The sequence below is a fragment of the Ranitomeya imitator genome, chromosome 10 (genome assembly GCF_032444005.1).
Source record: "Ranitomeya imitator isolate aRanImi1 chromosome 10, aRanImi1.pri, whole genome shotgun sequence".
Classification (NCBI taxonomy): Eukaryota; Metazoa; Chordata; class Amphibia; order Anura; family Dendrobatidae; genus Ranitomeya; species Ranitomeya imitator.
Window position 1 is genome coordinate 54,776,351 of NC_091291.1, and position 144,179 is coordinate 54,920,529.

Sequence of the window (144,179 nt, forward strand, 5' to 3'; positions counted from 1 at the left end):
TTTGAGAAGGACCTGTATAATGCACCCCCATTAGGCAGTCTGTATAGTATAATGCACCGCCATTAGACAGCCTGTATAGTATAATGCACCCCCATTAGGCAGCCTGTATAGTATAATGCACCCCCATTAGGCAGCCTGTATAGTATAATGCACCCCCATTAGGCAGCCTGTATAGTATAATGTACTCCCCATTAGGCAGCCTGTATAGTATAATGCACCCCCATTAGGCAGTCTGTATAGTATAATGCACCCCCATTAGGCAGCCTGTATAGTATAATGCACCCCCATTAGGCAGCCTGTATAGTATAATGCACCCCCATTAGGCAGCCTGTATAGTATGTATAATGCACCCCCATTAGGCAGCCTGTATAGTATAATGCACCCCCATTAGGCAGTCTGTATAGTATAATGCACCCCCATTAGGCAGCCTGTATAGTATAATGCACCCCTATTAGGCAGCCTGTATAGTATAATGCACCCCCATTAGGCAGCCTGTATAGTATAATGAACCCCCATTAGGCAGTCTGTATAGTATAATGCACCCCCATTAGGCAGCCTGTATAGTATAATGCACCCCCATTAGGCAGCCTGTATAGTATAATGCACCCCCATTAGGCAGTCTGTATAGTATAATGCACCCCCATTAGGCAGTCTGTATAGTATAATGCACCCCCATTAGGCAGCCTGTATAGTATAATGCACCCCCATTAGGCAGCCTGTATAGTATAATGCACCCCCATTAGGCAGTCTGTATAGTATAATGCACCCCCATTAGGCAGCCTGTATAGTATAATGCACCCCCATTAGGCAGCCTGTATAGTATAATGCACCCCCATTAGGCAGTCTGTATAGTATAATGCACCCCCATTAGGCAGCCTGTATAGTATAATGCACCCCCATTAGGCAGCCTGTATAGTATAATGCACCCCCATTAGGCAGCCTGTATAGTATAATGCACCCTCATTAGGCAGTCTGTATAATATAATGCACCCCCATTAGGCAGCCTGTATAAGATATTGCGCCCCATAAGCAGCCTGTATAGTATATTGCATCCAATATGCAGCCTGTATAGTATAATGCACCCCCATTAGGCAGCCAGTACAATATATTGCACCCCCATCAGGCAGCCTGTATAGTATAATGCACCCCCATTAGGCAGCCTGTATAGTATAATGCACCCCCATTAGGCAGCCTGTATAGTATAATGCACCCCCATTAGGCAGCCTGTATAGTATAATGCACCCCCATTAGGCAGCCTGTATAGTATAATGCACCCCCATTAGGCAACCTGTATAGTATAATGCACCCCCATTAGGCAGCCTGTATAGTATAATGCACCCCCATTAGGCAGCCTGTATAGTATAATGCACCCCCATTAGGCAGTCTGTATAGTATAATGCACCCCCATTAGGCAGTCTGTATAGTATAATGCACCCCCATTAGGCAGCCTGTATAAGATATTGCGCCCCATAAGCAGCCTGTATAGTATATTGCATCCAATATGCAGCCTGTATAGTATAATGCACCCCCATTAGGTAGCCAGTACAATATATTGCACCCCCATCAGGCAGCCTGTATAGTATAATGCACCCCCATTAGGCAGCCTGTATAGTATAATGCACCCCCATTAGGCAGCCTGTATAGTATAATGCACCCCCATTAGGCAGTCTGTATAGTATAATGCACCCCCATTAGGCAGCCTGTATAAGATATTGCGCCCCATAAGCAGCCTGTATAGTATATTGCATCCAATATGCAGCCTGTATAGTATAATGCACCCCCATTAGGCAGCCTGTATAGTATAATCCACCCCCATTAGGCAGCCAGTACAATATATTGCACCCCCATCAGGCAGCCTGTATAGTATAATGCACCCCCATTAGGCAGCCTGTATAGTATAATGCACCCCCATTAGGCAGCCTGTATAGTATAATGCACCCTCATTAGGCAGCCTGTATAGTATAATGCACCCCCATTAGGCAGCCTGTATAGTATAATGCACCCCCATTAGGCAGCCTGTATAGTATAATGCACCCCCATTAGGCAGCCTGTATAGTATAATGCACCCCCATTAGGCAGCCTGTATAGTATAATGCACCCTCATTAGGCAGCCTGTATAGTATAATGCACCCCCATTAGGCAGTCTGTATAGTATAATGCACCCCCATTAGGCAGCCTGTATAGTATAATGCACCCCCATTAGGCAGCCTGTATAGTATAATGCACCCTCATTAGGCAGCCTGTGTAGTATAATGCACCCTCATTAGGCAGTCTGTATAGTATAATGCACCCCCATTAGGCAGCCTGTATAGTATAATGCACCCCCATTAGGCAGTCTGTATAGTATAATGCACCACCATTAGGCAGCCTGTATAGTATAATGCACCCCCATTAGGCAGCCTGTATAGTATAATGCACCCCCATTAGGCAGTCTGTATAGTATAATGCACCCCCATTAGGCAGTCTGTATAGTATAATGCACCCCCATTAGGCAGCCTGTATAAGATATTGCACCCCATAAGCAGCCTGTATAGTATAATGCACCCTCATTAGGCAGCCAGTACAATATATTGCACCCCCATCAGGCAGCCTGTATAGTATAATGCACCCCCATTAGGCAGCCTGTATAGTATAATGCACCCCCATTAGGCAGCCTGTATAGTATAATGCACCCTCATTAGGCAGCCTGTGTAGTATAATGCACCCTCATTAGGCAACCAGTACTGTATAATGCACCCCCATTAGGCAGCCTGTATAGTATAATGCACCCTCATTAGGCAGCCTGTATAGTATAATGCACCCTCATTAGGCAGCCTGTATAGTATAATGCACCCCCATTATGCAGCCTGTATAGTATAATGCACCCCCATTAGGCAGTCTGTATAGTATAATGCACCACCATTAGGCAGCCTGTATAGTATAATGCACCCCCATTAGGCAGCCTGTATAGTATAATGCACCCTCATTAGGCAGCCTGTATAGTATAATGCACCCCCATTAGGCAGCCTGTATAGTATAATGCACCCCCATTAGGCAGCCTGTATAGTATAATGCACCCCCATTAGGCAGCCTGTATAGTATAATGCACCCCCATTAGGCAGCCTGTATAGTATAATGCACCCTCATTAGGCAGCCTGTATAGTATAATGCACCCCCATTAGGCAGCCTGTATAGTATAATGCACCCTCATTAGGCAGCCTGTGTAGTATGATGCACCCTCATTAGGCAGTCTGTATAGTATAATGAACCCCCATTAGGCAGTCTGTATAGTATAATGCACCCCCATTAGGCAGCCTGTATAGTATAATGCACCCTCATTAGGCAGCCTGTATAGTATAATGCACCCTCATTAGGCAGCCTGTGTAGTATGATGCACCCTCATTAGGCAGTCTGTATAGTATAATGCACCCCCATTAGGCAGTCTGTATAGTATAATGCACCACCATTAGGCAGCCTGTATAGTATGATGCACCCCCATCAGGCAGCCTGTATAGTATAATGCACCCCCATTAGGCAGCCTGTATAGTATAATGCACCCTCATTAGGCAGCCTGTGTAGTATAATGCACCCTCATTAGGCAGTCTGTATAGTATAATGCACCCCCATTAGGCAGCCTGTATAGTATAATGCACCCCCATTAGGCAGTCTGTATAGTATAATGCACCACCATTAGGCAGCCTGTATAGTATAATGCACCCCCATTAGGCAGCCTGTATAGTATAATGCACCCTCATTAGGCAGCCTTTATAGTATAATGCACCCTCATTAGGCAGCCGTATAGTATAATGCACCCCCATTAGGCAGCCTGTATAGTATAATGCACCCTCATTAGGCAGTCTGTATAGTATAATGCACCCTCATTAGGCAGTCTGTATAGTATAATGCACCCTCATTAGGCAGCCTGTATAGTATAATGCACTCTAATTAGGCAGTCTGTATAGTATAATGCACCCTCATTAGGCAGCCTGTATAGTATAATGCACTCTAATTAGGCAGCCGTATAGTATAATGCACCCCCATTAGGCAGCCTGTATAGTATAATGCACCCCCATTAGGCAGTCTGTATAGTATAATGCACCCCCATTAGGCAGCCTGTATAGTATAATGCACCCCCATTAGGCAGCCTGTATAGTATAATGCACCCTCATTAGGCAGCCGTATAGTATAATGCACCCCCATTAGGCAGCCTGTATAGTATAATGCACCCCCATTAGGCAGTCTGTATAGTATAATGCACCCCCATTAGGCAGCCTGTATAGTATAATGCACCCCCATTAGGCAGCCTGTATAGTATAATGCACCCTCATTAGGCAGCCTGTATAGTATAATGCACCCTCATTAGGCAGCCTGTATAGTATAATGCACCCTCATTAGGCAGCCGTATAGTATAATGCACCCCCATTAGGCAGCCTGTATAGTATAATGCACCCTCATTAGGCAGTCTGTATAGTATAATGCACCCCCATTAGGCAGCCTGTATAGTATAATGCACCCTCATTAGGCAGCCTGTATAGTATAATGCACCCTCATTAGGCAGCCTGTATAGTATAATGCACCCTCATTAGGCAGCCGTATAGTATAATGCACCCCCATTAGGCAGCCTGTATAGTATAATGCACCCTCATTAGGCAGCCTGTATAGTATAATGCACCCCCATTAGGCAGCCTGTATAGTATAATGCACCCTCATTAGGCAGTCTGTATAGTATAATGCACCCTCATTAGGCAGCCTGTATAGTATAATGCACCCCCATTAGGCAGCCTGTATAGTATAATGCACCCCCATTAGGCAGCCTGTATAGTATAATGCACCCTCATTAGGCAGTCTGTATAGTATAATGCACCCTCATTAGGCAGCCTGTATAGTATAATGCACCCTCATTAGGCAGTCTGTATAGTATAATGCACCCTCATTAGGCAGCCTGTATAGTATAATGCACTCTAATTAGGCAGCCGTATAGTATAATGCACCCCCATTAGGCAGTCTGTATAGTATAATGCACCCTCATTAGGCAGTCTGTATAGTATAATGCACCCCCATTTGGCAGCCAGTACAATATAATGCACCCCTATTAAGCAGCCTGTATAGTATAATGCCCCCAATAAAAAAAACCCGAAAAAACAATACTCACCTTTCTTCCCGTGGTGCTTTGAGCGCCCACTCGTCTACAGACAGCGGGCGCTGGGTACTGACGTCATAGCTACCCCGTCAGTGTCGGCATTGGTGACGTCAGATGCTGACAGGGGGATGATGGGAGGAGCGTAATGCTCCCTCTCTCGTCAAGCTGACCCTGTGATGACGGGTAGGGTGCCCACTGCCGGCATCGGGGCCCCCACGCCTCCTCAGGGGCCGCACAGCGGCTGGCGGAAGAGCAGGGAGATCGTGTCTCCTTGCTCTGCCACAGAATGTAACTGCATCGGCGCGCTGTGCACCACGCTGATAGTTACAGTAGTGTAGCTCTGGGTGGGCCCCCTCAGAATGTGGGGCCCTGGGCCACCGCCTTCACTGCCCACCCCCGGTAGCTACGCTATTGCTTACAAGGTGTCTTTAGATCTAACTTTGTGGAGATGCTTTGTCCTCTCTACAATGACAACTGATTTTTTCTACAAAGAAAACTGAACGGTCTGATTACACTTTATATGCAGCAGGTTTAATTATTAGCAGAGGAGAAATTCTTGATTGTTGAATTAACTCATTATCTGCATTGTTTTATTTTACATGTACTAACAAAGTATTTAAAATTGACTTAAATTATTGAGTCATAGCTTGGGTTTCCTTGGCCAGGGGGAAACATTTGGTTCCCTGCCCAGAGTGGCTTGTCTGCACTTCCCCAGAAAACAGGGGATGAAGCGTTTCTCCTGTGTGGAGTGACATAAGCCATCCCAGAGTCCTCCATTTGGGCCGTATCATTAAGAGTCATGCGTTGTACTAGATCCTGAGCTGCGGACATGTCTATTCCACGTAGGGAAGGAAGCAGCACAAGACATTAAACATTGGTCCTAATAATCATAATGGAAGGCACGGGGTCTTCCGCAGACATCTACCTGTTGTGGCACCCCACGATCACATCAGGAAGCTGGAGCAGGGGTAAATGCCACTCTCAAGAGAATGACACCAGCATGTAAGGAGTTAACAGCAGTGGACGGAGCCCAGCTCCACTGGCTGCTTTACAGGCAGATGATGGCTGAATAACACAGTCAGCATCTGCAGGAAAGAAGGCAGGAACCCGTATATTATATGTTGGAAAAGGGTTAACTTTATTATTATTAGCAATTAGTTTCCATCATTTTAGAATTTTTCATTTATTATTTTCTGTCTTGTTATAATCAACCACTTTAAACTTTTCTTCCAGCCACATATAAACCTTAGAAAGTAATGAAGGCTTGTAGAGCATCCGGAATAGACAAGTAACTTGCTTTTCACGTGCAATTTCTTATTCTTGTATCAAGGATGTAGTGGTTGGTAAGGAGCTAATAAAGTAACAGAAGGGAGAGCATTGTATGCCTGGTATCCTGGAACATCTAACATCAATCATATGTTACTTATCTCCAAATATGTCAAATGCTTATTACATTATGCGATTAAGGGCATAGAAAAGTATAGAAAATGCAACTCTACTTATCTAATTGGGTCTACAATTCTTTACATGGCTCTCATTATTAAGGGCCATGTGTTTGCCTGAAGCGGCCACTAGGGGCAGTACTTGCATATGAATTTATACAGTTCCCATTGAACCCTACAATAGATCCATATGTAGTGAGCTCCTCATACTGGCAGGAGGTTGTTTTATCAAGCAGCCAAGCTTCTCAAAAGGAGTTGTCTGGCTTTGGGCTACAAATCTGCAGTCACTCTATATTTCTGCAGACTTGTGAATCGTCATATTGCACTCACTGCACGCTGTGCGGATTCTCTGGTGTCGATCATGTGACCGCAGATAAGCAATTTGCTTACTTGCAGCCACATTAAGACTAGATGTGTCCTTCACGTTTAGTAGGCATGTATGCAAATTGCATACTTGTGGTCACGTAATGGTAGCTGTGTCGGAAAATCTTCACAGTACACGATGTAAGGATTAACAAGGCTGCAGACATATACAATGACTGCAGACCAACGTCGGACAAGCACTTTAAGAAAAGCTTAGGTTTCCTGCCACTAAAAATCTGCCAGAGTTGCATTGCCACCTGGGAGACACACCAAACATGTGGAAGAAGATGCTTTGGTCAGATGAAACCAAAATTGAACGTTTTGGCAACAATGAGAAACGATATGTTTGGCGTAAAGGCAACACAGCCCATCACCCTGAACACACCATCCCCACTGTCAAACATGGTGGTGGCAGCATCATGGTTTGGGCCTGCTTTTCTTCAGCAGGAACGGGAAAGATGGTTAAAATTGATGGGAAGATGGATGGAGCCAAATACAGGACCATTCTTGAAGGAGAATCTGTGGAAAGAGCTGAAAACTGCTGTTCACAAACGATCTCCATCAAATCTCACTGAGCTCGAGCTGAAGAATGGGCAAGAATTTCAGTCTTTCGATGTACAAAACTGATAGAGACATACCCCAAGCGACTTGCAGCTGTAATCACAGCAAAAGGTGGCGCAACAAAGTATTAAGTTAAAGGGACCGATTAATATTGCACGCCCAACTTTTCCGTTTTTGAATTTCCACAAAAATTTCAAATAACCAATACATTTTGTTCAACTTCACAATTGTGTTCCACTTGTTGATTCTTCACCAAAAATTTACATTTGGTATCTTTATGTTTGATGCATGATATGTGGGAAAAGGTTGAAAAGTTCAAGGGGGACGAATACTTTCGCAGGGCACTGTACAATGTGAATGATGTAAAGACCTACAATATATGAGTAGTGTATATGGACATCAAACCAAGCAAATATCATTTTATAAAAAATAAAAAGGCAAAACTCGGGGAAACACAAAACACATAAGCTTTACTATGTATTACAAGGTTGCAATAACTGGTACAAAATGCTCCATCCACAATATTCTTCAGCAATAACAATAGCAAAAGGAAAAAAAACACAAGACACGAGCACCAAACCATACGTCTTTATCTCAAAAGAAAAACATGACCCACATATCTGTAACCTTTATTGCTTACAAATATAATTCTTGGATGATAAAATAAATATATCTATACATCTATATTATATATCTCTATATATATTGTTCTTTTTCTCTGAATATATTATCTTGTGCTAAATATAACCGTCATTTGGCAGCTTAGTAAAAGAAGAAAATTAAAGTGATCCAGGTAACTCTTTACACATAAAATATAGAACTCAGTGGTGCGTGATAGTGCGATAAAGAGGGTCACATACAATATCTGGTGCGTCCTCTTAGGAGAGGAAGAATCAGAAAAGATCAAAGAAATGAAAACCGTTTTTACAGGCCTAAAATCCGAATCCGGTTCTCATGACGACTTGTGCTCTTCTGAATTCGGTCAGGTGTGTTGTTGTCAGACACCGTGCACCTCCTTTGTACATGTGCGGACGTAGAAGGGAACCACACCACTTTACCAAGTAGTCTCAAAAACCAGACTCAGTCTTCAGGCCTGTAACTTATCATACCTCGGTACAAAAGATATTAAAGAAGACCCATCATCAGCTCAAAAGTGATCAGTTTTTTGCTCTTTTATTCCCATGGCTCCTTTGAGTATTCCATTTTTTTTTATCAATCCACCCTACAGTGCTAAAGATATGGAGCTTTTTAATTACAAGGGGGCGTGTCTCGCAGGATCCTCAGGGGCATGTCTATGCTGCTCTGCATAATTACTCTGTAAGCACCGCCCCCCTGGAACTACCATAAAATCATCATCTCTGAAAGCTTATGGCAGATTAAAAAACAAAAAACAGAAGACTAAGGGGCACTGTGGGAATAAAATCAGAGCAAAGACTGGACACTTGACAGATCCTCTTTAGTGGTGGTTTTCACTATCGTAGCTTAAAGGACTTTATTTCAATTTTTTGTTCTTGTAAGTCTCCTTTATACCATCTCAATGCTAATTAATATTTCATCCTCTTTATGAACATCTAGATATAGGTTGACAATAAAGGGTTTAGTTGAATTTACGATCCCTGGTGCCTTGTGTAGAGTGTAACGTCTGCTCAGTTTTAATGACTATGAATACCAGAAAGTATTGATAGAGTATAACGAGGGAGAACTATGCCACCTATGAACTAAGAGTTATGACTTCAAGTACATCAATAGGCAGATTATTCTTGAAAATTTCAAAGATAAAATTCAAGGCTTATATTCTGTGGCCCTCAGATTCCCTGAGAACATTTACCCTACTGTCCACACTTTTGCAATAGGACGTAGCAATTAAAGATTGGAAAATGTAGGCGTCCTACAGGACAGAAACCATGGTGGCCATTGCCGTTACTATGATTCTGACTTTTGGACTTGAATCAGAAATTAAAATGGGAACTGATCTTCTTTAAAAACACTGAAATGATAGATTAGTAGAACTCCGCACCTCTGCATTCCAGTTTGGTTCAAGCATTCAGCATAATAATAGCTTTACAAACGTAATAGACACATTGGGCTTCATCTATGAACCCGTTCAGCCTACAACAGGAGCCGATCACATTACGACTCATTTCTCAGGTTGTTTTAACTCATTTCTTCACTTTGATAGTTTTTATAAATAAGGGTCAAAGTTTATAAACTGCATCCAACAATTCAAAGAATTAAAAGGAACCTGTAAACTGGTTTTTGCAGCCTAATTTGAGACTCAGCAATTTGTCACTTGCTAGGCTACTTGGTTTAGTTTTGATAAAATCAGTGTTTTATCAGCAGGAGTTTATCACTAGAGGACTAGTAAACCTGCTGTCAGGTAGCCAAGTATATTTAGGAGTTCTGTATAACCCCGCCCACACCACTGATTGGTTTCTTTCTGCGTGCATAGGCAGAAAGCTGACAATCAGCAGTGTGGGTGGGGATATACAGTACTCTGCATTCAGAGAACCGCTAGATCTGCAGCAGGTAAAACAAGGATTATTATTAAAACTACAGCAAGCAGCTCAGTAAGTGATACATCACTGGAATCAGCATCTCTGCCCTTATATCATGCTGCTGTCAGATGAGGTAGCAAAAACCTAGTGATAAGAGTCCCTTTAAATTGTACTGAATTTTAAGTATATATGTCATATAACAACATTGTAGAAAACTTCTCATGTTGCTACCTGGCATCTATTAAAACGTATGACTTCGTTCTTGCACTGGTTACATAGTAATGAAACAGTCAGACCCATATTCCATACGGAGCAGATTACATTTTTTAGCCAGCAGGACAAGATCATTTTTTTACATGGTGCGGAATAAAACAAATGTTGAAATTAAACAAGAAAACTTTTTTTTTTTTTTTACATCACAGGGATTATTTTTCATTTCTTGATTATAACGCCAATGTGAATGAACTGGTTAGCAGAGGATAGTGAGACTAATGATAAGGCATTCCGTCTCCCTCACGTTATACCTTCCCCAAATTTATTTTCATTATCAGAAAATACTATGTATCTTTTATATTAAGTGCCATCTATATTAAAAAGGGTTTCCCAAAGAAACACAAGGATCACGTTGGTGGACGTCCATCGATGCAGAAACGGAAGAGGTCCTGGCTCCGATTTGTAGGTAGGGTTACTGAGTGCCCCTCATACTAATCAGGCATTTCAATGATAATAAAGTTAGAGTCGTCATCTGTATAAAGAGATTGAAAATATACATGCCCCACCAACAGTGGTTTATCTCTGTATTGGAAAAAATAGATTTTACTTAGCACATTGTATGGAAGCAGTTACCTAAGACGAGTGCCAGCAGTAACACTGCACCAGTTACCATGAGGGTGCGCAAATCTGTATATTGGTCCCCTCGTTTGTCTTCCTACAACTTGTTTTGTTTTTTACTGCATTTCTATAGTATACATATACACATAAACACATACGTATATGTGCAATCCAAAAGTGTTGGCACCCTTGAAATTGTTCCCCCCCAAAAATCTTCATTTTTATATACATGCTTATTTTTTATATTGTTCAACAGTTTTGGTTCTCAAGTCCTCAGACAGTTCTCTTCTCTTGCTGTTCTCCATTCTTAGGGTATGTGTCCACGTTCAGGATTGCATCAGGATTTGGTCAGGATTTTTCATCAGTATTTGTAAGCCAAAACCAGGAGTGGAACAATTAGAGGAAAAGTATAATATAAACATATGCTCCACTTTTGCATTTATCACCCACTCCTGGTTTTGACTTACAAATACTGATGAAAAATCCTGACCAAATCCTGATGCAATCCTGAACGTGGACACATACCCTTAGTGTGGCACACACAGACACACAATGCAAAGATCGAGTCAACTTCTCCCCTTTTAAACTGGTTTCAGGTGTGATTTTCATATTGCCCACACCTGTTACTTGCCCCAGGTGAGTTTGAACGAGCATCACCTGCTTGAAACAAAGTTGTTTGCCCACAATTTCGGAAAGGGGACAACAATTTTGTCTGGCTAATTTTTGGGTGTTTTGTGTGAAATTATGTCCAATTTTTTTTGTGTTGCTCCAATACACACAAAGGAAATAAACATGTGTATAACAAAACGTGCAATTGCAATAGTTTTCTGGGATAAATTATTCATGTTCTGGGACAATTTCAAGGGTGCCACCACTTTCAGCCATGATTGTATGTATGTGTGTGTATGTTTTTTCCTGTAAAATGCAGTTTCTAAGTAGAGAGACTATATAAAGGTTACTGAAGACTGTCATACAATCTGTACCATACAATAAGGCACCCAGGGTTGTGGATTGTTTGGTAATTATAAAGTAGAAAAAGTAGAGCCTACAGTAAATGTGCAATAAATGTATCCTTTGTTATTGCAGTAATTCCAGTTATCACAAGGGGTAGTCCGCTATAAATGGCAATTAACATACAACGTCTTATTGTATAGTACTAATTCATTGCGATATTCTCCTGTCACCGAGTGATTCTCTAGGACAACTCTTAATAGTGCATAAGGTGCATCCAATTTACCACGTACAATATTTCTCAAAAGTGCCTCTTGCAAGAAAATAAAATCGAGTCAAACATATTTTTGGCTTGCCATTTAAAAGACAAGTACATCTGAGACCTCTGTAAATATAGAAAGTATCTAGAAAATACAAACATTATCGTAGAAAACAAGAAAAATCATGCTCTATTTATATCGGAAAAGTGGGAACACCTAGAAGTAGAATGGTTATTCTGTATCCATTATAAACTAGTGCAAATCACAGATACGAGCACACACTGTCTGCAGACGCACCGCAGGCTCTCATACAAAGGGATTCTTCACCTGGCAAATTTGGCCAAGAAGGACAAGACCCGGGCCAGACTCGGACAGACAGAAAAGTTCATCAATCCACTTTTTGAGTGCAAGGGACAGAGCACAAGATTACTAGAAATGAGGCCCAAAACGATCCCCATGTGTCAGGGCAAAAAAACCTTCCTACCAACAACAAACACTTTAGATGAAAAATTGCATGACCAATTTGCTGGTGTGGGACTGGGCACAACATAAGTACAGACGCCGCCCTCAGCCATCACTCTTCATGGATGCCCAATTGTGCAATGGTCTGATCGTTGGTAGCTAACACAGGGAGGAACCCATTAGACACAATCTTGTGATCGAGGTGATCAGGATCACACAATGCTGCCCCTTTTCATCCAACATTAGCAAACTGTCCAAGCCCTAAATGGTGGCTTGTGGTGTTCACGTCGCAGGACTACCAAGAGATGGCTATTGTGGAGAACCGCAATGTGTCCATCAGAGTTTGGTAGGGAAGACAGGAAAACCCAACATGAAACTTTTGCCTTGGGTAGTTTCTTAGATTTGTCACATTGTATTTTACAGTGTGTTGTAGTCTGTTGCTAAGCAGTATGTAGTCTGTTGCTAAGGAGAAACTGGACCTATTAATAAGATATCACAGGACAAAGCTCAGAAAAAGCCAACTTTTAGGAATTTCTCATTGTTGCGGTTCATACCTTGTTTGATAGCTATAACTATGGCTGCAGTGACATTATGTGTCTTTTAAAGTGCAAGAGATGGAAAATGTTTAAGGCAGTATATGTCTAAGAGATGACAGGACGCCATACCCAGGGCCCGGTCAGGCAGGAGGATGGCGGGGCGCATAACTGCATACAAACGCACATACTGCTCCTTGTGTAAAAAGAATAAATAACCAAAAATTTATATTTTTTTCACTTTTAGGAAAAAACATCCTGTGGCTACCCTTTTTAGCTAATTGTGCTGTGCCTACGGAGAGAAGGTGCTGTCTTACTGTGCAAATAGATAGGGTCATGCAGGCGGAGCCCTATAAAAAAGTAATCTATGGGATTACTGCCCTTGGTAACGTGAGGCATCTGTTATTAAAACACATTAATATATCTTTTCATATCTAAAAAACTCCAAAATGAGAAACCCCATTACACGATATGCCCAGTGCACACACTCTCCCGGCACACCTCGCATGTAGTATCAGCCTTTTATGCCGATCCAAGCTTATTTATAGTCCATTATTTAGGACTGGATAAACCTTTCTATGAACCTTACACCAGATTTTTTACATTTTTTTCTTTAAATAATAACAGCAAAAGTCAAAGCAAAATCTGTGACAAAAATAAAAATTGAATAAAGCCAATATGTGATGTGAAGTGCGATGACTTGGACTCACTTACTAATCCTTTGTAAGGCGACAAAGAAAGGCTTTCCCACAGACTGATTGTCTAACTTTTCAGAGATTGTTGCATGGGCTACATTTTTTAATTCTTGAAAGGCAATGTCTGGAGTTAGATTTAGAGTATGTTCCCACAGTCAACCTCAATCAAAATGTTCTTGGAAAAATGAGTATAAGCTTTCAAGGAACACATGAATAAGGGTCGGCCCTACTCATGAGGGAAGACACTCATAAGGGTCAGCCCCAATCATGAGGGAACACGCCCATAAGGGTCAGCCCCAATCATGAGGGAACACGCCCATAAGGGTCAGCCCTACTCATGAGGGAACACGCCCATAAGGGTCAGCCCTACTCATGAGGGAACACACCCAAAAGGGTCGGCCCTACTCATGAGGGAACACACCCATAAGGGTCAGCCCTACTCATGAGGGAACACACCCATAATAGTTGCCTCTACTCATGAGGGAACACACCCATAATAGTTGCCTCTACTTATGAGGGAACACACCCATAATAGTTGCCTCTACTCATGAGGGAACACGCCCATAAGGGTCAGCCCTACTCATGAGGGAACACACCCAAAAGGGTAAGCCCTACTCATGAGGGAACACACCCAAAAGGGTCGGCCCTACTCATGAGGGAACACACCCATAATAGTTGCCTCTACTTATGAGGGAACACACCCATAATAGTTGCCTCTACTCATGAGGGAACACACACATAATAGTTGCCTCTACTCATGAGGGAACACACACATAATGGTTGACCCTACTCATGAGGGAACACACCCTTAAGGGTCGGCCCTACTCATGAGGGAACACACCCATAAGGGTCGGCCCTACTCATGACGGAAGACACCCTTAAGGGTCGACCCTACTCATGAGCCGTTTTGGTGCTTAGCCCCATTCTTGTGAATACTCTTGGCTCTAGAAGATAACCAGGTAAAAGCTGTTTTATAACTGGTAAGAAATTACTGATTTCATTATAACATATGGCTCTAGTAAGGCTGGAAAATCATTTAGTGGCTTCTCACTAACACTTCTTCCCAGGATTTTGATGACTACTGTAAGAAGAAAGCAGACAAGGAATGTAATTCTAAAAGAGAATGTGCCAGTCTTGTGTAAGGAGGTAAAATACTTTTGCAATTGGTCCTAGCAAAAAAGGCTAAGCATGAGAGGTCTCCCCACCACTATGGCTATCATTTCATGCACACAATTTAGTTCTCATTTTCGGCCTAGAAATTACTAACAATGAAGTAATGAATAGTGCTCAGTTGTCATGTGTCACAGTAGTGGTCAGTGTCTGGCTTTTAGAGGTGGAACATCCTTGATTTAGTAAGATACTAGAATATGAAATCCCTGCAGACCTAACTCAATATTTTTTTTATATATTCACCCTTTTCCTGCTTGTTTAATTGTAATACCATTTCATTTAGAATATTCATTTCACATATTTACATCTTTGTACATATATTTATCATCCATGCTGTATCCAACAAGCTTTCGACAGAACAATTATATAAAAAAATGCAATGCTACTGGACAGTGGCGTGAAAGGATTGTCAGATACGGGGACATTGGCCATTTACGTGGTGGCTGGTGTATTGGATGGTGCCAGTGTTCAGAATCAGTTTTGGCTTCCTTTTCCTCACCTCTGTTTGCCTAATCGCTGGTGATCCCCCATAGTGTCCGGTAGTCACTATAGCACCTTTGTCCTGCAGAAAAGGAGGTCAAGATGGACCGCTGATAAATGGAGGAAGAAAGCAAGGCCATAAAAGAACTGTACATCGGCCTGCTTCCTGTGTGTCCCTCATGCCCTCTACATCTTGTGAGAGTTCTTCGTGAATAAGGGCCATTCGTCAGGAAAGAAAAAAGGACTGGTGGGGACAATTCTTGTGAGGTTGTGTTAGTTCGTGCAACCAGGTGGGACAGCTATACATTTTCTCAGTTTTTTACAAGGCTCCATGCTGAGACTCATATTTTGACAGAATGTTTCGGTAGCGAGAAAGTTCTTGGCGAATTTTGGCTACCTCTTGGCGCAGAACTGAATTTTCTTTCTCCAAAAAGGCAGCCCGAACTGTGATCTGGTTTTCCTTTAGCCGCCGTGCATCTCGAGAACGTTTGGCAGCTTCGTTGTTTTTGTACCGCCGGTTCCAATATTTTTCATCCTGAATGTGAAACAAAAAAGTAGCATGAGTTGTTAACAATTACAAACCGGACGTCTGAACTTGGCCTTACAGCTGGCAAAGGAAAGGGACCTCTAAAAATCATCTCTGAAACCATAAGGTTTGGCTGACAGGAAAGGTCCAGATAGGAGCTGGAAAACTAAAGCTTAAGTTGGCAACGCTGAATACTCCATTAGTTAGTTTGGCAGCTACCACTGGATCATAGAAAGTTAAAAAAAAGTGAAAATACTACATTTCACAACCTGAAAATCAGTATATTCTATAAAGATACAGTATGCTTATGAGACATAACACTATAAATATAAAATTAGCGTGTGGTAGGCGCTGGTCTGCTGGGGCCTCAGGACTTGGACTTCCACTGACCTGCAGGTAGATTTAGTACCTACCAAAAGCATGTTAAAGTGCAGGGAAACCTTGAAACTTAGATCATGAAGATGATATTTTATAAGTCACAAGCTGCTTTATGCTCCCGTCACATTGGCAACCGAGATTCCAAGATGTGCTGAGCTTTTTATTTCATAAAATGCCTGACACCATGAATAGTCAAGTGTATTGCGGTCTCTGGGGAGCGCAGAGGAAGCAGGTAGGTCAGATGGAATGAAAGGTCCACCGCAGCTCCAGCCGTGTGCCTCTGATGGAGGATGGGTGAGTAGAATGAAAAAAAGGTCAGAGGAGCGCTAGAAATTCAAGGACACAGGAGTATTAGATGCTTCCACAACGTATTTGGATGGCGACCCCTTCTTTATCTGGTGGAGATCTACCTGATGAAGACGGGGTCACCATCGAAACGCGTTTTGTGGAATCATCTAATACACCTGTGTCCTTGAGTTCCTCTGACCGTTTATTCATTCTACTACTGACACCATGACTAAGCCCAGAAGGACCTCATTATGGTCAATGTGGTACGTCTAGTACCGCTGGTGTCTGTCATGTAACATTTCTGGCACCTCCATGAACAGAAAAGCGGACCCAAGAGTGCACATGTGAACAGCGCCTATAGAGGATATTATTTATTTCAATTGTAAACAGCGGAAAACAATAAGAAATGCAAAATATCCAACGCTGGTTAACGAATTACAAGATTTGATAAAGGATTCAATGGTCTTACACCTCATTTATGAAATGACATCGGGTATTGCTTTGGTTTAGAGACCAGAAACGTAAAGGGTAAGAAAAACGGATTCACAAGTCGCCCATACACAATAGGAACTGTCCGACAGTCTAATGGGGTCCTCCCAACTTTCCTTTGACAGATGATGTTGGGGCACATAATGATCGGACATGTCGGATTTAGGAGTCCTGATCCTTTTGTCTCTGGAGAGATGAGGCCCCAATGAGGTTTGGCAGCGGCTCTCTCGTAGAGAACACAAGTGCGATCGGCTGAGTATTGGGGAGTCGGGAGAGACAGCTGCTGGCCGCACCATCATCAGATCGACCTTTCAGCTGACCGCTATCTAAAGTGGATGGGACCCCTTAGTGAAAGAAGCTATATGGTCCTTAAAGGCATCATATCAGTCATTAGATTAGTAACCAACTGCAGATTATTATGGCGTCTGTGAAAATGTAGACTTGTAGGAGACTCACTGGTTTGTTTTATGATCTCATTCTTTTTACACTGTAGGTTTAGCTGTCAGTGCGCCTTTGCCTCCCAAACTGAAAAATTTAGAAGCAAAATTAATTTTTTACTATCTAAATAAATATATAATTACTGTTGTAATAAAAAAAAAGATGGACTGTGTACAGTGACAGTGCCCCCTAACTCCTTAGGATTTCTTCGTCTCAGCTGAGTCAACCTTGAACTTGAAAATTTTGCTGCTTATCATTCTGGCAATGGATTCTGTACCATTACTTTCCGCTTCCGAGATATTTGTAAAAAGTAGGCTATTTTCAATTGTTCAAAATTTGCTCATGGTAGATTGGATGGGACATTTTTTTTTTTAAATTGTGGCAAAAATTGGAGGCAATCCAGGATCCTGGAAGGGGTTGTCTCCGGTTTGATCTTCAGGAGCGCACTGCTCTCCAGTCTCCTGGGGGACAGTGCACTCCTGAAGATTCATAGTTCGGGCTGGTACCATGTCTCTCTAATACTGCTAGCAAAAGAAGTATCGGAGAAGCATCAGGGGATTTTGAATCTGGCCAGATTGAAGGATCCGAGATTAGCGCTTACAAGCTGTATAGCAAAGAGCCTGAAAGCTAGGTGAGCTACCTCAGCAGACGTAAAACGAAAAATCACTTCTTTCAGGGTTACTGCAGGTTATTTCTTGCAGGTTATTCCTGGCACAATCGTGCAGCTGGTACAGCGGCATCCATCATAGTATTATATTTAGGAAACATTTTGCAGGATTTTGACTCTATGGTATTTTATTTTCTTAAAGTTATGGAAAAGTGTTGTTTTGGCCAGTCACAGACCCGCAGGCCTGACTAATTACTATGTGTGTTCCCCATGAAATAACCATTTTGATGCATCTTCCTAAAGCTTTGTGTGTTGTGCTGCTTCCAAGTTATATCTCCTGGAAATGTATGAATAAATTGACAACTGGGCATTACTTTTAGTCCTGCCAATAGGGTGTGTCCTATCTAATCTGATAGGGGGGAATGGTAACACCCAGTTGTCAATGTAAGCTTTAGAGCTGAAGCTGGCCGCATCGATGGATCGACTTGGTAGGATTCGGCATGGCCATGCCGCTGGTCCGAACTGTCAATCCTAAGGAGCGCACCACCACTGGCAAGCGAGGTGTGAATACTCCTTTAATGGGCCCTCTGAAATTGACTTCTAGAAAACACAAAAGTTGTGTGGTTTATTTTTACCTTCTGTTCATCTGGCACCTGGATTTTTCTTGCTTTTTTCATAATCGGCTGAGGTTTCAGTTCTTCTTCAGAAAATCTATGCTTCCTAGGGTCAAACGTTTCATGTCCAGGCACACTGGACAATGCAAGGTCAGCGGGATCAGGGTCAAAGTTCATCATTACTTCCACTGACTCTGGGTCAACAGGACTTGGGCTTTCTCTGGATGAAGGAGTAATCTGACCTATAGAGCAAAGCATTTCATGTTAGAAGACCTTCCTAATCATTGAAGGAATACATACAACAGATCATGTCAACCACTCAGACCACCAGATATGCATCATTACCCAAACCCCAGAACCCCCCAGGACTAGTGCCCGGTCAGTTCATCTAGGCATGTGATCTCCGGTCAGGGACTAGTGTCCGGTCAGTTCATCTAGGCTTGTGATCTCCGGTCAGAGACTAATACCCGACCAGTTCATATAGGCATGTGATCTCCGGTCAGGGACTAGTGCCCGGCCAGTTCATCTAGGCATGTGATCTCCAGTCAGGGACTAGTGCCCGGCCACTTCATCTAGGCTTGTGATCTCCGGTCAGAGACTAATACCCGACCAGTTCATATAGGCATGTGATCTCCGGTCAGGGACTAGTGCTCGGCCACTTCATCTAGGCTTGTGATCTCCGGTCAGAGACTAATACCCGACCAGTTCATATAGGCATGTGATCTCCGGTCAGGGACTAGTGCTCGGCCACTTCATCTAGGCTTGTGATCTCCGGTCAGAGACTAATACCCGACCAGTTCATCTAGGCTTGTGATCTCCGGTCAGGGACTTGTGCTCGGCCACTTCATCAAGGCTTGTGATCTCCGGTCAGGGACTAGTGCTCGGCCACTTCATCTAGGCTTGTGATCTCCGGTCAGAGACTAATACCCGACCAGTTCATATAGGCATGTGATCTCCGGTCAGGGACTAGTGCTCGGCCACTTCATCTAGGCTTGTGATCTCCGGTCAGAGACTAATACCCGACCAGTTCATATAGGCATGTGATCTCCGGTCAGGGACTAGTGCTCGGCCACTTCATCTAGGCTTGTGATCTCCGGTCAGAGACTAATACCCGACCAGTTCATATAGGCATGTGATCTCCGGTCAGGGACTAGTGCTCAGCCACTTCATCTAGGCTTGTGATCTCCGGTCAGAGACTAATACCCGACCAGTTCATATAGGCATGTGATCTCCGGTCAGGGACTAGTGTCCGGTCAGTTCATATAGGCTTGTGATCTCCGGTCAGAGACTAATACCCGACCAGTTCATATAGGCATGTGATCTCCGGTCAGGGACTAGTGCTCGGCCACTTCATCTAGGCTTGTGATCTCCGGTCAGAGACTAATACCCGACCAGTTCATCTAGGCTTGTGATCTCTGGTCAGGGACTAGTGCTCGGCCACTTCATCAAGGCTTGTGATCTCCGGTCAGGGACTAGTGCTCGGCCACTTCATCTAGGCTTGTGATCTCCGGTCAGAGACTAATACCCGACCAGTTCATCAAGGCTTGTGATCTCTGGTCAGGGACTAGTGCTCGGCCACTTCATCAAGGCTTGTGATCTCCGGTCAGGGACTAGTGCTCGGCCACTTCATCTAGGCTTGTGATCTCCGGTCAGAGACTAATACCCGACCAGTTCATCAAGGCTTGTGATCTCTGGTCAGGGACTAGTGCTCGGCCACTTCATCAAGGCTTGTGATCTCCGGTCAGGGACTAGTGCCCAGCCACTTCATCTAGGCATGTGATCTCTGGTAAGGGACTAGTGTCCGACCAGTTCATCTAGGCATGTGATCTCTATGCCACAGTGTTCCAGAGTAAAACATTGATGGCTGCAATGACAGCCAAACTCTGATTTATGGTAGTTCTGATTTCTTGCTAGTTCGGGTAGCAGGAATCAGGTTTACTTTAAAGCAACAAAGTAGAGGAAAAAAAATCAGCTCACCGTGTCTTTTACCTTGACCTCCTTTGTGATCACCAAACACCTTGCACTGACCAGGGTGAAGTAACCACAATGAATCCAACATAAAAGCAGGTGTGTCCAGCGAGCAGTGAAGGTAAAAAAATAACTTTTAATGAAAATTAAAAATACATCCATATACATCTACCATGTCGAAACGCGTAGATAGTCATTAGGTTCTATAGCCAGTGTGTACTGAGTGAGAGGATACCATATATATGGATGTATTTTTAATATATTTTCATTAAAAGTTATTTTTTACCTTCACCACTCGCTGGACACACCTGCTTTACTTTAAAGCAAGTCCTAAATCTGATTTGGATGTGGACAGATATTACTGTGACTTTATGGAGCAAGGCAATATGGTATCCAAAGCGGAAAGCTCAATATTATTGAACTGATAGTGGGTGCCTCTAACCAAACATACGCCTGATAAGCATAAAGCCAGCCACAGACTTGAGATATCCTTTGACTAAATGCACATCGTACACCTATTTCTTCAGACTTCACCATAAACATGCATGCACCGTGTTGATTTTGCACTTGCATCATGTAAATGGCCAGTTTAGGCTGGTTTCACATTTGCGGATGGAGGTGCGGTGGAGGGCTGCGTACGTCATCCGTGAAGCTCCGCTGACCGCCGCGCCTCCTCCGGTCAGCTCCGCCTACATCAGCATGCGGCGTGCGTACCCATCTTTACCATGGCGATGTATGCAGATGCCTCCACATGCGTCATTTTGACGGTGCGGCAACCGCACCAAAATGCAACTCGTTGCGTTCGGCGCAGGCCGCTGCACCATCAAAACGACGCATGCGGAGGCATCCGAATACATCGGTATGGTAAAGATAGGTACGCACGCCGCATGCTGATGTAGGCGAAGCTGACCGGAGGAGGTGCGGCGGTGGGTGGAGCTTCATAGATGATATACGCAGCCCTCCGCCGCACCTCCATCCGCAAATGTGAAACCAGCCTTAGTTCTCCTAAATGTCTGCCTGGGTGTGCCACAAATGTTAGCAGCATTCAGCAGCTCTCACTTCCACATAGTAGGGCGATGGGCACTGCTGACGTGCTGTCCATTAGCCACCTGTCTAATATTGTGCAAAGGATAGGTGCTCAGTATCTGCCGGCCAAGATCTCCAGCAAGCGGCCAACACGGGCCATGTCACCAGCACTTCTCACCGCCGACAATGGATGGAAACTAGTAGAAAAATGCTACAACCCCATGGAGAAACTGGACTTTCATAGATAGTTACTCTTTGTTTCATCACTGTATAAGAACCATGCCGTAAAGACGACTGCACACATGGTTAATACATGGAAGCCGTGGCTTGTGTATATCAGCAGGAACACTGCAAGTGAACTGTAAAAGGGAGCATTTGTTAAGGTGGAACAAATCCCTTGGATGGCAGGCACACATCTGTGCCATGCAGGCGGACTATGCTGCAAACGCTCCACGCTCAGCTCTACTGCAGCTCTGCGACTAACTCAAGTGTGCATAATTCAGATAAAGCCCGGAAAATGGAAGACATGTCTATTTTTATTCCCATCGTCTTCTGCTTGAAGCAGTAACTCCCACGCCAACAATACGAAGGAGCTGATGAGCCGGAGCATTACATCTGAGGGTACAATCACAGAGCTTAGCGCAATGGCTGACAGGGTCCCTCTACCCAATTCCCACCACCGCCACACAGGCTGCATTTCTGCACCATTCCTAGTCACCTTAACACAGTTCACATTTTCTTCCATTTTTATTTCCCATAAAAAACAAAAAAAATCACTCCAAATCCTACGTTTCCTAGATCTAAATTTTAGTTTAAACTGAACATGGAACCAAGCTTAACCCTTGCTTTACATTTTCAAGGTGCAGCTGTACTAAATGCACTCTGTATTTGATCCCTTGCTGATTTTGTACCTTTGCCCACCTTTTCTGGCACATGTCAGCAGTTTTGAACAGCTGACATGTGCTGTCAACAGCACGGGAGGAATCGCAATCCTCTCGCGACTGTTAGCCGCTGACAGCAGCACTTAACATGCATTTCCGGCAATCGTGCTGGAAATCTGCCCATCTGTGACCCCCGTCATGTGATTGCAGGTCACCGATGGGTTGGCATGACAACCAGAGGTCTCCTTGAGACCTCTATAGTTGTCACTGCTGGATTGCTATGAGCGCCACCCGGTGGTCGGCGCTCATAGCAAGTCAGGTATTCTGCCACATTCAGGTGATCTGATCATCGCCTGTATGTAGCAGAGCCGAACGGGTTGTGGCAGTTTCTAGTCTTCCATGGACACTATTGAAGCATGCCAAAAGTAAAAAAAAAATGTTTTTAAAAATATAAAAAAAAATATAAAAGTTCAAATCACCCCCCCCCCTTTCGCCCCTTTCAAAATAAAACAATAAAAAAATCAAACAAACATATTTGGTATCGCCGCATTCAGAATCACCTGACCTATCAATAAAAAATAAAAAAAGATTATCCTTTTTGATAAATGGCGTAGTGAGAAAAAAAAAGTCAAAACGCCAAAATTACGTTTTTTTGTCACCATGACATTGCATTAAAATGCAATAACGGGAGATCACAAAAAATGGAGACACTATGGGTAATTGAAAATGGAATTTTTTTTAGTAAAGTTTGGAATTTTTTCTCACCAATTCGATAACAAAGAACCTAGATATGTGTGGTGTCTATGAACTCGTAATGACCTGGAGAATCATAAGGGAAGGTTAGTTTTAGCATTTAGTGAACATAGTAAAAAACAAAACAAAAAAAACAAAAAACAAGTGTGGGATTGCACGCTTCTTGCTATTTCACCGCACAATTTTTTCCCCATTTTCCAGGACACGATATGTTAAAACCAATGGTGTCTTTCAAAAGAGAAACTTGTCACACAAAAAAAACAAGCCCTCACATGGCCATACTGACAAAAAAATTAAAAAAAGTTATAGCTCTGGAAAGAAGGGGAGCGAAAAACGAAAATGCAAAACCAAAAATACCTCAGGTCTTGAAGGGGTTAAGGGTAGGTTAATTTTAACACTGAGAGACAGAATATCAAATACAAAATCCAGGAAATCACATTGTTTAAATTATATAAATTTATCTGCATTTTGCAGTGAGAAATAAGTATTTGATCCCCTATCAACCATGAAGAGTTCTGGCTCCTACAGACCAGTTAGGCGCTCCTAATCAACTTGTTACCTGCATTATGGACAACTGTCTTACATAGTCACCTTTATTAAAGACTCCTGTCCACAGACTCAATTAATCAGACTCTAACCTCTACAACATGGGCAAGACCAAAGAGCTTTATAAGGATGTCAGGGCCAAGATCATAGACCTGCACAAAGATGGAATGGGCTACAAAATCATACGTAAGACACTGGGTGAGGAGACACTGTTGGTGCAATAGTAAGAAAATGGAAGAAATACAAAATGACTGTCAATCAACATCAATGTGCGGCGCCATGCAAAATCTCTCCTCATGGGGTATCATTGACCATCAGGAAGGCGAGAGATCAGTCTAAAACTACATGGGGGGAACTTGTTAATGATCTCAAGGCAGCTGGGATCACAGTCACCAAAAAAAACATGGGTAATACATTATACCGTAAAGGCTTAAAATCCTGCAGTGCCCGCAAGGTCCTCCTGCTCAGGAAGGCACATGTGCTCGCCCATCTGAAGTTTGCCAATGTACACCTGAATGATCCTGTGAGTGAGTGGGAGAAGGTGCTGTGGTCAGATGAGAGAAAAATTGAGGTCTTTGGCATTAACTCAACTCGCCGTGTTTGCAGGTAGGGAAATGCTGCCTAGGACCCAAAGAACACCATCCCCACTGTCAAGCATGGAGGTGCAAACATATTTTGGGGTGTTTCTCAGCTAAGGGCACAGGACTACTTTACCGCATCAATGGGAGAATGGATGGAGCCATGTACCGTAAAATACTGAGTGACAACCTCCTTCCCTCTGCCAAGACATTAAAAATGAGTCGTGGCTGGGTCTTCCAGCAGGAAAATGACCCAAGACATACAGCCAGGGCAACAAACGAGTGGCTTAAAAAAAGCACATTAAGGTCATGGAGTGGAATAGCCAGTCTACAGACCTTAATCACATAGAAAACTTATGGACGGAGTTGAAGCTCCGAGTTGCCAAGCAACAGCCTCAAAATCTTAATGATTTAGAGATGATCTGCAAAGAGAAGTGGACCAAAATTCCTCCTGACATGTACGCAAAACTCATCATCAACTACAAAACACGTCTGACTGCTGTGCTTGCCAACAAGGGTTTTGTCACCAAGTAATAAATCTTGTTTGCCAGAGGGATCAAATACTTATTTCTCACTGCAAAATGCAAATAAATTTATATAATTTATACAATGTGATTTTCTGGATTTTATTTTTGATATTCTATCTCTCAATGTTAAACTTAACCTACCCTTAAAATTATAGACTGTTCATGTCTTTGTCAGTGGGCAAACGTACAAAATCAGCAAGGGATCAAATACTTATTTTCTTCACTATACACCTGAGGATGTCCAGATAGGTCAGGAGACCCGTGATGCAAGCACTGGCCATGCATGTTATGTACACCCGCACCCAGCAGTCTTCTATACAGCTGAGGATGTCCAGATAGGTCAGGAGACCCGTGATGCAAGCACTGGCCATGCATGTTATATACACCCGCACCCAGCCGTCTTCTATACACCTGAGGATGTCCAGATAGGTCAGGAGACCCGTGATGCAAGCACTGGCCATGCATGTTATGTACACCAGCACCCAGCAGTCTTGTATACACCTGAGGATGTCCAGATAGGTCAGGAGACCCGTGATGCAAGCACTGGCCATGCATGTTATATACACCCGCACCCAGCCGTCTTCTATACACCTGAGGATGTCCAGATAGGTCAGGAGACCCGTGATGCAAGCACTGGCCATGCATGTTATATACACCCGCACCCAGCCGTCTTCTATACACCTGAGGATGTCCAGATAGGTCAGGAGACCCGTGATGCAAGCACTGGCCATGCATGTTATGTACACCCGCACCCAGCCGTCTTCTATACACCTGAGGATGTCCAGATAGGTCAGGAGACCCGTGATACAAGCACTGGCCATGCATGTTATGTACACCCGCACCCAGCAGTCTTCTATACACCTGAGGATGTCCAGATAGGTCAGGAGACCCATGATACAAGCACTGGCCATGCATGTTATGTACACCCGCACCCAGCAGTCTTATATACACCTGAGGATGTCCAGATAGGTCAGGAGACCCGTGATGCAAGCACTGGCCATGCATGTTATGTACACCCGCACCCAGCAGTCTTCTATACACCTGAGAATGTCCAGTTAGGTCAGGAGACCCGTGATGCAAGCACTGGCCATGCATGTTATGTACACCCGCACCCAGCAGTCTTCTATACACCTGAGAATGTCCAGTTAGGTCAGGAGACCCGTGATGCAAGCCCTGGCCATGCATGTTATGCACACCCGCACCCAGCAGTCTTATATACACCTGAGGATAGCCAGATAGGTCAGGAGACCCGTGATGCAAGCACTGGCCATGCATGTTATGTACACCCACACCCAGCAGTCTTGTATACACCTGAGGATGTCCAGATAGGTCAGGAGACCCGTGATGCAAGCACTGGCCATGCATGTTATGTACACCAGCACCCAGCAGTCTTGTATACACCTGAGGATGTCCAGATAGGTCAGGAGACCCGTGATGCAAGCACTGGCCATGCATGTTATGTACACCAGCACCCAGCAGTCTTCTATACACCTGAGGATAGCCAGATAGGTCAGGAGACCCGTGATGCAAGCACTGGCCATGCATGTTATGTACACCCACACCCAGCAGTCTTGTATACACCTGAGGATGTCCAGATAGGTCAGGAGACCCGTGATGCAAGCACTGGCCATGCATGTTATGTACACCAGCACCCAGCAGTCTTCTATACACCTGAGGATGTCCAGATAGGTAGGAAGACCTGAGTCCTGGGTATGCATCCCAAGTTCATACATGGACTTTGAGTCATAGACATCTGAATTCACCCTTAAAAATGCCATCTTAAAAGCTGGCAGCTCATGGACCCACAGACTTTAGAGGCTCAGTTTGCACATCCATAAGTGTTGTGTTTGTTCCATGAGACTCAGCGCACGTCTTATTCTGGTTACTTTTCATCGGCCATTGAATATACGAGGCTCCATTAACAGCAGATTCCCTATCAGTATATCTTTGGAGTGTAGGAGGAAACCGAAGAACCTGGAGGAAACCCAGGCAAACATGGGAAGAGCACACAAACGCCTTGCAGATGTTGCAGAGCACAGCCACGGATGACAGGTCTTCTAGATCCTGTAGGTGCTTGGTCTTTGCAGACATCAGGGGTAATTTTCGGACGGTAACCTTCTCTTTGCCCCTCCTGTAAATACATTTGTGCAGCACCGGTTTGCAGAGGCAGCTTATGTCCTGCACGTTCCAATCCAAGCTCTTTAGAGATTAGCAAGCCTACAGCATGCGGAGGAACAGCTGGAGCGGCCTCACATTAATGGAGACATGGGGATGCACGTGTGGAGGAGGGAACCATGGAGTGCACGGGCTCAGGCACACACCAGAGCTTACTGTACAGTCACACACCCATACACCAAGGACATTCCTTTCTGCCAGAAGTACACAGGGCGTGCTCCACACCATGACACGGCACAATCCAGCTCGGTTTGGGCTTTAATCAAACATAATAAACAACTACACTAAATCCTGATCAGGGACAACCCCCAACATTGTTGTATTCAGAGCAGCAGCCTTTCTGAAGAACGCTCCCCTCTGGCCCATAAAGGGGTCCTGACCCCCGGGGGGAGAGTTATAGGCCATTTACACTTTTTCAATCTATTTATTCAATTCACATAAAATAAAGCATCTTTGCAATTGATTAGACATATTCTCCAGTCACTGTGTCCACGGTCATTATTATTAATATTTCAGGCTTTGGCTCCGATTCATCATCTTTTTTTTTACTTCACTTTCCTTTTGTGTTGTGGTATTTGTTGCCCCAAATTCTTCAAACAGTTGCACGTGTGCCTTGAATTTTGCATAAAATAAAAATGCTTGTCATTGACCTGTTTTGCCATTTGTTTTTTGCTAGATGAATTACCCGCACATTTCAGAATGGGGCTGTAGCTAGAAGACCGGCTCCAATGTACAGCAATGAGTCTCTGATGGCGAGGCGAGAAGAGCTGCCGGTCTGGTCAGACACGAGGACCACGGTGATGATGACCCCTGTTGTGTGTCTATGAATGGTGCTAATAACTGCGGCAGCCATGTCTGCCCCCGATACACAACGTTCCCTGATGGAGCAACATCTGAACATCCTCAATAATCAGAACCTCCCACTCCCGTCTCCAAGACTTTACACGTGCTGCGCCGATTCTTTGGAATGCACTACCTAGGTTAATACGATTAATCCCCAATCCCCACAGTTTTAAGCGTACCCTAAAAACTCATTTGTTCTGATTGGCCTACCGCCTCAATGCATTAACCTAACGATCCCCGTGTGGCCTATTTATAAAAAAAAAAAAAAAAAACTATCAGGTTCCTCGCATCATGTTCTCATACACTTTATGCAGTATTAGCCCTCTGTGTCTGTACTGCTACATACTTAGGCAGGTAACTGGTTCATGCAGCTTTACATGAACACCTGAGCCTTACACTATGGCTGGTCCGAATAACTAAAGCAATTGTTACCATCCACCTCTCGTGTCTCCCCTTTTCCTAATAGTTTGTAAGCTTGCGAGCAGGGCCCTCATTCCTCCTGGTATCTGTTTTGAACTGTATTTCTGTTATGCTGTAATGTCTATTGTCTGTACAAGTCCCCTCTATAATTTGTAAAGCGCTGCGGAATATGTTGGCGCTATATAAATAAAAATTATTATTATTATTATTATCTGAAAATGTTCATGTTTCCTTGGTTCGAGGGGTTATCCAGGACTTTGGTTATTTTTCCGACCGGCTTATTCTACTTGGTGGAGAGTCTCCTGCTTCTGGTGAGGTAACGTTGTCGGAGCAGTTTCGTCTTTTCCGGTCTGCCAACATGGCGTAACTACGGCTCCCTGATGCCAAACTGCGGGGACCCAGCTGTCAATCAAAATGAAGTTGGCAGTGACAGCACAGCGGAAGAGAAGGTGGTGCTCTGATGGCAAAACCGGAGTCACCGCTGTGAGCCAGCAGGGACCAGCACAGGCAGGCAGCCTTCCTCGCCACACGGGAAAAATAACCAAACCCCTTTGTGACGACGCACCACAAATAATACGGAAACTGAGACATCTGGGCTCAGACACACCGCAGCGCCTGGTGCTCTTGTGACCCGTCAGGGAGGACGCTCACCATTAACTACAAGCCAATTATCCCAGAACCCAAGTGTGAACAACACGTACAACAAAACGCTGCCATCTATGGAGGCTGCAATACCCTACACTGCCAGCAGGGGCGCCATATTCACATGACTGGAAAGCACCTCGCCCTAAAGCAGACCTGGGCAAGATGCGGCCCGCATCCGGCCCGCCTGATGATTTTAAGCGGCCCGCCAGCTGTCACTTCTGACAGCCGCCCTTGGCACCGCTCTGCCAGCTGTTTTCTGAGGAGCAGAGCCGGGTTGATTACCTATTCATCGGTGGCGGCGGCCATCTTCCCGAGGCAGCGCGTGCGCAGATGGAGTGCTCTGCTTCACGGGGCTTCAGGAAAATGGCCGCGGGAGGCCGCGCGTGCGCAGATGGAGATTGCGGTGGCCATTTTCCTGAAGCTGAGACTGCAGATTTAGATCTCGGCTTCAGGAAAATGGCCGCCGCGATCTCCATCTGCGCACGCGCGGCCTCCTGCGGCCATTTTCCTGAAGCCCCGTGAAGCAGAGCACTCCATCTGCGCACGCGCGGCCTCGGGAAGATGGCCGCCCCCACCGATATTCAACCCAGCTCTGGTGCACACATCGCATTCCTGGCCGCTGCGTCACCTCACCGGTGGAAGGGACCCTGTGCACGCCATACCGCACCACCACTGTTGCAACCCCCCATGGACACCAGGCCGTGGCGTCGCCCGCCTAAGCAGGAAGGGACCCTGCTCAGGAGCACACCGCACGCCACACCGCATCACCCCACCTCTGCCAACAGCATGCCTCCTGCTCTGCCACCGCCAGCCCTCAGGTAAGGATCTTACCGTAAGATACTGTAAATTCGGACAATAAGACAGACCCCCATCTTATAAAAAAATCTTTTTTTCTACAATTTTCACCCCAAATTTGGGGTGCGCCTTATAGTCTGAAAAATACGGTAATTATATTAGTTCGGCCCTCTAAAACCATCCCACTGTCTCATGCGGCCCCATGGCAAAATTAATTGCCCACCCCTGCCCTAAAAAGTCACCAATGACTGGAAAGCGGAGAACTGCATTCACTATTAGAGCAGCTGACAAGTGTCTCTGCCCTGGATGCGGCCCCGCAGCGTGCGACCACCGTGTCCTGCCGCTGCTCCTGGTGGGCAATAGCCTACGAGCCGCGGGCGATATGATCCGGTCGGGTGCAGTAGCCGAGCGCCCCCTCGTGGCTCAGCGCGGTGACTGCCGCCGCCGAGCTGTGTCGTGCCTTGCCATGTGCCGCGTCCTCCCCGCCTCCCGCACATGGCCGAGGCTGCAGCTGCTCCCCGTGAGAGCGGATTTCCCTGGCCGGCCGCGCTCCAGTGGAGGCGGGCGGAGGGAGGGCTTTGTTTGCGGTGAGTAGCACGCACATGGAGCTGGAGTGTGAGGTGGCCCCAGGGAAGGGAATGCAGAGGAGGGCGGGAGGCAAAGGAGGGCGAGAGGGAGAGGACTCGTACAAAGGCAGCCGGCCGAGCGCGACTAATTGATGTGAAATCCCAAATTCCTGGGGGGAAATGGGAGGCAGAGAGCGGCTCCGACTGCAGCGTGCTGGGGGAGCGGAGCGCAGGTCTGCCCCATACATACCGGCATGCACGGGGACTACAACCCCCAGCTACAGGCTCACGGTGCACGGGGACTACAACCCCCAGCTACAGGCTCACGGTGTACGGGGGACTACAACCCCCAGCTACAGGCTCACGGTGTACGGGGGACTACAACCCCCAGCTACAGGCTCACGGGGGACTACAACCCCCAGCTACAGGCTCACGGTGTACCGGGGACTACAACCCCCAGCTACAGGCTCACGGTGTACGGGGGACTACAACCCCCAGCTACAGGCTCACGGTGTACGGGGGACTACAACCCCCAGCTACAGGCTCACGGGGGACTACAACCCCCAGCTACAGGCTCACGGTGTACCGGGGACTACAACCCCCAGCTACAGGCTCACGGTGTACGGGGGACTACAACCCCCAGCTACAGGCTCACGGTGTACCGGGGACTACAACCCCCAGCTACAGGCTCACAGTGTACCGGGGACTACAACCCCCAGCTACAGGCTCACAGTGTACCGGGGACTACAACCCCCAGCTACAGGCTCACGGTGTACGGGGGACTACAACCCCCAGCTACAGGCTCACACAGTGCACGGGGACTACAACCCCCAGCTACAGGCTCACGGTGTACGGGGTACTACAACCCCCAGCTACAGGCTCACACAGTGTACGGGGTACTACAACCCCCAGCTACAGGCTCACAGTGTACCGGGGACTAGAACCCCCAGCTACAGGCTCACACAGTGCACGGGGACTACAACCCCCAGCTACAGGCTCACAGTGTACCGGGGACTACAACCCCCAGCTACAGGCTCACACAGTGCACGGGGACTACAACCCCCAGCTACAGGCTCACACAGCGTACGGGGGACTACAACCCCCAGTTACAGGCTCACACAGTGTATCGGGGACTACAACCCCCAGCTACAGGCTCACAGTGTACGGGGGACTACAACCCCCAGCTACAGGCTCACAGTGTACCGGGGACTACAACCCCCAGCTACAGGCTCACACGGTGTTCAGGGGACTACAACCACCAGCTACAGGCTCACGTAGTGTACGTTGAGGTGCCATGGTCATTACAGTACGGTGGAGCAGTCGGTGTAGAGCCATGGTCATTACAGTACAGTGGAGCAGTTAGTGAGGAGCCATGGTCATTACAGTAGAGTGGAGCAGTCGGTGTAGAGCCATGGTCATTACAGTACAGTGGAGCAGTCGGTGTAGAGCCATGGTCATTACAGTACAGTGGAGCAGTCGGTGTAGAGCCATGGTCATTACAGTAGAGGAGCAGTCGGTGTAGAGCCATGGTCATTACAGTACAGTGGAGCAGTCGGTGTAGAGCCATGGTCATTACAGTACAGTGGAGCAGTCGGTGTAGAGCCATGGTCATTACAGTACAGTGGAGCAGTCGGTGTAGAGCCATGGTCATTACAGTAGAGGAGCAGTCGGTGTAGAGCCATGGTCATTACAGTACAGTGGAGCAGTCGGTGTAGGGCCATGGTCATTACAGTACGGTGGAGCAGTCGGTGTAGAGCCATGGTCATTACAGTACAGTGGAGCAGTCAGTGTAGAGCCATGGTCATTACAGTAGATGAGCAGTCGGTGTAGAGCCATGGTCATTACAGTACAGTGGAGCAGTTAGTGAGGAGCCATGGTCATTACAGTACAGTGGAGCAGTCAGTGTAGAGCCATGGTCATTACAGTAGAGGAGCAGTCGGTGTAGAGCCATGGTCATTACGGTACAGTGGAGCAGTCTGTGTAGAGCCATGGCCATTACAGTAGAGTGGAGCAGTCGGTGTAGAGCCATGGTCATTACAGTACGGCGGAGCAGTCGGTGTAGAGCCATGGTCATTACAGTACAGTGGAGCAGTCGGTGTAGAGCCATGGTCATTACAGTAGAGGAGCAGTCGGTGTAGAGCCATGGTCATTACAGTACAGTGGAGCAGCCGGTGTAGAGCCATGGTCATTACAGTACAGTGGAGCAGTCGGTGTAGAGCCATGGTCATTACAGTAGAGGAGCAGTCGGTGTAGAGCCATGGTCATTACAGTACAGTGGAGCAGTCGGTGTAGAGCCATGGTCATTACAGTAGAGTGGAGCAGTCGGTGTAGAGCCATGGTCATTACAGTACAGTGGAGCAGTTAGTGAGGAGCTATGGTCATTACAGTACAGTGGAGCAGTCGGTGTAGAGCCATGGTCATTACAGTGGAGCAGTCGGTGTAGAGCCATGGTCATTACAGTACAGTGGAGCAGTCGGTGTAGAGCCATGGTCATTACAGTACAGTGGAGCAGTCGGTGTAGAGCCATGGTCATTACAGTACAGTGGAGCAGTCGGTGTAGAGCCATGGTCATTACAGTAGAGGAGCAGTCGGTGTAGAGCCATGGTCATTACAGTACAGTGGAGCAGTCGGTGTAGAGCCATGGTCATTACAGTACAGTGGAGCAGTCAGTGTAGAGCCATGGTCATTACAGTAGATGAGCAGTCTGTGTAGAGCCATGGTCATTACAGTACAGTGGAGCAGTTAGTGAGGAGCCATGGTCATTACAGTAGAGGAGCAGTCGGTGTAGAGCCATGGTCATTACGGTACAGTGGAGCAGTCGGTGTAGAGCCATGGCCATTACAGTAGAGTGGAGCAGTCGGTGTAGAGCCATGGTCATTACAGTACGGCGGAGCAGTCGGTGTAGAGCCATGGTCATTACAGTACAGTGGAGCAGTCGGTGTAGAGCCATGGTCATTACAGTACAGTGGAGCAGTTAGTGAGGAGCTATGGTCATTACAGTACAGTGGAGCAGTCGGTGTAGAGCCATGGTCATTACAGTACAGTGGAGCAGTTAGTGAGGAGCCATGGTCATTACAGTAGAGGAGCAGTCGGTGTAGAGCCATGGTCATTACAGTACGGCGGAGCAGTCGGTGTAGAGCCATGGTCATTACAGTACAGTGGAGCAGTTAGTGAGGAGCCATGGTCATTACAGTAGAGGAGCAGTCGGTGTAGAGCCATGGTCATTACAGTACAGTGGAGCAGTCGGTGTAGAGCCATGGTCATTACAGTACAGTGGAGCAGTCGGTGTAGAGCCATGGTCATTACAGTACAGTGGAGCAGTCGGTGTAGAGCCATGGTCATTACAGTACAGTGGAGCAGTCGGTGTAGAGCCATGGTCATTACAGTACAGTGGAGCAGTCGGTGTAGAGCCATGGTCATTACAGTGGAGCAGTCTGTGTAGAGCCATGGTCATTACAGTACAGTGGTGTAGTTGGTGTAGAGCCATATCATCTACAGTACAGTGGAGCAGTCAGTGTAGAGCCATGGTCATTACAGTACAGTGGAGCAGTCAGTGTAGAGCCATGGTCATTACAGTACAGTGGAGCAGTCGGTGTAGAGCCATATCATCTACAGTACAGTGGAGCAGTCAGTGTAGAGCCATGGTCATTACAGTACAGTGGAGCAGTCAGTGTAGAGCCATGGTCATTACAGTACAGTGGAGCAGTCGGTGTAGAGCCATGGTCATTACAGTACAGTGGAGCAGTCGGTGTAGAGCCATGGTCATTACAGTACGGTGGAGCAGTCTGTGTAGAGCCATGGTCATTACAGTACGGTGGAGCAGTCGGTGTAGAGCCATGGTCATTACAGTACAGTGGAGCAGTCGGTGTAGAGCCATGGTCATTACAGTGGAGCAGTCTGTGTAGAGCCATGGTCATTACAGTACAGTGGTGTAGTTGGTGTAGAGCCATATCATCTACAGTACAGTGGAGCAGTCAGTGTAGAGCTATGGTCATTACAGTACAGTGGAGCAGTCGGTGTAGAGCCATGGTCATTACAGTACAGTGGAGCAGTCGGTGTAGAGCCATGGTCATTACAGTACAGTGGAGCAGTCGGTGTAGAGCCATGGTCATTACAGTACAGTGGAGCAGTCGGTGTAGGGCCATGGTCATTACAGTACAGTGGAGCAGTCAGTGTAGAGCCATGGTCATTACAGTACAGTGGAGCAGTCGGTGTAGAGCCATGGTCATTACAGTACAGTGGAGCAGTCGGTGTAGAGCCATGGTCATTACAGTACAGTGGAGCAGTCGGTGTAGAGCCATGGTCATTACAGTACAGTGGAGCAGTCGGTGTAGAGCCATGGTCATTACAGTACAGTGGAGCAGTCTGTGTAGAGCCATGGTCATTACAGTACAGTGGAGCAGTCGGTGTAGAGCCATATCATCTACAGTACAGTGGAGCAGTCAGTGTAGAGCCATGGTCATTACAGTACAGTGGAGCAGTCGGTGTAGAGCCATGGTCATTACAGTACAGTGGAGCAGTCGGTGTAGAGCCATGGTCATTACAGTACGGTGGAGCAGTCTGTGTAGAGCCATGGTCATTACAGTACAGTGGAGCAGTCGGTGTAGAGCCATGGTCATTACAGTGGAGCAGTCTGTGTAGAGCCATGGTCATTACAGTACAGTGGTGTAGTTGGTGTAGAGCCATATCATCTACAGTACAGTGGAGCAGTCGGTGTAGAGCCATGGTCATTACAGTGGAGCAGTCTGTGTAGAGCCATGGTCATTACAGTACAGTGGTGTAGTTGGTGTAGAGCCATATCATCTACAGTACAGTGGAGCAGTCAGTGTAGAGCTATGGTCATTACAGTACAGTGGAGCAGTCGGTGTAGAGCCATGGTCATTACAGTACAGTGGAGCAGTCGGTGTAGAGCCATGGTCATTACAGTACGGTGGAGCAGTCGGTGTAGAGCCATGGTCATTACAGTACAGTGGAGCAGTCGGTGTAGAGCCATGGTCATTACAGTGGAGCAGTCTGTGTAGAGCCATGGTCATTACAGTACAGTGGTGTAGTTGGTGTAGAGCCATATCATCTACAGTACAGTGGAGCAGTCAGTGTAGAGCTATGGTCATTACAGTACAGTGGAGCAGTCGGTGTAGAGCCATGGTCATTACAGTACAGTGGAGCAGTCGGTGTAGAGCCATGGTCATTACAGTACAGTGGAGCAGTCGGTGTAGAGCCATGGTCATTACAGTACAGTGGAGCAGTCGGTGTAGGGCCATGGTCATTACAGTACAGTGGAGCAGTCAGTGTAGAGCCATGGTCATTACAGTACAGTGGAGCAGTCGGTGTAGAGCCATGGTCATTACAGTACAGTGGAGCAGTCGGTGTAGAGCCATGGTCATTACAGTACAGTGGAGCAGTCGGTGTAGAGCCATGGTCATTACAGTACAGTGGAGCAGTCGGTGTAGAGCCATGGTCATTACAGTACAGTGGAGCAGTCAGTGTAGAGCCATGGTCATTACAGTACAGTGGAGCAGTCGGTGTAGAGCCATGGTCATTACAGTACAGTGGAGCAGTTAGTGAGGAGCTATGGTCATTACAGTACAGTGGAGCAGTCGGTGTAGAGCCATGGTCATTACAGTACAGTGGAGCAGTCGGTGTAGGGCCATGGTCATTACAGTACAGTGGAGCAGTTAGTGAGGAGCTATGGTCATTACAGTACAGTGGAGCAGTCGGTGTAGGGCCATGGTCATTACAGTAGAGGAGCAGTCGGTGTAGAGCCATGGTCATTACAGTAGTGGAGCAGTCGGTGTAGAGCCATGGTCATTACAGTACAGTGGAGCAGTCAGTGTAGAGCCATGGTCATTACAGTACAGTGGAGCAGTCGGTGTAGAGCCATGGTCATTACAGTACAGTGGAGCAGTCGGTGTAGAGCCATGGTCATTACAGTACAGTGGAGCAGTCGGTGTAGAGCCATGGTCATTACAGTACAGTGGAGCAGTTAGTGAGGAGCTATGGTCATTACAGTACAGTGGAGCAGTCGGTGTAGAGCCATGGTCATTACAGTACGGTGGAGCAGTCGGTGTAGAGCCATATCATCTACAGTACAGTAGAGCAGTTAGTCAGGAGCCATGGTCATCTGCAGTGAAATGGACCAGTCGGTGAAGAGATATGGTCAGTACAGTAGTCGGTGTAGAGCCATGGTCAGCTACAGTATAGTGGCGATCTACAGTACGATGGAGTAGTCGGCCAGAGGCCACAGACATCTCCAATTTGATGGAGATTTCCATGGAGCAGTCGGTCAGGGGCCATGGTTCTATACAGTACAATGGAGCAGTTGGTGAAGAGCCATGATAATCTACAGTATGGTAAACCGGTTAGTGAGGAGCCAGGTATATCTACCATACAGTGGAACGGTGGGTCAGGAGACATGGTGGACACCCCCTTTAAATAGATGTTTTCAGTGAATTACATAAGACATATTGATCTTTTTATTGATTCTTGGGTAAAGCTATGTTCCCACAATGAGCTTTTGGTGAGTGTTTTGACGCTGCATATTTAAAAAATTAAAAAGTCACATAGCCTATTTTACTTAAGGAGCCCAGAAATGCTGCAGAAAATCTGCAACATCAAGAGCTCATTGTGGGAACGTAGCCCAAGTGCGATGACTTACAATGCGCAAATGTGGCGTTTGATCCTGCGAGTCCATCAGTGACTGACAGCAGCATTTAAATAGTCCCTCGCCAGGCAGGCACTTGTGACACAGCCGGCATCTGCTCCTCAGCCCGCGCACCCCAGTAACTAACATTGCAGGAATCAGGGTCTCCGTCACTACAATCTGCTGCTTTCAGATTAGGTGTCATAAACCTTATGACAAATTCCCCTTTAAGAACTGACTGTTCTTTTGCTGCCTGTTCTATTCTGGGCTTTGATAGGTGACATCGGCTGAGAAACATGTTCAGAAGTGACAGGAGAGCTGCAAACATCTCAGCCCATGTGCAGACATGATGCCCGTCTGAGTCTCACCCACACCTTACACACTGCCCAGTCACCCTGCATCACCCCTGCTACCAAAAGCACGAGGCACACCGTGCAGCAGGCAGATACACGCAGGGTGCCAGCCCAGCATGCCCACAGTGTCACACAGCCGTGCCCTCCACCATCTGTCCCGCCCGCCGCTCTGCCTGTAGATGCCTCACGTGGACTGTGCACTCCTTCTGGCAGCAGGAGGCTTCTTAGTTCTCCCTTCACGTTTCAGACACGCGTGTAAGGAGGAGCAAAGTCTGACGAGGTAATTCAGCAACACAGACGGCCAATTTGTCAGATAAGCCAAACCACCCTGGCCTACTATTCACAGAAACAGGATTCCGTGACCCAGCGTAAACCCTGCGAGATAGAATGACAGATTATTCACAGAATCACATTACGGCTCACCAGTGAATGCAGATTGTTCACATACAGACGGTTTCCATCTATCTGCCCCTCGCTGGATCCAGTTTTACATAAGAATGGTACATGAACTGTGCATTTAGTTATCTTCTAGAACTACATTTCCCAGCAGACCTTGCTTCTCCTCAGTGCTGAATACCCCCCTCCTCTCCTATGCTTCATGCTTTTTCCCCACATGAGAAGTCATCACACTCAGTGCAGAATTCACCCTCATCAGCTGGTTATAGCAGAGCCCAACTCTTCTGCTCGCCTCCTCCATGGCAGTGCAGAGTGGTGATTGTTGCCTGATGCTGACAGATCAGTGATCGGAAACTGCAAATGCTGCTCTGTTAATGCATGTGATAGAAGATAATCCTTTGTTATATGCATCAATAGGTCAGTATTTGCTGTTTCACTCACTGGTCCCTCAGAAGCAAGAAACAAACAAAGCTCAACTAATCTCAGCCCACGTATACAGCCTCATCCTACAGTATATCTCTCCTCTCAGCCCGTCTATGTACATCACCATCCTGCAGTATATCTTTCCTCTCCTCCCCTTTATGTACAGCACCATCCTGTAGTATATCTTTATTCTTTGCTCATGTAAATAATTCCTTATGCAGTATAGCACTCCTCTCAGCCCCTTGAATACAACCCATCCTGCATATATCCTCTTAGCCCCTTTATACAGAGCCATCTCTTACAGTATATCATTCCTCTTAGCCTCTCTATATTCAGCACCATCCTTCAGCATCTCTTTCCAGACCCACTGCACATAACTTCCCTAGGCAGTATAGCGATCCTTTCACCCCTGAATACAATGCATCCAGCCGTATACATTTCCTCTTAGCCCCTCTATACAGAGCACCCTCCTGTAGTATATCTTTATTCCCAGGCCCTCTCTATACAGCACCATCTCTTGCAGTATATCATTCCTTTCAACCTCTCTATATACAGCACCATCCTGCAGTATATCTTACCTCTCTGCCCACTATACATAGCTTCCAAATGCAGTATAGCTCTTCTCAGCCCCCCTGAATATAACCCATCCTCCAGTATATATTTTCTTAGCCTCTGTATACAGAGCACCTCCTGCAGTATATCTTTCCTTCCAGCCCCCTATACACAGCATTGTCTTGCAGTATATCTTTCCTCTGCGCCCACTGTATATAACTTCCTTATGCAGTATGTCTCTTCTCAGCCCCTGAACATAGCCCATTCTGCACTGTATATAGCTCCTCTCAGCCCCTCTATATAGAGCCCCTTCCTGCAGTATATATTATCTCAGCTACCTGTATACAGCCCCTCCTACATTACATTTCTCCTCTTAGCCCCTATATACAGCCCCATTACCTGTATACAGCCCCCTCCTACATTATATTTCTCCTCTTAGCCCCATTCTGCAGTACATCACTCCTCTCAGGTACCAGTGAACGTCGCCCTTTTAGTGACATCCACCATACCAGTAGAACGAAGCGTTGTAGGCACATCCCGGAGCACAGGAAGACAGCGGAGACTCACTGTGCATGATCAATCAGGGCCAGGACGGTGCCAATGCCTCTGTGGGCTAAATACAGCCCTCATCCTTAGGAGAGCGATATGAAAAATGGTGACATTGGCACAAAGAGTGTGTTCAATATGGTAAGACCACTTTGTATTTTCAGAATAACCCTTTAACTTTCTACAGCATAAAGTCTATTCTAGCTGAATTAGACTATGGCTCCTGTTCCGGTTTTAGGCTTCTCTACCAGAATGCTCCTGGCTGGCACAACATGGCAAACCGGTTACGTGTTTGTAGATGGGGCGAGCGTCCTATTGAAAACAAGAGAGCTTTGGACGGTCTCCATTGCCCATGTGCTTGCCAGGGGAACAGTAGCAGTCAGCGTTTCCTCCACACTGCCACGGGTATAATTACTGGTAACCGGCCCACTGCAATCCCAGCCCAGTTTTAATAGTCATCTGTCTGGTTACAACTCAAGTTATGGAGAAGGCTAAAATCAGATGTCTAGCACATCAAACTGCACCCGACGTTCACAATACATTGCTGTAGTATACACAGCAGTACGTCGCGGGGTATACGGCCAAAGCAAGGAGTCAGGGATGCCGTTTCGTGGCACAATGTGACCAATGCAACAAATCATCTCAGTCATAAGTCAACAGTGCTAGCATGATTGAGGCTGGGGATTGGCTGCAGCGGTCCTCACTGCACACACAATGATCACGTGGCGGGACCCCCGGTGTTATGGCGACGGCATTCACAAGGTAATTCATTACAACATAATGGTTCAGTTAGTAATACCTTCTTTGCCATTTGGATGGTCGAATTCGCTATCCATCATGCTCTGCACGGGAGACGAACAGGTGGAGGTAGAAGAGGCGCAGGAGGCTGGGCGACTGAGGTCAACGACTGACTGGTTGGATGGTGGAGGAGTCAAGTTGGCTGGTGAGAAAGGCTGGTGAGGTGGGCTTGACGGTAGACCATTTTCTAGTAAGAACTCATCCAGATCAACGTATTCTATTTCGTTGTACGGCAAAGTGCGTTCCCATAGAAGGGAGCCGAGGAAAGCACAATGGGCAGGGCGAGGGCCGGACATTTCATCTTCCAGTTTTCTCTCCTTATCTTTTACAATACCTGCAACAAACAAAAGAAAAACCAGATGCTTCACAAATTCTTAATATCGCTTCTACAAAGAAGAAATAAAAAGTAGTCGGCAGTAATGGTTCTTCTCCTGCAATTTGTCACTTTAAATTTCTCAAAATCAGCACAATAGTTGTAATTTACTTGGAAAGGGGCGTTTATAGTTCAGTAAGTGCGAGGATATGATGTCACTCAATGATCTCTGGGGGAGGTCTACCTTAAAGGGAACCTGTCGCCCCCAAAATCGATGTTGAGGTAAGCTCACCGTCATCAGGGGCTTATCTACAGCATTCTGCAATGCTGTAGATAAGCCCCCGATGTATCCTGAAAGAGGAGAAAAAGAGGTTAGATTATACTCACCCAGGGGCGGTCCCGCTGCGGTTCGGTCAAATGGGCGTCTCAGGTCCGGTCCGGCACCTCCCATCTTCATTCCATGACGTCCTTTTCTGATCTTCAGCCACGGCTCCGGCGCAGGCGTACTTTGCCCTGTTGAGGGCAGAGCAAATTACTGCAGTGCGCAGGCGCTGGGCCTCTCTGACCTTTCCCGGTGCCTGCGCACTGCAGTACTTTCCTCTGCCCTCAACAGGGCAGGCAAAGTACGCCTGCGCCGGAGCTGCGGCGTGAAGACCAGAAGAGGACGTCATGGAATGAAGATGGGAGGCGCCGGAGCGGACTTGAGACACCCATCGGAGCAGGACCGCCCCTGGGTGAGTATAATCTAACCTCTTTTTCTCCTCTTTCAGGTAACATCGGGGGCTTATCTACAGCATTACAGAATGCTGTAGATAAGCCCCTGATGACGGTGAGCTTACCTCACCATCGATTTTGGGAGTGACAGGTTCCCTTTAAGGCTATGTGCACACATAGGAAATGTGGTGCAGAATTTTCTGCACTAAATCTGCATCTCCTGGCAGAATCCGCAGGTGCGTTTTTGATGCGGTTTTAGTGCATTTTTTGTGCTGAATTGATGCGGATTTTGTGCAGTTTTTACCACTGCGGATTTCTATTAATGGAGGGGTGCAGAAACGCACAAAAGAAGTGACATGCACTTCTTTGAAATCTGCGCGGATTTTTCTGCACCATGTGCACAGCTTTTTTTTTTTTTCACATTGATTTACATTGTACTGTAAATCACAGTGCAGATCTGCAGCAGAAAAATCTGCTGCAGATCTGCACTAAATCTGCATCGTGTGCACATACCCTTAAGATGCCCATCTTTTTCATTTTTTTTGCTACCTCCTCAAATAGTAGCCTGATGTAGGCAAAGTGAAGCTGAATCCAATGATGTATCACTTAGATTAAGGTGCAGCTGTTCTGACACAATCAGTTTTCAGGTTAGCAATGCAGCAGAGCTGAGAAAGCTAATCCCGCCCACACCAGGCTCTCTATGTACAAAGTCCATAGACAGTGAGCTGCCTATTACAGGAGGGGGCGTGTCAGACTAGCATGCACGCGCTGCTGTGTCCCAGCAATGATAAGCTCTTGGTGCTAAAACAATAAACGCAAGCAAACAAGACCACTGAGCTTGATGAGAGGCATTGCCGAAATCCGTGTTTTAACCCCTACCTCGTGCTGTCTTCAGAGTACATACTAAAAATCTGCTGACAGATTTCCTTTAAGGGGAACAGCACTTTTCAGTTTTTCCCTGCGCTGCCGTGTTCCTGGCCACATGCACGTGGCGATAGAACACTAAAATGGGGAATGTCCCTGTGCAAAGACCTGTGACTGGGACAGTGCTGACACCTCTATTTTCCAGATAGGTGGGTCACTTACTGAGCTGCCAACACAGTGTCTGCATTGCTTGTACCTGGGACCTACAGACGGCCTAGGCTTCCATTCCTCTGAACGGGTGAATGTGCCCTTATGGAGCACCGCAGCCTTGCCTAGTAGGAAAGCTGCCCCCACACCCATACATCAGATGAAGGTCTGCCTCCTTACATAACATGTCACTAACTGTAGTAACCTCTCCAGGATGGCTGGAGTAGAAATCTGCGGCAGGCGAGAGCAGAGCAGCCGGAGAAGTTTGCAGGCGGCCATGAGACACCATCTGCCTTGTAGAACACCAGAGGCTTCCAGTTTTCCTTCCTGATCATTTTTTCCATGTTGTGGCTTAGTCTGCTGTCAGATTTCAGTATAATGGTTCCTTCAGTGGACATTACTATGTTATATGACGTCTGTACCTAGAGGGAATGTCACCTAATCCGAGAGCAGCATGATGTAGAGACTAGCTGCAGTTCTGATAAAAATCACTTTTACCAGCTGAAGACTGTCACTACAAGACTAGTAGATCTGCTGGTATGTAGTCCAACCACACACCTCCCTCCATTGATTGGCAGCTTTCTGCCTATGCACAGTGTACACAGAAAGTTGACAATCAGTGGTGTGGTCAGGGTTACACAGGGCTCAGCATTTAGAGCTCTGCTAGATCTGCACAGAGAAAATAAGGATTTTTACTAAATTGCAGCAAGCAGATCAGTAAGTAATACATCACTTGAAGCAGGGTCTCTGCCCCATGTGAGGCTGCACTGCAATGGGGTTCCTTTTTAAGCGTTTCAGTACTTTCACGTGTTGTGGTCATAATGTCACTTTCAGAGCTGCTTCTAGTCACCGCTTTATGCCCCAGCTGCCTGTCGGCTCTCGCTCTGCCTGGATCATAAAGTAGTAAAGATGGCTGGACCATCATTGTAAAAACACACCTGTACTTTGTATCTCCCCCACCTCATTGTAGATGGTAAGCTCTCGTGAGCAGGGTCGTCTTATTTTGCTTTATTGTATTGTTAAAGGGAACCTGTCACCCCGTTTTTTGAGATTGAGCTATAAATACTGTTAAATAGGGCCTGCGCTGTGTGTTCCTATAGTGTATGTAGTGTACCCCGATTCCCTATGTATGCTGAGAAATAACTTACCAAAGTCGCCGTTTTCGCCTGTCAATCAGGCTGGTCAGGTCGGGAGGGCGTGGTGACATCGCTGGTTCTTCCTCAGCTTTACGTTGGTGGCGTAGTGGTGAAGACACAGCGCGCGATCTGCGCTGTCATCCCTTTCGTCGGTGGGGGCGGCCATCTTCCTGGGGCCGCGCGTGCGCAGATCGAGTGCTCTGCTGCACGGGGCTTCAGGAAAATGGCCGCGGGATGCCGCGCGTGCGCATTAGAGATCGCGGCGGCCATTTTCCCAAAGCCGAGTTTGCATCTCGGCTTTGGGAAAATGGCCGCCGCGATCTCTAATGCGCACGCGCGGCATCCCGCGGCCATTTTCCTGAAGCCCCGTGCAGCAGAGCACTCGATCTGCGCACGCGCGGCCCCAGGAAGATGGCCACCCCCACCGATGCAAGGGATTACAGCGCAGATCGCGCGCTGCTTGTTCACCACTACGCCACTACGCCACCAACGTAAAGCTGAGGAAGAACCACCGATGTCACCACGCCCTCCCGACCTGACCAGCCTGATTGACAGGCGAAAACGGCGACTTTGGTAAGTTATTTCTCAGCATACATGGGGAATCGGGGTACACTACATACACTATAGGAACACACAGCGCAGGCCCTATTTAACAGTATTTATAGCTCAATCTCAAAAAACGGGGGTGACAGGTTCCCTTTAACGTTGTTACCTATGACTGTTGTGTTTGAAACTGTTAAACTGTAAAGCGCTGCGGAATATGTTGGCGCTATATAAATAAAGATTATTATTATTAGTGTCTTTTGGACAACAAGCCAACACAGCTCATCTAAGCAGTGCTGAGCCGGCGCACCACCGGTCCATCACACATCAATTCCCACAAGGACTTGGGAGCTCGCAGCTAACACAGCTCATCCATGCTGTATCAGCACTCGGCTCTGCTTAGGAGTGCAGGCACGCCGGGCCCAAGCGCTGTTGCTCGTGCTACTGCGAGCAGCCTATGTGGTCTAAATGTGCAGCATCTCTAGACCTGTCTCCCATCAAGCACATTTTGGACATCATTAGTCAGCAATTGCACAGGGAGCTGCCAGCAGCGGATCTTGATGATTTACGGCACAAGTGCATTCAGCATGGTGGAACATTAGTCAGACCACCAGTAATAACCTCACTTATAGCAGCCACAGCTTAAGACCACGTGTACACGAGTATTTGGCAATTTTTTACCTCAGTATTTGTAAGCCAAAACCAGGAGTGGAACAATCAGAGGAAAAGTAGAATAGAAACATATGCACCACTTCTGTATTATCACCCACTCCTGGTTTTGGCTTACAAATACTGAGGTAAAATACTGACCAAATACTGAATGTGCGACGATGGCCTAAGGGTGGGGATTGCGGTATGTGGCGCTCATACTGGATTCTGAATAAATCAACGTTTTTTAAAATGTTTCCATTCAACAGTTGCCGATCATTAACACGTCCATGGATCCTGTAATTTCCACCACCTTTCCTTTGTGTGGCGGAGGAGCATATTATTATTATTACGGGTTGTTCTCCAGCACGTGTTGTGGCTGGTGCCGCCTCCCTCACAATGGCAGGCGATGGAGAAGCATGGCGACCAGCTCTCTCATCAGCCTTCTATTCAAAAAATGGTCCATGGGAAAGGCACATTGCTCAAGAGCTGAAGGACCAGGGTCATACATCCCACCAACTGATGTCCCAAGAAGAAAAAATGGTCCATGGGAAAGTCATATTGCTCAAGAGCTGAAGGACCAGGGTCATACATCCCACCAACTGATGTCCCAAGAAGAAAAAATGGTCCATGGGAAAGTCATATTGCTCAAGAGCTGAAGGACCAGGGTCATACATCCCACCAACTGATGTCCCAAGAAGAAAAAATGGTCCATGGGAAAGGCACATTGCTCAAGAGCTGAAGGACCAGGGTCATACATCCCACCAACTGATGTCCCAAGAAGAAAAAATGGTCCATGGGAAAGGCACATTGCTCAAGAGCTGAAGGACCAGGGTCATACATCCCACCAACTGATGTCCAAAGAAGAAGAGTACTGTGTGCGCTGTGAGGAACGCGTGCTTCTCTGAAGGAGGAGAACCTGGAATACTTAGGGCCACAAAATAATGCACCATACACATTTGTTAAAACTAAACCAGCCCCCCTTACAAAGGGTTTGGCCACTACTTTTTATTGGTGGCCTAATATCTGATTGGTGAGGGGCAACACCTGGCATCCACGCCGCCGGTCAGCAGTTACCAGCAGTGGCTGGAAGTTCTGGATGCTGCCTTTCTATACTGACTGGGGCGCTATTCATTGGGGTGGATCTGCAGTACCCGACTGCGGCCCCCTATAGTGTGCATGGAACTGCCATGTTCTGGCCACTGCTGGGGTCGGGTGTCGCAGCCCCATCGAAAAGATACTGATGACCATAAGAAAAACATAGCGACCAACCTCTAACGTAGACATTTCAACCATAGGGCAAAAATGCAAAGACGTAATATTGATGGAGAGAAAAGCTTGTTCTGGAGAATTCTTGCTACAGATGAAACTCGCACATCCCAATAATGTCTAGGCTTTAGTATCCATCATGTAGGTTTCTACTTTACACCATAAAAGTCAAGAGAAAAGTTACTGAATCGTTGTCATTTAGGTGACTGAACGTTGTGATGCCGTCTCCTCTGCTCAGATGGAGCCGCACATGACAGGCTGGTAAACATATGCTGCTGTAAACAATGGCCGCAATTATCCAGGAGGAGGCCACATGGCTTGTCCTGTAAGCACCTAGCGCTACACGTGAGGGAGCCAGTCACCCAGTCAGGTGTCAGCCATGCAGGACACGGCACTTCCCATCTCACCTGGAATGCTCTCTACCTGCGCCCTGCCCTGTGTGGCTCATGGGCCAAGCTCCAAGTCATTGTGCAATGCACCTCTCCTGTGTGCTCCTCACATCCATCACAAGAAGATTCCTAACCCCATCATAGCACGAGTGAATCTGCATATCAGAAATTACTTCTCACCAGACCCCTGACCCAAGCTATGGTGATGTCTGCAGACCCCTGGCCCGAGCTATGGCGATGTCTGCAGACCGCTGGCCCGAGCTATGGCGATGTCTGCAGACCGCTGGCCCGAGCTATGGCGATGTCTGCAGACCGCTGGCCCGAGCTATGGCGATGTCTGCAGACCGCTGGCCCGAGCTATGGTAATGTCTGCAGACCGCTGGCCCAAGCTATGATGATGTCTGCAGACCCCTGGCCCAAGCTATGGTGATGTCTGCAGACCGCTGGCCCAAGCTATGGTGATGTCTGCAGACCGCTGGCCCAAGCTATGGTGATGTCTGCAGACCGCTGGCCCAAGCTATGGTGATGTCTGCAGACCGCTGGCCCAAGCTATGGTGATGTCTGCAGACCGCTGGCCCAAGCTATGGTGATGTCTGCAGACCGCTGGCCCAAGCTATGGTGATGTCTGCAGACCGCTGGCCCAAGCTATGGTGATGTCTGCAGACCGCTGGCCCAAGCTATGGTGATGTCTGCAGACCCCTGGCCCAAGCTATGGTGATGTCTGCAGACCCCTGGCCCAAGCTATGGTGATGTCTGCAGACCCCTGGCCCAAGCTATGGTGATGTCTGCAGACCCCTGGCCCAAGCTATGGGGATGTCTGCAGACCGCTGGCCCAAGCTATGGCGATGTCTGCAGACCGCTGGCCCAAGCTATGGTGGTCTGCAGACCCCTGGCCCAAGCTATGGTGATGTCTGCAGACCCCTGGCCCAAGCTATGGTGATGTCTGCAGACCCCTGGCCCAAGCTATGGGGATGTCTGCAGACCGCTGGCCCAAGCTATGGCGATGTCTGCAGACCGCTGGCCCAAGCTATGGTGTCTGCAGACCGCTGGCCCAAGCTATGGTGATGTCTGATTTTACTGCTCAATGGCTAAATTCTCGGTTAACAATTTCTAACATTTGATCGGATTCAGTAGTGTCACACCCAGTGCTCATTTGGGAGTTTTTTGGTCCGAGTTTCATCATTGTTTTGGATCCGATTTTTTTTACTTTGATCATTGTGTCAGTTTTTACCATCCGGTTTGCTCGTAAAAAATTAAGAAAAATGTGGCGGTATCTCAGGCTTTTCTGATCAACCCTTAAATCTGCATTGGCAAGTTTGATCCATGACTTTGGAAATGTCTCTGTGACATAGTGCGGACCTCTCGGCCCATACATGGACATGTGAACACCCCGATAGACATGGTATGAGTGCCATCTGCGAAAAACATGGATCAAACTGGTAAATGAGAAACTGATGTGAGAACGAGCAAATCCCAAAATGATTTGGATAATGTGAAGTACTCTGTCTGCTGGTTGTTTCTGAATGCAGCATCCATCCAGTGGTGGTGGAAATGTAGGCCAGGCTGGTACATTCTGCCTGCAGTGCAGATTTATACTCATTATTTTTAGGGTATGTGCACATGTTGAGTAAAATTTCAGCATGTCTTGGCAGGAAAAACGCAGCTGCTCCCCCTTCATTCTCCCTCTGCATCTGACTTCTCACTATTTCGCATTGCTTTACCGTACCGAGCGGTGAAGATTTTCAGAGTGCTCACTGCTGGGACCGGAGAAGCAGTGGATCAAGGAGAAGCAGTATTTTTTTTATTTTTTATGTGAGACCCATTATACTGAATAGCGAACTATGTAGGGGGCCATTATACTGAATGGTGGATTATCTGGGGGCCATTATACTGAATGGCGGACTATATGGGGGCCATTATACTGAATGGAGGACTATGTGGGGGCCACTATCCTTACTAGAGTACCTGGGGGCCATTATACTGCATGGAGGACTATGTGGGGGATATTATACTGTATGGTGGCCATTATTCTGTATGGAAGATTATGTGAGGCCCATTATACTGTATGAGGGGTTGTGTGGGGATCACAGTTGGCCATCATAAGGAGGGGGTACAGTGGGATCGTGTGGAGGGTACTGTGTAAGAATTCACTGTGGGGATATCATTATGTTTGGTGGGCACTTTTGTTAGCATCATACTTTATGGGGGCAATCTATGGGCTTCAATAGGAGGAAAATTACTCTGAAATGGAATCAAAGTTGTGAGATTGCCAAATATTAAGTTTTTTGGGGGAGTGGGGGACCAATTAGAACATTTTCTATGGGACCATATGACATATGTACGCCCGTCAGTGCTCTGGTCATGTGATATGACTCAACATATATTACTTAGAATGCACTTTGCTTGTGGAACAACCCCTTTAAGTTTGTTTTCATATGAAACAGTTCATCGTTACATTTGATAAGGAAAAACTTCCTCAATTGTAAACATTTTTTTTTTTATGAATATCAAAGATGGCCCATGATGTTATCAAAGTTTTGAATTTTGGCCTTCTGTGTATTAGAGTTTGACTTCTCTGCTCTAGAATGAAGCCTAATGGTGTTGCTGTATGCAGCGCCGCCCGTACACCGGTCCACTGAGCGCCTATGGCTCCTGAGTATGGAGCAACAAGGAGCTCTGGGTGCCGTCATACGGCTCCATGCACACAGCACAGCTACATACATGTGTCACACATACAGTGGAGCTGTGTGCATGGAGCCGCAACATACAAGCTATGACATCAGACCCCGCTTTTATAAGCCGTCTAGTACTCCTCTCCCCCAGCCAACTGCCCTTTCCTCACCTTCTCTGGGTCCAGCGCGGAGTTTCACAGTATTGGTTATTGCTTTCAGTGCCGACGTCACATTGACAGCGCTGCAGCCAATAACTCAGCCCAGCGGCTTATGCCATCAGCCCGGGCAATACTGCGTGGCTTAGTTGTTGGCTGCAGCGCTACCAATGTGACGTCAGTGCCCCGTCATTAACAGACAGAGGGTGCGGCGGTGGAGGCTCAGCGATGGACCAGAGGAGGGTGATGGGCACAGAGCGCTCATCGCTCCCATTATGATACAGCAACATTCAATGTACTGGGGTGAAGCAGCACCGACCAATCCAATAGTCCGGGATCAATTCCGGTACTCCATGACAGCTGCATGTGTCGCCCTGGGCTCCTCTACCTCTTACTAGGCATGGCAACATTATGAGGTCGCGGCCAGATTCGTAGAGACTAGGTGTCATGAGGTCATGGGCCAGGTACATAAGCTCCGGGCGCAGAAGTGAAGAGCGGCTGCCGCGGGGGACAGGACAACACACGACGTCACCAGCTCCGCTGCCCGATGTGCTCAGAGTGGAGGCATCTCCTGATCTATCTTGTTCATCAACAGTGTTGGCTTATGGAGCTTTCCTTTTCCTCCATTTCGATTTTTTTATCAGGAACTCCGAATCTGCTTGTACAGGTGGCAATGTACGGTGACAGCGCAGACGTATGGCAGAATCGGCCTTCACACGACTAGACTGTATTAACGGCTGCCAGATTTAGCAGATACGATTATAACAAATGATAAATATTCGGAATATTGGACCGTTAGCATTTTAAGTGGTTTATCGTTACAATTTCTACAAAACCCATCATATTTACCAGCTCCAAAGTATCCAAGAAATCTTACACTGGAGCAATCACCATGAGATACACAGAGAATGGAGACCACCGATACGTGGTGGGAGAGACCAGCAAACTGTCTATGATTGGCCAGGTTCTGATGGTCTGTAGGCCCAATGGTGGACGCATCATCGGAGCCACCTGCGGGCCATTATCACCTATACTCTGGTCTTACACAGGAGCCCCTGATGTCTGTGCCCACCAGTCTAAGGGGATGACGGCAACCAACCCGACCAGTGAGAACTGTGCTCGGTACAATCACTCCACTGGAACAGATCTGGAGGAGAAATGAATGTGCGGCCCCCTCTAATGTCAGCCATAGCCATGGGGATGAGGAGTCACACACTGAGAGAATGGCTGCTGGAACACTCCGGAAAGAGGCAGGAACGCGAGGATGGAAAACAAAGCAATGGTGCAAATCATCAACATAAACAAGAAGGGTCCACACAAACACACGAGTCACTGCCGGAGACGGGGAGAGATAACGTATAGGTAACAGCGGGATACAGATAGACAGACACACAGAAAGATGATACATAGATAGATATGAGATAGATAGATAATAGATACATAGATAGATATGAGATAGATAATAGATAGATACATAGATAGATATGTGATAGATAGATAGATAGATAGATAGATGTGGGATAGATAGATGATCGTATATCCAGACTGCAGACACACAGAGGTGGGCGCGGGTCCCAGGCACTTACAGTTGATAGATAGATAATGTGATAGATATATATAGATAGATAGATGGTAGATAAATATAAATAGATGATAGATAGATGATCGTATCTCCAGACTGTGCAGACACACAGAGGTGGGCGCGGGTCCCCGGGCACTTACAGATGATAGATAATGTGATAGATAGATGATAGATAGATATAAATAGATGATAGATAGATATAAATAAATAGATAATGTGATAGATAGATATATAGATGATAGGTAATAGATCGTATCTCCAGACTGTGCAGACACACAGAGGTGGGCGCGGGTCCCGGGCACTTACAGTGTGGCAGCTCCTTGGCCCGGCGCTCCTGCCCCTTGATGGGCCCTTGCAGCAGGCTCTTCAGGCTCACCATCCCCGGCCCGGGGGGCCCTATGGGGGCTGTGGGGTGCAGCTGCCCCTTCTCGGTGCCCGCCAGCTGGGCTGTTGGCCGCGCCATCTTCTCCTGACGGTCGGATCCGCTGCTGCTGGAGATTGTTCGCGCCCACACGATGTTGCAGGAGATCACTGCGTGTCCGGGGGTCTCCGGGGGTCGCTCAGCAGGCGGGCAGCAGGCACAGGACGCGCTGGGGTGCCCCCATTTCCTGATGAATGGGGCAGTGTTGGGGTCTCGCGGTGACAGCACAGGGGGCTGTGGCAGCAGCTACATCCATGCACGGCCCGCTCTCTCCGTGTGTGCCCGCTCTCTCCGTCCCCGGTCCGCCCGCGCTCCGCTGCTGTCACCGCCGTCTGCGCCGCTGTGTTTGTGTTTTCCAAGTTTCTCTGGGACAGTCATGTGGCAGTGACATGGGGAGAGGCAGGTGGACCCTGACCTATTTTTGTCCAATCACAGTCGGGGCAGGAGGGGCTTGACCCAGTTATAGCCAATGAGCCGCGCGGGTGGGCGTGGCGCCGAGGGTTAGGTACACATGGCCGGGCATGTGTCACCTGGCCGTGCACTCTGAGCCGCTGATGATGTGTGCGGCGGCGGCGGCGGCGGCGGCGGCGGCTCCGGGCACATGCAGCCTGTCAGTGGCCGGCGGCCAGCACTGCTCCTGCACTGCAGCGTCTCCTCCAGCTCTCTGTGCTGACTGACAGCTGCTCACGTGGCACGGTGCTGTCACTGAGCCATATGTGACAGCTGCAGTGATGGCAGCGCTCCGGGGAGGCGCTCTCCAGCAATGGCCGCCCGTCCGCTCTCCTCAGCCCTGCTCCTCCGTGAGGAGATTCATTACAGGCTGTCACTCACACTGAGCGACGGCTCCATATCAGCCCTGTCTCTGGGAAATGAATATTCATGTGGTGACGTCACTGACACGCCCCTGGTACCGCCCTGCTGTGCGACGACACGAGACCTCAGGGAGACGACGCACATGCGCAGTACGGTTCCCTGGGCTGCTGCAGCTCTTCTGTTTCTTTCCTGAGTGTGTGCACGGAGCCCGAGGCGGCGCTGCGGCGGTGTGATCGGTCCAATGCAGCGTGTGTGCTTCTCAGCATGGACCAATCACCATGGAGCCCTGCCACATACCATGGCTCCGTGTACAGGTGCTTCTCCCAAAATTAGAATGGCACCAAAAAGTGAAATTATTTCTGTTCTTCAATGCAAAAAGTGAGACTCATATATTATATAGAGTCATTACAGAGTGATCTTCAAGTGTTTATTTCTGTTAATGTTGATGATTATGGCTTACAGCCAATGAAAACCCAAAAGTCATTATCTCAGTAAATTAGAATCTACTATATAATTGTCTAACGGTCACTTCCGTCTGTCTATCTTTCTGTCTGTCACAGAAATTCATTGGTCGCAGCCTTTGTCTGTCATGGAAATCCAAGTCGCTGATTGGTCGCGGCAAAACAGCCACGACCAATCAGCGACGGGCACAGTCTGGAAGAAAATGGCCGCTCCTTACTCCTCGCAGTCAGTGCCTGTCGCCCGCATACTCCCCTCCAGTCACAGCTCACACAGGGTTAATGCCAGCGGTAACGGACCGCGTTATGCCGCGGGTAACGCACTCTGTAACCGCTGTTATTAACCCTGTGTGTCCCCAACTTTTTACTACTGATGCTGCCTATGCGGCATCAACAGTAAAAAAATGTAATGTTAAAAATAATAAAAAAACAAAAAACCTGCTATTCTCACCCTCCAGCAATGCATTGCAAAATTATTCCGAAGACTTAGCGGTCTCGCGAGACCACTAAGTCATCTGGGTAATTTCGCAATGCATCCTGGGAACGGAAGATGGCGGCAGCCGCGCATATCGCCGGAGCTTCGGTGGATCCCGCCAGCAGGTGAGTATATAACTTTTTTTTAATTTTAATTATTTTTTTAACAGGGATATGGTGCCCACACTGCTAAATACTACGTGGGCAGTGTTAGATACTCTGTGGCTGCTATATACTACGTGGGCAGTGTTATATACTATTTGGGCTGTGTGATATACTCCGTGGGCTGTGCTATATACTGCGTGGGCTGTGCTATATATCACATGGCCACTGTTATATACTGTGTGGGCTGTGTTATATACTACGTGGCTGGGCAATATACTATGTGGCTGGGCAATATACTACTTGACTGGCCAATATACTACATGACTGGGCAATATACTACGTGACTGGCCAATATACTACGTGACTGGCCAATATACTACGTGACTGGGCTACGTGACTGGGCAATATACTACATGACTGGGCAATATACTACGTGGCTGGGCAATATACTACGTGGCTGGGCAATATACTACGTGGCTGGGCAATATACTACGTGGCTGGCCAATATACTACGTGACTGGGCAATATACTACGTGGTTGGGCAATATACTATGTGGCTGGGCAATATACTACGTGGCTGGGCAATATACTACGTGGTTGGGCAATATACTACGTGGTTGGGCAATATACTACATGGCTGGGCAATATACTACGTGACTGGGCAATATACTACGTGACTGGGCAATATACTACGTGGCTGGGCAATATACTACTTGGCTCTGTGCTGTATACTACGTGACTGGGCAATATAATATTTGGCTCTGTGCAGTATACTACGTGGCTGGGCAATATACTACTTGGCTCTGTGCTGTATACTACGTGACTGGGCAATATAATATTTGGCTCTGTGCAGTATACTACGTGGCTGGGCAATATACTACGTGACCTGCCAATATACTACGTGGCTGGGCAATATACTACGTGACTGGCCAATATACTACTTGGCTCTGTGCAGTATACTACGTGGCTGGGCAATATACTACTTGGCTCTGTGCAGTATACTATGTGGCTGGGCAATATACTACTTGGCTCTGTGCTGTATACTACGTGACTGGGCAATATACTACGTGACTGGCCAATATACTATGTGGCTGGGCAATATACTACTTGGCTCTTTGCTGTATACTACGTGACTGGGCAATATACTACGTGACTGGGCAATATACTACTTCGCTCTGTGCTGTATACTACATCGCTGGGCAATATACTACGTGGCTGGGCAATATACTACGTGAATGGGCAATATACTACGTGGCTGGGCAATATACTACGTGGCTCTGTGCTGTATACTACATCACTGCAATATACTATGTCGCTGGGCAATATACTACGTGACTGGGCAATATACTACGTGACTGGGCAATATAGTACGTGACTGGGCAATATACTACGTGGCTCTGTGCTGTATGCTACGTGACTGGGCAATATACTACGTTGGGCAATATACTACATGACTGGGCAATATACTACATGGGCTGGGCAATATACTACGTGGGCATGCATATTCTAGAATACCCGATGCGTTAGAATCGGGCCACCATCTAGTACTTTATAACATCAGCTTGAAAAATTATTTTAAAATCTGAAATGTTGGCCTACTGAAATGTATATTCAGTAAATGCTCTCAATAATTGGTCGGGGCTCATTTTGCATCAATTACTACATCATTGGCGTGGCATGGAGGCGATCAGACTGTGGAACTGCTGAGGGGTTATGGAAGCCCAGGTTGCTTTGGTAGCAGCCTTCAGCTTGTCTGCATTTTGGGTCTGGTGTCTCTCATCTTCCTCTTGACAATATCTCATAGATTCTCTATGGGGTTAAGGTAAGGCGAGTTTGCTGGCCAATCAAGCACAGTGATACTAATGTTTTTTAAACCAGGTATTGGCACTTTTGGCAATGTGGACAGGTGTAAAGTCCTGCTGGAGAATTACATTCCCATCACCAAAATGGGAAGCATGAAGTGCTCTAAAATTTCCTGGTAGACGGCTGTGCTGACTTTGGTCTTGATAAAACACAGTGGACCAGGTACAGACTGGGGATGAAATTCAGTCCTGGCATTTGAAATCACACAGGCCCATGTTGTCCCCATGAACCAGATGAAATATATTATTAATATTACCCTGGATGGAGGAAAGAAAGATTTTGTACAAGACCAATATTTCTAATGATACACGTGGCCTGCTGGGGTAAGTGAAGGAGTCAGCGACTTTGTGCTTCATCACAATTCTTAACAGTATGGGGATCTTGAGAACACCGATTCTGTTAACAACGTAGCAGACAAAGCATCCCATGACCATGAAGGCCGCTATCAAAGCAACCTGGGCTTCCATAACATCTCAGCAGTGCTACAGGCTGATCGCCTCCATGCCACGCCACATTGAAGCAGTAATTGATGCAAAAGGAGCCCCGACCAAGTATTGAGTGCATTTACTGAACATACATTTCAGTAGGATAACATTTTGGATTTTAACCCCTTCATGACTTTGGGATTTTCCATTTTTCCGTGTTCGTTTTTCGCTCCCCTCCTTCCGAGAGCCATAACTTTTTTATTTTTCCATCAATTTGGCCATATGAGGGCTTATTTTTTGCGGGACGAGTTGTACTTTTGAACGACATCATTGGTTTTAGCATGTCGTGTACTAGAAAATGGGAAAAAATTCCAAGTGCGGTGAAATTGCAAAAAAGTGCAATCCCACACTTGTTTTTTGTTTGCCTTTTTTGCTAGGTTCACTAAATGCTAAAACTGACCTGCTATTATGATTCTCCAGGTCATTACGAGTTCATAGACACCATACATGTCTAGGTTCTTTTTTACGTCAGTGGTGAAAAAAAATTCCAAACTTTTCTTAAAAAAAAAAAAATTGCGCCATATTCCGATACCCGTAGCTTCTCCATTTTTCGTGATCTGGGGTCTGGTGAGGGCATATTTTTTTCATGCCGAGCTGACGTTTTCAAAGATACCATTTTGGTGCAGATACATACTTTTGATCGCCTGTTATTGCATTTTAATTCAATGTCACGGCGACCAAAAAAAGCATAATTTGGGCGTTTCTAATTTCTATTTCGCTACACCGTTTAGCGATCAGGTTAATCCTTTTTTTAATGATAGATTCTGAATGGGGTGTGTATATTTGATTTTTTTTATTGTTTTATTTTGAATGGGGCGAATTAAACTTTTATATTTTTTTCATATTTTTCATATTTTTTAAACATTTTTTTTTTACTTTTGCCATGCTTCAATAGTCTCCATGGGAGGCTAGAAGGTGGCACAACTCTATCAGCTCAACTACATAGGAGCGGTCATCAGATCGCTCCTATTTAGCTGAATAACAGGCTTGCTATGATCGCCGACCACAGCATGGCGCTCACAGCAAACCAGCATCAGTAACCATAGAGGTCTCAAGGAGACCTCAGGTTGTCATGCTGATGCATCACTGACCCCCGATCATGTGATGGGGTCGGCAATGCGCTCATTTCCGGCTCGATGGCCGTAAGCGGTAGTTAAATGCCGCTGTCAGAGTTTGACAGCGGCATTTAACTAGTTAATAGTGGCGGGTGGATCGCGATTCCACCTGTCGCTATTGCGGGCTCATGTCAAAACAGCTGACATGTCCCGGCTTTGATGCGGGCTCACCGCCGAAGCCCTCATCAAAGCAAGGGATCTGACCTCGGACGCACTATCCCGTCCGAGGTCAGAAAGAGGTTAAAATAATTTTTCAAGCTGGTGTTATAAAGTATTCTAATTTACTGAGATAATGACTTTTGGGTTTTCGTTGGCTGTAAGCCATAATCATCAACATTAACATAAATAAACACTTGAAATAGATCACTCTGTAATGACTCTAAAAAATATGAGTTTCACTTTTTGTATTGAAGAGCTGAAAGAAATTAACTTTTTGATGATATTCTAATTTTGTGTGATGTACTTGTATGTCAACAAAATGGATAAAAGCCGAGACAGAAAACATAACACAATGTAAGAAGAGGAAAACTATCCACAACATGACATAAAGAATTGTAAGGATGGCATCATCATTGTCATGGTTAGAGAACTCCCAGACACCCCCAATGGGTCATGAATACGTAATTAATCCCATCTGTATGTCCAACAATGAGAGGGATCCCATGGAAACGCTCCACAAATCAAACATGGAAGTGTATTCAGGGTGTGTATATAGCCCACCTATCAGAGTAAGGCCTCTGTGTTATCATGGAAACCAAAGCCCTATCGCCCAATCACATGAGCCGGCCAAGAAACGTCGCCAAGGAGCGTTCACATGACTGCCATCCAAGCACCGCACGGTCACAATGAACATGTGTAGATGGTGCACACTGCTGGATAGCGGCCCCAGGTGTCACCAAGGTCACATGATCACAATCCAAGCTCCGCGCTGTCACAATGCACATATGCAGACGGCACACACTGCTGGATAGGGGCCCAGGTGTCACCAAGGTCATATGATCGCTACCCGTGCACCGCACGGTCACAATGCACATGTGCGGACAGCGCACACTGCTGGATAGTGGCCCCAGGTGTAACCAAGGACACATGATCACAATCCAAGCTTCGCGCGGTCACAATGCACATACGGAGATGGCGCACACTGCTGGATAGCGGCCCCAGATGTCAGCAAGGTCAAATGTGGGGCCACTATACAGTATGGAGCATCATGTGGGGTCATTATACGGTATGGAGCATCATGTGGGACCATTATACAGTATGGAGCACTGTGGGGCCATTATACAGTATGGAGCATCATGTGGGACCATTATACAGTATGGAGCACTGTGGGGCCATTATACAGTATGGAGCATCATGTGGGGACATTATACAGTATGGAGCATCATGTGTGGCCATTATACAGTATGGAGCATCATGTGGGGACATTATACAGTATGGAGCATCATGTGTAGCCATTATACAGTATGGAGCATCATGTGCAGCCATTATACAGTATGGAGCATCATGTGTGGCCATTATACAGTATGGAGCACGGTGGGGCCATTATACAGTATGGAGCATCATGTGTGGCCATTATACAGTATGGAGCACGGTGGGGCCATTATACAGTATGGAGCATCATGTGTGGCCACTATACAGTAAGGAGCACTGTGTGGCCATATTTTTTTCTGTTTATAATTATTGTTTATGACGTGTGATCAGCAATGCTAAATGGGTGTGGTTTTGGGTGTGGATATGGGTGTGACTAGTTGTCAAATGGGTGTGGTCAGGGGGCGTGGCCTAAAATTTGCCAAGGCGCACTGAGAGCACCGCTACCTTTGTCCCTCTTTGCCTTCTTCAAAAGTTGGGAGGTATGCAGTTAGCGTTGTTCCCTTGCACCGGGTGCTGAAGTGAAGACAGCTTACATCACTGTTCCCTGCTTTGCCTGCGATTATCGTGAGCAGGGGACAATGTTGAGTGTTGTATTCAAGTGTAAAATTAAGAATAAAATAAAAAACATCACATTATACTCACTCCAAGGGCTCATACCCATATGTGAGAAAAAAAACGGTCCGATTTCTGGACCGAAAAAACGGAGGCAAAACATGCGAGTGTCATGCGAGTGTCATGCGATGTCAATGCGATTTTTTATCGCAAAATCCGTATGACATCCGTATTACATCCGGATGCAATCCGTGTGCAATTCAATTTTAACATGAGCTTTTACATACAGCAGTTCTTTGACATTTACACATTGTTTTACAACGAAATATTGTTCAAAACAAACATATATATATATATACAGTCATGGCCAAAAGTATTGACATCCCTGCAATTCTGCCAGATAATACTAATTTTCTTCCTGAAAATGATTGCAAACACAAATTATTTGGTATTATTATCTTCATTTAATTTGTCTTAAATGAAAAAACACAAAAAGAATTGTCCTAAAGCCAAACTGGATATAATTCCACACCAAACATAAAAAATGGGGTGGAAAAAAGTATTGGCACTGTTCGAAAAATCTGGTGATGCTTCTCTAATTTGTGTAATTAACAGCACCTGTAACTTACCTGTGGCACCTAACAGGTGTTGGCAATAACTAAATCACACTTGCAGCCAGTTGACATGGATTAAAGTTGACTCAACTGGAGAAAAGAAAGAAGACCAAAGAACTGTCTGAGGACTTGAGAAACCAAATTGTGAGGAAGCATGAGCAATCTCAAGGCTACAAGTCCATCTCCAAAGACCTGAATGTTCCTGTGTCTACCGTGCGCAGTGTCATCAAGAAATGTAAAGCCCATGGCACTGTGTCTAACCTCCCTAGATGTGGATGGAAAAGAAAAATTGACAAGAGATTTCAACGCAAGATTGTGCGGATGTTGTATAAAGAACCTCGACTAACATCCAAATAAGTTCAAGCTGCCCTGCTGTCCGAGAGTACAACAGTGTCAACCCGTACTATCTGTCGGCGTCTGAATGAAATGGGACTATATGGTAGGAGGCCCAGGAAGACCCCACTTCTTACCCCAAGACATACAAAAGCCAGGCTGGAGTTTGCCAAAACTTACCTGAAAAAGCCTAAAATGTTTTGGAAGAATGTTCTTTGGTCAGATGAGACAAAAGTAGAGCTTTTTGGGCAAAGGCATCAACATAGAGTTTACAGGAGAAAAAAAAGAGGCATTCAAAGAAAAGAACACGGTCCCTACAGTCAAACATGGTGGAGGTTCCCTGATGTTTTGGGGTTGCTTTGCTGCCTCTGGCACTGGACTGCTTGACCGTGTGAATGGCATTATGAAATTTGAAGACTACAAACAAATTTTTCAGCATAATGTAGGGCAAGTGTGAGAAAGCTAAGTCTCTCTCAGAGGTCATGGTCTTCCAGCAGGACAATGACCCAAAACACTTCAAAAAGCACTAGAAAATGGTTTGAGAGAAAGCACTGGAGACTTCTAAGGTGGCCACCAATGAGTGCAGACCTGAATCCCATAGAACACCTGTGGAGATATCTAAAAATGGAAGTTTGGAGAAGGCACCTGTAACGCTCGCGCCGAGACTGGTTGGTGCGGGCGCCTGGGGGTGTGGCCCCACTGGACCACAGACCGAACTTCCCTGGAAGGGGCGAAACTAAGTAGCTTCCTAGGTGTTCGCTGGAGCCTCTGATGGTGAGGTCAGACTTGTGCAATAGGAAGCTACCAGGTACCACTCCAGGGTGGAGTCGGACTGTGGATGCTGATCCCACCGGGGACAAAACACGGGCAGGCAGGCACGGCTGTGACACTGGCTGACAGATGGGTGTTGTGAATTCTGTGGCAGAGCTCCCTCCTGTGGTCACAAGTGGTACTTCTGCTGATTCTCTCTGTGAGCTTCCGTTGGTGGAGGGAAGTGGTACTGCGGCTTCTGAGTTTCCTCCCTCAGGTGATGTGGTGAGGTCGTTAGGTGCTGCTCTACTTAACTCCACCTAGTGCTTTCATCCTGGCTTCCTGTCAATGTTCCAGTATTGGACTTGTTTTCCTCCTGGATCGTTCCTGTGGCCTGCTGCTCTGCATAGCTAAGTTTTCCTTTGCTATTTTGTTTTTTTTTTTTTCTGTCCAGCTTTTCTATTTGTTTGCTGGAAGCTCTGGGACGCAGAGGGTGTACCTCCGTGCCGTTAGTTCGGTACGGAGGGTCTTTTTGCCCCCTTTGCGTGGTTTTTAGGGTTTTGTGTTGACCGCTAAGTTACCTTTCCTATCCTCGCTCTGTTCAGAAAGTCGGGCCTCACTTTGCTAAATCTATTTCATCTCTACGTTTGTCTTTTCATCTTAACTCACAGTCATTATATGTGGGGGGCTGCCTTTTCCTTTGGGGTATTTCTCTGAGGCAAGGTAGGCTTATTTTCTATCTTCAGGCTAGCTAGTTTCTCAGGCTGTGCCGAGTTGCATAGGGAGCGTTAGGCGCAATCCACGGCTGCCTCTAGTGTTTGTTTGAGAGGATCAGGGATTGCGGTCAACAGAGTTCCCACGTCTCAGAGCTCGTTCTATGTTTTTGGGTTATTGTCAGGTCACTGTATGTGCTCTGACTTCTATGTCCATTGTGGTACTGAATTACCTTATCATAACAGTACAGGAAGCCAAAAGTACTAATGATTCTCAATAGAGGGAAAAAAGAAGTTCTGAGACCATTTTTTTTTCTCTGCACTGTGTTTTGCCTTTTTTTTCCCCTAGACATTTGGGTGGTTCAGGACACAGGTGTAGCAATGGACATTAGAAGTCTGTCTTCATGTGTGGATCAGCTCTCGGCAAGAGTACAAAAGATTCAAGACACTATTGATCAGAAATCTATGTTAGATCCAAGAATTCCTATTCCTGATTTGTTTTTTGGAGATAGAACTAAGTTTCTGAGTTTCAAAAATAATTGTAAACTATTTCTGGCCTTGAAACCTCGCTCCTCTGGTGATCCAGTTCAACAGGTTTTGATCATTATTTCTTTTTTGCGTGGCGACCCTCAGGACTGGGCATTTTCTCTTGCGCCAGGAGATCCTGCATTAAGTAATATCGATGCGTTTTTCCTGGCGCTCGGATTGCTGTACGACGAACCTAATTCAGTGGATCAGGCAGAAAAAAATTTGCTGGCTCTTTGTCAGGGTCAGGATGAGATAGAGTTATATTGTCAGAAATTTAGAAAGTGGTCCGTGCTCACTCTATGGAATGAATCTGCGCTGGCAGCTATTTTCAGAAAGGGTCTCTCTGAAGCCCTTAAGGATGTCATGGTGGGATTTCCTATGCCTGCTGGTCTGAATGAGTCTATGTCTTTGGCCATTCAGATCGGTCGACGCTTGCGTGAGCGTAAATCTGTGCACCATTTGGCGGTATTACCTGAGCTTAAACCTGAGCCTATGCAGTGCGATAGGACTTTGACCAGAGTTGAACGGCAAGAACACAGACGTCTGAATGGGCTGTGTTTCCACTGTGGTGATTCCACTCATGCTATCTCTGATTGTCCTAAGCGCACTAAGCGGTTCGCTAGGTCTGCCACCAGTGGTACGGTACAGTCAAAATTTCTTCTGTCCGTTACCTTGATCTGCTCTTTGTCATCGTATTCTGTCATGGCATTTGTGGATTCAGGCGCTGCCCTGAATTTGATGGACTTGGAGTATGCTAAGCGTTGTGGGTTTTTCTTGGAGCCCTTGCAGTGTCCTATTCCATTGAGAAGAATTGATGCTACGCCTTTGGCCAAGAATAAGCCTCAGTACTGGACCCAGCTGACCATGTGCATGGCTCCTGCACATCAGGAGGTTAATCGCTTTCTGGTGTTGCATAATTTGCATGATGTGGTCGTGTTGGGGTTGCCATGGCTACAAGTCCATAATCCAGTATTAGATTGGAAATCCATGTCGGTGTCCAGCTGGGGTTGTCAGGGGGTACATGGTGATGTTCCATTTCTGTCAATTTCGTCATCCACCCCTTCTGAGGTTCCAGAGTTCTTGTCTGATTACCGGGATGTATTTGATGAGCCCAAGTCCGATGCCCTACCTCCGCATAGGGATTGTGATTGTGCTATCAATTTGATTCCTGGTAGTAAGTTCCCAAAAGGCCGATTGTTTAATTTATCTGTGCCTGAGCACGCCGCTATGCGCAGTTATGTGAAGGAGTCCCTGGAGAAGGGGCATATTCGCCCGTCATCGTCGCCATTAGGAGCAGGGTTCTTTTTTGTAGCCAAGAAGGATGGTTCGCTGAGACCTTGTATAGATTACCGCCTTCTAAATAAGATCACGGTTAAATTTCAGTACCCTTTGCCGTTGTTATCTGATTTGTTTGCTCGGATTAAGGGGGCTAGTTGGTTCACCAAGATAGATCTTCGTGGTGCGTATAATCTTGTGCGAATTAAGCGAGGCGATGAATGGAAAACTGCATTTAATATGCCCAAGGGTCATTTTGAGTATCTTGTAATGCCATTCGGACTTGCCAATGCTCCATCAGTGTTTCAGTCCTTTATGCATGACATCTTCCGAGAGTACCTGGATAAATTCCTGATTGTGTACTTGGATGAGATTTTGATCTTCTTGGATGACTGGGAGTCTCATGTGAAGCAGGTCAGAACGGTGTTTCAGGTCCTGCGTGCTAATTCTTTGTTTGTGAAGGGATCAAAGTGTCTCTTTGGTGTGCAGAAGGTTTCATTTTTGGGGTTCATCTTTTCCCCTTCTACTATCGAGATGGATCCTGTTAAGGTCCAAGCCATCCATGATTGGACTCAGCCGACATCTCTGAAAAGTCTGCAAAAGTTCCTGGGCTTTGCTAATTTTTATCATCGCTTCATCTGCAATTTTTCTAGTATTGCTAAACCATTGACCGATTTGACCAAGAAGGGTGCTGATGTGGTCAATTGGTCTTCTGCTGCTGTGGAAGCTTTTCAAGAGTTGAAGCGTCGTTTTTCTTCTGCCCCTGTGTTGTGTCAACCAGATGTTTCGCTTCCGTTCCAGGTCGAGGTTGATGCTTCTGAGATTGGAGCAGGGGCTGTTTTGTCGCAGAGAGGTTCTGATTGCTCAGTGATGAAACCGTGCGCCTTCTTTTCCAGGACGTTTTCGCCTGCTGAGCGAAATTATGATGTGGGCAACCGAGAGTTGCTGGCCATGAAGTGGGCATTCGAGGAGTGGCGTCATTGGCTTGAAGGAGCTAAGCATCGCGTGGTGGTATTGACTGATCATAAGAACTTAACTTATCTCGAGTCTGCCAAGCGGTTGAATCCTAGACAGGCTCGTTGGTCGCTGTTTTTTGCCCGTTTTGACTTTGTGATTTCGTACCTTCCGGGCTCTAAAAATGTGAAGGCGGATGCTCTGTCTAGGAGTTTTGTGCCCGACTCTCCGGGTTTGTCTGAGCCGGCGGGTATCCTCAAGGAAGGAGTAATTGTGTCTGCCATCTCCCCTGATTTGCGGCGAGTGCTGCAAAAATTTCAGGCTAATAAACCTGATCGTTGTCCAGCGGAGAAACTGTTTGTCCCTGATAGGTGGACGAATAAAGTTATCTCTGAGGTTCATTGTTCGGTCTTGGCTGGTCATCCTGGAATCTTTGGTACCAGAGAGTTAGTGGCTAGATCCTTTTGGTGGCCATCTCTGTCGCGGGATGTGCGTACTTTTGTGCAGTCCTGTGGGATTTGTGCTCGGGCTAAGCCCTGCTGTTCTCGTGCCAGTGGGTTGCTTTTGCCCTTGCCGGTCCCGAAGAGGCCTTGGACACATATCTCTATGGATTTTATTTCAGATCTCCCCGTCTCTCAAAAGATGTCAGTCATTTGGGTGGTCTGTGATCGCTTCTCTAAGATGGTCCATTTAGTACCCTTGTCTAAATTGCCTTCCTCCTCTGATTTGGTGCCATTGTTCTTCCAGCATGTGGTTCGTTTACATGGCATTCCAGAGAATATCGTTTCTGACAGAGGTTCCCAGTTTGTTTCGAGGTTTTGGCGAGCTTTTTGTGGTAGGATGGGCATTGACTTGTCTTTTTCCTCGGCTTTCCATCCTCAGACTAATGGCCAGACCGAACGAACCAATCAGACCTTGGAAACATATCTGAGATGTTTTGTTTCTGCTGATCAGGATGACTGGGTGTCCTTTTTGCCTTTGGCTGAGTTCGCCCTTAATAATCGGGCCAGCTCGGCTACCTTGGTTTCGCCATTTTTCTGCAACTCTGGGTTCCATCCTCGTTTCTCTTCAGGGCAGGTTGAGTCTTCGGACTGTCCTGGTGTGGATACTGTGGTGGACAGGTTGCAGCAGATTTGGACTCATGTAGTGGACAATTTGACCTTGTCCCAGGAGAAGGCTCAACGTTTTGCTAATCGCAGACGCTGTGTGGGTCCCCGACTTCGTGTTGGGGATCTGGTTTGGTTATCTTCTCGTCATATTCCTATGAAGGTTTCCTCTCCTAAGTTTAAACCTCGTTTCATTGGTCCGTATAGGATTTCTGAGGTTCTTAATCCTGTGTCTTTTCGTCTGACCCTTCCAGATTCTTTTTCCATACATAACGTATTCCATAGGTCATTGTTGCGGAGATACGTGGCACCTATGGTTCCATCTGTTGACCCTCCTGCCCCGGTTTTGGTGGAAGGGGAGTTGGAGTATATTGTGGAGAAGATTTTGGATTCTCGTGTTTCAAGACGGAAACTCCAGTATCTGGTTAAGTGGAAGGGTTATGCTCAGGAAGATAATTCCTGGGTCTTTGCCTCTGATGTCCATGCTCCCGATCTTGTTCGTGCCTTTCATGTGGCTCATCCTGGTCGGCCTGGGGGCTCTGGTGAGGGTTCGGTGACCCCTCCTCAAGGGGGGGGTACTGTTGTGAATTCTGTGGCAGAGCTCCCTCCTGTGGTCACAAGTGGTACTTCTGCTGATTCTCTCTGTGAGCTTCCGTTGGTGGAGGGAAGTGGTACTGCGGCTTCTGAGTTTCCTCCCTCAGGTGATGTGGTGAGGTCATTAGGTACTGCTCTACTTAACTCCACCTAGTGCTTTGATCCTGGCTTCCTGTCAATGTTCCAGTATTGGACTTGTTTTCCTCCTGGATCGTTCCTGTGGCCTGCTGCTCTGCATAGCTAAGTTTTCCTTTGCTATTTTGTTTGTTTTTTTTTCTGTCCAGCTTTTCTATTTGTTTGCTGGAAGCTCTGGGACGTAGAGGGTGTACCTCCGTGCCGTTAGTTCAGTACGGAGGGTCTTTTTGCCCCCTTTGCGTGGTTTTTAGGGTTTTGTGTTGACCGCTAAGTTACCTTTCCTATCCTCGCTCTGTTCAGAAAGTCGGGCCTCACTTTGCTAAATCTATTTCATCTCTACGTTTGTCTTTTCATCTTAACTCACAGTCATTATATGTGGGGGGCTGCCTTTTCCTTTGGGGTATTTCTCTGAGGCAAGGTAGGCTTATTTTCTATCTTCAGGCTAGCTAGTTTCTCAGGCTGTGCCGAGTTGCATAGGGAGCGTTAGGCGCAATCCACGGCTGCCTCTAGTGTTTGTTTGAGAGGATCAGGGATTGCGGTCAACAGAGTTCCCACGTCTCAGAGCTCGTTCTATGTTTTTGGGTTATTGTCAGGTCACTGTATGTGCTCTGACTTCTATGTCCATTGTGGTACTGAATTACCTTATCATAACAGATGGGTATGGCAGAGGCCCAGACGGGCGGACTGGCTTAACAGAGATACAGGCAGGCTGACGGGCGCGGCTGGCACTCAGGCAGACAGGCGGGTACGGCTGGCACTGGCAGACAGGACTGATACTCTGGTAGGAACTGGTATTCAGATGGATGTGTGGAAACAGGTAAGAACCTGTTCAGACTGGAGAACATAAAGAAACAGATAGAGACCAGTACGGCAAGTAGCAGAATAAAGATAGAGCAAGAGTGGAAGCAAAGCAGAATCACAAGAAGGAGAAGGCAGAGCTAAGAGCAGAGAAGGAGAAGGCAGAGCAAAGAGTAGAGAAGGAGAAGGCAGAGCAAAGAGTAGAGAAGGCAGAGCAAAGGATGGAGCCGCAGGAGGCGGAGCCAAGAGCGGAGACGCTGCATGCGGAGCCAAGAGCAGAGACTCTGGAGGCGGAGCCAAGACGCTGCAGGCGGAGCCAAGAGCAGAGATGCTGGAGGCGGAGCCAAGAGCAGAGACACTGGAGGCGGAGCCAAGAGCGGAGACGCTGGAGGCGGAGCCAAGAGCGGAGACGCTGGAGGCAGAGCCAAGAGCGGAGATGCTGGAGGCGTAGCTAAGAGCGGAGACGCTGGAGGCGGAGCCAAGAGCCAGAACCGCAGGAGGTAACGCTAAGAGCATAAGAGTGCAGAACCACAGGTTGTGGCGAGGAACGCCGAGAGGCACAGAACCACAGGTTGTGGCAGAACAGAGCAGAGAGATGCAGAGCCACTGATAGTGGCAAGCAGAGCAGGAAGATAAGGCGGAGGTACACACAGCAGAGTGGGAAATGACAAAGGAGGAACAGGGACGGACTTAGACCAGAGTTCAGACAGGAACGGACATGGATACACAAACAGAACACAGATGAAGGCCTGCAGTATTGCAGCCCTCTGAGACAGGAAACAGACACGACCTGGTAGCTCAGTAGCAACTGCTAACTGAGGGGAATAGTTTGCTCAGGCATACTCCAATGGGTGAGGACGGGTTAAGTATCAGAGGCCTCAAGGCTATTGGCCAGGAGCACCTTAGGGAGGTGCACACAGTCTCAGTAAGAATCCGGAGTGGCTGGCGCCGCCCCCCTATGCACACAGCCAGGAAGTGTACACAGAGCAGGCCGCCATGAAGCACATGGCATGGAGCCGGCAGCAGACAGATCTCACAGCATGGCACTGGGTGAGTGAGTTGATGTAACAGGCAGGTGGGGAATGGAAGGCCATGCAGTGATGCCAGCAGGGTTGTTACAGCACCCTTCAAATATCAGGGACCTGGAGCAGTTTGCCAAAGAAGAATGGTCTAAAATTCCAGCAGAGCATTGTAAGAAACTCATTGATGGTTACCGGAGGCGGTTGGTCACAGTTAGTTTGGCTAAAGGTTGTGCAACCAAGTATTAGGCTGAGGGTGCCAATACTTTTGTCTGGCCCAGTTTTGGAGTTTTGTGTGAAATGATCAATGTTTTGCATTTTGCTTCATTCTCTTTTGTGTTTTTTCATTTAAGACAAATTAAATGAAGATAATAATACCATAGAATTTGTGTTTGCAATCATTTTCAGGAAGAAACTGAGTATTATCTGACAGAATTGCAGGGGTGTCAATACTTTTGGCCACAACTGTAATTGTCTAAGGGTCACTTCCGTCTGTCTGTCTGTCTATCTGTCTGTCTTTCTGTCTGTCACGGATATTCATTGGTCGCGGCCTCTGTCTGTCATGGAAATCCAAGTCGCTGATTGGTCGTGGCAAAACGCCCACGATTATTGCCACGACCAATCAGCGACGGGCAAAGTCTGGCAGCAAAATGGCCGCTCCTTCCTCCCCGCAGTCAGTGCCCGCTCCATACTCCCCTCCAGTCAGCCCTCACACAAGGTTAATGGCAGCGTTAATGGACATTATGCCACGGTGTAACGCACTCCTTTAATGCAGCTATTAACCCTGTGTGACCAACTTTTTACTATTGATGCTGTGTATGCAGCATCAATAGTAAAAAGATCTCATGTTACAAATAATAATAACCAAAAAAAAGTTATTCTCACCCTCCGACGTGGTGCGCTGTCCTCGGCAGTGCACGCGGCAGGTTCCGGTGCCAAGGATGCTATGCGAGAAGGAACTTCCATGACGTCACGTTCATGTGACCGCGACGTCATCACAGATCCTGCGCTCATACCAACCCTGGGACCGGAAGCTGTCGCGTGCACCGCACACAGGCGCCAGGACTACAAGGGGCCTTCAGAAGGTGAGTATATGTTTATTTTTTATTTTAAGTCTTTTTTAACCACGCATATAGTGCCCACATTGCTATATACTATGTGGGCTGTATTACATACTGCATGGGCTGTGTTATATACTACATGGCTGATATGTACTACGTGGGCAGTGTTATATACTATGTGGGCAATGTTATATACTGCGTGGGCTGCGTTATATACTACATGGCTGCTATATATTACGTGGGCAGTGTTATATACTGTGTGGCCTGCGTTATATACTACTGGGCTGCTATATACTACGTGGGCAGTGTTATATACTATGTGGGCAGTGTTATATACTGTGTGGGCTGCGTTATATACTGCATGGCTGCTATATACTACGTAGCCAGTGTTATATACTATGTGGGCAATGTTATATACTGCGTGGGCTGTGTCATATACTGTTTGGGCTGTGTTATATACTGCGTGGCCACTGTTATATACTGTGTGGCCTATATTAACGCATCGGGTATTCAAGAGTATATCGTGGCCTGCGCTATATACTATGTGGCTGCTATATACATACATATTCTAGAATACTGGATACGTTAGAATCGGGCCACCATCTAGTATATTTTATATATATATATATATATATATATATACAGTGGGGCAAAAAAGTATTTAGTCAGTCAGCAATAGTGCAAGTTCCACCACTTAAAAAGATGAGAGGCGTCTGTAATTTACATCATAGGTAGACCTCAACTATGGGAGACAAACTGAGAAAAAAAAATCCAGAAAATCACATTGTCTGTTTTTTTAACATTTTATTTGCATATTATGGTGGAAAATAAGTATTTGGTCAGAAACAAAATTTCATCTCAATACTTTGTAATATATCCTTTGTTGGCAATGACAGAGGTCAAACGTTTTCTTTAAGTCTTCACAAGGTTGCCACACACTGTTGTTGGTATGTTGGCCCATTCCTCCATGCAGATCTCCTCTAGATCTGTGATGTTTTTGGCTTTTCGCTTGGCAACACGGACTTTCAACTCCCTCCAAAGGTTTTCTATAGGGTTGAGATCTGGAGACTGGCTAGGCCACTCCAGGACCTTGAAATGCTTCTTACGAAGCCACTCCTTCATTGCCCTGGCGGTGTGCTTTGGATCATTGTCATGTTGAAAGACCCAGCCACGTTTCATCTTCAATGCCCTTGCTGATGGAAGGAGGTTTGCACTCAAAATCTCACGATACATGGCCCCATTCATTCTTTCATGTACCCGGATCAGTCGTCCTGGCCCCTTTGCAGAGAAACAGCCCCAAAGCATGATGTTTCCACCACCATGCTTTACAGTAGGTATGGTGTTTGATGGATGCAACTCAGTATTCTTTTTCCTCCAAACACGACAAGTTGTGTTTCTAACAAACAGTTCCAGTTTGGTTTCATCAGACCATAGGACATTCTCCCAAAACTCCTCTGGATCATCCAAATGCTCTCTAGCAAACTTCAGACGGGCCTGGACATGTACTGGCTTAAGCAGTGGGACACGTCTGGCACTGCAGGATCTGAGTACATGGTGGCGTAGTGTGTTACTTATGGTAGGCCTTGTTACATTGGTCCCAGCTCTCTGCAGTTCATTCACTAGGTCCCCCCGCGTGGTTCTGGGATTTTTGCTCACCGTTCTTGTGATCATTCTGACCCCACGGGGTGGGATTTTGCTTGGAGCCCCAGATCGAGGGAGATTATCAGTGGTCTTGTATGTCTTCCATTTTCTAATTATTGCTCCCACTGTTGATTTCTTCACTCCAAGCTGGTTGGCTATTGCAGATTCAGTCTTCCCAGCCTGGTGCAGGGCTACAATTTTGTTTCTGGTGTCCTTTGACAGCTCTTTGGTCTTCACCATAGTGGAGTTTGGAGTCAGACTGCTTGAGGGTGTGCACAGGTGTCTTTTTATACTGATAACAAGTTTAAACAGGTGCCATTACTACAGGTAATGAGTGGAGGAAAGAGGAGACTCTTAAAGAAGAAGTTACAGGTCTGTGAGAGCCAGAAATCTTGATTGTTTGTTTCTGACCAAATACTTATTTTCCACCATAATATGCAAAAAAAATGATAAAAAAACAGACAATGTGATTTTCTGGATTTTTTTTCTCAGTTTGTCTCCCATAGTTGAGGTCTACCTATGATGTAAATTACAGACGCCTCTCATCTTTTTAAGTGGTGGAACTTGCACTATTGCTGACTGACTAAATACTTTTTTGCCCCACTGTATATATATATATATATATATATACAGTTGTGGCCAAAAGTATTGACACCCCTGCAATTCTGTCAGATAATACTCAGTTTCTTCCTGAAAATGATTCCAATCACAAATTCTTTGGTATTATTACCTTCATTTAATTTATCTTAAATGAAAAAACACAAGAGAGAATGAAGCAAAAAGCAAAACATTGATCATTGCACACAAAACTCCAAAAATGGGCCAGACAAAAGTATTGGCACCCTCAGCCTAGTACTTGGTTGCACAACCTTTAGCCAACATAACTGTGACCAACCGCTTCCGGTAACCATCAATGAGTTTCTTACAATGCTCTGCTGGAATTTTAGACCATTCTTCTTTGGCAAACGGCTCCAGGTCCCTGATATTTGAAGGGCGCCTTCTCCAAACTGTCATTTTTAGATCTCTCCACAGGTGATCTATGGGATTCAGGTCTGGACTCATTGCTGGCAACCTTAGAAGTCTCCAGTGCTTTCTCTCAAACCATTTTCTAGTGCTTTTTGAAGTGTGTCTTGGGTCATTGTCCTGCTGAAAGACCCATGACCTCTGAGGGAGACCCAGCTTTCTCACACTGGGCCCTAAATTATGCTGCAAAATTTGTTAGTAGTCTTCAGACTTCATAATGCCATGCACACGGTTAAGCAGTCCAGTGCCAGAGACAGCAAAACAACCCCAAAACATCAGGGAACCTCCACCATGTTTGACTGTAGGGACCGTGTTCTTTTCTTTGAATGCCTCTTTTTTTCTCCTGTAAACTCTTGTTGATGCCTTTGCCCAAAAAGCTCTACTTTTGTCTCATCTGACCAAAGAACATTCTTCCAAAACGTTTTAGGCTTTTTCAGGTAAGTTTTGGCAAACTCCAGCCTGGCTTTTTTTGTGTTTCGGGGTAAGAAGTGGGGTTTTCCTGGGTCTCCTACCATACAGTCCCTTTTCATTCAGACGCTGACAGATAGTACGGGTTGACACTGTTGTACCCTCGGACTGCAGGGCAGCTTGAACTTGTTTGGATGTTAGTCGAGGTTCTTTATCCAACGTCCGCACAATCTTGCGTTGAAATCTCTTGTCAATTTTTCTTTTCCGTCTACATCTAGGGAGGTTAGCCACAGTGCCATGGGCTTTAACCTTCTTGATGACACTGCGTACTGTAGACACAGGAACATTCAGGTCTTTGAAGATGGACTTGTAGCCTTGAGATTGCTCATGCTTCCTCACAATTTGGTTTCTCAAGTCCTCAGACAGTTCTTTGGTCTTCTTTCTTTTCTCCATGCTCAATGTGGTACACACAAGGACACAGGATAGAGGTTGAGTTAATCCATGTCAACTGGCTGCAAGTGTGATTTAGTTATTGCCAACACCTGTTAGGTGCCACAGGTAAGTTACAGGTGCTGTTAATTACAAAAATTAGAGAAGCATCACATGATTTGTCGAACAGTGCCAATACTTTTGTACACCCCCTTTTTTATGTTTGGTGTGGAATTATATCCAATTTGGCTTTAGGACAATTCTTTTTGTGTTTTTTCATTTAAAACAAAATAAATGAAGATAATAATACCAAAGAATTTGTGTTTGCAATCATTTTCAGGAGGAAACTGAGTATTATCTGACAGAATTGCAGGGGTGTCAATACTTTTGGCCACAACTGTATATATATATATATATATATATATATATATATATATATATATATATATATAATTGTCTAAGGGGTACTTCCGTCTTTCTGTCCTCAACTTCCGTAACTGAAATCCCACATCGCTGATTGGTCTAGCCAGCTGCCTGTCATGGCTTCCGCGACCAATCAACGACGGGCACAGTCCGGTTAGTCCCTCCCTACTCCCCGCAGTCAGTGCCCGGTGCCCGCATGCTCCCCTCCAGTCACCGCAGTCAGTGCCCGGCGCCCGCATGCTCCCCTCCAGTCACTGCAGTCAGTGCCCGGCACCCGCATGCTCCCCTGCAGTCACCGCAGTCAGTGCCCGGCGCCCGCATGCTCCCCTCCAGTCACCGCAGTCAGTGCCCGGCGCCCGCATGCTCCCCTCCAGTCACCGCTCACACAGGGTTAGTGCCAGGGGTAACGGACCGCGTTATGCCGCGGGTAACGCACTCCGTTATCGCTGCTATTAACCCTGTGTGTCCCTAACTTTTTACTATTGATGCTGCCTATGCAGCATCAATAGTAAAAAAATGTAATGTTGAAAATAATAAAAAAACAAAAAACCTGCTATTCTCACCCTCTGTAGTGCGCCGAGCCGCACGCGGCTGCCGCCATCTTCTGTTCCCAGAGATGCATTGCGAAATTACCCAGAAGACTTATCGAGACTGCTAAGTCATGTGGGTAATTTCACAATGCATCCTGGGAACGGAAAATGGCGGCAGCCGCGCGCTCATAGCCTGCGCCAGAGCCTCTCTGGATTGAATCCTGGCAGGTGAGTATATAACTACTAGATTGTGGCCCGATTCTAACGCATCGGGTATTCTAGAATATGCATGTCCCCGTAGTATATGGACAATGATGATTCCAGAATTCGCGGCAGACTGTGCCCGTCGCTGATTGGTTGAGGCAACCTTTATGACATCATCGTCGCCATGGCAACCATTATGACATCATCGTCGCTGTGCCCGTTGCTGATTGGTCGAGGCCTGGCGACCTCGACCAATCAGAGACGCGGGATATCTACGTCCTTTATGACATCATCGTCGCTGTGCTCGTTGCTGATTGGTCGAGGCCTGGCGGCCTCGACCAATCAGAGAGCCGGGATTTCCAGGACAGACAGACAGACAGACAGACAGACAGACGGAAAAACCCTTAGACAATTATATATATAGATTTTTTATTTTAATTATTTTTTTAACAGGGATATGGTGCCCACACTGCTATATACTACGTGGGCTGTGTAATATACCGCGTGGCTGCTATATACTACCTGGCCAGTGTTAGATGCTATGTGGGCTGTGTTATGTACTGCGTGGGCTGTGCTATATATTACGTGGCCAGTGTTATATACTGTGTGGGCTGTGTTATATATTATGTGGCCAGTGTTATATACTGCGTGGGCTGTGTAATAGACCACGTGGCTGCTATATACTACCTGGCCAGTATTATATACTGCGTGTGCTGTAGTATATATATCGTGGCTGTGCTATATACTGCGTGGCCTGTGTTATATATTACATGGCCAGTGTTATATACTTCGTGGGCTGTGTTATATATTACGTGGCCAGTGTTATATACTGAGTGGGCTGTGTAATATACCGCGTGGCTGCTATATACTACGTGGCCAGTGTTATATACTGCGTGTGCTGTGCTATATATTACATGGCCAGTGTTATATACTGCGTGGCCTGTGTTATATATTATATGGCCAGTGTTATATACTACGTCGCCTGTGTTATATACTGCGTGGCTGCTATATACTGCGTGGGCTGTGTTATATAGTACGTGGGCTGTGTTATATACGGTTTGGGCTGTGTTATATACTGCGTGGCCACTGTTATATATTGCGTGGCCTGTATTAACGCATCGGGTATTCTACAATATGTATGTATGTTTGTATATAGCAGCCACATAGTATATAGCACAGGCCACGTTGTATTTGTCTGCTATATACTACATGGCTTCTATATACTACGTGGCCTGTGCTATATACTATGTGGCTGCTATATACATACATACAAATTCTAGAATACCCAATGTGTTAGAATCGGGCCACCATCTAGTATATATATATATATATATATATATATATATATATAAATGAACAAAATAAGAAAAGCAGCACAAAAGAATAGAAAAAAAGTGGACTTTATTGCCTGAACGGCGTGGCAGCGTTTCGGATACAAAATCCTTTTTCAAGCAGTGAACACATAGGTGAAACGGTCATTTATACGAGACTCATACTAATCTCATTACAAAATTCATTATGTGCAATATTATAAATATAAATAAACTACAATAGACAACAATCTATAAGATAAGTGAATCCATGTGAAATAGGATACCTCCATAAAATTCATTATCAGTTAACATTAAATATAACGTGTCGTGTGATTTTTCTTAAAATATCCCCAATAGTCAATTATCAATCAAGTAAAATCAGGTGTTCCACTCCCATACATTATGATCATAGGAAACTTACAAATATACTTCTTAGCCTGCACGCCTCGGCTCTCGGCGTCCACCCGCACAACGGCGCATGTCCGTGACGTCAGAGCCAAAAGACCCACAATGCCACAGCTCACAGCTGCCCAGAGCCACCCCGAAGGCCGAGGCGCCATGTTTAAAGGGAACCTGTCACCCCGTTTTTTCAGATTGAGATATAAATACTGTTAAATAGGGCCTGCGCTGTGCGTTACTATAGTGTATGTAGTGTACCCTGATTCCCCACCTATGCTGAGAAATACATTACCAAAGTCGCCGTTTTCGCCTGTCAATCAGGCTGGTCTGGTCAGGTGGGCGTGGTGACATCGCTCTTTTCTTCCCCAGCTTTCCGTTGGTGGCGTAGTGGTGTGCGCATGTCCAAGTTCCGAATTCCCTGCGTGCACGTGAAGAAACAGCGCGCGATCTGTGCTGTTATCCCTTTCATCGGTGGGGGCGGCCATCTTCCTGGGGCCGCGCGTGCGCAGATGGAGTGATCTGCTGCACGGGGCTTCAGGAAAATGGCCGCGGGATGCCGCGCGTGCGCAGAAGAGATCGCGGCGGCCATTTTCCCAAAGCCGAGATGCAAACTTGGCTTTGGGAAAATGGCCGCCGCGATCTCTTCTGCGCACGCGCGGCATCCCGCGGCCATTTTCCTGAAGCCCATGCAGCAGAGCACTCCATCTGCGCACGCGCGGCCCCAGGAAGATGGCCGCCCCCACCGATGAAAGGGATAACAGCGCAGATCGCGCGCTGTTTCTTCACGTGCGCGCAGGGAATTCGGAACTTGGACATGCGCACACCACTACGCCACCAACGGAAAGCTGGGGAAGAAAAGAGCGATGTCACCATGCCCACCTGACCAGACCAGCCTGATTGACAGGCGAAAACGGCGACTTTGGTAATGTATTTCTCAGCATAGGTGGGGAATCAGGGTACACTACATACACTATAGTAACGCACAGCGCAGGCCCTATTTAACAGTATTTATATCTCAATCTGAAAAAACGGGGTGACAGGTTCCCTTTAATAAGGGAAAACTTCGCCCATAGGAGATATCAACTCTCTAAGTACAAAAAATGTATAAAACATACATTTTGATATCGTCTGGTCATAGTGGACTCATAATTAAAAGCCAAATATCTTATGACCATACCGGACTCATAGTTACTCTGTAATTAATCCGGAGCACCACCACACAAACCAAACAAGGAAAAGCTACATCCTTATTTCGGGAAGAACTTAAATGTGCCGTAGATTTAAAGGACCAGGGCATAAGCCGACCTTTATGTCACAAGGTTAGGGATGCCCTTACATTCAAGTATGGCATCCCATTCCTAAAACTGGGCACGGAGATCTTTGGGGGCAGAATACCCCCCGCATTCCTCCAATCCATTGACTGTGACACACACGGTCCGTATCTTATGGCCACATTATAGACGCACAAGCACATCGTGGTAGCTCACAGTGATTATCATTTATTATTTTATACATTACATAAATCTCAATATCAAATGAGTCCGCTAATGCCATAATTACATCAAGTTTTTAAAGAAAAAAACAAAAAATAATTTTCCAAAACTATTCTTTAAGGGGAAAAATTCTATTAAAAAAAGGATTTTTATTTTATACCAACATCCCCATGGGCAAAAAGTACAACAAAAATAATTTTTCATATTTTTCATATGATCACAACAGAGGATGGGACACCTGAAATAAAAAAAGAAAAAGAACAAATGTTAATAATCCGTTAGTAATAACATATTCTTAAAAATCAATAAAGTCAGGGAAAGAATAAAAACATCATTGTATTTCACACAGTATAATTTGATTATATTTAAAGTCTACATTGAGACCATATGGCTTAAGAGACTTAAGTCTCATTATCCACTCCATTTCCCTTCTTTTCAATAACTGAACACGATCACCCCCTCTTCTTTAGGCAGGTATCGTGTCAATAATACGAAACCGAAGCTCTTTTTCAGTGTATGATTTTTCCACAAAATGTTTGGAAACAGGTAAGTCCATGCGCTTCTTCCTTATGGTATGCCGGTGTTGATTGATTCTTGTTTTGAATTCACATGTAGTCTCACCGACATACCACAACGAACAAGGGCACTGCAATAAATAAACTACAAAATCTAAGTCACATGTCAAATAATGCCGGATTTTGAACTCCTCATTGGTCTTGGGATGAAAAAAAGTTGGCCCTTTAACATCAAACTGCAGTTAACACATGATAAACATGGGTAACATCCCTTCCTACCAACACCAGTAAGTGTAGTTTGGCCTTGTTTTTTAAAAGTACCTATGTCTGATTTAATTAGAGTAGAGGCAATAGTACGATTCCGTTTGTAGGAAAAAATTGGAGGTTTAGAAAATTCTCTCACCTGGGGTAAACACCTATGCAACATTCCCCAGTGTTTACGTATAACGTCAGCAACCATGTTACTCTCCTCACAATAAGTGGTTACAAAAGGAATACGATTGACTTCATTTGAACGTGTTTTTTTTTTTGGAGTAAATTTTCTCTATGCAATGCATCCACTTTATTTTTTTGTCTCTGCAACAAATATTTTGAGTAGCCTCTTTCCAAAAATTTCTTAAGAGTCCCCTCCATAGATTTTTTTTTAAAGAATCTTCATTACTTTCAATTCTTTTTACTCGTATTAATTGGCTATATGGAATGGACTCCTTCATCTTTCTCGAATGTTGGCTACTAAAAAGCAACAAATCATTTTTATCTGTTGCTTTGGTATACAATTGAGTGACTAACTTACCATTTTCCATCTGGACATTCACGTCCAGAAATTGTATACTAGTATCCGAGTATACAAGGGTAAACTTGATTGTTTCATCAATCGTATTTAAATATTCATGAAATTCAAGTAATGAATCCTTGGTCCCAATCCAAATGAGGAAGACATCATCTATGTATCTCCGCCACGCCGCTACATAGCTGAAGTGGTGGGACACATAGACGAGGTCCTCCTCAAGGACACTCATGACAATATTTGCATACGCGGGCGCCATGTTCGCGCCCATGGCGGTCGGATTGAGAATTTTGTCCAAAAGAATTCCAATATTTGACAAAATAGAATTACAACCAGAAACAATTGATCTGCCCGGCGGGTGCATGAGAGACTTATGGATCTTCGGCAATGCATATAGCACTGGAGTAACTGGAAATTTAATAGTCAAAAAATCATATAAATCTTGGTCAATAATTTTACTGTCCAGAGCATTATCCAAAACAATCTTAATTTCCCTAGCAATGGCAAATTTCGGATCACACGTTAGTCTCTCGTACACCCCCGGGTCCGCCAGCTGTCCTTTAATTTCATCGACATATTCATTTTTATTGAGTATAACCACTGCACCACCTGTTAGGAGTCGAGTTTCCTCTGCTGCACAGGGGGAATCTCGATCCGTCTCCGCTGCGGTCTCCCATTCTCCTCCAGCCGCAGTGGAGTCTGCTCAGCAGGGACGTCGCTCCCAGTGTCTTGCTCGCTCTCACTCTGTACAGAGAGTTACTGCTGCTTCTTCAGCTCCTGCCATTAAAGTCAGTGCTGGTCAGCGGCGAGCGGACTTCCCTGGGACTAAGTCCTTGTTTGCGCACACTGAGCATGCCCAGAGCAAGATCTCCCATTGGAGATCGAGGGTCATGTGCTCTGGCTCTGCAGCGCATTCCATTGGTCCTCTTGGCAGGTCTTGGAAGGGCAAAGTTTCTGTGGCCACTTCCTGTCCTGCAATTATATAAACTGCGCATGACCGCACGGCCATGCGCTAGTGTACAATTGAATAAGTGTGTTTGTTGTGAGTGCAAGTCGTTCATTAAATACCCCTACCCTATTGTATGACTGTTCGCGTATGGAGTATGGCTGCTATCTAGCGCCCGACAAATCACTCAACGTGTCACACACGTATCAGCGTCTATTGCTGTGACCGCCAGTGCGGCGCCACGCGCCAGTAGTGCGCTTCCTGACCCACGTCTGGGTGCTTAGTGGTGCCTGCCAGCATGGCACAGTTCGCACTTCGGTGCTCTAATTATAAGAGTTGCCTAACACACCCTGTTGCGGTGTTGTGCCAGCAAGGGTCTAATCGGACTTCAATCCTAGTTGGGGTTAAGTTCGCTGACTGCTTGCTCGCCTTCTATGTGCGGTACCGCGACCCTGTGACGCAACAGGATCGCTTCCTTCACGTTGGGTGAAGTTTAACCCACGCGAGTATACTTATGAGTACCGCCATATAGTCCGTCATTACTCAGCAGCAGGTTCCATCTCTGCACGGTGGACCCCGGGCTACGAACGCACCGTACACTATCAGTCTTATTATTTGGTGCGTTCCGCTAGCCCTAACATTACACTAGCGCCAGGGTCTGGCTATTGATGACAGACAAACAGCAATCCCTGCGGTATATACAGCAGCTGGAGGGTAGGTTGGCGGCTCTCGAGAGCGCAACCTCAGCTGTGGATGTTACCGCAGTTGCTGTACAGGCTGCCAGCGTGGCTGCAGCAACTTTGTCCATTGCCACCCCTGTTCCGACATTTTCTCGCCTCCCGCTGCCAGAAAAATTTTCTGGTAATAGCAAATTTTGTAGGGGATTCGTGAGTCAGTGCTCTATTCATCTCGAGCTTCTGGCTGCACGTTTCCCCACAGAGCGGGCTAAGGTGGGATTTATTGTGTCTCTATTGTCGGACAGGGCGTTGGAATGGGCTACGCCGCTGTGGGAGCGTGGCGATCATGTGGTGCAGAGTGCTCCTCTGTTTTTGAGCACTTTAAAACAGGTCTTTTTAGGACCTCAAGTCACCCATGACACTGCGCTCCAACTGCTGGCATTAACTCAGGGTGAGTCCTTGGTCAGTCATTTTGCCGTCCAATTCCGCACTTTAGCATCTGAGCTGGAATGGTCGGATAAAGCTCTTATCCCCATATTTTGGAGGGGCTTGGCTGACCATGTAAAGGACGCTCTGGCCACTAGGGAGATTCCTGCCACACTGGAGGAGTTAATAACAGTCTCCACTCGAATTGACCTCCGTTTTAACGAGCGGAGGTTAGAGCGAGCCCAGTGTAGGCAGAGGTTTCGGCTGGCTCCTACTTTCGCCAAACCTCTGGAATCTCCGGTCCTGGTTCCTGAGTCACATGAGGCCTGGGAAGTGTCACAAGCGGGACCTAAGTCCCGGACCGCTTGTGCACTCAGGGTCTGTCATGTTTGCCAGCAGTCTGGACATTTAGCCACCAGATGTCCTCAGCGGTCGAGGAAACGTCAGCGTCTAGTGGTCGTAGGTGGAGGTACACTAGACACGGCGACGTTTGCCTCTAAATTGTCCTTTAAGGGGACAATTACTATAGGCTCATTCTCCCACTCGGTAGAGCTCTGCGTGGATTCTGGGGCTGAGGGCAATTTTATGTCTTCTGCCTTCGCCCAACGCCACGCAATACCTCTGGTTATGCTAGCTCAACCTGTAACGGTACGAGTGGTGAATGGGTCGACTCTGCCCTCACAGATAACTCACCAGACCATCCCTTTTACTCTGTCCATGTCGCCATCTCATCAGGAGATTATTTCCCTGCTCGTCATTCCAGAGGGAATTGATGAAGTCCTGTTGGGAATACCTTGGCTACGGTACCACTCTCCTCATATCGAGTGGTCCTCAGGCAGAATTCTGGGATGGGGTGAATCTTGTGGGGGTAGGTGACAGAGGGAGTGCGTTCAGGTAGCTACAACTGAGGTACCCGCAGATCTTTCCTCTCTCCCCAAGCAGTATTGGTCGTATGCAGACGTATTCTCCAAAAAGGCGGCGGAGACCCTTCCGCCCCATCGCCCCTATGACTGTCCTATTGACCTCTTGCCTGGTGCTGAGCCTCCCCGGGGTCGAGTCTATCCGCTATCTCTCCCGGAGATGGAGGCAATGTCACAGTACATCCAGGAAAATCTGGCAAGAGGGTTCATCAGGAAGTCGGTGTCACCTGCTGGGGCAGGGTTCTTCTTCGTGCAGAAGAAGAGTGGGGAATTGCGTCCATGCATAGACTACAGGGGTCTTAACGCCATCACCGTTAAGAATAAATACCCTTTGCCTTTGATATCTGAACTGTTCGATAGGCTTCGGGGAGCAAGGGTATTTACTGAATTAGATCTGCGGGGTGCTTACAACCTGATTCGCATCCGTGAGGGGGACGAATGGAAGACGGCTTTTAACACCAGGGATGGGCACTATGAATATCTGGTGATGCCCTTTGGGCTCTGTAATGCCCCAGCCGTTTTCCAAGACTTTGTGAACGATATCTTCCGGGATATGCTTTCCACCTCGGCCGTAGTCTATCTGGATGATATTCTCATCTACTCTCCAGATATTGACTCCCACCGGAGAGATGTTTGCAAAGTCTTCGACCTCCTACGGGCAAGCTCCCTCTATGCCAAGTTGGAGAAGTGTATGTTTGAGCAGGAGTCCTTACCTTTCCTAGGCTACATCATCTCAGCCCAGGGATTGGCTATGGATCCTGCCAAACTACAGGCTGTGATGGACTGGCAGGAACCCCATTCTCTTAAAGCGGTGCAGCGCTTTATGGGGTTCATCAATTATTGTCGCCAGTTCATCCCGCATTTCTCAACTTTGGTAGCTCCCTTGGTTGCCCTCACCAAGAAGGGGGCGAATCCCAAATTGTGGTCTGAGGAGGTCTCCAAGGCTTTTATCTCTATAAAGTCACACTTCGCTAGCGCTCCCATTCTTCATCGCCCCGATGTTGATAAGCCATTTATCATGGAGGTGGATGCCTCTTCTGTTGGTGCTGGAGCAGTCCTCTTCCAAAAGGATGCTCAAGGTCGGAAGCATCCTTGCTTCTTTTTCTCCAAGACCTTCGCACCAGCAGAGAGGAATTATTCCATCGGGGACAGGGAGTTGCTAGCCATGAAGTTGGCTTTCTCAGAGTGGAGACATCTCTTGGAGGGAGCACGATTTCCCTTCCAAGTCTTCACAGATCACAAAGATTTGGTGTATCTGCAGACAGCTCAGCGGTTGAATTCTCGCCAGGCCAGATGGTCCTTGTTCTTCTCCCGGTTTCATTTCACCCTCCATTTCCTTTCTGGGGAGAAGAACATTCGGGCTGACGCTCTCTCTCGCTCCGTTGTGTCATCTGCGGAGGAGGAGCGCTTATTGTCCCCACCGAGAGTTTGAGAACCATGGCCCCGGTTTCGCTGGAGTCTGTGCCCCCGGGCAAGACTTTGTTCCATCTAGTTTGCGACCGGAGGTTCTCTCTTGGGCGCACTCATCCAGGGTGGGTGGACATTTTGGTACTAAAAGGACATCAGAGTTACTGGCGAGGACATACTGGTGGCCGCATATGGCTCGTGATGTCGCAGAGTACGTTCGGGCGTGTGTCTCTTGCGCCAGGAACAAGACTCCTCGGCAACGGCCAGCTGGTTTGCTTTATCCTCTGCCCGTGGCTGACAGGCCCTGGGAGATGGTCGGGATGGACTTTGTGGTTGGCTTACCCAAGTCTCGTAATTGCACCATTATCTGGGTGATCACCGATCATTTTTCCAAAATGGTGCATTTGGTGCCTCTTCCACGGCTACCATCTGCACGGGCGTTGGCTGTCTTGTTTATCAAGCATATCTTTCGCTTACACGGTATGCCAGACAAAATTGTTAGTGACCGGGGTCCCCAGTTTGCGTCTCGATTCTGGAGGGAGCTATGTCGTCTACTCAGTATTGAGTTAAATCTCTCTTCGGCATATCATCCCGAGACGAATGGGTTGGTAGAAAGGGCCAACCAGACCTTGGTCACCTATCTGCGACATTTTGTTTCTGCCAGACAGGATGACTGGGCATCCTTGCTACCGTGGGCAGAGTTTGCACTTAACAATGCCGTAGCCGACTCTACCGGTCAGACTCCATTCCTCTTAAATTACGGCCAGCATCCGCGTGTTCCTGTGCCCATGCCTGTGTCTTCCGCTGATCCCAGGGTGGCAGACTGGGCTGTGGAGGCACGGATCGCACGCAGGATGCCATTCGGGCCTCCAAGGAGAGAATGAGGTCCTCCGCTCCGACTTTTGCCCCTGGCGACTTGGTGTGGCTCTCCGCCCGTAACATCAGGCTGCGAGTTGAGTCCACTAAGTTTGCTCCTCGCTACTTGGGTCCCTTCAAGGTTCTCGAACAGGTTAATCCTGTGGTCTACCGCCTGGCTCTTCCTCCACGCTTGGGTATCACAGACACCTTTCATGTGTCTCTCTTGAAACCCGTATACATGTCCCGGTTTTCCGAGTCATCCTCCATAGTACACGCCTGCACAAGGCAAGATTGCTTTGCGCAGGCATGTACTATGGAGGACAGAGAATGAACTTCAATCCAATATTGCAGCCAGCATGCAGTCAGCGGGTAAGGAAAGGGTGAATCAAACACCCGAAAACTCCGCCCATATGACCCAAAACCAGTCCCGCCAAATTCAGGTGACAGAGTCCCTTTAAATGACAGGGGATTATAAACACATGCATAGAAAAAATCCCTTTGGAAAAAAGAACCTTTTTTCCTCCAATTTCCTGCAATGAACTTCTGCCAGTTATAGATGTTCCCTTCTTTAAAATCGTCCATATCACGAGTCCACTTCCTTCGTTTTACATCCTCTAACTCCAAACGCAGTTTTTCAAACTTAATTTTTAAACTTTCCTTCAAATTATTCCATTCATCATCTTTCATAAGGCACTTTATCCCAGATTCCAATACAGGTATTTTCAAAATAATTTTCCATAGTTCTTGTTGTAAAAATTCAATATTTAACAAAATTATATCAAGACCATACTTATTCGATATCATACTGAATTTTCCACAGAAAAAAGAGTCATTCATCATTAAATTAGGGTGGATATTGGATATTGGAGGGGACTTAGGACTGAGGAGGGCCAACAGCCCGAAACTCAGTGTCTGCGAATTGAGATACTGATTTGGCTTTTATCCTAAGTCATATTGCACAACTCATTATAGGGATGATTGTGACTCGTAGGATCGCTACTTCCAACAGGTGGCGCTATAGAGTTTAAGTCCTCTTTTTCTCAGAAGAGGCAATTTGCATATTATATTTCCCAGAGGAGCATTGCACGGCGAATAAGCCTCCTTACCTTGGCAAGCCAGAGATGGTATGTCACTCCCCATAAGGAGAAACCTTACCCCTTAGACCCCAGTCCAGAGCCTCTCACCTAGCCAAATCAGTTCTCATGCTTCACACTGACGAGGGCCAACAGCCCGAAACTCTGTGTCTGCGAATTGGGATACTGAATTGGCTTTTATCCTAAGTCATATTGCACGACTCACTAAAGGGTTGATTGTGACTCGTAGGATCGTTACTTCCAACAGGTGGCGCTATAGAGTTTAAGTCCTCTTTTTCTCAGAAGAGGCAATTTGCCTTTAATTGCTAAAATGTGTTTAGAGTTTGTTCTTATGATGCAGTAGTCTTGTAGTCTAAGATTCATGGATTTTATACTTCTTATCATATATGTTTTCAATAGTCAGCAAATAGCATGTTCTGGGTACGTGAGAAACAAAGGTCAGTATGACCCGGGTTAACGGGGAGGGCTACATGAATTACATTGAGAGTTACATTTGTTGTAAATGGCATAAAATACTGCCTCTTGCTGCATTATATCAGATAAAAGTGACTTTTCTCACAATCTGTGTGCATCTTCTTTTTTCTCCAAGCGCGCTTGTAAATGATGGGCGTATCCGCCTGATTTGGCCTCAACCTGCCCAATTCCAGCCATGCTGAAACATCCCCAGATCAACACCTGGTGGTCTAATGATTAGACGGAGACCCAGAGAGGCGTACAAGCCACAGTGTCTTGCACCCACTGTGAAATTTGGTGGAGGATCGGTAATGATCTTGGGATGCTTCAGCAAGGCTGGAATTGGGCAGGTTGTTCTTTCCGAAGGACGTATGAATCAAGCCGCATACAAGGTTATCCTGGAAAAACAGTTGATTCCTTCTGCTCAGGCAATGTTCCCTAGCTCAGAGGACTGTTTTTTTCCAGCCGTACAATGTGCCATGCCACACATCTAGGTCAATCAAGGTGTGGATGAAGAGACCACCATATCAAATCCCTGTCATGGGCAGCCCAATCTCCAGACCTGAACCCCATTGAAAACCTCTGGAATGTAATCAAGAGGAAAATGGATAGTCACAAGCCATCAAACAAAGAAGAACTGCTTAAATTTTTGTACCAGGTGTGGCATAAGGTCCCCTAAAAGCAGTGTAAAAGACTGGTGGAAAGCATGCCAAGACGCATGAAAGCTTTGAATAAAAATCATGGCTATTCCACAAAATACTGATTTCTGAACTCTTCCTGAGTTAAAACATTAGTATTGTTGTTTCTAAATGATTATAAACTTGTTTTTTTTTTTTGCATTATTTGAGGTCTGCATGCAATGGTTTTTTTTTGTTATTTTGACCATTTCTCATTTTCAGAAAATAAATACAAAATGTATTGCTTAGAAATTCGGAGACATATTGTCAGTAGTGTTGAGCATTCCGATACCGCAAGTATCGGGTATCGGCCGATATTTGCGGTATCGGAATTCCGATACTTCCCACGTATCGGATACCGGAATCGGAAGTTCCCAGAATTCAAACTGAACGCAGCAGCCAATGAGGAATGATTGGAAGTGTGGGCACATCCTGTTTAGCATGGTGGGCATGTAAGTACTGGCAAGGCTGTGATTGGCTGCTGAAATGATGTCACTCTGCACTATAAAAAACGCTGCCGCCATTTTGCGCTCACTCTGCTGTGATTTTAGTTAGGGACAGGACGCTGTGTTCTAACTGAGGGCCAGTTGAGCTAGCTAATTGCTTTATTTTCCATTCCAAAGGCTAATTTAGCAAAACGCTGTGTGTTCTTCACTGTTCACCTTGCTCTTGCCTTGCAGCGCTGTTTTAACAGCGTTCTGCAAGGTCTCTGTGTGTGTGTGTGTGCAGCTCACTCTGTAGTCTGTGTGCAGCCATATACCCGGTTGTATTCAGCTCAGGGGGGGTTCACACTGCCTCACACAGTTGTCCTTTTTTGCTCTTAGTGCAGCCTGCTGCACATTTTTTCTCAAATTTCCTATTAGTGTTTTTCCACCAGTCTCCAGCTCTATTGTGGAAAAACACTACATAGGATAACCTAGAGGGGGGTTTTTGGGCCTTGCAGCGCCGTTTACGGCTGTCTGCACGGTCTCCGTGTGAGCCCAGCTCGCCCTGTAGTCTGTGTGCAGCCATAGCCGGTTGGATTCAGCTCAGGGTTCGTTACTGGCTCATACCTTGAGAAAAATTTTACTTTTTTTCAAATAGTGCAGCCTGTTTAAAATTTGAAAAAAAAAAATTCCTATTAGTGTCTTTCCACTCGTATCCAGCTAAATAGTGGAAAAACACTATATAGGATAACCTAGAGGAGGGTTTTTTGGCCTTGCAGCGCCGTTTACGGCTGTCTGCACGGTCTCCGTGTGAGCCCAGCTCGCTCTGTAGTCTGTGTGCAGCCATAGCCGGTTGGATTCAGCTCAGGGTTCGTTACTGGCTCATACCTAGAGAAAAATTTTAATTTTTTTCAAATAGTGCAGCCTGTTTAAAATTTGAAAAACAAAAATTCCTATTAGTGTCTTTCCACTCGTATCCAGCTAAATAGTGGAAAAACACTATATAGGATAACCTAGAGGAGGGTTTTTTGGCCTTGCAGCGCCGTTTACGGCTGCCTGCACGGTCTCTGTGTGAGCGCAGCTTGCCCTGTAGTCTGTGTGCAGCCATAGCCGGTTGGATTCAGCTCAGGGTGCGTTACTGCCTCATACCTTGAAAAACAATTTCCTTTTTTTCAAATAGTGCAGCCAGTTTAAAATTTGAAAAAAAAAATTCCTATTAGTGTCTTTCCACTCGTATCCAGCTAAATAGTGGAAAAACACTATCTAGGATAACCTAGAGGAGGTTTTTTTGGCCTTGCAGCGCCGTTTACGGCTGTCTGCACGGTCTCCGTGTGAGCCCAGCTCGCCCTGTAGTCTGTGTGCAGCCATAGCCGGTTGGATTCAGCTCAGGGTTCGTTACTGCCTCATACCTTGAGAAAAATTTTACTTTTTTTCAAATAGTGCAGCCTGTTTAAAATTTGAAAAACAAAAATTCCTATTAGTGTCTTTCCACTCGTATCCAGCTAAATAGTGGAAAAACACTATATAGGATAACCTAGAGGAGGGTTTGTTGGCCTTGCAGCGCCGTTTACGGCTGTCTGCACGGTCTCTGTGTGAGCGCAGCTCGCCCTGTAGTCTGTGTGCAGCCATAGCCGGTTGGATTCAGCTCAGGGTGCGTTACTGCCTCATACCTTGAAAAACAATTTCCTTTTTTTCAAATAGTGCAGCCAGTTTAAAATTTGAAAAAAAAAATTCCTATTAGTGTCTTTCCACTCGTATCCAGCTAAATAGTGGAAAAACACTATATAGGATAATCTAGAGGAGGTTTTTTTGGCCTTGCAGCACCGTTTACGGCTGTCTGCACGGTCTCCGTGTGAGCCCAGCTCGCCCTGTAGTCTGTGTGCAGCCATAGCCGGTTGGATTCAGCTCAGGGTTCGTTACTGCCTCATACCTTGAGAAAAATTTTACTTTTTTTCAAATAGTGCAGCCTGTTTAAAATTTGAAAAAAAAAATTCCTATTAGTGTCTTTCCACTCGTATCCAGCTAAATAGTGGAAAAACACTATATAGGATAACCGAGAGGAGGGTTTTTTGGCCTTGCAGCGCCGTTTACGGCTGTCTACACGGTCTCCGTGTGATTTAAACTAGCTCTGTAGCCCGATCTGCACCAAAAAAAAAGTTAAGTTCACCAAACACAACTTAACACTTGTGTAGGCCACATTTGAAAAATAATAAAGTTTAGTCCACAATTTACAACATTAGTGTTTCTTACACTTGTTAGGAGGAGCATTTCAGGAATAAGCACACTAAGGCCTTAGTACTTTTCTGCTTATCTTTATCTGTCAACCAAGATGAAGAGGGCAGGGAGTAAGGCACGTGGGCGTGGGCGCAGAGCAGGGAGAGGAGCAGGGAGAGGACGTGGTGATTCTGTGCCTGCTGCGGGCGCCGGTGACTCGTCGTCACTCAGTTTCAGCAAGGAACAGTCCTTCATGCGCAGCTTTGTCGGAGAGCGCCGTGCACCGCTGCTACGTGAAGACCAAATTGAAGCCGTTGTTGGGTGGATGGCAGCTAACGCCTCGGCATCGACTTCAGTTAGTGCCACATCCTCTCAGGCACAGAGCACTGGAGAGCAGCCATCTGTCTCTTCACCACCTGCCAAATTGGCCAGGCAGTCAGAGAGCCCAGGACAGGAGCCGTCTCTACTTCTGTTCTCTGAATCTCTTGGCTTGGAAACAGGGGGCCAGCCAAGCAGCATTGGAGAAATGGAAGAAGAGGCAGTGTGCAGTGATGCCCAAAAGCTTTATCTCTCTGACTCTGAAGAGGCAGGTGGGCCAGTGCCTCCGGTGACCACAGCGCAGTACGCATCTGATGATGAAACTCAGGTGCCGCTTTCTGATGCGTACTGTGCTGCCGAGACTACCCAGGAGGAGCAGTTGGTGGCAGAGGGTAGTGGAGATGATGAGGTCCTTGACCCATCGTGGCGTGAGGAACAGGAAGGTGGTGGGAGCAGCACTGAGGAAGAGCTTCCCCTTACGGGCCAAAGAGGGAGAGGGAGGGGGAAGACTGCGGAGCCTGTAGCCTCCACTTTGGCACCCGTTAGGAGCCTGTCTCTTTCCAAAGCCAAAAAGGGCGCTCCCAAGACTTGCAGTGCCTGGTCCTTTTTTGTCACAGTTGCAGATGACATTTGTTTTGTCAAATGCAAGCTGTGTCATCAGAAAGTAAAAAGAGGTAAAAGTGTCAGCAACCTCAATACCACAAATATGTGGAAACATGTGCGGAACAGGCACGCGGTGGAGTTACAGAAACACAGTGAAGACGTAGGCCAACCAACAGCGGCAGCTACCACCTCTTCATCTCGTGTTGCCTCTTCCTCCACTGTTGTCCAGAGACCTAGTGTAATTCCACCCACAGCACCACCTTCCCAGTCATCCTCACACTCCCAGTCTACTCTACAGCCATCGGTAGTCCAGGCATGGGAGAAAAGGCGGGCATTCTCGGCCAACCACCCCCGAGCACAGGCTCTGAATGCAGGCATAGCCAAACTGTTGTCCCTGGAAATGCTCTCGTTCAGGCTGGTGGAGACTGACAGCTTCCGTGACTTGATGGCATTGGCAGTCCCACAGTACAAGGTGCCCAGCCGCTTTTACTTCAGCAGGCAGGCTGTCCCTGCCCTGCACAGGCATGTTGAGGCAAACATATAACATGCGCTACTGAACGCCGTCAGTAGCAAGGTCCACCTCACCACCGATGCGTGGACCAGTCAGCATGGACAGGGGCGATATGTTTCCCTCACTGCCCATTGGGTTAATGTTGTTGAGCCAGGTACAGATCGTGCGAGTGGCGCAGGACGTGTCCTGCCCACTCCAAGGATTGCAGGAATCCAGTCTGTACGCATCGACTCCTCCTCTTACACCAGTTCCTCTGATTCCTCTCTGCAGGATCCATCACAGTCCACCTCCACATGGACCCGTGAACGTTTACCTATGACCGACATGAGCACAGCCGTGGCCAAACGTCAGCAGGCCGTCTTGAAACTAGTTTCATTGGGGCATCGAAGCCACACAGCGCAGGAGCTCTGGAATGCCATCAAGCAGGAGAGCGATGTGTGGTTACTGCCAGCGAATCTCCAGCCAGGCATGGTAGTGTGTGACAATGGCCGAAATCTGGTGGCAGCTTTGGCCCTTGGCAACCTCACTCACATCCCATGTCTGGCACATGTGATCAATTTGGTTGTGCAGAGTTTTCTGAGGGACTATCCGGATCTTGATGCCCTGCTGCACAAGGTCCGCCTAGAGTGTGCTCACTTGCGGCGTTCCAGCTTGGCCAGATCCCGCATTGCTGCTCTGCAGCGCCGATTCCGCCTTCCGGAACACCGCATCATATGTGACCTACCTACCCGGTGGAATTCCACGTTACATATGTTGGAGCAGTTGTGTGAGCAGCAGCAAGCAGTTATGGAGTACCAGCTGCATCAGGCGCAAAGAAGTCGCAGTCAGCGCCGATCAGACTTCACAACCACAGAGTGGGCCACTATGAAGGACGTCTGCCAGGTTTTGCGTCCTTTTGATTATTCCACGCGGATGGCAAGTGCAGATGATGCACTAGTCAGCATGACTGTCCCCCTTATCTGCCTGCTTCAGCAAACTTTGCAAGGGTTAAGGGATGATGTGGTGGAAGAGGTGGAGGATGAGGAGTCACCTTTTCCATCAGCTTCTGGAGAGTCAGCGCCACATGGTTCCTCACAAAGGGGTACGCAGGGGCCAATTTGTGAGGAGGATGAGGAGGAGTCAATGGAGGAGGAAGAGCTCCGTCCAGAGGAGGGAGCGACACAATTGTCCAGTGGTCAGTGTGTACAGCGAGGGTGGGGTGATGACGAGCGGGCAGAGATCATGTCTCAAGCAGGGGACAGCGTTTCTGGGCCAGTTGGCACTCTGCAGCACATGGTGGATTTCATGCTGCAGTGCCTGAGAAACGACCGCCGCATCGACCACATTCTCAACATGCCTGATTATTGGGTGTTCACCCTCCTCGATCCTCGCTACCGGGACAACGTCCAAAACCTCATCCCTGCGTTGACCCGGGAGCGTAAATTGCAGGAGTACCACGACACACTGGTGAATTCCATCATCTTCTCCTGTCCAACTGAGAGGAGTGCTGCTAGTGCTTTACAAAGCAGCTCAGTGCGTCGAGGCAGTGGGGGAGGCTCTGCCCAAAGAGGGAGCAGAAGCAGTGCCTCTGCCCAAGGCAAGCCCAGTATGGCACAACTCTGGCACACTTTTGTGTGCCCGCCCCAAATGTCTACACCATCACCGGCGGCTCCAGTCAGCAGGAGGCAACGGTTCCGTCAGATGGTGACAGACTACATGGCTTGCCCTCTTACTGTACTCCCAGACGGCTCTTCCCCGTTCAAGTTTTGGGTCTCTAAGCTGGATACATGGCCAGAGCTAAGCCAGTATGCATTGGAGGTGCTGGCTTGCCCTGCGGCTAGTGTCTTATCGGAACGTGTCTTTAGTGCCGCAGGTGGTGTACTAACAGACTGTCGCATGCGACTATCCTCCGATAACGTTGACCGGCTTACTTTCCTGAAAATGAACCAGGCCTGGATCTCGCAGGAATTTGCCACTCCTCTGCCTGATTAAGTAATTGGGTGTCATCCAGGTCTCCTGCTGTGTTCATCTTTCTACCACCTGAACTGCTATTCCTGGGCTCCAACACCGCCAGTTGCGGCTCAGAAGTGCAGGCTGCACAGTAAAAACATACGACCCAGTGTTATTGGGTTTCAGTAACGTCAGCTGATCCCCAGCTGTGTAGCCGGCAATGTGTCCTGCGACCGCCACGCTGGCACAACAACCTAAATGTAAGGGAACCTGTCCCCCCCCCCCGTCGTTTGTTACTGAAAGAGCCATCTCGTGCAGCAGTAATGCTGCACAAGGAAAAGGTAGCTCTTTTTTTTTAGCTCTTTGCACACGCAGAACTTAACACTTATAAAATGTGTTCACTGATACCGTTATACCGTCCCGGAGCTGGGACTTTCCTTCGTAATGTGACGCAGCACAGCCGTCATTCCTACCCCCTTGGTGCCATGCGCTGCCTCCTCAGCATTGTTTTAAGCTGTCACGGAGCCTGCGCTGTTCTGTTATCCCTTGGGCATGCCCTATTTGCGCTGCCTGTCTTCTGACATAATTTGGTGTCAGGCTGGCTGCGCCTGTGCGGCCGCGCTGCCCGAGATCCCGCCTCGCAGTGTCTTCTGATTGAGTCACACTGCGGGCCTGGGATCCATGGGCATGCGCAGTGCATATCTTCCCCTCGGGCTCTCGCTCATTTCCCTCCGCCTTCTTTAGACTGTGCGCCGTCAGCTGATCCCTAGCATGCCACGGCCATGACACCGCACAGTCTGAAGAAGAGGGAAGGAGGGGAGTGAGAGTCGAGGTTATGCACTGTGCATGCCCATGGTTCCAAGGCCCGCAGTGGGATTACGTTAGACGAGACTGCGAGGTGGGATCTAGAGCAGCGTGGACGCACAGGCACTGACAGCCTGACACCAAATTATGTCAGAAGACAGGCAGCGCTAATTGGGCATGGCCAAGGGCTAACAGAACAGCGCAGGCTCCGTGACAGCTTAAAACAACGCTGAGGAGGCAGCGCACGGCATCAAGGGGATAGGAATGACAGCTGTGCTGTGTCCCATTACGAAGGAAATTCGCACCTCCGGAACGGTTTAACGGTATAAAGGGACACATTTTTAGTGTTTACTTCGGTGTTTGCAAGGAGCATAATTAAAAGAGCAACCTTTTCCTTTTGCATCCTTAGTGCTGCACAAGATGGCTCTTTCAGCTACAAACGTCTTGGGGGGGGGGTTAAAGGTTTCCTTTCAACTTGCTCCAATCAGGCTTCGGCCTACACTCTGTTCCTCTGCTCCTCCTGCTGTCCCTGGGCTCTAACACCGCCAGTTGGTGCCTGGAAGTGCTGTGTGCACAGTCAACAGTCGCTCCTCTGTTATTGGGGTTCAGTAACGTCAGCTGATCCCCAGCTGTGTGTGCGGCAATACCTCCAATCTGCTCCTCCTGCTGTCCCTGGGCTCTAACACCGCCAGTTGGTGCCTGGAAGTGCTGTGTGCACAGTCAACAGTCGCTCCTCTGTTATTGGGGTTCAGTAACGTCAGCTGATCCCCAGCTGTGTGTGCGGCAATACCTCCAATCTGCTCCTCCTGCTGTCCCTGGGCTCTAACACCGCCAGTTGGTGCCTGGAAGTGCTGTGTGCACAGTCAACAGTCGCTCCTCTGTTATTGGGGTTCAGTAACGTCAGCTGATCCCCAGCTGTGTGTGCGGCAATACCTCCAATCTGCTCCTCCTGCTGTCCCTGGGCTCTAACACCGCCAGTTGGTGCCTGGAAGTGCTGTGTGCACAGTCAACAGTCGCTCCTCTGTTATTGGGGTTCAGTTTCGTCAGCTGATCCCCAGCTGTGTATCCGGCAACGTGTCATGCGACCGCCACGCTGGCACAACTAAAATGTAGGGGGACCTGTCCCCCCCCCCCTAGGCGTTTGTTACTGAAAGAGCCACCATGTGCAGCACTAATACTGCACAAGGGAAAGGTCGCTCTTGAAATTATGCTCCTTGCAAACGCTGAACTACACACTCATGTAATGTGTCCCCTCACACCGTCCAACCGTCCCGGAGGTGGGACTTTCCTTTGTAATGTGACGCAGCACAGCCGTCATTGCTACCCCCTTGGCACCGTGCGCTGCCTCCTTAGCGTTGTTTGATTCCGTCATGGACCCTGCGCTGTTATGTTATCCCTTGGCCATGCACAGTTTGCGCTGCCCGTCCTCTGACATCATTTGTTGTCGTCCTGGCTGCGCCTGTGCGTCCACGCTGCCCGAAATCACACCTCGCAGTGTCGTCTAATGTGATCCCACAGTGGGCCTGGTATCCATGGCCATGCGCAGTGCATATACTAGCCTCTCACTCCCCTTCTTCACGCTTCTTCAGACTAGGCGGCGTCAGCTGATCCCTAATAGCATGCCACGGCCGTGACGCCGCACAGTCTGAAGAAGCAGGAAGGAGGTGAGTGAGAGGCGATGATATGCACTGCGCATGCCCATGGATCCCTGGCCCGCAGTGGGACTACATTAGATGACACTGCAAGGTTGGATCTCGGGCAGCTTGGACGCACAGGCACTGCCAGCCTGACACCTACATGATGTCAGAAGACGGGCACCGCTAACTGTGCATGGCCAAGGGATAACATTACAGCGCGGGCTCCGTGACAGAACCAAACAACGTTGAGGAGGTGGCGCCCGGCACCAAGGGGGTTGGAATGACGGCTGTGCTGTGTCACATTACAAAGGAAAGTCCCACTTCCGGGATGGTTTGACGGTGTGAGGGGACACATTATATGAGTGTGTACTTCAGCGTTTGCAAGGAGCATAATTTTCGGAGCCACCATTTTCCATGTGCAGTATTACTGCTGTACAAGATGGCTCTTTCAGCAACAAATGCCTGGGGGGGGGGTTTAAAGGTTCCCTTTCAACTTGCTCCACTGCAGGCTTCGGCCTACACTCTGCTCCTCTTTGATTCCCTGGGTTTCAACACTGTCAGTTGCCACCTGGAAGTGTTGTCTACACAGAAAAAACACTAGGTGATGTGTCAGTGGGGTTCAGCACCGCCAGCTGTTCCCCTGCTGTGTAGTCGGCAACGTGTCCAGCACAAGCCACGCTGGCACAACAGAACAAAAGCTGCCACCAGTGCAGGCTTCGGCCTACACTCTGCTCCTCTTCTCCTCCTGCTGACCCTGGGCTCAAACACCGCTAGTTTTTGCCCGGAAGTGCTAGCTGCACAGAGAAAAACACCAGCCAATGTGTTAGTGGGGTTCAGCAACGCCAGCTGTTCCCCTGCTGTGTAGCCGGCAACGTGACCTGCAAACGCCACGCAGGCACATGAACTGAAATTAAAGGGAACCTGGCCCCACCCCCCCAGGTGTTTCTATGTATAACAGCCACCTACTACAGCAGTACTGCTGCATTTGTACAAGGTGGCTGACTTTTTCTCCTTGCCCACGTGGAACTCAACACGTACAAAATGTGTCTCATTGAGACCATTCCACTGTCCCTGAGGTGTGACTTTCCTTTCTAATGATACGCAGCACCCCCCTTGGTAGCGTTTCCCGTCTTTTGTCATCATGGTTAGCTGGCTGCGCCTGTGCGTCCGCCCTGCTAGAAACAACACCCCTCGTTGTCATATTTATTTTGTCAGCGAGGGTGTGGTTTATGGGCACGAGCAGTGCATATGTTCGCCTGTCTTAACTCATCTCCTTCCGCCTTCTTCAGACTGTGCGGCCTCCTGGCCGTGGTAGGCGATAAGGGATCAGCTGAGGCCGCCCAGTCTGGAGCAGGTGTAAGGACATGTGTAAGCGGCAAACCTATTTACTGCACAAGGCCACGAATCCCAGCCACGCAGTGTGATTTTTTGAAAACACACTGTGGGTCTGGGATTCATGTCCATCGCTAACCGCAACGGCCGAAATGAAATGAGGTCAGAAGACAGGAAGCGCTCACAGCGCATGGCCAAGGGATCACAATAGCGCAGACTCCTGTACAGCAAATAACAACGCTCAGGAATCTGCGCCCAGTACCTAGGTGCAAATTTTGACGACTGTGCTGCGTCTCCTTAAAAAGACAAGTCACGCCTCTACAACTGTTTGACAGTATAATGGGCTAAATAGTGTACGTGTTTTAGTCAGCGTGTGCAAGGAGCAAAACAAATAGAGCAACCTTTTACTTGTGCAGCATTAATGCTGCACAAGGTGTGGCTCTTGTACCTTGCAACACCTGAGGGGGGTTAAAGGTAACCTTTGAAATTGGTTCAACTAGGCTTCGGCCTACACTCTGCTCCTCTCCTGCTGACCCTGGGCTCAAACACCGCTAGTTTTTGCCCGGAACTGCTAGCTGCACAGAGAAAAACACCAGTCAATGTGTTAGTGAGGTTCAGCACCGCCAGCTGTTCCCCTGCTGTGTAGTCGGCATCGTGTCCAGCACAAGCCACGCTGGCACAACTGACCAAAAGCTGCCACCAGTGCAGGCTTCGGCCTACACTCTGCTCCTCTCCTCCTCCTGCTGACCCTGGGCTCAAACACCGCCAGTTTCTGCCCGGAAGTGCTAGCTGCACAGAGAAAAACACCAGCCAATGTGTTAGTGGGGTTCAGCACCGCCAGCTGTTCCCCCGCTGTGTAGCCGGCATCGTGTCCAGCACAAGCCACACTGGCACAACTGACCAAAAGCTGCCACCAGTGCAGGCTTCGGCTTACACATTGCTCCTCTCCTCCTCCTGCTGACCCTGGGCTCTAACACCGCCAGTTTTTGCCCGGACATGCGAGCTGCACAGAGAAAAACACCAGTCAATGTGTCAGTGGGGTTCAGCACCGCCAGCTGTTCCCCTGCTGTGTAGCTTGCAACGTGACCTGCAAACGCCACGCAGGCACATGAACTGAAATTGAAGGGAGCCTGCCCCCCACCCCCAGGTGTTTCTATGTAAAACAGCCACCTTGTACAGCAGTACTGCTGCATTTGTACAAGGTGGCTGACTTTTTCTCCTTGCCCACGTGGAACTCAACACGTACAAAATGTGTCTCATTGAGACCATTCCACTGTCCCTGAGGTGTGACTTTCCTTTCTAATGATACGCAGCACCACCCTTGTTAGCGCTGCCCGTCTTTTGACATCATTGGTTAGCTGGCTGCGCCTGTGCGTCTGCCCTGCTCGAAACAACGCCCCTCGGTGTCTTATTTTTTTGAACAGCGAGGGTGTGATTGATGGGCATGTGCAGTGCATATGTTTGCCTGTGTTCACTCATCTCCTTCCGCCTTCTTCAAACTGGGTGTCCTCATGGCTGCGGCAGGCGATAAGGGATCAGATGAGGCCGCCCAGTCTGAAGCAGGTGTAAGGACATGTGTGAGCGTCAAACATATTTACTGAACAAGGCCACGAATCCCAGCCACGCAGTGTGATTTTTTGAAAACACACTGTGGGTCTGGGATTCATGTCCATCGCTAACCGTAACGGCCGACATTAAATGAGGTCAGAAGACAGGAAGCGCTCACAGCGCATGGCCAAGGGATCCCAATAGCGCAGACTCCTGTACAGCAAATAACAACGCTCAGGAATCTGCGCCCAGTACCTAGGTGCAAATTTTGACACCTGGGCTGCGTCTCCTTAAAAAGACAAGTCACGCCTCCACAACTGTTTGACAGTATAATGGGCTAAATAGTGTACGTGTTTTAGTCAGCGTGTGCAAGGAGCAAAACAAATAGAGCAACCTTTTACTTGTGCAGCATTAATGCTGCACAAGGTGTGGCTCTTGTACCTTGCAACACCTGAGGGGGGTTAAAGGTAACCTTTGAAATTGGTTCAACTAGGCTTCGGCCTACACTCTGCTCCTCTCCTGCTGACCCTGGGCTCAAACACCGCTAGTTTTTGCCCGGAACTGCTAGCTGCACAGAGAAAAACACCAGTCAATGTGTTAGTGAGGTTCAGCACCGCCAGCTGTTCCCCTGCTGTGTAGTCGGCATCGTGTCCAGCACAAGCCACGTTGGCACAACTGACCAAAAGCTGCCACCAGTGCAGGCTTCGGCCTACACTCTGCTCCTCTCCTCCTCCTGCTGACCCTGGGCTCAAACACCGCCAGTTTCTGCCCGGAAGTGCTAGCTGCACAGAGAAAAACACCAGCCAATGTGTTAGTGGGGTTCAGCACCGCCAGCTGTTCCCCCGCTGTGTAGCCGGCATCGTGTCCAGCACAAGCCACGCTGGCACAACTGACCAAAAGCTGCCACCAGTGCAGGCTTCGGCCTACACATTGCTCCTCTCCTCCTCCTGCTGACCCTGGGCTCTAACACCGCCAGTTTTTGCCCGGACATGCGAGCTGCACAGAGAAAAACACCAGTCAATGTGTCAGTGGGGTTCAGCACCGCCAGCTGTTCCCCTGCTGTGTAGCTTGCAACGTGACCTGCAAACGCCACGCAGGCACATGAACTGAAATTGAAGGGAACCTGGCCCCCACCCCCAGGTGTTTCTATGTAAAACAGCCACCTTGTACAGCAGTACTGCTGCATTTGTACAAGGTGGCTGACTTTTTCTCCTTGCCCACGTGGAACTCAACACGTACAAAATGTGTCTCATTGAGACCATTCCACTGTCCCTGAGGTGTGACTTTCCTTTCTAATGATACGCAGCACCACCCTTGTTAGCGCTGCCCGTCTTTTGACATCATTGGTTAGCTGGCTGCGCCTGTGCGTCTGCCCTGCTCGAAACAACGCCCCTCGGTGTCTGATTTTTTTGAACAGCGAGGGTGTGATTGATGGGCATGTGCAGTGCATATGTTTGCCTGTGTTCACTCATCTCCTTCCGCCTTCTTCAGACTGGGTGTCCTCATGGCCGCGGCAGGCGATAAGGGATCAGATGAGGCCGCCCAGTCTGAAGCAGCTGTAAGGACATGTGTGAGCGTCAAACATATTTACTGAACAAGGCCACGAATCCCAGCCACGCAGTGTGATTTTTTGAAAACACACTGTGGGTCTGGGATTCATGTCCATCGCTAACCGTAACGGCCGACATTAAATGAGGTCAGAAGACAGGAAGCGCTCACAGCGCATGGCCAAGGGATCCCAATAGCGCAGACTCCTGTACAGCAAATAACAACGCTCAGGAATCTGCGCACAGCAGCTAGGTGTAAATTTTGACACCTGTGCTGCATCTCCTTAAAAAGACTAGTAGTCACGCCTCCACTACTGTTTGACAGTATAATGGGCTAAATAGTGTACGTGTTTTATTCAGCGTGTGCAAGGAGCAAAATTAAATAGAGCAACCTTTGACTTGTGCATCATTAATGCTGTTCAAGGTGTGGCTCTTGTACCTTGCAACACCTGAGGGGGGGGTTAAAGGTAACCTTTGAAATTGGTTCAACTAGGCTTCGGCCTACACTCTGCTCCTCTACTCCTCCTGCTGACCCTGGGCTCAAACAACGCCAGTTTCTGCCCGGACATGCTAGCTGCACAGAGAAAAACACCAGCCAATGTGTTAGTGGGGTTCAGCACCGCCAGCTGTTCCCCTGCTGTGTAGTCGGCATCGTGTCCAGCACAAGCCACGCTGGCACAACTGACCAAAAGCTGCCACCAGTGCAGGCTTCGGCCTACACTTTGCTCCTCTCCTCCTCCTGCTGACCCTGGGCTCAAACAACGCCAGTTTCTGCCCGGATATGCTAGCTGCACAGAGAAAAACACCAGCCAATGTGTTAGTGGGGTTCAGCACCGCCAGCTGTTCCCCTGCTGTGTAGTCGGCATCGTGTCCAGCACAAGCCACGCTGGCACAACTGACCAAAAGCTGCCACCAGTGCAGGCTTCGGCCTACACTTTGCTCCTCTCCTCCTCCTGCTGACCCTGGGCTCAAACAACGCCAGTTTCTGCCCGGACATGCTAGCTGCACAGAGAAAAACACCAGCCAATGTGTTAGTGGGGTTCAGCACCGCCAGCTGTTCCCCTGCTGTGTAGCTGGCAACGTGTCCTGCAAACGCCACGCAGGCACATGAACTGAAATTGAAGGGAGCCTGCCCCCCACCCCCCCAGGTGTTTCTATGTATAACAGCCACCTTGTACAGCAGTACTGCTGCATTTGTACAAGGTGGCTGACTTTTTCTCCTTGCACACGTGGAACTCAACAAGTACAAAATGTGTCTCATTACAGACCATTACAATGTCCCTGAGGTGTGACTTTCCTTTTTAATGACACGCAGCACCCCCATTGTTAGCGCTGCCCGTCTCCTGGCATCATTGGTTGGCTGGCTGTGCCTGTGCGTCCCCCCTGCCCGACACAACGCCCCCCGTTGTCTCATATATTTTGACTGCGAGGGTGTGATTGATGGGCACGAGCAGTGCATATGTTCCCCTGTCTTCACTCCCCTCTTTCCGCCTTCTTCTGACTGTGCGGCCTCATGGCCGCGGCATGCGATAAGGGATCAGCTGAGGCCGCCCAGTCTGAAGCAGGTGTAAGGACATGTGTGAGCGGTGAACATATTTACTGCACAAGGCCACGAATCCCAGCACCGCAGTGTGACTTTAGGAAAAGCCACTGTGGGTCTGGGATTTATGGCCATCGTTAACTGCACCGGCCAACATGAAATGAGGTCATGAGACGGCCTGCACTAACAGGGTATTGCCAAGGGATAACACAAGAGCGCAGACTCCTGTACAGCAAATAACAACGCTCAGGAAGCTGCGCCAAGCACCAAGGCGTTATTTGGGACACCTGTGCTGCGTCTCCTTAAAAAGCCAAGTCACGCATCCACTACAGTTTGACTGTAGAATGGGCTAAATTGTGTACGTCTTTCATTCAGCGTGTGCAAGTAGACAAATTAATAGAGCAACCTTTCACTTGTGCAGCATTAATACTGCACAAGGTGTGTCTCTTGTACTTTGTAACACCTGAGGGGGGGTTAAAGGTTTCCTTTGAAATTGGTTCAAATAGGCTTCGGCCTACACTCTGCTCCTCTACTCCTCCTCCTGCTTCAACACGGGCTCTAACATCGCTAGTTTTTGACCGCAAGTGCTAGCTGCACAGAGAAAAACACACGCCATTGTGTTAGTGGGGTTCAGCAACGCCAGCTGTTCCCCCACTGTGTAGCCGGCAAAGTGTCCTGCAAACGCAACGCAGACACAAAGCTGCCTCCAGTGCAGGCTTCGGCCTACACTCTGCTCCCCCTGCTTACCCTTAGCTCCAACACCGCTAGTTGGGGCTCTAGGAAGACAATCTTTAATAGGCAACGCATCTGGGTTCCAGCACCGCCAGCTGGTTCTCGGCAGTGTTCTTGTCACAGGTACTCCCTCGTGCCAAGCCTGGTTTCAGCACCGTCAGCTGTTTCCGGGTTGTGTCAAGCTCACTGAGACGCCTATGCTTGCCCCGTCGTGGTGCGGTCGGGTTAGCCAACTCCAGGGTGCCTCCAGTTTAGGAGCTTCCTATGTGGGCTGCGTGAACTGGTAGTCAAGGCTGGTTCTGTAGTGCCAGTAGGCCCAGCTCCCCCTGTAGGACTGTTGGGGTTTGGTAACTGCGGCTGCCTCGCGGCCTAGCTGTTCTCTCCTCTCCTGTGGACCTTCAGGTCCACCACCTGGTTCCAGCACCGTCAGCTGGTTCCAGGCCGAGCCTTTGGCTTAGGTGCCTCCTCCTGGGTATCCGAGTTCCGCCAACGTCAGGCGGTCCTTGGTAGTGCTTTTAAGCGCGGGCACCTACAGCTTAGTAACCGGGTTCCAGCACCGCCAGCTGGTCCTCGGTCGTGCCATTGGCTCTTGCACACTGGGGCAACGCATCTGGGTTCCAGCACCGCCAGCTGGTTCTCGGCAGTGTTCTTGTCACAGGTACTCCCTCGTGCCAAGCCTGGTTTCAGCACCGTCAGCTGTTTCCGGGTTGTGTCAAGCTCACTGAGACGCCTATGCTTGCCCCGTCGTGGTGCGTTCGGGTTAGCCAACTCCAGGGTGCCTCCAGTTTAGGAGCTTCCTATGTGGGCTGCGTGAACTGGTAGTCAAGGCTGGTTCTGTAGTGCCAGTAGGCCCAGCTCCCCCTGTAGGACTGTTGGGGTTCGGTAACTGCGGCTGCCTCGCGGCCTAGCTGTTCTCTCCTCTCCTGTGGGCCTTGGGGTCCACCACCTGGTTCCAGCACCGTCAGCTGGTTCCGGGCCGAGCCTTTGGCTTAGGTGCCTCCTCCTGGGTATCCGAGTTCCGCCAACGTCAGGCGGTCCTTGGTAGTGCTTTTAAGCGCGGGCACCTACAGCTTAGTAACCGTGTTCCAGCACTGCCAGCTGGTCCTCGGTCGTGCCATTGGCTCTTGCACACTGGGGCAACGCATCTGGGTTCCAGCACCGCCAGCTGGTTCTCGGCAGTGTTTTTGTCACAGGTACTCCCTCGTGCCAAGCCTGGTTTCAGCACCGTCAGCTGTTTCCGGGTTGTGTCAAGCTCACTGAGACACCTATGCTTGCCCCGTCGTGGTGCGGTCGGGTTAGCCAACTCCAGGGTGCCTCCAGTTTAGGAGCTTCCTATGTGGGCTGCGTGAACTGGTAGTCAAGGCTGGTTCTGTAGTGCCAGTAGGCCCAGCTCCCCCTGTAGGACTGTTGGGGTTCGGTAACTGCGGCTGCCTCGCGGCCTAGCTGTTCTCTCCTCTCCTGTGGGCCTTGGGGTCCACCACCTGGTTCCAGCACCGTCAGCTGGTTCCGGGCCGAGCCTTTGGCTTAGGTGCCTCCTCCTGGGTATCCGAGTTCCGCCAACGTCAGGTGGTCCTTGGTAGTGCTTTTAAGCGCGGGCACCTACAGCTTAGTAACCGTGTTCCAGCACCGCCAGCTGGTCCTCGGTCGTGCCATTGGCTCTTGCACACTGGGGCAACGCATCTGGGTTCCAGCACCGCCAGCTGGTTCTCGGCAGTGTTTTTGTCACAGGTACTCTCTCGTGCCAAACCTGGTTTCAGCACCGTCAGCTGTTTCCGGGGTGTGTCAAACTCGCTGAGACGCCTATGTTTGCCCCGTCGTGTTGCAGTCGGGTTAGCCAACTCCAGGGTGCCTCCAGTTTAGGAGCTTCCTATGTGGGCTGCGTGAACTGGCAGTCAAGGCTGGTTCTGTAGTGCCAGTAGGCCCAGCTCCCCCTGTAGGACTGTTGGGGTTCGGTAACTGCGGCTGCCTCGCGGCCTAGCTGTTCTCTCCTCTCCTGTGGACCTTCAGGTCCACCACCTGGTTCCAGCACCGTCAGCTGGTTCCAGGCCGAGCCTTTGGCTTAGGTGCCTCCTCCTGGTTATCCGAGTTCCGCCAACGTCAGGCGGTCCTTGGTAGTGCTTTTAAGCGCGGGCACCTACAGCTTAGTAACCGGGTTCCAGCACCGCCAGCTGGTCCTCGGTCGTGCCATTGGCTCTTGCACACTGGGGCAACGCATCTGGGTTCCAGCACCGCCAGCTGGTTCTCGGCAGTGTTCTTGACACAGGTACTCCCTCGTGCCAAGCCTGGTTTCAGCACCGCCAGCTGTTTCCGGGTTGTGTCAAGCTCACTGAGACGCCTATGCTTGCCCCATCGTGTTGCGGTCGGGTTAGCCAACTCCAGGGTGCCTCCAGTTTAGGAGCTTCCTATGTGGGCTGCGTGAACTGGCAGTCAAGGCTGGTTCTGTAGTGCCAGTAGGCCCAGCTCCCCCTGTAGGACTGTTGGGGTTCGGTAACTGCGGCTGCCTCGCGGCCTAGCTGTTCTCTCCTCTCCTGTGGGCCTTGGGGTCCACCACCTGGTTCCAGCACCGTCAGCTGGTTCCGGGCCGAGCCTTTGGCTTAGGTGCCTCCTCCTGGGTATCCGAGTTCCGCCAACGTCAGGCAGTCCTTGGTAGTGCTTTTAAGCGCGGGCACCTACAGCTTAGTAACCGGGTTCCAGCACCGCCAGCTGGTCCTCGGTCGTGCCATTGGCTCTTGCACACTGGGGCAACGCATCTGGGTTCCAGCACCGCCAGCTGGTTCTCGGCAGTGTTCTTGTCACAGGTACTCCCTCGTGCCAAGCCTGGTTTCAGCACCGTCAGCTGTTTCCGGGTTGTGTCAAGCTCACTGAGACGCCTATGCTTGCCCCATCGTGGTGCGGTCGGGTTAGCCAACTCCAGGGTGCCTCCAGTTTAGGAGCTTCCTATGTGGGCTGCGTGAACTGGCAGTCAAGGCTGGTTCTGTAGTGCCAGTAGGCCCAGCTCCCCCTGTAGGACTGTTGGGGTTCGGTAACTGCGGCTGCCTCGCGGCCTAGCTGTTCTCTCCTCTCCTGTGGGCCTTGGGGTCCACCACCTGGTTCCAGCACCGTCAGCTGGTTCCGGGCCGAGCCTTTCGCTTTGGTGTCTCCTCCTGGGTATCCGAGTTCCGCCAACGTCAGGCGGTCCTTGGTAGTGCTTTTAAGCGCGGGCACCTACAGCTTAGTAACCGTGTTCCAGCACCGCCAGCTGGTCCTCGGTCGTGCCATTGGCTCTTGCACACTGGGGCAACGCATCTGGGTTCCAGCACCGCCAGCTGGTTCTCGGCAGTGTTTTTGTCACAGGTACTCCCTCGTGCCAAACCTGGTTTCAGCACCGTCAGCTGTTTCCGGGGTGTGTCAAACTCGCTGAGACGCCTATGTTTGCCCCATCGTGTTGCAGTCGGGTTAGCCAACTCCAGGGTGCCTCCAGTTTAGGAGCTTCCTATGTGGGCTGCGTGAACTGGTAGTCAAGGCTGGTTCTGTAGTGCCAGTAGGCCCAGCTCCCCCTGTAGGACTGTTGGGGTTCGGTAACTGCGGCTGCCTCGCGGCCTAGCTGTTCTCTCCTCTCCTGTGGGCCTTGGGGTCCACCACCTGGTTCCAGCACCGTCAGCTGGTTCCGGGCCGAGCCTTTGGCTTAGGTGCCTCCTCCTGGGTATCCGAGTTCCGCCAACGTCAGGCGGTCCTTGGTAGTGCTTTTAAGCGCGGGCACCTACAGCTTAGTAACCGGGTCCCAGCACCGCCAGCTGGTCCTCGGTCGTGCCATTGGCTCTTGCACACTGGGGCAACGCATCTGGGTTCCAGCACCGCCAGCTGGTTCTCGGCAGTGTTCTTGTCACAGGTACTCCCTTGTGCCAAGCCTGGTTTCAGCACCGTCAGCTGTTTCCGGGTTGTGTCAAGCTCACTGAGACGCCTATGCTTGCCCCGTCGTGGTGAGGTCGGGTTAGCCAACTCCAGGGTGCCTCCAGTTTAGGAGCTTCCTATGTGGGCTGCGTGAACTGGTAGTCAAGGCTGGTTCTGTAGTGCCAGTAGGCCCAGCTCCCCCTGTAGGACTGTTGGGGTTCGGTAACTGCGGCTGCCTCGCGGCCTAGCTGTTCTCTCCTCTCCTGTGGGCCTTGGGGTCCACCACCTGGTTCCAGCACCGTCAGCTGGTTCCGGGCCGAGCCTTTGGCTTAGGTGCCTCCTCCTGGGTATCCGAGTTCCGCCAACGTCAGGCGGTCCTTGGTAGTGCTTTTAAGCGCGGGCACCTACAGCTTAGTAACCGGGTTCCAGCACCGCCAGCTGGTCCTCGGTCGTGCCATTGGCTCTTGCACACTGGGGCAACGCATCTGGGTTCCAGCACCGCCAGCTGGTTCTCGGCAGTGTTCTTGACACAGGTACTCCCTCGTGCCAAGCCTGGTTTCAGCACCGCCAGCTGTTTCCGGGTTGTGTCAAGCTCACTGAGACGCCTATGCTTGCCCCGTCGTGGTGCGGTCGGGTTAGCCAACTCCAGGGTGCCTCCAGTTTAGGAGCTTCCTATGTGGGCTGCGTGAACTGGTAGTCAAGGCTGGTTCTGTAGTGCCAGTAGGCCCAGCTCCCCCTGTAGGACTGTTGGGGTTCGGTAACTGCGGCTGCCTCGCGGCCTAGCTGTTCTCTCCTCTCCTGTGGACCTTCAGGTCCACCACCTGGTTCCAGCACCGTCAGCTGGTTCTCGGCAGTGTCTTTTGCTCTTATACCTTCTGCTCCCCATCCTGGTTCCAGTACCATCAGCTGGTTCCGGGCAGAGCCTTTGGCTTAGGTGCCTCCTTCTGGGTATCCAAGTTCCACCAACGTCAGGTGGTCCTTGGTAGTGCTTTCGGGCACGGGTACCTCCTGCTTAGTAACCGGGTTCCAGTAACGTCAGCTGGTCCTCGGTAGTTCCATTGGCTCTTGGACCTTCGGCTACCCATCCGGGTTCCAGTACCGTCAGCTGGTTCTCGGCAGTGTCTTTTGCTCTTGTACCTTCTGCTCCCCATCCTGGTTCCAGTAACGTCAGCTGGTTCCGGGCAGAGCCTTTGGCTTAGGTGCCTCCTTCTGGGTATCCGAGTTCCGCCAAAGTCAGGCGGTCCTTGGTAGTGCTTTTTAGCACGGGTACCTCCTGCTTAGTAACCGGGTTCCAGTAACGTCAGCTGGTCCTCGGTAGTTCCATAGGCTCTTGAACCTTCGGGTAGCCATCCGAGTTCCAGTTCCATCAGCTGGTTCTTGGCATTTTCTCAGCCTTCTTGTACCTTCTGCTACATTTCCAAGTTGAAGACCCTAAAGTCGACGACCCGGAAGACCACCCCGATGACGACGATGACGACGACCCAGAAGACCACCCCGATGACGACGACGACGACGGCGGAGACGACGACGGCTGAGACGACGACGGCGGAGATGACGACACTGGAGACGACGACCCTGGAGACGACGACATGGAAGACCGAGAAGCAGAAGAACAAGAGGCTGCAGAACAAAGAGCAGAAGAACATTAAGCATAAGACTTAATATCAGAGCAAAAGATATTATCTAAATTATATGCAGAAGAAGACTAAGCAGTGTATGGGGGTGAGTCCGTTCCTCCTCGTGGTGCCCCTGGATAAAGCCTGATGCTGCAGGCCAAACTGAACGCGGACAAATGTAACTTTTGTGACTGGCAGAACGGAAGGTGTAATCTTCCAACTTTTATAGATAACAACTACGGGAATGCCTGTCACAAATGAGAATATGATGAAGAAGTAGAATAGGAAGAATAATAACAGTGGAATAAAAAGAATATGTAGAATAGGAAGAATAATAATAGTTGAATAAAATGAATATGAAGAATGTAATAAAAAAAAAAAATAGGTAGAAGATGAAGAAGAAGATGAATAAGGTGAAGAAGAAGTTGATGTCAAAGATGCTGATGATGATGAAGATGAAAGTGTGGGAAAAGTAAAAAAAAAAAAGAAAAAAATAGAAGGGGAAGGGCGTGGAATAGTGAAACATCAATATCTGACAAAATAAAAAAAAATTTACATACTCAATATCTTTTTCACTCCGAACGTCTTAAAAAAAAAACAAAAACATGCTATTCTATTTGATTGGGCTAAACCTCATTGCCTTTAATGTCTCCGCCACCTCCCCCATACATCCTACATTATTCTTAGTTGTTTTCCTTCATGTAGAATGAACCTACAAGGCAAGAAAGGGTTTATTTTAATTCCGATATTTTGGTCCCATTGACTTGCATTGGGATCGGGTATCGGTATCGGCGATATCCGATATTTTTTGAATATCGGCCGATCCTATCCGATACCGATACTTTCCGATATCGGAAGGTATCGCTCAACACTAATTGTCAGTAGTTTATAGAATAAAAGAAAAAATTACATTTTACTCAAAAATATTCCTATAAAGAGAAAAATCAGGCAAACTCAATATTTTGCAGTGGTCTGTTAATTTTTGCCAGAGCTGTATATGGCACCAGTAACTCAAAAATAAAGAAATGCTAGCAAAAAATGTCAAAAATGTGAAAAATACTTAATTTAAACCTTCAAAGTGCATAAGAACAGATATAAAATCAATTAAAAGACAAAATGTAGGGGGATACTTTCTGTGATGATTACAATCTGCATATCATAATATGCAATGAGAAAAAGACAATCTCCCAAGTAACTAAATACAAATTAATAAACAATACATGTTCAAGGGTTCCTGTAGAAAAAATATGTAAAGATAATAAATATGCAAAAATAAAGACAATATAAATGAAGTATTAAATATACTAAAGTGCCTATTTAGGGCAAAAAAATGCTGATGAAATAAACCTAGTGGAACAAAAAACAGGATGGAGTAATATAAATAATCTAAAGAGCCAAAAGAGTGTCAAATCCTGAATACACATAGGAAGCACGGAGTGTGCAATACATAGGAAGATGAGTAGGGGACACAGTCAAATACCCAACGTGTTATTCCACAGAAATGTGGTTTCCAGAGGCGTAGCTAGAGCTTTTGCCGCCCGGGGCTGTTCCCGAGTTTGGCGCCCCCCCCCCCCCCATCCCCCCATCCCCCCATCCCCCCCCCCCTCCAGCTCAATACACACAAAGGTTACCAAAAATGGTTTTCCTGTTTTGTAGAACTTAAACTGGGCCTAATGGTGTCACCCCCACATGCCACACCTGTGACTTAATACCACCACACCATGACCAGGCCACATAGTGACCGAATAATACTACATACAAGGGACAAATACCACCGCACCATTTCCAGACCACATATTACCACCACATAGTGACTGAATACTACAATACTGATCAGTAATTAAAAAAAAAACCACAATACTATCACCATAAGTGCCAGTATTCACAGGAGATCTGTACTTAGTATGCAGTGTCTGTGTAGAGGTAATACAGAGATCACTGGTGACATTATACACAGGACCTCTATATAGTATACAGTGTATAGTGTCAGTGTATAGGTAACACTGACTCACCAGTGACGTCTCTAGGTGAAGTCCTTCATCTTTTATCCAGCACAGACCGCCATCATTCCTTCCAGCCAGGACTCGTTTCTGCAGGAAATAACACAGTTATCTCGAGCTCCGCTTGCAGAACACATTACTTAATTTTTCACAACTTCTACATTACACCACATGAAGAAAAAAAGGTGATATAGTGTCACTCTGCACAGTAACAGGACCGCCCCCCCATTTAAAACAGTATACTCAAAAAATAAAATAAATACATCACTGCAGTAACAATATCCCTTAATTATCCCCTATGGTAATAATATTCCCCACCCTGGCCCCGTTTATCTCATTCCTGGCTCCAGCCATATGTTGTCGTATCCTGCCCTCATGAGTATCCATTCTACCCCATATGATCTCCCCATCCTGCCCCACCAGCCTCCATCGTATCCGTCCTGCCCCATGATCCAATCCTGCCCCGTGTCTCCAATCATGCCCCGTATCTACATTCTGCCCATGCCTCAAGTCCTGCCCCCAGTGTGTCCAGCATATTACCCCCATGTTGTCCAGCAATCTGCCCCAGTGTGTCCAACATATTACCCCCATGTTGTCCAGCAATCTGCCCCAGTGTGTCCAGCATATTACCCCCAGTGTGTCCAGCAATCTGCCCCAGTATGTCCAGCATATTACCCCCAGTGTGTCCAGCAATCTGCCCTCAGTGTGTCCAGCAATCTGCCCCAGTGTCCAGCCTTTCCCCAGTGTGTCCAGCAGTCTGCCCCAGTGTGTCCAGCATATTACCCCCAGTGTCCAGCATTGCCCCAGTGTGTCCAGTATATTACCCCCAGTGTGTCCAGCAATCTGCCCCAGTGTCCAGCATTGCCCCAGTGTGTCCAGAAGTCTGCCCCAGGGTCTCCAGCATTGCCTCAATGTGTCCAGAAATCTGCCCCAGGGTCTCCAGTATTGCCCCAGTGTGTCCAGCAATCTGCCCCAGGGTCTCCAGTATTGCCCCAGTGTGTCCAGCATTCTGCCCCATAGTCTCCTGTACTGCCCCAGTGTGTCCAGCATTCTGCCCCATGGTCTCCTGTATTGCCCCAGTGTGTCCAGCATTCTGCCCCATGGTCTCCAGTATTGCCCCGGTGTGTCCAGCAATCTGCCCCATGGTCTCCAGTATTGCCCCAGTGTGTCCAGCATTCTGCCCCATGGTCTCCAGTATTGCCCCAGTGTGTCCAGCAATCTGCCCCATGGTCTCCTGTATTGCCCCAGTGTGTCCAGCAATCTGCCCCATGGTCTCCTGTATTGCCCCAGTGTGTCCAGCAATCTGCCCCATAGTCTCCTGTATTGCCCCAGTGTGTCCAGCAATCTGCCCCACGGTCTCCTGTATTGCCCCAGTGTGTCCAGCAATCTGCCCCACGGTCTCCAGTATTGCCCCAGTGTGTCCAGCAATCTGCCCCATGGTCTCCTGTATTGCCCCAGTGTGTCCAGCATTCTGCCCCATGGTCTCCAGTATTGCCCCGGTGTGTCCAGCAATCTGCCCCATGGTCTCCAGTATTGCCCCAGTGTGTCCAGCATTCTGCCCCATGGTCTCCAGTATTGCCCAAGTGTGTCCAGCAATCTGCCCCATGGTCTCCTGTATTGCCCCAGTGTGTCCAGCAATCTGCCCCATGGTCTCCTGTATTGCCCCAGTGTGTCCAGCAATCTGCCCCATAGTCTCCTGTATTGCCCCAGTGTGTCCAGCAATCTGCCCCATGGTCTCCAGCATTGCCTCAATGTGTCCAGAAATCTGCCCCACGGTCTCCAGTATTGCCCCAGTGTGTCCAGCATTCTGCCCCATGGTCTCCAGTATTGCCCCAGTGTGTCCAGCATTCTGCCCCATAGTCTCCTGTACTGCCCCAGTGTGTCCAGCATTCTGCCCCATGGTCTCCTGTATTGCCCCAGTGTGTCCAGCATTCTGCCCCATGGTCTCCAGTATTGCCCCGGTGTGTCCAGCAATCTGCCCCATGGTCTCCAGTATTGCCCCAGTGTGTCCAGCATTCTGCCCCATGGTCTCCAGTATTGCCCCAGTGTGTCCAGCAATCTGCCCCATGGTCTCCTGTATTGCCCCAGTGTGTCCAGCAATCTGCCCCATGGTCTCCTGTATTGCCCCAGTGTGTCCAGCAATCTGCCCCATAGTCTCCTGTATTGCCCCAGTGTGTCCAGCAATCTGCCCCACGGTCTCCTGTATTGCCCCAGTGTGTCCAGCAATCTGCCCCACGGTCTCCAGTATTGCCCCAGTGTGTCCAGCAATCTGCCCCATGGTCTCCTGTATTGCCCCAGTGTGTCCAGCATTCTGCCCCATGGTCTCCAGTATTGCCCCGGTGTGTCCAGCAATCTGCCCCATGGTCTCCAGTATTGCCCCAGTGTGTCCAGCATTCTGCCCCATGGTCTCCAGTATTGCCCCAGTGTGTCCAGCAATCTGCCCCATGGTCTCCTGTATTGCCCCAGTGTGTCCAGCAATCTGCCCCATGGTCTCCTGTATTGCCCCAGTGTGTCCAGCAATCTGCCCCATAGTCTCCTGTATTGCCCCAGTGTGTCCAGCAATCTGCCCCATGGTCTCCTGTATTGCCCCAGTGTGTCCAGCAATCTGCCCCACGGTCTCCAGTATTGCCCCAGTGTGTCCAGCATTCTGCCCCATGGTCTCCAGTATTGCCCCAGTGTGTCCAGCATTCTGCCCCATGGTCTCCTGTATTGCCCCAGTGTGTCCAGCAATCTGCCCCATGGTCTCCTGTATTGCCCCAGTGTGTCCAGCAATCTGCCCCATGGTCTCCTGTATTGCCCCAGTGTGTCCAGCAATCTGCCCCACGGTCTCCAGTATTGCCCCAGTGTGTCCAGCATTCTGCCCCATGGTCTCCAGTATTGTCCCAGTGTGTCCAGCAATCTGCCCCATGGTCTCCTGTATTGCCCCAGTGTGTCCAGCAATCTGCCCCATGGTCTCCTGTATTGCCCCAGTGTGTCCAGCAATCTGCCCCATAGTCTCCTGTATTGCCCCAGTGTGTCCAGCAATCTGCCCCATGGTCTCCTGTATTGCCCCAGTGTGTCCAGCAATCTGCCCCACGGTCTCCAGTATTGCCCCAGTGTGTCCAGCAATCTGCCCCATGGTCTCCTGTATTGCCCCAGTGTGTCCAGCATTCTGCCCCATGGTCTCCAGCATTGCCCCAGCCCCAGACAGTCAGAAATAAAGAAAAGAAAAAAAAAGTAAAATCCTCACCTCTCCCGTTCCCAGCGCAGGTCCGGTGCAGTCAGCGTCTCTCCGGCTCTGCGACGCTCAGGACAGAGAGGCAGAGCGGCGCGCACAGTACTGACGTCATCGCGCCCTCTGCTCTGAGACGTCGCAGAGTCAGAGGAGGCTGCAGCTGCCGGCGCCGCAGGAACCAGGAGAGGTGAGTATAGAGCGGGGGGGCGGGGGCGGGACCCGGGGGTGGGGGGAGCTGGCCCTGGTCGTGGCGGCGGACGGCGCCGCCCGAAGATTTAAAGGGGCGTCTTTTTTTTTTTTTTTTTTTTTTTATCTTCTTCTGCAGCGCCGGCCGCCCCCAGCATTGTGCCGCCCGGGGCGGACCGCCCCCTCCGCACCCCCCTTCCTACGCCACTGGTGGTTTCCACAGTGCAAGTAAGAAAAACCTTAAAAGGGACTTTGGGGTCATTTATATTAGGTCCACTCTTGGGTACCACCCTTGTTAGGGCAGGAGTCTATGCAAGGGGGACGACAGGGGACATTAGGCTTACTAGAATTACCTTTTTCCCTTTCCTCCAGCGCTCTGTTCTATGGGCTACATCCGCTACAAAGGTTATGGATGAGACCTTTCCATTTTTTCCTTTTACTTGCTCTGTTGTTGTTGTGGGCATTTTATTGTTATGATCTGTCTTTTCTTAGAATTTATGTGTATGAGCAGGGCCAGCTCCAGGTTTTCGTGGGCCCCGGGCAAAAGAGTCTTAGTGTGAGAGACCAATGCCCAAACCCCATAACTTCAGTCTCCAAAATCTCTGAAGGGGAGCTTGCTCATCTTCTCTCCAAATCACACCTCACTACTTGTGCTCTTGACCCCATCCCATCCCACCTCCTCCCCAACCTCCCCACCACACTAATCCCATCCCTAACCCATCTCTTCAACCTTTCACTAACTTCTGATACCTTCCCTTCTGCCTTCAAACATGCCACAATCACACCTATCCTCAAAAAGCCATCCCTTGACCCAAGCGGTATGTCCAGCTATCACCCCATATCTTTACTCCCATTTGCTTCCAACTCCTTGAGCAGTACGTCCATGCTGAACTTTCCTCTCACTTTGCATCTAACTCTCTCTTCGACTACCTACAATCTGGCTTCCGTCCCCACCATTCCACTGAGACTGCCCTGACCAAAATTACTAACGACTTATAGCCAAAGCTAACAGACAATTCTCTATACTCCTCCTCCTAGACCTGTCCTCTGCCGTCGACACAGTTGACCACTGCCTCCTACTACAGATCCTCTCTTCCATTGGGGTCAAAGACCTTGCCCTATCTTAGATCTCCTCATACCTTTCCAACCGCACATTTAGCGTTTCCTACTCCCATACTATCTCTTCATCTCACCCCCTCTCTGTTGGAGTCCCCCAAGGCTCTGTCCTAGGACCCTTACTCTTCTTAATCTATACACTCAGCCTGGGACAACTTCCAGTACCATCTATATGCCGATGACACTCAGATCTACATCTCAGGCCCAGATGTCACCTCTCTGCTCTCCAGAATCTCAAAGTGTCTATCGGCCATATCCTCCTTCTTCTCCTCTCGCTTCTTCAAGCTCAATGGGACAAATCTGAACTCATTATCTTTCCTCCATCTCGCATATCTTCCCTACCTGATCTATCTATCAAAATAAATGAAACACACTTTCCCCTGTCCCCAAAATCCGCTGCCTCGGAGTAACCCGTGACTCTGCCCTGTCCTTCAAACCGCACATCCAAGCTCTCGCCACCTCCTGTCGCCTCCAGATCAAAAATATTTCCAGAATCCGTCCTTTCCTCAACCCACACTCTACCAAAATGCTTGTGCATGCCCTAATCATCTCCCGCCTGGACTACTGCAACATACTCCTCTGTGGCCTACCTTTTAACACTCTCACACCTCTCCAGTCCATCCTTAACTCTGCTGCCCGACAAATTAATCTCTCTCCTCGCTTCACTCCTGCTTCCTCTCTTTGCAAATCCCTTCACTGGCTCCCAATTTCCCAGCATATCCAGTTTAAATTACTAACACTGACCTACAAAGCCATCCATAATCATTCTCTTCCGTATATTTCCACACTAATCTCTCAATATCTGCTCTCACATAATCTCCGGTCCTCCCAAGACCTCCTCCTCTCCTCTACGCTTATTCGCTCCTCACCCAATCGCCTCCAAGACTTCTCCCGAATATCACCCATCCCCTGGAATTCAGTGCCCCAACACATCCGGTTATCCACTACTTTTGGATCCTTCAAAAGAAACCTGAAAACCCACCTCTTCAAGGAAGCTTACAGCCTATAAAGACCACACGGCCACCTCAACACCATTGGAGCTACTGCAACCCTCGACTTACTGTCTCCTTCCCCATAATCCTGTAGAATGTAAGCCCGCAAGGGCAGGGTCCTCTGTATCAGTCTGTCATTGTTAGTTTTGTTTACTGTAAGTGATATTTGTATTTTGATGTAACCCCTTCTCATGTACAGCACCATGGAATTAATGGTGCTATATAAATAATAATAATAATAATAATAGTGGGCCCCCTTAACACATACCAAAATTAATGAAACACAGATACGACAGAGAAGTATAGGTATAGTACAATGCCAGAGATTTCACTTACTACTTACATTACATGATTGATATCAATAGCTCAGAAACTGGACAGTATAGTCCTCCATACAGTATTATGGGCAGCACATAGTGCTCCATACAGAATAATGAGCTCCATATATTGCTCCGTTCTGTATAATGGGCCCCATATAATGCTCCATAAAGAATTATGAGCCCCATATATTGCTCCATACATAATGGGTCCCATATAATGCTCCATACATTATAGGATAGGCGCCATAGAGTAAATTGAGACTCTACAGAATGGGCCCCATATAATTCTCTATACAGAATAGTTCCCATAGAATGCTCCATATACAGTGGGGAAATAATTATTTGATCCCTTGCTGATTTTGTAAGTTTACCCAATGACAAAGACATGAACAGTCTACAATTTTAAAGGTAGGTTAATTTTAACATTGAGAGATAGAATATCAAAAATAAAATCCAGAAAATCACATTGTATAAATTATATACATTTATTTGCACTTTGCAGGGAGAAAAAAAGTTATTTGATCCCTCTGAAAAACAAGAATTAATACTTGGTGGCAAAACCCTTGTTGGCAAGCACAGCAGTCAGAGGTTTTTTGTAGTTCATGATGAGTTTTGCGCACATGTCAGGAGGAATTTTGGTCCACTCCTCTTTTCAGATCATCTCTAAATCATTTGGATTTTGAGGCTGTCGCTTGGCAACTCGGAGCTTCAACTCCCTCCATAAGTTTTCTATGGGATTAAGCTCTGGAGACTGGCTAGGCCACTCCATGACCTTAATGTGCTTCTTTTTGAGCCACTCCTTTGTTTCCTTGGCTGTATGTTTTGGGTCATTGTCTTGTTGGAAGACTCAGCCGCCACCCATTTTTACTGTCCTGGCGGAGGGAAGGAGGTTGTCACTCAGTATTTTACGGTACATGGCTCCATCCATTCTCCCATTGTCCGGCGAAGTAGTCCTGTGCCCTTAGCAGAGAAACACCCCCAAAACATAATGTTCCCACCTCCATGCTTGACAGTGGGGATGGTGTTCTTTGGGTCAAAGGCAGCATTTCTCTTCTTCCAAACACAGAGAGTTGAGTTAATGCCAAAAACCTTAATTTTTGTCTCATCTGACCCCAGCACCTTCTCCCAATCACTCACAGAATCATTCAGGTGTTCATTGGCAAACTTCATATGGGCCTGCACATGTGCCATCTGGAGCAGGGGGACCTTGCGGGCACTGCAGGATTTTAAATCTTTACGGCATAATGTGTTACCAATGGTTTTCTTGGTGACTGTGGTACCAGCTGCCTTGAGATCATTAACTAGTTTCCCCCATGTAGTTTTAGGCTGATCTCTCACCTTCCTCATGATCAGTGATACCCGACGAGGTGAGGTTTTGCATAGTGCCCCAGATCGATGTCGATTGACAGTCATTTTGTATTTCTTCCATTTTCTTACTATTGCACCAACAGTTATCTCCTTCTCACCCAGTGTCTTTGCAGCGCCCCAGAGATCTGGTCGTTGCAGTATGACACTCTGCTGCTAAGGGGAGCGATGGTATGTCTGATGGAACTGAAGGAATTCTACTGACCAGGTATCACCAGCACACATTACACTTCACACTCCGGCCACTAGGGGGAGAAAAAGGCTTTATTTATTGGGCCACTCCTCACACTGGTAAAACTAGGGGTTGGATAGGAAGTTAGTCAGAAGCTGACTGGGTTGGATTCAGGCAACATCCCGTGGCAGGGGGTGTTGCAGGGAGAAGACACAGGGGGGTCCCTGTCAGGCGTGGGAACCTGGCAGGAGCCTAGCGAACAGAGCAGAACGTTACGGAACCGCGCCTGCACACCCTGCGGCGGTATCCTAAGAAAGTGACATGAAGGGAAGGATATTGTGGAACAGTGAGAAACGAGATCAAGCACAAAGGAGAGCCAGTAGGAGTCGTGCTGTGAGACCGAGGCAACATCCTACTGAGGCGCGTAGCCGGTGGCCGGAACACCGCGGGAGTAACTGACTCTAGGCCTTACTTCGAACTCCGCAGGACAGTTAATTATAGGTTGGCTGTCTACCTTAAATTTCCTACGAAGACATAGGGGGCAATGCGTGGAGAGGGGCGTCTCTAGGGTCCCGGAAGAGCTCCGAGCCTTCCCGTCATACGGGTGCGTTCTAGCCATAACATACCTGGGGGACGAGAAACTAGTAACATCTGGAACTAACGAGAGAGAAATAAAGAGAACTAGAAAGTACGAACGAACGAGAACAGCAGTTGTGAGGACTATTCTGAATGCTCAGCAGGGTAGCACTACAACACACAGGCGCTAGACACTGATTTCCACCTGCAAAGGGAACTCTGGATGTGCCCATCGGACCGGCCGGTCTCCGACAGCCCTGTTAAGCGTGCTCTGGATTGAGGATCCTGAAGTCTTCAGTAAAGAGGTAAAGAGACTGCAACCTTGTGTCCTCGTTATTGACTGCATCTCACACCATCACCATCTACCTTACTGGGAAGCCCTGGGGACATACTTCACCTGTGGGAAGGTATACCATCCAGCTGCCATTCCATCACCCCAGCGGACCACACAGCAGCGTCGGTCACCCTAACCGAACACCACAGGTGGCGTCACGAATCCCTGACAGACTGTACCACCTTTATTGGACGCCCCTTAGCAGGGTCGCGGACCGGGTCTAGCCACCGTGACAGCCTCAGAACCGAACCAGAGAGGCCCGGTACCGAGAACTCGTGGCCCTGTGTCTGGGGGCGATCCATCTTACTTATGGTTTTGTAGCCCATTCCAGCTTTGTGCAGGTCTATGATCTTGTCCCTGACATCCTTATAAAGCTCTTTGGTCTTGCCCATGTTGTTAAGGTTAGAGTCTTACTGACTGAGTCTGTGGACAGCAGTCTTTTATAAAGGTGACTATGTAATACAGCTGTCTTTAAAGCAGGTAACAAGTTTATTAGGAGCGTATAACTGGTCTGTAGGATACATTTCAAAAACCTGACCTGCACATCCAAACATAGACTAAGTGTGAACAGGTGCTGAACCCAGAGTCGCCAACTCGTATGTAGTTAAGTAAATAAGGCAGCACACTGCAGCGCTAAAACATGCAAACTTGAAAACACGAAATTTGAACTGCATTACTGCACTAGAAATATGAAAAATGAGAGCTTTTAGCGCATAAAAATGGCCAATTTTATGTGTACCTGGTAGCCCCTTTACGGCATCTCTCTTATACCAGGTCCTACGCTTGCCTTACCTCGCTGAGAATAAACGTCTCCATCTGAATGGGTGCATGTGAAACCTATTCTTAGACTAAAATTCTCTCTCTCTGTGGAGGGGTATTGGACCTGCTGTAATTAAAACACCTGAAGCTAGGAGGCGGAGTGCACGATCAGAAGGCTAGAGAATACATTTCAAAAACCTGACTTGCACATCCAAACATAGACTAAGTGTGAACAGGTGCTGAACCCAGAGTCGCCAACTCGTATATAGTTAAGTAAATAAGGCAGCACACTGCAGCGCTAAAACATGCAAACTTGAAAACACGAAATTTGAACTGCATTACTGCACTAGAAATATGAAAAATGAGAGCTTTTAGCGCATAAAAATGGCCAATTTTATGTGTACCTGGTAGCCCCTTTACGGCATCTCTCTTATACCAGGTCCTACGCTTGCCTTACCTCGCTGAGAATAAACGTCTCCATCTGAATGGGTGCATGTGAAACCTCTTCTTAGACTAAAATTCTCTCTTTCTGTGGAGGGGTATTGGACCTGCTGTAATTAAAACACCTGAAGCAAGGAGGCGGAGTGCACGATCAGAAGGCTAGAGAATACATTTCAAAAACCTGACCTGCACATCCAAACATAGACTAAGTGTGAACAAGTGCTGAACCCAGAGTCGCCAACTCGTATATAGTTAAGTAAATAAGGTAGCACACTGCAGCGCTAAAACATGCACCCATTCAGATGGAACGTTTATTCTCAGCGAGGTAGGGCAAGTGTAGGACCTGGTATAAGAGAGATGCCGTAAAGAGGCTACCAGGTACACATAAAATTGGCCATTTTTATGCGCTAAAAGCTCTCATTTTTCATATTTCTAGTGCAGTAATGCAGTTCAAATTTCGTGTTTTCAAGTTTGCATGTTTTAGCGCTGCAGTGTGCTGCCTTATTTACTTAACTGGTCTGTAGGAGCCAGAACTCTTAATGGTTGGTAGGGGATCAAATACTTATTTCTCACTGCAAAATGCAAATAAATTTATATAATTTGTGCAATGTGATTTCCTGGATTTTATTTTTGATATTCTATCTTTCAATATGTAACATAGTAACATAGTAACATAGTTAGTAAGGCCAAAAAAAGACATTTGTCCATCCAGTTCAGCCTATATTCCATCATAATAAATCCCCAGATCTACGTCCTTATACAGAACCTAATAATTGTATGATACAATATTGTTCTGCTCCAGGAAGACATCCAGGCCTCTCTTGAACCCCTCGACTGAGTTCGCCATCACCACCTCCTCAGGCAAGCAATTCCAGATTTTCACCGCCCTAACAGTAAAGAATCCTCTTCTATGTTGGTGGAAAAACCTTCTCTCCTCCAGACGCAAAGAATGCCCCCTTGTGCCCGTCACCTTCCTTGGTATAAACAGATCCTCAGCGAGATATTTGTATTGTCCCCTTATATACTTATACATGGTTATTAGATCGCCCCTCAGTCGTATTTTTTCTAGACTAAATAATCCTAATTTCGCTAATCTATCTGGGTATTGTAGTTCTCCCATCCCCTTTATTAATTTTGTTGCCCTCCTTTGTACTCTCTCTAGCTCCATTATATCCTTCCTGAGCACCGGTGCCCAAAACTGGACACAGTACTCCATGTGCGGTCTAACTAGGGATTTGTACAGAGGCAGTATAATGCTCTCATCATGTGTATCCAGACCTCTTTTAATGCTCAATGTTAATATTAACCTACCCTTAAGCCCTTCATGACCTGACCCTTAAAATAATAGACTGTTCATGTCTTTGTCAGTGGGCAAACTTTCAAAATCAGCAATGGATCAAATACTTATTTCCCCCACTGTATAATGGGCCCCATATAGTGCTCCATATATAATGGGCCCCATGTATGATGCTCCAGTGTATGATAAGCCCATATAATGCTCAATATATATTGGGCCCCATACATGATACTCATGGTATGATGTGCCCATATAATGCTTCATATACAATGGGCCCCATATATGATGCTCCAGTGTATGATGAGCCTCATATGATGCTCCATATCTAATGGGCTCCATATATGATGCTCCAGTGTGGAAGATGCTGCAGCAGTGGAGCGGGGAGATGTAAGTATTGCAAGTGCCAAGGCCCTGAGCAGGGCTGCCACTAGGAATTTCGGGGCCCCATACTGGCAAAATTTTTTGGGCCCCCTTAAGACTCCGCCCAGGCTCCACCCCTGGAACTGTCCACAGCCCCACCTGTTATGGACCTGGTGGTTAGGAGCACCCGGAACGACCTGATAGTTAAACTCACACAGGACAAGCTCTGGGAAGTGGGAACTCTGCTGACCGCAACCCCTAATCCTATCACACAACTAGAAATAGCCTTGGAGCGTACCTAACTCTACCTAGACGCCTCTTCACAGCCTAAGAGCTAACTAGCCCTAGAGATAAAAAATAAAGCCTACCTTGCCTCAGAGAAATTCCCCAAAGGAAAAGGCAGCCCCCCACATATATTGACTGTGAGTTAAGATGAAAGTCACAAACAAAGAAATGAAACAGGTTTCAGCAAAGGGAGGCCAGACTTACTAAACAGACTGAGGATAGGAAAGGTATCTTTGCGGTCAGCACAAAAAACTACAAAAAGACCACGAAGAAAGTGTGCAAAAAGACCTCCGCACCGACTCACGGTGCGGAGGTGCCACTCTGCATCCCAGAGCTTCCAGCTAGCAAGGCAAAATCATGATAGCAAGCTGGACAAAGAAACAATGAACAAATAATTAACAAGCAGGGACTTAGCTTCTGCTGGAGTAGACAGGTCACCAGAAAGATCCAAGAGCGAACTGAACCAGTACAAGAACATTGACAGCTGGCCTGGAGTAACGATCTGAGTGGAGTTAAATAGAGCAGCCAGCCAAAGAATAAACTACGTCACCTGTGGAAGGAACCTCAGAAGCAGCAGCTCCACTCACAGCCACCAGAGGGAGTCCATGGACAGAACTCGCCGAAGTACCATTCATGACCACAGGAGGGAGTTCGATAACAGAATTCACAACAGTACCCCCCCCTTGAGGAGGGGTCACCGAACCCTCACCAGAGCCCCCAGGCCGATCAGGACGAGCCAAATGAAAGGCACGAACTAGATCGGCAGCATGAACATCAGAGGCAAAAACCCAGGAATTAACTTCCTGACCATAACCCTTCCACTTGACCAGGTACTGGAGTTTCCATCTCGAAATACGAGAATCCAAAATCTTCTCCACCACATACTCCAACTCCCCCTCGACCAACACCGGGGCAGGAGGATCAACGGAGGGAACCATAGGCGCCACGTATCTCCGCAACAACGACCTATGGAACACATTATGGATGGCAAAAGAAGCTGGAAGGGCCAAACGAAATGACACAGGATTGAGAACTTCAGAAATCTTATAGGGACCAATGAAATGAGGCTTAAACTTAGGAGAGGAAACCTTCATAGGAACATGACGAGACGACAACCAAACCAAATCCCCAACACGAAGTCGGGGACCAACACAGCGCCGGCGGTTAGCGAAACGTTGAGCCTTCTCCTGGGACAATGTCAAATTGTCCACCACATGAGTCCAAATCTGCTGCAACCTGTCCACCACAATATCCACACCAGGACAGTCCGAAGGCTCAACCTGCCCAGAAGAGAGACGAGGATGGAAACCAGAATTACAGAAAAAAGGCGAAACCAAAGTAGCCGAGCTGGCCCGAATATTAAGGGCGAACTCAGCCAAAGGCAAGAAGGACACCCAATCATCCTGATCAGCAGAAACAAAGCATCTCAGATATGTTTCCAAAGTCTGATTAGTTCGTTCGGTTTGGCCATTTGTCTGAGGATGGAAAGCCGAAGAAAAAGACAAATCAATGCCCATCTTAGCATAAAAGGACCGCCAAAACCTCGAAACAAACTGGGAACCTCTGTCCGAGACGATGTTCTCTGTAATGCCATGCAAACGAACCACATGCTGGAAAAACAATGGCACCAAATCAGAGGAGGAAGGCAATTTAGACAAGGGTACCAAATGGACCATCTTAGATAAGCGATCACAAACCACCCAAATGACCGACATCCTTTGAGAGACAGGGAGATCTGAAATAAAATCCATGGAAATATGCATCCAGGGTCTCTTCGGGACCGGCAAGGGCAAAAGCAACCCACTGGCACGAGAACAGCAGGGCTTAGCCCGAGCACAAGTCCCACAGGACTGCACAAAAGAACACACATCCCGTGACAAAGAAGGCCACCAAAAGGATCTAGCCACCAAATCTCTGGTACCAAAGATTCCAGGATGACCCGCCAACACCGAACAATGAACCTCAGAGATAACTCTACTAGTCCATCTATCAGGGACAAACAGTTTCTCCGCTGGACAACGGTCAGGTCTATCAGCCTGAAATTTCTGCAGCACCCGCCGCAAATCAGGAGAGATGGCAGACAAAATTACCCCCTCTTCGAGAATACCCGCCGGCTCAGGAACACCCGGAGAGTCAGGCACAAAACTCCTTGACAGGGCATCAGCCTTCACATTCTTAGAGCCCGGAAGGTACGAAACTACAAAATCAAAACGGGAGAAAAACAGCGACCATCGAGCCTGTCTAGGATTCAACCGTTTGGCAGACTCGAGATAAGTCAAGTTCTTGTGATCCGACAAGACCACCACGCGATGCTTGGCTCCTTCAAGCCAATGTCGCCACTCCTCGAATGCCCACTTCATGGCCAACAACTCTCGATTACCAACATCATAATTGCGCTCAGCAGGCAAGAATTTTCTAGAAAAGAAGGCACATGGTTTCATCACCGAGCCATCAGAACTTCTTTGCGACAAAACAGCCCCTGCTCCAATCTCAGAAGCATCAACCTCGACCTGAAACGGGAGCAAAACATCTGGTTGACACAACACAGGGGCAGAAGAAAAACGACGCTTCAACTCTTGAAAAGCCTCTACAGCCGCAGAGGACCAATTGACCACATCAGCACCTTTCTTGGTCAAATCAGTCAACGGTTTAGCAACACTAGAAAAATTAGCGATGAAGCGACCGTAAAAATTAGCAAAGCCCAGGAACTTCTGCAGGCTCTTCACAGATGTCGGCTGAGTCCAATCATAAATGGCCTGAACTTTAACAGGGTCCATCTCGATAGTAGAAGGGGAAAAAATGAAACCCAAAAATGAAACCTTCTGAACTCCAAAGAGACACTTTGACCCCTTCACAAACAAGGAATTCGCACGAAGGACCTGGAACACCATTCTGACCTGCTTCACATGAGACTCCCAATCATCCGAAAAGACCAAAATATCATCCAAATATACAATCATGAATTTATCCAGGTACTTTCGGAAGATGTCATGCATAAAGGACTGAAATACAGATGGAGCATTAGAAAGCCCGAATGGCATAACCAGGTACTCAAAATGGCCCTCGGGCGTATTAAATGCTGTTTTCCATTCATCGCCCTGTTTAATTCGCACAAGATTATACGCCCCTCGAAGATCTATCTTGGTGAACCAACTAGCCCCCTTAATCCGAGCAAACAAATCAGACAGCAGCGGCAAAGGGTGCTGAAATTTGTCTGTGATCTTATTAAGAAGGCGGTAATCAATACAAGGTCTCAAAGAACCATCCTTCTTGGCCACAAAAAAGAACCCTGCTCCCAACGGTGATGACGACGGGCGAATATGACCTTTCTCCAAGGATTCCTTTATATAACTCCGCATAGCGGCGTGCTCTGGCACAGATAAATTAAACAGTCGGCCCTTAGGAAACTTACTACCAGGAATCAAATCAATAGCACAATCGCAATCCCTATGAGGAGGCAGGGCACCGGATTTGGGCTCATCAAATACATCCCGATAATCTGACAAAAACTCAGGGACTTCAGAAGGAGTGGAAGGCGAAATTGACAGCAATGGAACATCACTATGTACCCCCTGACAACCCCAGCCGGACACAGACATAGATTTCCAATCCAATACTGGATTATGGACCTGCAGCCATGGCAACCCTAAAACGACCACATCATGCAGATTATGCAACACCAAAAAGCGAATATCCTCCTGATGTGCAGGAGCCATGCACATGGTCAATTGAGTCCAGTACTGATGCTTATTCTTGGCCAAAGGCGTAACATCAATTCCTCTCAATGGAATAGGATACTGCAAGGGCTCCAAGAAAAAACCACAGCGCCTGGCAAACTCCAAGTCCATCAAATTCAGGGCAGCGCCTAAATCCACAAATGCCATAACAGAATAGGACGACAAAGAGCAAATCAGAGTAACGGACAAAAGAAATTTAGACTGTACCGTACCAATGGTGGCAGACCTAGCGAACCGCTTAGTGCGCTTAGGACAATCGGAGATAGCATGAGTGGAATCACCACAGTAAAAACACAGCCCATTCCGACGTCTGTGTTCTTGCCGTTCAGCTCTGGTCAAAGTCCTATCACATTGCATAGGCTCAGGCCTATGCTCAGAGAATACCGCCAAATGGTGCACAGCTTTGCGCTCACGCAAGCGCCGATCGATCTGAATGGCCAAGGACATAGACTCATTCAGACCAGCAGGCGTGGGAAATCCCACCATGACATCCTTAAGGGCTTCAGAAAGACCCTTTCTGAAAATTGCCGCCAGGGCACACTCATTCCACTGAGTAAGCACAGACCACTTTCTAAACTTCTGACAATACACCTCTGCTTCATCCTGACCCTGATACAAAGCCAGCAAGATTTTCTCTGCCTGATCCACTGAATTTGGTTCATCATAAAGCAATCCAAGCGCCAGAAAAAACGCATCTACATCACGCAATGCAGGATCTCCTGGCGCAAGGGAAAATGCCCAGTCTTGAGGGTCACCACGCAACAAAGAAACAATGATTTTTACTTGTTGAACTGGGCCACCAGAGGAGAGGGGTTTCAAAGCTAGAAACAGTTTACAATTATTTTTGAAATTCAGGAACTTAGATCTATCCCCAGAAAACAAATCAGGAATTGGAATTCTAGGCTCTAACATCGGATTCTGAACCACAAAATCTTGAATGTTTTGTACCCTTGCAGTGAGATGATCCACACAAGAGGACAGACCTTGAATGTCCATATCTACACCTGTGTCCTGAACCACCCAGAGGTTAAGGGGAAAAGAAAGACAAAACACACTGCAGAGAGAAAAAAATGGTCTCAGAATTTCTCTTATCCCTCTATTGAGATGCATTAATACTTTGGGCCAGCTGTACTGTTATGGACCTGGTGGTTAGGAGCACCCGGAACGACCTGATAGTTAAACTCACACAGGACAAGCTCTGGGAAGTGGGAACTCTGCTGACCGCAACCCCTAATCCTATCACACAACTAGAAATAGCCGTGGAGCGTACCTAACTCTACCTAAACGCCTCTTCACAGCCTAAGAGCTAACTAGCCCTAGAGATAGAAAATAAAGCCTACCTTGCCTCAGAGAAATTCCCCAAAGGAAAAGGCAGCCCCCCACATATATTGACTGTGAGTTAAGATGAAAGTCACAAACAAAGAAATGAAACAGGTTTCAGCAAAGGGAGGCCAGACTTACTAAACAGACTGAGGATAGGAAAGGTATCTTTGCGGTCAGCACAAAAAACTACAAAAAGACCACGCAGAGTGTGCAAAAAGACCTCCGCACCGACTCACAGTGCGGAGGTGCCACTCTGCATCCCAGAGCTTCCAGCTAGCAAGGCAAAATCATGATAGTAAGCTGGACAAGGAAACAATGAACAAATAATTAACAAGCAGGGACTTAGCTTCTGCTGGAGTAGACAGGTCACCAGAAAGATCCAAGGGCGAACTGAACCAGTACAAGAACATTGACAGCTGGCCTGGAGTAACGATCTGAGTGGAGTTAAATAGAGCAGCCAGCCAAAGAATAAACTACGTCACCTGTGGAAGGAACCTCAGAAGCAGCAGCTCCACTCACAGCCAGCAGAGGGAGTCCATGGACAGAACTCGCCGAAGTACCATTCATGACCACAGGAGGGAGTTCGATAACAGAATTCACAACACCCACCACTGTCTCTTGGAAAAACTCTACTTTTCACAAATCACACATTAACTGTTCCCATCACCATATCAAACACATAGCCAGCAGATTTTGTTTTGGCCAAAAGGTTTTTTTAATCTGCCACAACGACAAGGTAGACTCTTTGGCCGAGCCCTACTCTACTCTAACTTATTAAACATTTGTTAAAATATGCAATACAATTTAGGTATATTTTTATTTATTTTTCAAATGACCAATAATACCACATACAAGGGCCAAATACCACAACACCATGACCAGACACCATATTATCACCACATAGTGACCTATAATACTATCTACAAGGAACAAATACCGCCACACCATGTGCAGACCACATAATACCACCACAGTGACCGAATAAAATGACATACAAGGGACATATACCGCCACACCATGGCTGGACAACATATTACCACCACATTGTGACTGAATAGTACAATACTGATCATTAATAAAAAAAAAATACTATCACCATAAGTGCCATTAAACACAGGAGACGTGTACTTGGTATGCAGTGTCTGTGTACAGGTAATACAGTGGTCACCGGTGCCATTATACACAGAAGCTCTCTCTCTATATATATATATATATAGTGTCAGTGTACAGGTAATACAGGGATCACCAGTGACATTATACACAGGAGCTCTGTATATAGGGTACAGTGAACATGTAATACAGTGATCACTAGTGACATTATACACAGGAGCTCTGTATATAGTGTATAGTGTACAGATAATATAGTGATCGATCACCAGTGACATTATACACAGGAGCTCTGTATACAGTGTATAGTGTCAGTGTACAGGTAACATACTGACTCACCAGTGACGTCTCTAGCTGTAGTCCTTCATCTTTGCGTTTCTTTTTAATCCAGCGCAGACTGCTATAACTTCTTTCAGCCAGGACTCGTCTCTGCATAAAATAACACAGTTATCTAGAGCACCGCTTCCGGAGCGCATTCCCCATTTTTTCCCTTTCTTCTACACTACACATCTGAATACAGACATTCACCCACCATTAATATATACCGTATATGCTCGAGTATAAGCCGAGATTTTCAGCCTATTTTTTTGGGTTGAAAGTCCCCCTCTTGGCTATACTCGAGTAATACCCAGGGGTCGGCAGGAGAGTGGGAGCGGGGGCTGTCTAATTATTCTTACCTGCTCCTGGCATGGTCCCTGCAGGTCCCTGGTGCCCCAGCTTCTTCCTGTACTGAGCGGTCACATGGTACCGCTCATGACGGTAATGAATATGCAGCTCCACCTCCCATAGAGGTGGAGCCGCATATTCATTACTGTAATGAGCGGTAACGGTGACCGCTCAGTACAGGAAGAAGCAGCAGCGCCAGGGAAGCAGGGACTGCACAGCACCAGGAGCAGGTGAGTATAGTGGGGAGCGCAGCGCTGTGCGATATTCACCTGCTCCTTTTTCCGGGCACCGCTCTGTCTTCAGCGTCTTCTGCAGTGACACTCAGGTCAGAGGGCGTGGTGATGTGGTTAGTGTGCGCCCTCTGCCTGAACATCAGTGCAGAAGATGCTGAAGATGGAGCAGCATCGGAACGAAGTCTGGTGAATATTCAAAGTGCAGGGGGCCTGAGCGACGGAGAGGTGAGTATGTGATTTTTTTTTATCGCAGCAACAGCAAATGGGGCAAGTGTCAGTATGGAGCATCCATGGGGCCATAACGTTTGTGCAGCACTATATGGGGCAAGTGTCTGTATGGGGCCATAATCAACGTTTGTGCAGCACTCTATGGGCAAGTGTCTGTATGGAGCATCTTATGGGGCCATAATCAACGTTTGTGCAGTACTATATGGGACAAGTGTCTGTATGGAGCATCTTATGGGGCCATAATCAAGGTTTGTGCAGCACTATATGGGGCAAATATCTTTATGGAGCATCTTATGGGGTCATAATCAACATTTGTGCAGAATTATATTGGGCAATTGTGTCTATGGAGCATCTTATGGGGCCATTATTAACCTTTATGCAGGATTATATGGGGGATATTTTAATATGGAGCATCTTATGGGGCCATCATAAACTTTATGGAGCATTATATGGGGCTCCTGATTCAATATGGATATTCAAAAACACTTAACCTACTGATGTCTCAATTAATTTCACTTTTATTGGTATCAATTTTTACTTTTGACATTTACCGGTAGCTGCTGCATTTCCCACCCTAGGCTTATACACGAGTCATTAAGTTTTCCCAGTTTTTTGTGGCAAAATTAGGGGGGTCGGCTTATACTCGGATTGGCTTATACTCGAGTATATACGGTAATTGGTTATTATGCAACCCACCATTCCAAATATAAATTATAATCCGCCACTGTGCCCCCACTATCTGTACATAGCCACTTTCCCCATTTAATATATAAATTAATTAACGCCTGTACTCTTTGCCCCAATTTATTTCCAGTCACTTTATCCTCAACGACCCCACTATGTACCTCCCGCTCTAACCCTTACCCCAATTATAGTTACATGCCCCTTCTACCTCAATTCATTGTCATGTCTTCTCTCTCTCCCACCCTCTATTCATTATCAACTGCTCTTCCCCACCCTCGAAATTCATTACTTGCTCTCCCCACCTTCAATACACCGTTTGCTCTCCCCACCCCCACCTTTAATTCAATTTCTGTCCAACGTCCCTCACACTCACTTGATGTGCAGTTCCCATCACCCCCACTTCATCATTTGCAGTCCCCTTAACTTCATCATGTGCAGCCCCCTATCATTTCATCATGTGCAGTACCCCTTCAAACACAATTCATCATCTGCAGTCTCCATCACCCCCACATCATCATTTGCAGTCCCCATCACCTCCACATCATTTCCAGTCCCCCTCACCCCTGCATCATTTGCAGTCCCCATCACCCACGCATCATTTGCAGTCCCCATCACCCCCATTTCAACATTTGCAGCCCACCTTCATCATTTAGTCCCCTATCCCCTCTTCACTTCATCTGAAGTCCCCCTTACTTCATCATTTGCAGCCCCCTATCATTTCATCATGTGCAGTACCCCCTCAAACACACTTCATCATTTGCAGCCCCTTATCATTTCATCATGTGCAGTACCCCCTCAAACACACTTCATCATTTGCAGCCCCCTATCAATTCATCATGTGCAGTCCCTCCTCAAACACACTTCATTTGCAGCCCCCTATTATTTCATCATTTGCAGTACCCCTTACTTCATCATTTGCAGCCCCGTATCATTTCATCATCTGCAGTCCCCCTTACTTCATCATTTGCAGCCCCGTATCATTTCATCATCTGCAGTCCATCGTACTTCATCACTTGCAGCCCCCTATCATTTCATGATGTGCAGTACCCCCTCAAATCCACTTCATCATTTGCAACCCCTATCATTTCATCATGTGCAGTACCCCCTCAAACACACTTCATCATCTGCAGTCTCACTCCCCCACCTCACCCATTTAAAAAAACTACAATGTTTTTTTTATACTTAACTCAATCGTTCCCGGGCGTCTAGTGTTTTCAGCAGTGAAGCAGCAGCTAGAATGTATGGGCTGCTGAGAGGACCTGACAGGAGCCCCTACATTCTAGCACATTCACTACTGAGACTGCTAGAATGTATGGGCTGTAGTCAGGACCTGCAGGGAGCCCATACATTCTAGCTAGAGCCGAGCAGGAGCTGCGCAGCCGACTAGGTGAGACGGCCTGCACTGTTGTGAGTTCTGTTTTTGGGCTCCCTCTGGTGGTTACTGATGGTACTGGGTGACTTGTCTTTCCTGGGTTTCTGGGTTCCACCTGTTCCATCAGCATATGGGAGTTTCCTATTTAACCTGGCTTTGCTGGCATTTCCTCGCCGGTTATCAATGTATCCAGTGTGTCTTGTTACCTCTGCTCCCTGCTCCTAGAACCTTCTGGACAAGCTAAGTTTGGATTTTCCTGTTTTGTGTTTTGCTTAATTTGGTTTTTAGTCCAGCCTGCAGATATGTGATTCTCTGCTGCTGGTTGCTCTAGTGGGCTGAAATTGCTTACTGTCATGATCCCAATGGCAGGGGATCACAAAAAGGACAAGCACAGATACAAACAAGCTCTAGGGCGATGGAACCTGAGCTGACCGCGACCCTGAACCTAACACACAAATAAAAGTAGCCGGGGAACGTGCCTACGATGATCCTAGACGTCTCGCTCCAGCCGAAGATCTAACTTCCCCTATCAGAAGAAACACAGACCTCTCTTGCCTCCAGAGAAATACCCCACAGCAAATAGCAGCCCCCCACATATAATGACGGTGAAATGAGAGGAAAGCACATACGTAGTATGAAAACAGTTTCAGCAAAATGAGGCCCGCTAAAGCTAGATAGCAGAGGATACAAAAGTGAACTGCGCGGTCAGCGAAAAACCCTTCAAAAAACCATCCTGAAATTACTTGAACTCATGTGCCAACTCATGGTACATGAAAAGCAATTTCAGCCCACTAGAGCAACCAGCAGCAGAGAATCACATATCTGCAGGCTGGACTAAAAACCAAATTAAGCAAAACACAAAACAGGAAAATCCAAACTTAGCTTGTCCAGAAGGTTCTAGGAGCAGGGAGCAGAGGTAACAAGACACACTGGATACATTGATAACCGGCGAGGAAATGCCAGCAAAGCCAGGTTAAATAGGAAACTCCCATATGCTGATGGAACAGGTGGAACCCAGAAACCCAGGAAAGACAAGTCACCCAGTACCATCAGTAACCACCAGAGGGAGCCCAAAAACAGAACTCACAACACTGCACAGCTCCATAAAGGCTCCCGGGCCCCAGCGCCAACGTGTGCGCCGCAGTGCACAGTATTTTAGTGCACGATGGTGCCCGATCAGTAGAAGCATAACAGTGGGGCCCTGGATCTGCGGGCCCCTCTGTGTACTGCTGCTGACTGGGCCCCATACAGCAGTAAGGGCAGTAATGCCCTGATGGCGGCCCTGGCCCTGAGCAAGCGGGGGAGCCCACTCGTGGATGCTGGCACTGGCACAGGCACCAGATTCCCATACTGCTCCAGTGTCCCCGACAGCGCCTGGGCCCCCCTGGTGCTGATGCTGGCCCTGTGTATGAGCACGTTTCTATTTTATTACCTCTATTTCTACATTTACATGTGCTAGAAATGGTAAAGAGAAGGGCGCAATAACGCAGTTACCAAAATAACAATCAGTTTACTGTAAGGTAAAATTCTCACCTTTACACGTTGTGAGTATGCACAAGACATATAGTAAGTATGATAGGAGGGCTGCAGATGGCACTGGACCCGCGAAGGACCTTCAAGAAGGCTATGTACCTGAGGAAATGGACAGGACATCCACGAAACACGTAGTTTTATAGCCCTGAATAAAGTGTGCAACTCTTCTGAACTCCTTGCCTGATTTTGGAGGAGCGCGGAATTGTCGGCATCTTGAATATCCTATCCAGAATGAGATTTACATGTGTGTTCTTGAGCATGGTTTTTTTTTTACTATTGTTTATTAGAGGTTACGTTGTAATGGTATTCTCTACCAGAGAGAGATTAGTGATCACCATTATTGGTGGCCACACCTAGCTGATTTGTATAGGGTTTTAACCCCAATCTAAGAGGTAAGCTGCTCCACCCATAAGGTAAGTGACGTCGTCGTTGTATACTAATGACTTTAAGTAAGATGTTCCAGATTCCCAACTCTCCTCAGAAAACTCTCTGCCTTGAACCTGGTGACCATTAGCAGCTGTTCTGTAGCATCGGGTGGAAAAAATAGCCCTCCTACGGCTTTGTGGACAGAAAATAACAAAGTTATGGCTCTTGGAAGATTGGGAGGAAAAAAATGAAAATGAAAGAATGGAAATTTGCAGCATGAAGGGGTTGATCATCCGTTTAATAGAATTGAACATGGATGGGCTTTCCTCAGCTACTGTCTCCCGTATACACTTTTAACAAAAGTGTGGGTGAGCAAGAGGCATACAAATCTGACTCGGTTATACCAGTTTTGTCAGGAGAAATGGGACAAAGTTCCAGCAACTTTTTGTGAGAAGGCGTGGAAGGCTACCTGATATGTTTGACCCAAGTTAGTCAATTTAATGGCAACACTTTTAAAAGTTCAGCTACATCATTGTCTCTATAATTATTTGGTCATTTCAGTTTTTTTGTAATATAGTGCTTATTCTAACTTACCCAAGAGTGAAAATAGGTTCAAATGCCAAAAATTGTGAAAAAGAGGATTTTAACGAATGTGACTAAAATGTATTTAAACTCATGGCTTTAATTAATGTTTTTGTTGGTTCTTTAATTCGGATATGTATTTGGACTGCAATTACTCTTCTTTGTTTTTTTTTCCCATTTTCCTTTAATTAAATGTTGTAAGCAATTTCGTTATCCTTCAGAACGAAAAAAAGATACCTCGCTATCCAAACCAGACAACCATCTGTCGGAAAGTAAGCGTGTGGCAGAGAAACACCCCCTGAAGATATGTTGATTATTATAATGCATAATGCAATAGTGAATGTATGATGGTGACTGTAATATTGCTGCAATTTATATATGTGATGTTTCAAGTGATTATGGTATTACTATGCTCTGCAAAATTCAGATTAAATCACTTGTTGGGATAATGATGGTATAGTGTAGATGCAAAACACTGTAGCGTTAATAGTTAGCCAGTCCTGCAGATGGAATGAGGTTTTAGGAAGTAGAAGGGACTGATTTGTTAGAGAGGTCAGTGAGTAGTTCTGAGACAAAAAGAATGTGGGTCACATTACTGGGGTGCGTGTGTTAAGGGAGATTGCTATGGTAGCATAAGGAGAAAGACCGGGCTGTGGGTACCTGTACTGAGCCGGGTCCGAACTGTTGGGGCTGCGGCCCATGTTGCCCGGGGGAAGGAATAGGGGACCAGATGGGTCCCATGACCCATGATGAGGGGGCGTGTTTAGACAAAAAAAAGAGCAGAAAGTGTGCAAAGAGACAGTTTCCCACCATTGGGGAGAGTGAAAGAGGGTGAGCAGTGCGCTCCACACCCAGAACAGCCGCGCCACGATGCCGAGACCTCCTGGACATTCCAGTGGGGTAGTGAGAGTGGGAAGCGCCGTGCGCCCGGACGAGGGTAAGACCGTGCTTCCGCAGAACGTGAACCGGTTACAGGACACTAAGTTGTAGTCCCGCTGCTGGACAGCACGCTTCAGACCATATTTGATACAGGGATCTCTGCAACTCTCTTTACTTTAGCTGCAAAGGCTTATGGACTAGGGACTCAACGAGTAAAACTGGAGACCGCCTGTTGCCGCCAGAAGTTGGACCGTTAGTTTTGGGTCCCCATCTGACGACACTATGCCCGCCGTTGCTGGTACTACAACCCCCAACGGATCTTTTGCAGCTGAGCAACCTAAGGACACAATGAGTTTGATAACAGGACTGTTGTTACATTATAACTTTCTCTTAGGGTACCGTCACACAGTGGCATTTTGATCGCTACGACGGCACGATTTGTGACGTTCCAGCGATATATCGGTGACGTTCCAGCGATCTCGTTGTGTCTGACACGCTCCTGCGATCAGGGACCCCGCTGAGAATCGTACGTCGTAGCAGATCGTTTGAAACTTTCTTTCGTCGTCTAGTGTCCCGCTGTGGCAGCATGATCGCATGGTGTAACAAAGGTGTGCACGATATTGTATACGATGTGCGCATAGTAACCAACGGCTTCTACATCGCACATACGTCATGAAATTATCGCTCCAGCGTCGTGCATTGCAAAGTGTGACAGCAGTCTACGACGCTGGAGCGATATTGTTACGATGCTGGAGCGTCACGGATCGTGCCATCGTAGCGATCAAAATGCCACTGTGTGACGGTACCCTTACAATTTAACTGTTATCTCCGTGTGAGAAGCCTCTTCATTGTACCAAATTAAATTGTTAATCTGTTAACCCTGGCTCTGCCTCCATTGCTTCACTGCATCCCAGAACCTACCTACAGTAGCAAGCCCTGAAAGTAGCAGTACTGGAGAAGAAGTTGCAGAGAAACCCAGACACAGTCAGAGGTCCCTGACACTCAGAAGAGAGCCTGATAGGAGGGAGCCAGCGGTGGTAGGACAACCTAAAACCAGATATAAAGCTGTGGATTGTGGACCCAGGGCCTGGCACTGAAAGGTGACTTGTATGCTGGTCCTGGAGGCATAGGACGAAGACAAGGCTGACTAGATTGGGCACTAGTTCTACTGCAGAAATGGGCTACAGAGAAACTAAAAGAAGATAACAAGGAGCTGAAGAATTCAAGTTATTTATGCTGTATTGGGTGTTGGGTGGAGATAAGGGGAGGGGGAAAAAATAATAAATTACTGATAGGGGTTTGTTATAAATCTCCAAAAATAATGGAAGCAATGGACAATATCCTCGTAAAGCAAATAGATGAAGCTGCGACTCAAGGAGAAGTTATTATTATGGGGGACTTCAACTACCCTGAAATAGATTGGGGAACGGAAACCTGCAGTTCCAGCAAAGGTAATTGGTTTTTGACAACTATGAGAGACAATTACCTTTCACAACTGGTTCAGGACCCAACAAGAAGGGGGGCACTGCTAGACCTATTATTAACCAACAGGCCAGACCGCATAGCAAATATAAGGGTTGGGGGTCACTTGGGAAATAGCGATCACAAAATAATAAGTTTTCATGTATCCTTTAATAAGATTTGTAGTAGAGGGGTTACAAGGACACTAAATTTCAGGAGGGCAAATTTCCAACGGATGAGAGAGGATCTTGGTACAATTAACTGGGACGATATACTGAGACACAAAAATACACAAAGAAAATGGGAGACGTTTATTAACATCCTGGATAGGACCTGTGCACAGTATATACCGTATGGGAATAAACATACTAGAAATAGGAGGAAACCAATATGGCTAAATAGAGCTGTAAGGGGAGCAATAAGTGACAAAAAGAAAGCATTTAGAGAATTAAAGTAAGTAGGTAGTGATGACGAGGCATTAAATAAATACAAAAAATTAAATAAATTCTGTAAAAAGCAAATCAAGGCAGCAAAGATTGAGACAGAGAGACTCATTGCCAGAGAGAGTAAAAATAATCCTAAAATATTCTTTAACTACATAAATAGTAAGAAACTAAAAAATGATAGTGTTGGCCCCCTTAAAAATAGTCTGGGTGAAATGGTGGATGAGGATGAGGAAAAAAGCCAATATGCTAAATTACTTTTTTTTATCAGTATTTACACAAGAAAATCCCATGGCAGACAAAATGACTAGTGATAAAAATTCCCAATTAAATGTCACCGGCTTAACCCAGCAGGAAGTGCGGCGGCGGCGTCTAAAAATCACTAAAATTGACAAATCTCCGGGCCCGGATGGGATACACCCCCGAATACTGAAGGAATTAGTACAGTTATTGATAGACCATTATTTTTAATCTTTAGAGACTCCATAATAACAGGGTCTGTACCACAGGACTGGCGTATAGCAAATGTGGTGCCAATATTCAAAAAGGGGACAAAAACTGAACTCGGAAATTATCGGCCAGTAAGCTTAACCTCTACTGTGGGTAAAATCCTGGAGGGCATTCTAAGGGATGCTATACTGGAGTATATGAAGAGGAATAACCTCATGACCCAGTATCAGCACGGGTTTACTAGGGACCGTTCATGTCAGACTAATTTGATCAGTTTCTATGAAGAGGTAAGTTCCGGATTGGACCAAGGGAACCCAGTGGATGTAGTGTATATGGACTTTTCAAAAGCTTTTGATACGGTGCCACACAAAAGGTTGATACATAAAATGAGAATAATGGGGATTGGGGAAAATATGTGCAAGTGGGTTGAGAGCTGGCTCAGGGATAGGAAACAAAGGGTGTTTATTAATGGAGCACACTCGGACTGGGTAGCGGTTAGCAGTGGGGTACCACAGGGGTCAGTATTGGGCCCTCTTCTTTTTAACATATTTATTAATGGCCTTGTAGGGGGCATTCAGAGTAGAATTTCAATATTTGCAGATGACACTAAAATCTGCAGGGTAATCAATACAGAGGAGGACAATTTTATATTACAGGATGATTTATGTAAACTAGAAGCTTGGGCTGATAAATGGCAAATGAGCTTTAATGGGGATAAATGTAAGGTCATGCACTTGAGTAGAAGTAATAAGATGTATAATTATGTGCTTGATTCTAAAACTCTGGGCAAAACCGTCAATGAAAAAGACCTGGGTCTATGGGTGGATGACAAACTCATATTCAGTGGCCAGTGTCAGGCAGCTGCTACAAAGGCAAATAAAATAATGGGATGCATTAAAAGAGGCATAGATGCTCATGAGGAGAACATAATTTTACCTCTATACAAGTCACTAGTTCGACCACACTTAGAATACTGTGTACAGTTCTGGTCTCCGGTGTATAAGAAAGACATAGCTGAACTAGAGCGGGTGCAGAGAAGAGCGACCAAGGTTATTAGAGGACTGGGGGTCTGCAATACCAAGATAGGTTATTACACTTGGGGCTATTTAGTTTGGAAAAACGAAGACTAAGGGGTGATCTTATTTTAATGTATAAATATATGAGGGGACAGTACAAAGTCCTTTCTGATGATCTTTTTAATCATAGACCTGAAACGGACGAGGGGGCATCCTCTGCGTTTGGAGGAAAAAAGGTTTAAGCATAATAACAGACGCGGATTCTTTACTGTAAGAGCAGTGAGACTATGGAACTCTCTGCCGTATGATGTTGTAATGAGTGATTCATTACTTAAATTTAAGAGGGGACTGGATACCTTTCTGGAAAAGTATAATGTTACAGGGTATATACACTAGATTCCTTGATAGGGCGTTGATCCAGGGAACTAGTCTGATTGCCGTATGTGGAGTCGGGAAGGAATTTTTTTCCCCAATGTGGAGCTTACTCTTTGCCACATGGGTTTTTTTGCCTTCCTCTGGATCAACATGTTAGGGCATGTTAGGTTAGGCTATGGGTTGAACTAGATGGACTTATAGTCTTCCTTCAACCTTAATAACTATGTAACTATGTAACTATGTATGGATGAAAAGTGCTTTTAAAACTCTATACTACCACTTGCAACTCATATGTCTGTGCCTGTGTCTAAAACAGAAGATGAAGTGAAAAGCAATTCTGGTACCTGCTAACTGCTATATATTCAGTTAGGTCCAGAAATATTTAGACAGTGACTGAATCTTTTGTGATTTCTTTGGGCTCAGCATGTCACTATTTTCTTCTTTAAAATTAAACAACTGAGATGCATTTGAAGAGTAGACTTCCAGGTTTAAGAGTTTAAACAAAAATATCCTGTGAAATATTTAGGAATCAGAACCATTTTTCTGCAAAACCTCCACATTTCATTGGCTCAAAAGTAATTCAGTAATTGGAAAAATTAGCACTGCCATAAATAAATGTACACTTCAGAACTCATCCGGCTGCTTCTGTCTTCACTCACGTCATCAATAAACACTATTGACCCAGTGCCATTGGAAGCCATGCATGCCCATGCCTTCACACTGCTTCCACCATGTTTTTCAGAGGATGTGATGTGCTATGGATCATGGACCATTCCAAGCCTTCTCCATACTTTCTTCTTTCCATCATTTGGGTACAGGTTGATCTTAAGAATGCTTTTTCATAACTGGTCTGGCTTTTTTAGATGTTTTTGGCAAGGTCTAATTTTTCAGGCTGATTAATGGTTTGCACCTTGTGGGGAACCCACTGTATTTGCTCTCATGAACTCTTCTCATTGTGGTAGACTTAGATCCAGAAACACCTACTTCCTGGAGAGTGTTCTTCCCTTGGGTCAATGTAATGAAGTGGTTTTTCTTCACCATGGAAAGGATTCTGTGATCATCCACAGCTGTTGCCTTCTGTGGACGTCCACGCCTTTTTTATTTCCCAAGCTCACCAGTGTGCTCTTTTATTTTTTGCAGAATGTACCAAACTGTTGATTAGGCCACTCCTAACATTTTTCTCCCTCTCATGCTAGCTCCAGACCTTTTACCTGGTCAATGGATGGTAGATTAATGAGGGAATAACCCCCGCAGCCAATTAAAGAGCTTTAAATGTCCAATTACTTTAGTTTCCCTTATAAAGAGGCAACTACATCTTAAAGAGTTATAATACCTAAACCCTTGGTCCAAATAGGATGTGATTACCCTCAAATTAAGGTTGAGAGAGTCTGAAGTGGGGCCCTAACTGCAAAAATATTGCACCATCACACTCAATCATTTTGGTTGCATTTACAGGAGAGGAGTTCAGATGATCGTCAATATTGAAGTGGTTCGGCGATTGTTCACCGGGCTCTTTACAAAGGCTAACGAAGAATGATGGGGAAAAAACGATCACTATTAGATTAATCTGTCCCCATACAGTATTGTGTTATCAGCAGCACATCTGCAGCTTTCACTGTGATGTGCTGCTGAGAACAAGGATTTTTGTTCCACCATAAATAACCCAATCTCCTGATGAATGAGCTGCATTTTTCTTGTTACTTGGGTGATTGCTGACATGTGTACACCTATGAAATCCCTTCTTCCTGGCCAATATTTATAAATGTGGATGCTACATACACATCGTACATGACAGACAAATTGTATGCTGCACACCGCATACACCATGCACACACACATATATATACACACACAGAGCACACGCACATGTATACACAGAGCGCATAAATACACACATATATGTATTGTAGGGGTTTCACTCACTCAGCTGCAGTTGAGGTAGGCACAGGAAGCGGTTTCAGTAAAATGTCCAGGCTGGATTATTAAAACTTCATAAACCGCTCAGCATAAGCAAACAAAAAGACTGCCTTTTCTGTCACAACGTGAAAAACAGAAAGTGAATAGTCCATATAGTGTTTTGGGTTCATCCCCTCAGGTCAGTATACTTTAAAAAACACACTGGATGTCTCCACACTTCCAGTGATAGACACTGAATGAGAAACTTGGTCTCCATTTTATCTGCCATACAATGCCCCTGGGGTGGGCTATGTGAGCAGTCAGCCCCATGCATATCTGTGACTGCTTGTAAACCTGGCTCTGCTATACCCTATTACCTCTCTCCACACTATACATGCTGGAGTATGCTTTCCTGGGCTTACAGCACTGAAGATACCAGCCTCGATGATATACTGTATATAGTAACATAGCTTGTGTAACAACGTAAATTTGGCGTGCCCTCTAAATAACACACTGCCATTAATGTTTAAACTGCTGGAAACAAAAGTGAGTACACCCCTAAGTGAAAATGGCCAAATTGTGCCCAAGTAGCCATTTTCCCTCCTCAGTGTCATGTAACTCATTACTGTTACAAGGTCTCAGGTGTGATTGGGGTGCAGGTGTGGTAAATTTGGTGTTCTTGCTCTCACACTCTCTCATACTGGTCACTGAGTGTTCAACATAGGTTAGACTATAACAAGGTTACCAACACCCTGAAACTGAGCTGCACCATGGTGGCCAAGACCATACAGGAGTTTAGCAAGACAGGTTCCACTCAAGAGAGATCTCGCCATTGTAGACCACAGAAGTTCAGTGCACATGCTCAATGTCATATCTAGAGGTCGTCTTTTCAAAATTGACATATGAGTGCTGCCAGCATTGCTGCAGAGTTTACAGTGGTGTGGGGTCATCAGTCTGTCATTGCTTAGACCATACCCACACACTGCATTACATTGGTCTGCATGGCTTTCATCCCAGAAGGAGGCCAAGATGACGCAAAATAAATCCCACAAACACTTTGCTGAAGACAAGCTAACTAAGAACCATGTACTGTGGTATGATGAGACCAAGATACACTCATTTGGTGCAAGTTGTGTCAAGCATCTGTGGCAGCAACCAGGAAAGGAGTACAAAGACAAGTGTGTCTTACCTACAGTCAAGCATGGTGGTGGGAATGTCATGGTTTGGGGCTGCATGACTGCTACCGTATGTGGAGAACTACATGAATGCCAACATGTACTGTGACATACTGATGCAGAGCATGATCCCCTCCCTTAGGAAATTGGGCCGCTGGGCAGTATCACAGCATGATAACGACCCCAAACACACCTCAATGAGGACCACTGCCATGCTAAAGAAACTGAGGTTAAAGGTAATTGACTGGTCAAGCATGTCTCCAGACTTAAAACCTATTGAGCATCTGTGGGGTTTCCTCAGAAGGTAGAGAAGCGCTAGGTCCCTAACATCCACCAGCTTCATGATGTCATCATGTAGGAGTCTAAGAGGATTCCATTTCACCCTGTGAAGCTCTAGTGAACTCCATGCCCAAAAAAGTTAAGTCAGTGCCTGAAAATAAGTTGGCCACACTCACTTTTGTTGCCATCGGTTTAGACATTAATGTGATATACTGTATGTATATATTACACAGAGAGTGACGCTCTCTTTAACCACTTTACTTTACTCTGACCATGAGATGAAGATTGTGAACACAGGACTCCTCATAATCATTTAGAATGACCTAAAATGTTTGATAAAATAGGTTTTACAAGCTGGAGAGTCAGTAAGAAGAATGTTCTATATGATAATTTACTTAAATTAAGTTAATTTTGAATTAGTAAGCCCCATGTTGGTGTTCCAAAATCGGTATGACAACGTTTCCTGTCTTGGATTGTTATGGGGTCACTAGGGAGGTCACCGGTGGAATTGTTGGACTAAATGCCTTCTATGTTCTGCCTGATAACTCTCTACACATTTAGGAATTAAAGCGGTACCGTAACCCTAATTATGCTTTATATATATATGATTACCATATATACTCGAGTATAAGCCGACCCGAGTATAAGCCGACCCCCCTAATTTTGCCACAAAAAACTAGGAAAACTTATTGACTCGAGTATAAGCCTAGGGTGGAAAATGCAGCAGCTACCGGTGAATTTCAAAAATAAAAATAGATGCTCCATACTGTTCATTATGGCCCCATAGCTGTGCCATATAGTGCTCTGCACAGTTGATTATTTCTCCATAGCTGCCATATAGTGCTCTGCGCCGTTCATTATTATTATTATTATTATTTATTGTTATAGCGCCATTTATTCCATGGCGCTTTACATGTGAGGAGGGGTATACATAATGAAAACAAGTACAATAATCTTAAACAATACAAGTCATAACTGGTACAGGAGGAATGAGGACCCTGCCCGCGAAGGCTCACAATCTACAATTATTGCCTCATAGCTGCCATATAGTGCTCTGCGCCGTTCATTATTGCCCCATAGCTGTGCCATATAGTGCTCTGCACCATTCATTATTGCCCCATAGCTGTGCCATATAGTGCTCTGCACCATTCATTATTGCCCCATAGCTGTGCCATATAAAGCTGTGCCATTGCTGCTGCAATAAAAAAATAAAAAAATGCCATACTCACCTCGTCTCGTCCCGGCGTCTCTCCGCACTGACTGATCAGGCAGAGGACGCCGCGCACACTATATGCGTCATCGCGCCCTCTGACCTGCACAGTCAGAGCAAGAGGATGCAAAGACAGAGCGGCGCCCGGTGGGTGGAACGCGGACAGGTGAATATTACATATTTACCTGCTCTCGGCGTCCCGCTCCCTCTGCCTGTCACACGGTCTTCGGTGCTGCAGCCTCTTCCTCTATCAGCGGTCCTCCTACGGGAGGTGGAGCCGCATATTCATTTCTCTAATCAGCGGTCCCACGTGACCGCTGAACAGGGGAAGAGCTGCGGCACCCGGAGACAGTGTGACAGGCAGTGGGAGCGTCAGGAGCGCCGGGACTAGGTGAGTATGCCTCAGCGCCCTCTCCCCCTCTCCGCCGACCCTGCCGCCCACCGTGACTCGAGTATAAGCCGAGAGGGGCACTTTCAGTCCAAAATTTTGGGCTGAAAATCTCAGCTTATACTTGAGTATATACTGTATTTTTTCATATATTAGTAAATCCATCATGAACATCTGAAGAATGAAGCCTGTGCTGCTATTATATGGCTATATACTTAGCCATACGAGGACTTGTTTTTTGCAGGACAAGTTCTTTTGAATGACATAATTTATAATACCACATAGTGCATATGAAAATGGATAAAAAAAATTCCAGGTGTGTTGAAATTGGAACATGAAAATTTGGGTAAGATGGAAAGAGAGGCTCTGCAAGGCCTAATAACTAACAACAACTTCATAGTCCGCGAAGCGGATAAAGGAGGGAATGTTCTGTTATGGCCACATGATTCATATGTTAAAAAGGTTATGCGTCAGTTACATGGAGGTCATTGCTACACACCACTACCCTCTGATCCTACGTGGTTTTTTAAGGATAAAATTGATTGCCTCATTAACAGGACTCTTTGTGACCACGCCATCACCAAGAAGGAGGCTGACTTCTTGACGACACCTCATCCAGTGGTACCCACCTTTTATGCCCTGCCCAAGATCCACAAGTCCCTGTCTGAACCACCAGGTAGACCAATCGTCTCTGGTATAGGTAGCATTTTTGAGCGACCATGTATATATGTAGACCACTTTCTTCAACCTTTGGTCACCTCTTTAAAATCATTCACCAGGGACTCGACCCACCTTATGCAAACTCTGGAGACCTTGGAGATCCCGGCGGGTACATACCTAGTGAGCATGGACGTGGAATCCCTGTATACCAGTATCCAGCATCAATCAGGTATGCAGGCTGTTACTTACTTCCTTGAAAAAGATCTGCATCGAGTGACAATACACAAGGACTTCATTCTCCGTCTTCTATTTTTTATCCTAGACAAAAATTATTTTGTATTCGATAGGAAGTTCTTTCGTCAGCTATCTGGTACGGTGATGGGCGCACGTTGTGCACCATCATATGCCAACCTATTTCTTGGATGGTGGGAGGAGTTGATTGTCTATAAACATCAGGCGTTTACATCCAATGTTTTGGTGTGGCAACGCTACATTGATGACATTCTGCTGCTATGGACTGGCCCTTTGGAGGATTGTAATAGGTTCATTATGGACCTGAACGAGAACTCTTATAACATCAAACTCACGTCTGTTGTTTCTGATCACAGCATTGACTTTCTTGATCTTAAACTTTCCATCCAGAACTCAGGTATCGTGAGCTCGTTATTCAGAAAAACTACCGCCACCAATAGTCTCCTTCACTACACAAGTTTCCATCCGTACCATCTGAAGAAGGGGATCCCAAAGGGACAGTTCCTTCGGTTAAGAAGAAATTGCAGCACTGATACAGACTTCTTACAACTGTCCAAAGATCTCTCGTGCCGTTTCAAGAAGAGGGGGTACCCTAGAGGGGCTATTTCGGGTGCCTTTCAACATGCCTTACAGCAAGATAGGAGTAATTTGCTCACAAAAAAGGTACGTGATGTTTCTCGTCCTCTTTCTGTAATTACCACCTTCAATAATCGGTGGGCGGATATCCGTAAAATACTTAACAACAATTGGGATATCCTGATGAGTGAAAAAAGAATTGTGCCTTTCGTGTCTAGATCACCTTGTTTGGTGGCCAGAAGAGCCAAAAATTTGAGGGACTCTCTGTGTCATAGCCACTACCAACGGCCCACTACCAGACTAAACAGGGGCACTAGGATTCACGGTTCCTACCCATGCGGCAACTGTACCATCTGCCAATATATGATAGCACAGGATGGCTTCTCAGTCTCTACCCTCTCTTTTCAGATTCGACCCAGAGAATTTTTTACCTGTAAATCCAGAAACATCATTTATGCGATATTCTGTGATTGTCCGAAAATTTACGTCGGACAAACGACACAAGAACTCAGAAGATGGACACAGCAACATCTATCCAATATCTCCACGGCCTGTAGAGATCGAGAGAGGAAGAAGGTTTTATCATCAGTGGCAATGCATTTCTTGGATGTTCATCAGGGCAACACGTCCGGGTTCAAAGTTATGGGACTTGAAAGTGTTTGGACTAATATTAGAGGAGGTGACATCACAAATAACTTACTCCGCTGTGAAACTAAGTGGATTTTTAACTTAAAAAGTTTGGCACCTCAAGGGCTCAATGAGGAGATGCTTTTTACCGGTTTCTATAAAAAACTGTGATTTGGGAAATCTGTCGTCAAATTTGTCAGCCTTCTCTTGGTGACCTCCAAGAGGTTCTGCCCATATTATTCTCTCTTGTAATGAATATGGGATTCTACTATTAGGACTCTATATCATTCTGGTCGTTCTCTCTGGGGGCGGTGTATCCGGTCTACATATCTAGGGTACCCGTGATTAAGTCAAAAAATATTAATTTATTTATATATTTTTTATTTATTAATTTATTTTTGGCCTCCCTTTTTTTGGCTTTTTGTGAGTTCTCTCTTCTATCCACTCCCCTCCTCCTCTTCTAGGAGTCTAGTTATTTGGTATCTGGTAGCTGGTCACATTTATAAGTTTTTGAGCTACTGTTGTGCTTTTTACATCCTTTATTCGCCTACTGTGGCAATCTATTGCCTTACAGCATTGAGCATGTGATGCATAAGGCTGGACTGCCACCTTTTTTTAGGTACATATCGTTTTCAATTGATATGAGATTGTCTTTCCTTGGACTATAAAAACTAATAAAGAAAGCTGTATAGCCTATTGTTACAATCTTGTGCGACAACTCTTACCTCACTGTTTGGTGTGTAGTACCACTTGGGATGGCGCGTATATATGCTGTATAGATAGTTTCATGCATCTATAACCGTATTTGGTCCTTTGGACCGTTATGGTTTTTGAAAGATTCCATGCGAGGGAATGTTTGCTATAAAGTGATTCGTGGCATTTGATCCAGTACTACTATCACCATCAGAGTCCCTATAGTATATTCACTGCCTCCGCCTTGTGGATTATACTTGCCAAGTCGGCTAGATAACATTATGTTTTTGGGTGCTTATACGCCCGTCTGAGCTATATTGCACTATCTATCTCTATGGTACTTTCTACATTTTTTTTTTTTTTTTACCTTTTCAATATAATAACGGTTTGGGTATCGGCTGTAGCATGCATATCTCATCATTTTTCTATCTGATATTCGCATCAAAATCTGAGCATTTGAACTAATATATATAGCATTGTGGATTATTATCTTGTTTTAGGGGGCATGTATGGGGTATATTATTGGTTTTGTGCATCTATGCCTTATCATTACTCATGGCAAGTAGCATGTTATACATGTACATAATGTGAAGACACAAAAGAGAATAGTAAAACCAAAAACACTCAGTTTGAAAAAATGTTGCAGTAATCCGCAAGTGCTAGTAAAAGATGTAAAAAAAACAGGGTATTTGGTTGATACGTTTTTTGCAAAAAATGTATACTAAGCTGCTCTACCAAACTTCACGGTATACCCTTATCAGAGCAGTCCTAACTAATGTATGCAATCCCTATCTGATGTATTTAAAAACCTGATCATCTGTATATAACCTGTGTGAACAGGGTTCAGAGAGGAAAAATCCATGTGTGCATACAGAGTAGACCAGCTTTTGTGCAGCTAGCCCAAGAGGAGTGGTGGGTAGCTCCCCAGTCTTGTAGACACAAGAGAACAATGTTCCTGTTTCCATGTACATAATGTGCTCTGGTGCCTGCGCACTATTTTGTTGCGCCCCTATTTTTTGGTACGCCTTACTATCTACACTTAGAGTGCCTTGTAATAAGCGACCCTCTTGTGCGCATGCGGATACCATCGGCGGTCTCACATCTTGTTACACCTGTTGGCGAATATATTAAATAACATCC

At 47.2% G+C, this 144,179-nt stretch overlaps 1 protein-coding gene across 1 annotated transcript; it reads right to left on the bottom strand.

The window, feature by feature from the left end:
• Positions 1-10,393: 10,393 nt before the first annotated feature.
• Positions 10,394-51,815, bottom strand: DBP (D-box binding PAR bZIP transcription factor). The gene is made up of 4 exons (XM_069741607.1): positions 50,932-51,815; positions 40,135-40,467; positions 18,724-18,944; positions 10,394-15,897 (listed from the first exon to the last, which is right to left on the bottom strand). The coding sequence occupies exons 1-4, from the start codon at positions 51,086-51,088 to the stop codon at positions 15,682-15,684; spliced, it is 927 nt and encodes a 308-aa protein (XP_069597708.1). The 5' UTR covers positions 51,089-51,815; the 3' UTR covers positions 10,394-15,681.
• Positions 51,816-144,179: the final 92,364 nt, after the last annotated feature.

Coding starts and splice junctions, on each gene's coding strand:
- DBP (XM_069741607.1), bottom strand. CDS start 51,088: ATGGCGCGGCCAACAGCCCAGCTGGCGGGCACCGAGAAGGGGCAGCTG. Junction 40,468..50,931: donor GGCCAAGGAGCTGCCACACT/GTAAGTGCCCGG, acceptor TGTTTGTTGCAG/GTATTGTAAAAGATAAGGAG. Junction 15,898..18,723: donor AGGTGCCAGATGAACAGAAG/GTAAAAATAAAC, acceptor TTTCACATTCAG/GATGAAAAATATTGGAACCG.